The sequence below is a fragment of the Pelmatolapia mariae genome, linkage group LG3_W (assembly GCF_036321145.2).
Source record: "Pelmatolapia mariae isolate MD_Pm_ZW linkage group LG3_W, Pm_UMD_F_2, whole genome shotgun sequence".
Classification (NCBI taxonomy): Eukaryota; Metazoa; Chordata; class Actinopteri; order Cichliformes; family Cichlidae; genus Pelmatolapia; species Pelmatolapia mariae.
The window spans coordinates 21,685,318-21,829,496 of NC_086229.1; the positions used below are offsets into that span (position 1 = coordinate 21,685,318).

Genomic DNA, 144,179 nt, shown 5'->3' on the forward strand with positions numbered 1-144,179 from the left:
GTCCTGTTCGTGCTTCAAAGCTCCAGCAAACACAGTTTGTTCCTTCTCTTTTTCTTCTCCAGTCTTCTCTTCCAAAATTACTCCAAGCATGGCAAATATGACACTCAATGTCCAGTGCTCTTCCACAATTCTTTATCCCACTGTTCAACTGCCCAGCCTGTATTTTCACAGTACATGTTGCATTAGTCTTACATGCTGCTGCTGGTCGTCAGTCGTCATCAGTGTTACTGGATCAGTGGCACTGCCGTTTGCCTGCTGTATTCAAGTCCACGATGTTCTGTCGGTCTTCATCAGGAGATTGACTGTCCTTGACTGTCCTTTGAGTTTCTTCTCAGTTTCAGGGACAAAGTGACAGATGAAGCTGCACAATTTTGAGCCAAAGCCTGGCTTATTCTCCCAATTCTGTTAATCTATTGTTCTGGTGCTGCACTCAAGGTTCCAATTGTTGAGAGAAGTCCACCTGTGTGGGCACACTAAAGCATACAATTAGTATTATATTCATTTTTTATTCTTAAGACCTCCATTTTGCTTCATCTCCCTCGAATTTAACTCATCTGTCTCTCTGTGTTCTTTCTTTACACACTCAGTTCCTTTTATGGGCATGCAGAGTTCCTGTCCCAGACACACACATACTTCCTGTCGCACAGCCCCGGCACACAGAGCCAGATTTCCTGTTCTCTCCAGACTCTGTCTCCCTTTATATTTATAGTCTAAAAACCCTCTTTAATTCTACTAAATCTTGTTCTAAAAAACAATACACCTTCATTTCACTCACACACATTTAAACAGAGCTCTTTCACACATCCAAACAATTAACCAAGTGTATATACTTATGTGTTTTTGAACTGACCGAAAAGAAACTCAACCTCTCATACCATCACTCATGCATTTCTTGAATTAAAAGCACTTTCAAACTTTAAACATCCTATTTTACATCACAAAAGAAATATATTTCATACTCCTTTATTTCATACACACTTTTTAAACGTTCTAACCTCTTCCAGACACCATGAATCTCACACACACTGCCTTTTCTCTCAAACTTCTCCCTTTTTCACTCACTCAGACAAATCATGCAGAGTCACTCAAATCAAATACTGACAGCATTCACTCGGTTAAAATCACACAAAATACGCTTTCATACGAGTATTTTGGACATGCCTTCCACGATCAGAAAAAGCAAGTCAAAAGAAAAAAGAAAAAGAAAACTGAAACCTCTCATCGTCCTCACAGCTTCTCACCACCCACACTTAACTGAAAAATAAAACACACCAACATTTATGGCTCAAGATATATACATCTATCAAAATTCAGTCATTTACTATACATCCACACTAATATATTCAAACTGTATTTACACTCTCGTGATAAGCAAAACCAACCTCTTATATACAGGCATTTATCGAAATTGGCAAACAATAGTCATCAAGCTCAATACTCTCGAAACTGAAAGCACCCTCTCTGTGCATCACCGCTGCTCATTTGCATTTACACACACCATCAGTGCACATCCGGCTGTGCATTACTGACACAGAGACTGATCTTACTCATAGATCTCATATTTTATATTACAGACGTCTTTAATTACAACTGCACAGATTTTTTTTTAGGCCTTGTCGCTCCTACAAATTTCGAAAAATTTAACATAACCGACTCGAACGGGCAAACCTCAGGTTTTTTGCGATCAATTCACCAGACCAGACTCGAACTGCTCTGTCCAGATTTTCTAGCCCTAACTTAATTTACCGGTAGCCAAAAAAGCGCAAGAATAGGGGACTTGAACCCCTAGCAATTTTGGAGCTTCCCCAGTCCTCCCCGGTTTGTCGTACCGTACTATCCCATTAGTCGCCGCTAGGTCAAGGATAAACGTCTTTATCCAGGAGGGAGCGTTACCTCCGAGAAAATGCGCTTCTTAACAGACGCCGCTGTCGTCCTAGAAAAATTTATAATAATTTGAAACAACAATCTAAACCCAAAACAGGATTAAGATTAAGGACAACCCTCAACAGTTTTGGAGATTCCCAAGTCCTCCTCGAATGTTGCCCGAAACTATCCCTAGTCATCGCTAGGTGAAGGATAGATTTCTCTATCCAGCAGGGAGCGTCACCTCCGAGAAAGTTCTTAAGGGTTGCATAACCAATGGGACTTGAACCCACAGAAATGACCAATTTCCCTACTTTCTACGTGAGACTTGAACTCACTTTAACTCTTTTCCTTTTCTTTGGGACTTGAACCCAGTACTTTTACTTATCACTTATCCTTACTTCAACCAGCATGCTCATGAAATTCCCATCAAACTCAAAACAGACATTCACCAGTAATTACAGTGACCAGGCTTTTAATTTGACATGCCCAATGTGACACCTTTTGGAAATATATTTCAACAGGCAGTGTCTTACCTTTAAATGCCCCGGGGAATGCCTGCTCACTTTCACCACTGATTACCGTCTGCCCGTCCAATTACCACGGACCCCGGATCTCTCAAAGTTCCTCTATCTCTCATCCCGGACGAGGCCCCCAAATGTTAAGGTTCAATGTTGAGAGAAGAATCCATAAATAACCACAGATCCAGGCGTGTGCAATTTAGACGGCATTTTAATGAATACACATATGCGGAGCCAATACTGTTCAGATTCAGTATTGGACTACTACAATCGTCAGCACAAAAGACTTTTATAGGGTTGGCAGTCTTCCTGTTACCAGGCAGAGTTAAACAAAGCATACGTCACTCAAAACCACAATGACTCTTAACATAGTCTAAAACAGAACATCTTCTTCGGGTCCCGCCAGGTGCTTCCTGTCTCCATTCTCGCTGTTGCTTATCTCCTGGACATCAGGTGCACTTCCTGTACAAAATGTCACTCATACAGGCACAACTTTGCAGTTGCAAGCAAACATACTTCAACTCTCGCCTCTATCTGTGTCTATCTGTGTGTGTGTGCACGTGCGAGGGCGCGTGCATGCTGTGTACTGCGTACGTGTCATGACCTCTCACTACTTGTGTCTGTATGTATATGTCTCGCCCTTAAATGCTCTCACCTCTCGCCCGTTACACTTCTGACCTTTCACCAGAACAGAGGCTCACCCCTACATATAATAACCTAACTGGAACTATATATTTAATCTACTGAATAAACACCCTCCTCTTTGGCTTGCGCTCGCTCTGCTTTCGGTTTCACTTCTGCAAGAGCATGTAACTTCCTGTCGCTGCAGCTCCGTTTTCTCCCCCACTGAAGACTATGTGTACGAATATATTTGAACATCTGAATGCATCTAGGAAAGCAACATCACTATTAATACTGAAATGTTAATGATGATTATAAAAATAGCAGCAAATAATAGCAGGAAAATATTTCTCCCCTTCACAGCTGGTGTTCCTCAAGACAACCAAAAGCAACCAAAGATATCCCCTCAGGTGAACCTCACGGATGTTTTAAAGATAAATAATGAAAGTTAAAACATTTGTTATGTTAACTTTAGAATAATTGAATCTACTTGTGGTGGCTGCAGTTACAGCCACACAGTAGTAATGTCTAGCAAGCATCAGTGTTACAACAGAGGCTTAACCATAACACTACACTTACATTTTTCTTTCTTTAGCCTCCTAAGACCTGAACTCTTCCACGGCATGCATTTTTAATTTCTCTTTGATATTTGGTCACATTGGGGCCCGATGAATGTAAAAACAAAGAATTACCAGATTTTATTTTTTCCTTTTTTTGTTTTTAAGAGAAATAAGAGCCACATATGAGGATATTCGTTTAAAATTTTGATAGAACAATAGCAGTATAATCTCCTCGTAAGTGGATATCAGGCCCTTGTAGAGCAAAATTCAGTATTTTGGTCTAGGAGGTTACATATAGTATTTAATTTACAAGGTAATAAAGAATTGGTTTTGGTTTAGAATTAATTTACTCATACAATTACATAATACTGTATTCTAAAATAAGTGCACACAGTTTAGTTTACACTGTTATGTATGATTTAATCTTTCTTTGTTTTCTGAGTTACCTCAGTGGCAGCTGCTCCCAGCCCCTTGGTTGATGAGCTAAAAGGTGGAAAAGGGGCGGAGCAAGCCTTTGTGGAGACCTGCAAATTGGGTCATACCACAATTCTGGATCATGGGGGGGAAATGGAATTTGTTATGTTAGTTTTAGTTGGTTTTTGTGTGTTCTACGCCTTTCTGTGTTTTTGTTGGCTGATCAGCCACTGTTTAAGTTTCCCCTTTGTCTCGTTTAGGAAGGTCTGTTTGTTTGAGTTAGTCACATTGTTTGTTGCCAGCTTTTGAGAAGAGTCCTGTTACTTTGACCTTTTTTATGGTCCCAAGATTTTGAATTTCCTGTATAATTTAACCAAGTTTGTTTTAGGGTCAAATAAAAAAAACCTTATTTTGCACTTTAACCTGTGCCTGACATTCCTTCACTGCTTGGTCCATCACAATACTCAAAGGTTAGCAAGGATAACAATTCTCATTTTTCAATTTCATTAAAGTGAATGTAAATACATATAAGTTACAAAAAATATAAGCAAGTGTGATTGCACAGCTTGTGTACCTGGGACCAATCAAATTAAGTCGGTTACTTTGAAGTAATAGCAGGTTGCTTTCACCCAGTGTCACAGAGTAGCTAGCACTGCCTCCATCTGTGAAGAGCAGATTAGTATACTGAGCAGGGTCTGAGTGCAGCCAACATTCTCAGCACCGCCAGGTTAACCTTTTAACAACTTAGCCTTGTGTGTTGACCAAAAGGCTAAATACAAATGATATTTAGAAGGCATTAAATTAGTGTTTGTTTGTTTTTTACCTTGATTACATGTAAACTTTGGAGTGGCAGACCTTAAAGCTACAGAGGTCTCAGAGTAAGGATCGAAGATGGTGGCTAAATATTGGGTGGTGGCAGTATAAATACTCATGTATGTTGCTGTTGCCGTCACATTTTCATTAGTAGCAAGCCAGCTAAGTGCAAGGATGTGCGTGCCCTTTGCGCCATCTAGTGAACGAGGTAAAAAGGGGATCAAAGTATTCATGCAATCTATCTTTAAAAAATCTAAATGGAACAAATTATCATTTCCTTTTGTTTTTAAAATAAAAAGATGTTTTCAACATAGATGTCATTTAGGTTAAATTAAATAATTGAATTAAATTAAATCGTTTAGATGGACTGTGTTCCTTTTTCTTTTTTTTTACTTTTTTCCCACAAATGCAACACCCAATCTCATACTTTCTTTGTACTATATACACTGATCTCTAAATAGTTTATCAAACAGAGCAACCTCAGCCACACTTCAAATAACAACTTTAAAAGATGATATCAAGCATTTTTAAGTAGAAATAGCGTTCTTCATCACAAGCTAGCTGGTGTTATCTGTTAAAAGACATTTAATGAGTAGGTAAAGTTCTAGAATAAACCAATAAATTGCATTGTCAAAAATATGATTTTCAAATTGTTAGAACACTTTTTACTTACCATGTTTTATTTCATAGTAGAGGAGAAGTCCAGTGATATCTGATCAGGTCACAGTCTAGCTGAAAATGGCAGTTTGTGAAGAATGATGTCGCTTCTTCTGAGACTTATCTTCAACCCAAACAATTGGGTAAAATTTTGAACCAATATTTTATCAAAGCTGCCCAACCTATGAGCCAACAGAATTAGTCAAGCTGTGGAGTGGATTTAAGAACCTGGCACATTACCAACCCAACTCCTGAGTCATGACTTTTGAACCAATATTTGGTCACAATAACCCAACTTGCGAACCTACGACGTTTACCCAGCATTTTTAACAGTGTATAGTGCTACATTTTGACATTTTGGAGAGAACTTGAAAATTATATACTGTGCAAAGCAACATACAAAGTCAAAATTGAAGGGAAGGACATTATCACTTATTTTGAAACCAAAGAAAAAGAATTATGTGCCATTGTCCATTTTTATATCTTACTAGGGAAATTCCACATACATAAATGTAAATTTCAAAACTCAACCCCACTATTTAATTTATTTTTAATTGAAGTTCACTATTACTTAAACTCTCTTAAATTAGATCTGCTTGCCAGATCTAATTGGCTACCATACCAGTATAGTATTGCAACATGGCATTTGGGTCTTCTAACTAAAATAGGAACATATACAGTGCCATCATTGCCAGACCTGGCCCACATCTGGTTGACATACACCCTGCCATGACACCAGTCAGTCAAAAGTGCCAGCTTGATGCCGGATCTGAGCCAGACCTGTTTGCTATGAGTCTGGGCCACATAAACCAAACCGTGATCGGGCCAGATGTGGCATGCCATCACATAAACAGTGTCATCTACACCAGGCCTGGCCCATATCTGGATGACATACCACTTGCCATGCAAGAAGTCAGCCAGCAATGCCAGCTTGACACCAGATCCGGGCTAGACCTGTCTGTTATGTGGGTTAGCTTTTGAAAATTTTATGTTAGAATAGAATAGAATAGAATAGAATAGAATAGAATAGAATAGAATTCAACTTTATTGTCATTGCACATGTCACAGGTACAGGGCAACGAAATGCAGTTTGCATCCATCCAGAAGTGCTTTAGTGATATAGATATATTACAATATATATTAGCAATAATATAGATATGTAAGTATATTACAGAAATGGGTCTATTATGGTATGTTATAATGTACACGGTATGAAGTATGTTGTGAATATTCTATAACTATAAGTATGTACAGGCTGTAGTGAGTACAAGCTATGTACAGGATATGAACAGGATATAAATATGAAAAACTATACAGAATATGAAATAAATAACTTTACAGAAATCTGAGATATACAGCTATACAGAAATGGGAACTATGCAAGTTGTAAACAGTTGTAGGATTAAAAATTATTGTATGTACAGAATGATTATTTACACAGAACTATACAGTAGTGCAGTTAAGATAAGTGAGGGTGTGGATAATTTCTACAGAGGCTATATAAAGTGCTAGTGGTTGTGAGTGGTGGTTCAGTCCATGTTATTATTGTGTGTTTGAGGGTACGGTTGTCCATTGTGGGTGTGTGTATGTTCAGTCCATGTGTTAACGTGGGTCAGATGTCAGGAGGCAGAGTTCAGGAGTCTGACAGCTGTGGGGAAGAAGCTGTTCCGGTACCTGGTGGTCTTAGTCCGGAGGCTCCTGTAGCGCCTCCCAGAGGGCAGGAGGGTGAAGAGTCCATGTGATGGGTGACTGGGGTCTCTGATGATTTTCCCAGCCCTTTTCAGACACCGCTTCCTGTAGATGTCTTTTATGGCAGGAAGTGGTGCTCCGGCGATGCGCTGGGCAGTTTTCACGACCCTCTGCAACGCCTTCCGGTCCGAGGCAGAGCAGTTCCCGTACCAGACTGTTATACAGTTGGTCAGGATGCTCTCGATGATGCAACGATAGAAGTTCACCAGGATGTCTGAGGACAGGTGGTTCTTCCTCAGAGTCCTCAAGAAGAAGAGGCGCTGGTGAGCCTTCTTGACCAGCTTGGAGCAGTTGGTCGTCCAGATGAGATCCTCGGAGATGTGGACTCCCAGGAACTTGAAGCTGCTCACACGCTCCACAGCCGTCCCCTTAATGTGGATGGGTGGATGTGGGTCAGCATTCCTCCTGTAGTCCACGATGAGCTCCTTGGTCTTCTCGGTGTTAAGCAGCAAGTTGTTTGTGTCGCACCACTCAGCCAGACGATCCACCTCCTCCCTGTAGGCGGCCTCGTCGTTGTCACTGATGAGGCCAATCACCGTGGTGTCATCTGCAAACTTAATGATGGTGTTGGAACCATCAGCAGGTCTGCAGTCGTGGGTGAAGAGGGAGTAGAGGAAAGGGCTCATCACACAGCCTTGTGGTACACCGGTGTTCATTGTGATTGTTGATGAGCAGCGGTTATCCAGCCGGACATGTTGGGGGCGGTTGGTCAGGAAGTCCAGTAACCATTTGCAGATGAGGGAACTGATGCCCAGGTCTGTCAGTTTCGTGATGAGTTGTGAGGGGTGGATTGTGTTGAATGCTGAACTGAAGTCTATAAACAGCATTCTGGCGTAGGTGTTGTTGTTGTCCAGGTGTGAGAGGACAGAGTGCAGTGCGATGGAGACTGCATCCTCTGTGCTCCTGTTCTGGCGGTATGCGAATTGGTGGGGGTCCAGGGTGGGGGGGAGACAGGATTTGAAGTGTGCTAGGACCAGCTGCTCTAAGCACTTAGTGATGATGGGGGTGAGGGCTACTGGGCGGTAGTCATTGAGGCAAGATGGGTTGGAGTTTTTGGGTATCGGGACGATGGAGGTGGATTTGAAGCAGGCCGGTACCACAGCGTGGGCCAAGGACAGGTTGAATATGTCTGTCAGCACTCCTGCAAGCTCCCCAGAACACGCTCTGAGAACACGACCGGGGATGCCATCAGGACCTGCAGCCTTGTGGACATTGATCCTGCTCAGCACCGCTCCTACATCGGTGGGGGAGAGAGTCAGAGGTTGGTGGTCTGGCGTCACATCTGCTTTGGTTGTGGTTGTGGGGTTCCCTCGCTCAAAACGAGCATAATGTTGCAGCTATACTAGCTAGCTATGTGTTTTGTAAGCTGCTGTGCTCTTCACAAATACAGCTGGAAGCAGCTTAGACTATTAGAACCAGCACTAAGCCCTGTTACATTTATACAGTGTTAGAGCTTTAGAGCTGCAACCTACAGCCTTTAAACAAGCGATTAAAATGCTGACAGTAAACGGTAGGGCCCATATAATGTTAGCTGGCGGAGTTTTCATCATCATCACATGTTCTTTATCCGTCTCCACAGCAGCACTAACTAACAGTTTGTAGCCTCAGTATCTGAATGATTTCTCACATGTTATCTCACCATGTAAACCACAGCAGCCACTGGGGACATTTACACACTTCTTCTTACAACCAGCAGATTTTACAAACACAGTTTATTAGAAAACATGTTTTACCTTTGACTGGTACATAAATATGAACATTTCACAGGTTAATGTTGGGAAAACGAGACCGAACACCATCACAGACTTTTGATATAATATTAACAGAAACAGGCTCTTTGTAAAAAAGTTCATCTGGATTTGAACATAGTTTCATACGTCGGGAATATCAGGCTGAAGTTTTCTGTATTTAAGCGTTAACATGTATGAAACCAGTCTGATGATTTTTAAAGAAAGTGTCTCGTGTAGAGCTGCAACGATTCATCGAGTAATTCCAATAATTGGATTATAAAATTCTTTGCTTCCATGTTTCACAGACCTCCAATAGAAACGTGTTTATGAGCAGCGTGTGAATAAAAGTCTGAGCACATTAAGCCCACACAGCCTCCAGTGTTAAACACAAACACTGATAACAGCAGCAGTCATGATGATGTCACAGTTTAACGTGGAGGCGGAGTCTGTTTACACAGAGAGGCGGAGTCTGTTTACACACTAAAATAATGGATAGCTGCAGGCCTGGTCTCGTGTGTGAGAAGCTGTAAATCAAATATCTTCTACCTGCAAAATTCCTTCAGTTTTATTTCTACAGCAGCAAATGACAACAACAGTCACCTCCAGGAGTTTCTACTGTAAAGTAAAGACTCGACAATAACAGAGAGAAACTCCAACAATCAGACGACCCCCCTATGAGAGCGGTGACGGTTGGATCATCCTCATGTTCTTACAGCGTGGTTACAGCGTGGCTATGAAATCTCCACCATGTTAAAGAGTTTTTGGACCCTCGATGGGAAACTGCCCGCTCAGGCCCAGCAGTTTGCTTCAATGACCTGGAGAAGAACGCAGGAAATCCTCCAAGGTTTCAAACATGTTTCAGTCCTGGAAATGTGCAATACTACCTGCTGCATGATGAGCTTCAGTAATGAGCACAGCAGTGGACTCAGTGAGTGTTTCCATCACATCCAGGCCCAGAAGACTTGGAGGAAATGAAGATTTTGTTCTTCCACTTATTTCCTGTCATATTCTGCACTTCTTACTTCTTTCAGCTGCCCATGAAATAATGAAAGCTTTCTGCAAGAAAGACAATAAAGATCAGTTTGATTGTCAACATGAAGTTTGTTTTTATTTGACAGCATCAGCTGTTGCATCAAGTAAGGAGTCAAAGGCAGCAAGGAGCTGTTTGTGTTTTTGGAGTGGATCACTGCGGCTTTATTCACGTGTCCTCTCTACAGAAGTTTGTCTCCTTCAAACTAAAGTGTCTCAGACACGTGCAGCACGTGAGCACAAAGATGTTTTTGGTCACGTGGTGGGCACGAGGAGCTCTCAGTGAGTTTGGAGCTGAAACATCTTTGACTCCCAGAGTTCAACTGTGAAAGTGAAACAAGCAAACATGGATATTTAGGAGCCTCAGACGGTGTGATGATGATCATGAACCCAGGAAAGAAACAAAGAGAGAAAAGAACAGATTGGTGCTCGTCCTCACGGCTCCTGCATGCTTTTAAAAAAGTGTGTGTTCAGCTCTGATCTCCGATTCATTCATTCATATCTGCACTGTAATCTGAACTCTCTCTCCCTCTCTTTCTAATCTCATGTCTGAAGGTGAGAAGGACACCGTCTCCCTAACAGAAAAGCTTCTCCACCCACACAGCTGAAGAAGAAGAAGATATTTACAGTGTGTACAATGGCATCACTCTTCCACACACAGACAATCACTTGTTGATGCAGCGTGGTCCAGCTGGGAGTAAGGAGGTAGGAAAGCTGAGCCAGTGTTCCCGCTTTAAAGAAGGCACCTTCAGCCAATCACTGACTCCACCCACAACTCAGCATAGTGACAAATACTCAGTACAGGCTAAACAGCACCACCCTCAGGCCAACATGGAGAAAAACATTCCCACTGAAACAAGACAAATGATGATCTGGGCTCCAAACATTCATATCCAACACATGTAAAGCCTTCAAACGTCATCTGCTAATGTTTCTGTTTATTCTATGATTATTTTAAAATGAGCTCACAGCCACCTGTCGTCCTGCTGAGCTCCACCAAGGGGCCACTTTAAGGACCTGTCAGATAATCTTATTAGTCAATCATTATCTTATCATTTTACAATTCTCTTTAAACTTTCAGCAACAGCCGTTTAACTTCAGTGATCCTCAGAATGTCTTTGATATCCAGGAGTTTTACCCACGTCCAGTGAAAAATGACAATCTGGACAAATGAAAAAATCCACACTTTTCCTTCTTTGAGTCAGTTCCTGAAGAGGGTCTTATATCTGCCAGACTCCCAGAAACTCAGTGTGTTCAAGAGTGAGCTGACAGTCAGAGTTCCTTCAGTCTCAGCGTGATCCAACCATATTTGTGTGAACAGCATCACAGAGGATTCAGCTGCTTTAAATGGGACAGTGTGAGTAAATAACAGGGACTAGAAAGAGAGAGCAGAGTTCTCCTCAGTAACACCAGGATACCTGACCCCCTCTGAGTCTCGCTTCCCCGCCTCCATCATTTAGTGACGGCCTTCTCTACCATGTCTGTGCCGAGCGCTTTGGTCAGGGCCAAACCTTGTGTAACCATGGCAACTACAACATGACAGCATCCAGAGAGAAACTTGTGAGCCCACGACTACATTAGATGTTTGCTCTGCTGAATCCAGCAGCCCCTACCTGGCTTTAGTCATATGGGATAAAACGGTAGGGCCAGAGGTGGAAGTAACAAAGTACAAATACTCTGTTACTGTACTTAAGTAGGAATTACAGGTATCTGTACTTTCTACTCCTTACATGTTCAAACAGGCTGGTTACTTTAGGTTTGACACATTTGAGGGGAGTTATTATTTCATCACTGCGAGCCTTCAAACATCAAAGCGATTTGAGCCTAAACAGAAACACATGAAAGGAAATCCTGTTCATTTATTAATCACATAAAAAGAGACCAAAGAGTCAAACTGTGAGTCACAGTCAGGGCTTAAAGTGGGCCATGTTTTTATTTGATATGTTTTTGGGACAACACCTGAACGACTGCAGGTGTCTGTAAGTTGTGTTAGCGCTACTTTAGCATCTAGCTAGCCCTGCTGAAGAGGAGCGAGCATAAAGGGAGGAACGTTTTTGAAGTGTCAGCTAATTTCAAATGCAGCGTTTCTATCAGCTCAACAAACATCAGCAAACACACAAACTGTTTGTGTGCAGTTTGTCTCACAGTGAGTTGCAGCTAAAGGTCCAGCTGCTGTATTTCACAGGGAGAGAAAAGAAAGAAAAGAAAAGCTGCTGTAGGAGAGGAACCCAAGCTTTGGCATCGCTCTGAAAACTATCGCTGATCCTTTTACTCGCTGGCTTTCAAATAAAAGCTGAAATGAAATTTGTGGCGTTTGCAGGATCTAATCAATCACACAGGATCAGGGGATAAGACAGCAGAGCAGCTGATTTTACACCTGAAGATAAAACTGTAATATTAGAAACATATGAAGATATTACACACACAATACAGACTGCAGCTCAGACAGCTGCTGGAGACAGATGTGTGTGTGTGTGTGTGTGTGTGTGTGTGAGTACTTTAACTCCTTTCTTTCACACAGACAGCTTCAGCATTTGTTCTGCTTTCTCTGCTTTTATTTGAATGTAACAGAAAAACACGACTAGAATTTACACAAACGTGTTTACAGGCTGACTTTAATGTGTTTCTACACATGCTTGTCCTCTGGTCATGTGATCATGTGGTTTGTAGGAACGCTCCTCTTCCTCAGAGGATCCACCTGTGCTTCCTCTCCTCTCTCCTCCACCTGTTACAGTGAGGGAACGTCCTCCATGATGGAGGAGCTGCTGGAAAGTGCTGAGAGTTTCCTCCAGAGTGAGACCTCTGTCACAGTTCAGAGGATCTACGGCAGCAGAGACCTTCATGGACACTAAAAGTCTCAAACACACAACAACAACATCACACTGACTCCACTCTGACATCACTGATCAATAATCAAAGAACACACAGATCAAACTGATTGATCAGCCATCAGAGGAGTCGGATCAATGGAGCTGCTTCTGTTCCTGATGTCCCCTGTTTGATCCTGGACCTGAACTCTCCCTGCAGAGGAGACACAAGACAGTCAGAGACTGTGAGATTATTAAATTATCTTATGCCACATATACCCCTAATTAAAGATTGTGAAATCAATATGTAGTTTTAGTTTGCATTATTCTCCTGACTTAGAAGAAGGTGATAACTATTACATTTATTAAACTGACTACTGTGAATGAATTACATTGTTTTATGATTCATTATACTGCTGATTTATAAGAAATGCTGTTTTCAGAGAATCATGGCCTTATTTGTCTGATTAGAAAAGAACAGAACATACTGGACAGGAAGCCAAGGTCATAAGTTAGACTCACTGAGAGAGAAAGATTGTGGATGTTTAGGCTTTATGACTGTGGAAGGGGGGGGGGGGGCAAAGCTATAAGAATGTGAGCAACGGTCAGACACTTCGAGATCTGGCAGACACCCCCCTGTCCACATCTCCCGTCTAGATGTTTATGGTCAAAGTGTTTTATGGAATAAAGAGATTGTTGATTGAGCAGCTATACACCGAGTGTTGTTCTTCCTTCTGCCAAAGATCAAAGAACTGAGAATTTAACAACTTGGTGCCATGTGACCCGGATCTTTGGTGTGCTGAGGAAGGCAGATTTGGTCTGTGGTGAGATCGTGGGGCGAGGCGAACAGAGGACCGGTCCCAACAAAAGAAAAAGGTATGCACCAGCTGTTATGAATAATCGAAGTGTGCATATTGGAAATTCTAAATTAATCTGTTTGCTGAATTACACGTACTTTCACATTAAATTTTGTCAGTGTCTGGTAGGGATGGGTATCGAAACCCGCTTCTTGTTGAGAACCGGTTCCCACTGTTTCAATTCCTTGGAATCGTTTGCCATTTTTGCAAACGATTCCCCTATCAATTCCAGTCGCCTCAAATGACGTCACCACGTTGTGGAGCGTCATTTACCTGGCAGGAAACACGGCGCCTAAGCGGCTCAAACGCTCAAAAGTTTGGTTATACTTTACGAGAACGGATGACAACAGGGCAACTTGCAATACTTGCAAAGTAGATAATATTTCATTTAAAGGAGGAAACACTACGAATATGCAAAAGCATTTGCTCACAAAACACGCGATGAACTTAAATGAATGTCGTGTTTTTAATTCCGCTCCGGACTCATGAATCTCAACCCAGCAGCAGCGGTAACGTTTGCACGTCCTCTCCCGTTAATACGACAAGTAAATAATCAACTAACAGTGCATATTATGTTAGCGCGGTCTGCCTTATTACAAAGCCTGCCATTACTGTGCATTTAGGTGACCATGATGAGAGAGACAGAGTCTGGCTGGCAGTTGTCGCTGCAGTCTACCGTTAGCGTCTCCTTTCAGGCCAGGATAGATGAATGTCACCGAGCAGTGACTAAGTTTGTGGTCAAAGGCTTGCACCCATTTGCCACAGCAGATGCCCCCGAAAACAGAAAAGAAGATGGCGCCAGTGTGTACGGCAGGCTGTCCTCGTCTCTGTTGTCGATCTCTTTTTCTTGATATTTGTTTATTATTTGTTATCTTTCTGGCACTATGCCCCCCAGATGGTTATGCATTAATCACCTATGACCGGGATACTCTGTTAAATCTTCGTTTCCCCCCCTATGCTGGGTTGGATCAAGGCTGGAATTTGGGAGACGCTACCTTTCCACGTATCATCTCTTCCACTGGTTCATACGGTCCCCCTCTCTGCTCCCCGCCTAAGAAGCGCTATAGGAAGCGGGGCAAACGGAGTGGGTTTCGGGTTCGCTTAAAGGCTTACCTTAAAGCATCAGCTGCAGCTAATTCCCTCACCACCACGGGGATTATAGACTTCCATCCGCTCGGGATCCATCACCCTTCAGGCTGCTCAACCATCGCTGGATCTGTCCGGTCGGTAAACAAGCCTGTCCGGTTTCTCCGGTAGTCTCTCTGCCTGTTTGTGTTTGGATTGGGTCCCCCAGTGATGGTGTACGGCACAGGCATTTAAACCAGCTAAGACGTACTTCCAGCAGAGATAAGATGCCGATCTCTCGGATGGCTTTATTAAACGCAAGATCGCTGGTGAATAAAACCTTCATCTTAAATGACCTCTTCCTCACTTCTCGACTTGATGCTCTGTTATTGAGTGAAACTTGGATTCGTCCTGGTGAGTCCTCTTTCTTTTCAGAGCTACTACCTCCGGACTGTGTATTCTTCAGTTCACCGAGGCCCTCGGGAAGAGGTGGAGGCGTGGCCTCTGTTTTTAAAAACAAACTTAAAGTTCGGCAACTACCCTCTCCTACCTATTCTAGTTTTGAGGTTCAACTATTGGAGCTTGCCGGACCCCCAACGATTCTATGTGCTGTGATTTATCGACCACCTAAATATAATAGGTCTTTTATTTGTGAATTTGCTGACTTCTTAGGTTCATTTTTATTTAAGTTATGACAAAGCTCTTATCACTGGAGATTTTAACATATATATTTGTTGTGCTGATGACCCCCTAGCCAAGGATTTTCTTGCCCTAATTGACTCTTTTAACCTTACACAGTGGGTCAGGGAACCAACTCATCTTAAAGGCCATACTTTGGATTTGGTCCTCTCATATGCGTTGGATATCTCTACTATGGACATTGATAATGCTGGTATTTCTGACCATTTTTTGGTCATGTTTGATGTTGAGCTATGTGCAATTGATTTAAATTCTAAAGGCTGTCATCGCCCTGTACGTATCATTAATTCTGAGACTGTGGCTAACTTCATTACGACCTTTCTAAACTTTGCCTTTTTTGATCCAGACTTCACTGACATAATCTGTTACACACCTCCATTGGTTGATGATTTTGCCAACACTATGCTATCCACCTGTTGTTCCATCTTAGATACTGTGGCCCCTATAAAGATGAAACGTCCCAGAACTTCTCATCAACCATGGCTAAATGACACTATACGAACCTTACGTCGTGTCTGCCGTCAATCTGAAAGGAGGTGGAAAAAAGACAGGCTTCAAATATCCTATGACATTCTTTGTAGGAGCCGCTTTCTCTACCAGAACTCCGTAAAGGCAGCTAAAGCAGCTTTCCTATCAGACATTATTGAGACTAATAGCCACAACCCCCGAATGTTATTCAAAATTTTTAATTCAGTGATAAATCCCTGTCCGGACTCTTCGAGCTCGGCCTCTCAGGCTCTCTGTGAACAATTTCTTAATCATTTTAGTGGAAAAGTTTTATTACTGAAGGCTTCACACTCTCACTCTCTTGTGCTGAATCCTGTTCCGGTTTTAGGATGCATGTCCACCTTTTCTCACTTTGAGCTGTTATCACTCCCCACTCTTAAGGGAATAATTGAACAACTGAGAAACTCAAATTCTGTGCATAATATCCTTCCATCCCGAATTATCAAGGAAGGTTTTGAGGAAATTGGGCCTTGCATCTTATTCTTAATGAATTTATCATTGTTTGTGGGCTGTGTCCCGACTGCCTTTAAACATGCGGTAGTGCACCCCGTTCTTAAAAAAAGTAATTTCGATCAGAAAGACCCTGCCAATTATAGGCCAATCTCAAAGCTTCCGTTTTTATCAAAAATTTTAGAGAAAGCTGTCTTTCTCCAAATACAGGCTTACTTAGTTGCAAATAATATCACTGACAAATACCAGTCTGGCTTTAAGCCACACCATAGCACTGAAACGGCCCTGCTAAGAGTCTATAATGATCTTCTTGTATTTGCTGACTCTGGTCGCCCTGCCGTTTTAGTTTTATTGGATCTGTCTTCAGCCTTTGACATGGTTGATCATAATATACTCTTGAGGAGGCTAGAGCATGTTGTAGGCATCAAGGGTTCTGCCCTAAACTGGTTTAATTCTTACCTCACAGATAGATCCTACTCTGTTGTGATGGGAGGATACTCTTCCTCTGTTGCCCCTCTCTGTTGTGGTGTGCCCCAGGGGTCTGTATTGGGCCCCTTATTATTCTCTTTGTATATGCTACCCTTGGGCTCCATATTTGAAAAATACAATATTTCCTATCACTTTTACGCTGATGACATTCAAATTTATTGTCAACTGACTGATGATTTATCAGCATCACTGAACCCCCTGTACGATTGCCTGAGAGAGGTTAAAGATTAGCTGTCAGAAAATTCTCTCGTTTTAAATGAGAAAAAAACTGAAGTTATGGTGTTCGACAGCCATATTCCTCGAGACCAGCTTGTTGCCTTGCTGGGGCCCCTAGCTAACTCTCTCTCTGATTCTATGCGTAACCTGGGTGTTTATTTGGACAGCTCCTTTAAGCTCGATAAGCAAGTATCATCTGTAGTTAAATCTGTTTTTTTTTTCAACTGCGCCAGATTTCTAAAGCTAAGCATTATATACCACACAGGGACCTGGAAAAACTTATCCACGCTTTTGTGACCTCCAGGTTAGATTATTGTAATTCTCTCTACTGTGGTCTCCAAGCCTTCTCTCTTCAAAGGCTGCAACTCGTTCAGATTGCTGCGGCTCATCTTCTTACTGGAGCTAGAAAATTTGACCCTATTACTCCGGCTATTGTTGATCTACACTGGTTACCAATCAAATATCGTATTGAGTTTAAAATCTTGCTACTCACATTTAAAATCCTGAATAACATTGCACCCAGTTACCTCACTGACCTCCTCAATCTGTACACTCCTTGTCGTGCATTAAGATCATCAGGTCAATTACTACTGGCCCAACCTAAGTTTAGACTGAAGACCAGAGGCGATCGTGCCTTTGCTTCAACTGCACCCAACCTTTGGAACATCCTCCCTGCTTCTATTCGAGCCTTGGACTCTATCCAATCCTTTAAATCAAGATTAAAAGCATATCTATTTGACTTGGCTTTCCTGACCAGTTAATACCCTTTTAAATCTTTTAAATTTTAAACTTTTAAATCTTTTATTAGATTTTATTAAATTTATTATTTTTATTAATTTTACTGCTGTTTTTGTCTTAGCAGATTTTCTATTTATCTAACTCTCCTGGTCTGTTAGTGCCTCTATCCTGTCTGTGCTAGTGCCCGATTTGTACCCTGTTATTGACTTATGTTGACTCTCCATATTACTGTGAAGCACTTTGGTGTGCCTTCGGGTTTTTAAATGTGCTATATAAATAAAATTGTATTGTATTGTATTGTATTGTATTTTCGGTAAATGAATGTGTTTAATTGTAGGCAGGGACATTACTGGATATTCTTGTGTAATTACTACAGAATAATTTATGTTACACTTTGTTATTGCTACAGAAGAATATTTATTTTATTATTTTAAATTTACAATTTTTTTCCTGGGGACCCTGTGACACTCGAAGAGCCGTAGGCTGTGGATTTCTTAAGATCTCACTGTTGGGTTTGTAAGGCCATGTTACTCCTAAATTTCTATCTTGTTCAAAGAGAAGATATAAAACAAAGTTCTAAGCTAATCGACCTTAGTGTTCTCCTTTTTTAAAAATAAGAATCGATAAGAGAATCGATAAAGAATCGAATCGTTAACAGAATCGAAAATGGAATCGGAATCGTGAAAATCTTATCAATACCCATCCCTAGTGTCTGGTTTTCGGCGCGAGAAACATCACATCATAAGTTGAGGCTGAATTCCAGTTCCACATTAAACTCCACATTTAACTTTGTCTATGACTGGCTTTTGGGGCAAGAAACGGTGAAAAATGTTTAAGTTATGGCCAAAGTTCAGTATATGAAATAGAGATGAAATAGAGACTGGCTTTTGGTGCAGAAACACTTTAAATTATTTCCAAGTTGAGCTCAGAGGTTTCTGTGTGTGTTTCTGCATGTGAGACACGGTCTGTGTGTTTCAGTGTGTGAAATATGAACATGGTGACAGTGACGGTTAATGTGTGAGTTAGAGGGCACTAGTGCGAAGACACATTTTAAGATACTCAGGTTGACGTCTGGTGGGCCTTGTGGATTTTGTCCTGGGAGTGGTTCCCCCAACCGGTAGTTCGGACGTGGCCCGGATATAACTAGGGTAGCAACCTTGGGAGTAGGACCCCTAAAAAGCTTTTGTCCTGGGGTTGGCTCCCCCACCGTACTTTGGACATAAGGTATGGACCAGCGGCGTCTGGAAGTCTAGGGTTATAACCTGAGGACTCAGGGCTCTTAAATAATACAAGAATAACACTGAAACTGCTGTGTAATCACGGGTTTATATTTATTCTGGAGCAGAATAAGATACGTATTTAAAAATCATCGGTTGAGTTCTTTTCAGTGTGTGAATGTGTGTGTGAATGGCTGAAAAAAAGGGGCAGCACGGTGCAAGAAGGTCCTGAGTCCAATTCCACCATCAGGCCGGGGTCTTTCTGTGTAGAGTTTGCATGTTCTCCCCGTGTTTGCGTGGGTTCTCTCCGGGTACTCCGGCTTCCTCCCACCGTCCAAAAACATGCAGCTTGTGGGGATAGGTTAATTGGATAATCCAAATTGCCACTAGGTGTGAATGTGTGAGTGAATGTGAGTGCGAATGGTTGTCTGTCCCTGTGTCTTAGCCCTGCGACAGACTGGCGACCTGTCCAGGGTGTACCCCGCCTCTCGCCCTATGACAGCTGGGATAGGCTCCAGCACCCCCGCGACCCTGAAAAGGATAAGCGGAAGCGAATGGATGGATGGAGGTTGAGTTCTACAATAGGAAAAGGTTTAATCACTCGATTCAGCGGTTGAAATTGTTGTGTGCCTGTCCCCTGGCAAGTGTGTAAAAAAGAAAAAAGGAAAAGAAGAAGAGAGAGAAAAGAGGGTAATTCGGAGCCACATAGAGACAGACGGGCTTAATTGGGTGAAATTCTCTGTGGTGTAAAGAAAAAAAGAGGAATCAAAGCCGTAAGAGGTGAGCAGTGGTGCGAAATATGTTTGGTTTTAAATCTGATGTGGAGGAAGGAGAAATAGAGAGAGGAATGTGTTGTGAGACTGGCGTGCAGCTTGCGCTGTAAAGGTGGGTTTGTTGCCTGCTTGTCTATTTACCAGTGATGAAAATGATATTAAATAACTCTCTTAGTGTGTTAATACATGTGCTACGGACCTGGACCAACCATCCACCACGAGCACAGCGGCCGAAGCAAAATAATAGATTAACATAATGGGAACCACACCCAGCAAGAATCAGCAGCTGTGGAATGGACAGCAAGAAGGAGAGAATTAGAGGAGAAATGAAGGTTTTAAGAGCACATAAAATTGGGTTGAAATTTAGGGCCAATAGACTTGTGGAGGTTGAGAAAGTGTCCGGAGCATCGCAACAACAGGTGAAACAAAAACACACACACAGGCAGAGAATTGTGAGAGAAAGGCTCCTTTAAGGAAACACCTTCTTTGGAAAAAAAAAAAAAAAAAAAAGCTAAGGCAGAGAGACTTTGCTGGATCTGCAGCTTCTCTGAACACACATAAAATTAACCCGCCTGTGAACGCACACACGCAAGATTTTTCAGCAAGGTTAATGCAGGGAAATTTAACACACACCTGTTGTTAAATGCTAAGTTTATCCAATACTAACAAATAAAATCTACGGGTTGCAGCACAACAGCTTAACTTTAAAAAAAGAAAAGAAAGAGACTGGCATGACCAACCTGTGATGAAACAATAAATTTAGTGGTTAAGAGTCAAATTGTGAGATATTTTCTGCTGATTGAACAACATAAGTGACTTACTGAAGGAAGGAAATTCTCTTTTGTGAGTTTAAACATGATATTAAGAATTTGAACATGTCCTGAACATGAACATTTCCTGTTCGTCCATTCCGGTCTGTTTTTTGTTTTTGTTTTTTCTCTTTATGCTTGATTACAGGCTGCTTTGCCGGCCCTGGAAGCCGAGGGTGACCTGGAGTCCTGCTCTCCCCTCTACCATCTCTGACCCTGACCCTGACCAAACACTGCAGCAGCTGGACCCACAACAACAACAACCTGAAAATGTCAACAGTGCTGCAGGAAAAGGATCTCATGCAGCGGAGATGGAGAACGTTAAACCCAAGGCCCGTTTCACTACACGGGGGGAAATTCCCAGACAGCTTCTTCAGACAGAGCTGTGACGAGACGCCCATTAAGCTCGGATGAAAAGTGAGGCCAAGTAACATAATGCTGACCTTGATAACTCTGCATTAACACTGTGCAGGACAGTGATGGACCAACACGGATGATCAGGCAGCAGAGAAAAGGGTGTGACAGAGACAGAAGGAGCAACTGAGGTCAAAAGGCACCTCAGAATGGACAAAACACGGAAGAAGAAGCACGTTTCACCTGCAGCAAGCATGGACACTGGAGAAAGGACTGCCCCAATTGGGGCCAGAACCAGGACGGACTGAACTTTGAGCAGCAGCAGCAATGGTCACAAACAGACTGAAAAGGAGGAGGGCAGGACCCCAGGGCACGCTTCAGGCCGTGGTTTACCCAAAACACCAGAACAGGAAAGTGATGAACACACACACACACACACACACATCTGCACACACACTGACTCAGCATGAAGTGAAACATACACATGAACACATGTGCACTCGTTGATTAAGTGAGAAATGACACACACCTAAATACAAATGCTGATTCACTGAGAAGTGATCCACACACAAATACACATGCACATGCTCGTGCAATGAAGAGTGATGCACACACACATGCTGATGCAATGAAGAATGTTTTGCTAACAAATGCTTATAAAATGTGTTTTATGTCACCCAGAGGGCATTTATGTAGATTTAAGGAACAAGGTCTAAAATTCTCTGCTTATAAAAACAATGTCTGCGTGGTGTCTGTTTATGGCTCAAGGCCTCGACTGAATTGTTTACCGTGCTTCACACAGCCCTGATGAGGAGCAGTGGTACAGAGTGAAAATGATGAACTGTGTAAGGGTTATTTCGGAGCGCCACATTTTCCATGATTGAGATTTAATTCAGGAGGAACAAAAGGTGCTACGGTACCTGAGGGTCTCATTCCAACACAATATTGTCCCGGGAGGAAGCAAAAACTTTCCTATGAATTTCTGGTTGATTTTTGGGTTTTGCTTAGCAGTAGGTTGATTTTATCAGTGAGGTTTGGGTTGTTTTCTTTCTGTAAGAGAGAGAGAGACGGTTTTATGCTTGGACATGTCTGCAATGGGCCCTAGTATTTGTTATTTTATTGGTTACGGTTGTTTTTGCTTTTGTTACAGTGCACTGAGACGAGAAAATCTGAGAGGTGTGATCCACAAGTGGTGATACTTTGTGAGTTCATGATTTAACAATCAGCTCTCTTATACTCAGGCCTGCAAGAGTGAAATTTAAAGTGCTATGAAATATTCTTACTGGAACCAGTCACAAAGTGTGCTTCTCCATGATTATAATGGGCTCTGGAGAAATTCACTTATATGGGACACTGATCACATGAGATAGTCCTGAGTCTAAAAGGATTGCAGCGAGTCAATCCAGTCCAAAATAACAAGGAATTGTTTTCCTTTTGAAATGATGGAGTCATCTTGCTGGTGGAGACTGGAATAGGTCGCGCGTGAGACTCCATTGTCAGCAATATCTCGTATGAATGTGTGTGACTGGACTGTGATGGACTGACGATGTAGACTAAAAGTTTTGACTGACTTGATACTGAGACAAAGACTGCACCAACTTTAGGATTAGTAAATGTTGACAAAACAATTCACCCAGCCGATAAGAAAAGGGTGGATGCTCTGTTTTGTTTTTTGTAGGAGCAGGAGGATAAGAGAGACCAGAGGGGGAGACTGTAGCTTCACATGAGAGTGTGGAACAGCAGACTGAACCCTTTGGCTGCTAATTTTGAGTTACTGATGTTTGCATTAAGAAAATTGTGTTTTATTGGCTGTGTTTTGATTAAGGTATCACATTATATTGTTGGGAAAATGCCAAATGCTAAAGTGGAGAAAACTTTCAATATCACTCATGACTGGAATATGTTAACCATTAACCATAGCAGGCCACTGTAAAAAGTCAATTAAATTTTATAGAGGAAGATAGCCAAAACTTTACCAATATTTATGGATAAAATAGGGGAATGGTGGATTTGTCATGTTCAAAATAGTGTTATATAACAACAAACACTGGTCCATGTGACCGAGGTTTTTTCCCCTTAAAATAGTAAATTATTAAAAGTAGAATACAACCGACAGGGACATGTGATAGGATGTGGTACTGCAAGGAAGAAGAGCAAAGCAATGAAGGAAAAACCTATTGTGTTTAACTTTATTAAACTCAAATTAAAATGTACCATTACACTCTGAGGATCAATATGAAATCAAAATATATGCAAATTTTGTATGAAGCACGTGACTGATAACTACTCTGTCCTGAGCTTTTGTTTCCTATAGCACCCGCTTGACCACACCAACAGTTTTCACGCCAAAGGAGGGTAATTGTAAATGTTCGAGGGAGGAATATCACAACAGTGGGAAAGGTAAGCCCCGGTGGGGGTGATAACGGCATAAATTTCACTTATGATCAAATTCCTAAAATTTGACACCAACGATAAAATTCTCCAAAAATTTAGAGACAGAGTGGAGTTCTAGATAAACATAATGTAGCAAACCACGTAAGGATGGAGGTTTTGAATCTGTAATATTTTGAAATGACACCCAATATAATGTTGACCGTGTTGATTATGTTTATTCTAGTGTGCAGAGATTGTATGTAATAAACAGGAATGTCAGAACAGTCGGCGTTAAAGTCACCTTTGACAGTCCAGACTAGGATGGTGTTGGACATCCTCAGGGTGGAGAAAGGGTGGGTGTGACCAAGGTGCGGTTTGGCTTGTTGTATGTATATTTCAAAATGATACAGCTCTGGATGGACCAGTTAGCAGGGCATGGACGGATGACAGACTTTATGAAGTGAGGAGAAGGAATTTTCTGGGATTGAAGATCCTTTGGGTGAGTGGTTGACTGAAACATGCAGAAAATAGAACTATTATTTTATAATTGATTGGTAACTGATTGATAATTGGCCAGACTCACAGCTGTATTGACTTGTTGGGGACGCAGTCTACTTCATGTTTAAGGACTCTAACTAACAGATTGAAAACAGCGACATTAAGGGAAGAATATGCAGTGCCACACTATCAGATGCCAGTGGCGGTTGGGCTCAGTGAGGAATCAGGTGAGCTGGATTCATGGCTGAATCAAGACATAAATTCCCCTGCTGTGGTCAGTGAGGGAAGGACAGTGGGGAAAAACGGAGTTGCAAATGTGAAGTTCATATTAACACACAGGTTTTGTTTCTAGGTAGTTCTGAGGATGCAGGCTCTGGGCGGAGCCAGGAGTTTAACAGATCTAACATGATAATTAAACTGATTTCATCTCCTAACACAGGGTGGCAGAGCTGGAGCAACGATACTCGAGAGGAGAATTTCTGTTGTTTTCTGAGATATGATGTCACTAACCTTTTCTTTTAATTTACTAGTTCCGGTGAATTGACACATGGGAGTTTGTCAAAAAGGGGGAAGTCAAGTTTTAACATCAAACAATGGTTTTATGAACATTTTATGATTTTATTTGTGTGTTTAATAATTTAGGTGTGATAAAACTTCAGCTTAGAATGACCCAAAAGATCCCAGACTTTTTTAGAGAACCAGTGAGAAGTATATATCATTATTTTCATGTTTCATTTTAATGATTAAAATAAACTGAATAGCTTTTAGAAGATAAAATACCTGTGTTCATGAGAAGCTGAGTATCACACTGGAGAGGAAACCGTGGGACGGCACGCTGAATCAAACACATGCTTTTTGTGAAAAGGGGGACACGGCTGTGACCCCAGAATACACAGATCGTTGTTTGAAAATTGTTATACTGTTATACTGCTGGTTTATAAGAAATGCTGTTTTCAGAGAATCATGGCCTTATTTGTCTGATTAGAAAAGAACAGAACATACTGCACAGGAACAGAACTGCACAGGAAGCCAAGGTCATAACTTATGCTGGGCTTACACTGTGCGATTTTTGGCCCATTTTGAGCCGATTTTTGAGTCGTGCGACCGTTTTGGTGATCGGCCCGAGTTTGGCCTTCATCGTGCGTCGTGCATCGTGTCGTGTACATGGGGTAACGAGAAGCGATTAACACCTCACAACCAGCTCCCGATCATCGATCGCTTGGTTGTGAGGGTGTCACCGCAGCCGCTCACACTGCGCACGCACAAACACATAAACGTCGGTGAAAAAGACGGAGTAGCACGGCAGTGCAGCGTGTGATCTGGACACAAGCGATGGAGGCACTTGTAGAACTTTGGAAAGCTCATCCGAGCCTTTTCGATGTGGCCTCACAAAATTATCACAACCACAACAACCGTGAAAATAGTTGGATTTACACCACTGCTCAATCACAGCTGCCTGATCAATGTTTTTCATTAGCAATTTAGCAAAGTTGATGGTGGTGGTGTGCGTGTCTGTGTGAGTGAAAGACAGAGAGGGAGAGCGAGCAACAGATTTTCTGTAATAACCTTCATTTTATGGACGCACAGTGTGAGCACGCAGGTCGCATCAGAGCATCAGCAGTATAGTGTGAGACCCTGCATCGTGACCTATGAACTTCTAACCCCTGCGAGTCAATCGTGCAGTTTGAGCAGAAGCTGAATAACGCGACTGAAAAAATCGCACAGTGTGAGCCCAGCATTAGACTCACTGAGAGAGAAAGATTGTGGATGTTTAGGTTTTATGACTGTGGAAGGGGGGGGCCAAAGCTATGAGAATGTGAGCAACGGTCAGACACTTCGAGATCTGGCAGACACCCTCCTGTCCACATCTCCCGTCTAGATGTTTATGGTCAAAGTGTTGTATGGAATAAAGAGATTGTTGATTGAGCAGCTATACACCGAGTGTTGTTCTTCCTTCAGCCAAAGATCAAAGAACTGAGAATTTAACAACACACACACACACACACACACAAGCACACACACATATACAAACCTCTGACTTTGAGCTGCACTGTTTTGTATCTAATTAAGTCGTCGTCATCAATCAAGACTTCACACACATATCCTCCACTGTCTCTCTCTGTGGGGTGTTTCAGGGTCAGACTGAGGTCTCCAGTTCTCAGCAGGTCTTCATTCATCTTCGTTCGGTCTCTGTAAACCTGGTGCTGTTCTTCAGGCTGGTCAGAGCCGTTCTCATACACGTGGACCTTCCTGTCATCAGTGTGCCACCACACAACTTCAGCATCTCCAGGCAGGTTTTGTGTGGTTTTGAAGGGCAGCTGGACAGACTCCGCCCCCTCCTCCACCTCCACCTGACAGACTGAGAGGACAACAAACACAACATGAGCTGTACAAAGTGTGATTGGTGTTGACAGAGCAGCATCATGTGACTCTTTGTTCTGCACTAAATGAAGCGATGGAGTGGCGCCTCCTTCAGGCAGAGAAACAGCTCATGGAGAGAAATAATTATTAGAGCAAAAACAAGAGTGGAGCTGCAAATAAGGCCGAGAGGAACGCTGCAGAACACTGTTCATGTCTGAATTCTTAACTTCATAGATTTATTTGAGCACTAAAATCAGAGCTGCTTCTATTTCTAATATGACAGCTGTACATTAGAGCTGGAACACTTTAAATGTGAGCCATAAAAACATGATACTCTACAAGTGCATTCAGCTCTGACACTGTCACATCATGAAGGAGACGTGGAAATCACTTTGTTACACAAATCAAAGTCAAATCAATTCTATTGATGGAATATTGTGTGATCAATAGACTGATCAGTTTCTAATCTGTCATCTATCAGCTGGAAATCCAGCAGTGTCAAACAGACTTGGCAGCAGATTAGGACCAAACACAAACACATTGAGACTTTTTCTTCATCAGCAGTTGCAGGTAAATTGCAGCAACAATGCGACTCAGACAGTTTCTCTATAACTGCAGGGCTTCCTGCGCTGCTGTTAGTCAGATACGGATCAACAGGTTGTGGATAGAAAGCAGATTCCTTCAGCAGAGGATCCATATCACACTTGAAGCATGTCGTCGGGAAACAATCAGTGAAAATGGGACACTTTGAGCCAATTTGAGCCTCAAACTCTGAACATAACCTGCTGCAGACCAGCTGATGTGTTCAGCTACCATGGTGAGGAATTTCACAATAAAAGAGGATTGTTTGGATGCTCTTTGATAGCACATTGAAAATCCTCACAGTGACTTCTATTGCCACACTGACTGGACAAATACAAAGTTGAAGGCTTCATGTGTTTGGCACCAATAATACTTTGGTAGGTCTGAATTGTGTTTTGAACCATCTCTCAGGACCAAAGTCTTTTTGCTTCATTCACAAAGAGCTGAAGGCTTTTTACCTCACAGTTTGTCCTGTGATATTATTGGATGATGGACTATGGAAAACACAAATGTGCACTTCTTAATGGCTCATATGTGCTGTGAAAGAGCTCTTTGTCATCTTGAAGCCTTTTCAATAGTTTTTCTTTGGCTGTTTGTAAAGTTTTCTGTGTGAACTCTCAGGAATCTGGAGCAGTCTAATAGAAGTCTACTGGGGTATAGAGGGAGGAGCTTCTGTCAGACTCTTTCTGATGAGGAACTGAAGCCGCTCTCATGGTCTCATCAAATCCATCAGACTCTGCTGAGAAAAACAGTCATGTGACCTCTCAGAACAAACAGCCTGTTAGTTTCCTGCTGCCTCCATCACTCACTTTCAATCACTCTCAATCACATTAACATGTTAAAGCAGCGCTATAGCTCACCTGGCTGAGCAGGTGGACTGAAGGCGGGGCTTACTACAGGTGCCTGTGTGTCCCTCACTCTCTCCCCACTTTCCTGTCTACTCTCTGCACCTATATAATAAAGGCAAAAATGCCTCCAATAGAAATCTTTGCAAACACAAAGTCCCACAGCAGCCCCGTGTTCTCCGGCTAAAATGAGAGTTTTTGTCAGTGGAGTCTGGTGGCTTTAACCACACAAACATTACAGCTGCGCTCAAATATCACAAAGAGCTGTGACAGCAGAGAAACACATGAAAATCCTCCAAATATCATCTAGAAATAGAAATCTGTCCACTGTGGGACATGTGAGGCTGACATTAATATGTCTTAAAGTGGGAGATGAAGAAATGATTCCAGGGCCCAAATCATTGAGACAAACATCAATCCACACTTCACTTTGTTTCATGTCTCTAAAGTGGGAATATTTCAGTGTGATGAACAAACGGCCTCCAACAAATAAAGCTGATTTTCTTTTCCTGTCTTTTCTCCAGCGGCCTCAGCTTCTTCCTCTTTCCCCTGTCTTCTTCTGCAGACGCTCCTCTGTAGCTTCAAGCTGTTTCTCTTTACAAGGAGAGCTACAAACCTTTGCATCCAGCCACAAACACCCCATGGGCTCCTCTGGATCATCACACTCATCATTTTCACAATAAAAGCCTCATATTTATGGCTGCTCCACCCTGACATGTGACAACATCCAAATGACTGGATCAAAGTGTCTGAATGATCTCAGCAGCTTTAAAACTATTGATATTTATACATTTACATTGATTTGGACTAAACTAACAAAACTATTGATTTGATCCAAACTCAAATCATGCCAGAGGCTTTTATTTTGAAGTTAGGATCATTTTTAATGGTCTTCTTAGTCTATTCATTTAAACACACAGTTGCTCCGCCTGACATTTTTGGCTTTTAGATCAAAACATCAAAGAATTTATTTTGTTTGAATGAACTGAAAATAGATTCAAACTAAAAGCTTTTAGAGAATAAACTCCTACATGACCTCTGACCTTTGACCTGTATCTACAGCACTGACCTCTGACTTTCAGCTCCACCTTTCTCTTCAGCAGGATGTTTCCCTCCCTGCTGTAGACGGTGCAGGTGTGGGTCCAGTTGTCTCCATCTGTGGGGTATTTCAGGGTCAGACTGAGGTCTCCAGTTTTCAGCAGGTCTTCATTCATCTTCGTTCGGTCTCTGTAAAAATGATCCTGTTCTTCAGGCTGGTCAGAGCCGTTCTTATACACGTGGACTTTGCAGTTGTTATCCTTCCACTCCACTTTAACGTCTTCAGGCAGGTGAAGTGTGGTGTTGAAGGGCAGCTGGACAGACTCCACCCCTGAATCCACCTCCACCTGGGGGACTGAGAGGACAACAAAGCACAACATGAGCTTGGATGGAGGCATTTGTGTTGACTCTAACAGGCTGAATGCTGCTGCTTCACTGGGAGCTCACTGTTAGATAGAAAGTGGTCAGTGTGAAGAGGAGACGCAGCAGACAGATGAAGACTGACAGGAAGAAAGCAGTGAACAGACTGTTGGAGCTGCTGTTAGTGGGACAGGACTTTATTCAGTCTCTGAGGACCAGATTTGACTTGATGAAGCAGAGAAACACAGTCTGAGTGTTTCTGTCACACTCACTTCATCACACAGCTCAGTTTGACAACATTTGGAAGAATTTGATAGAAGCCTTCCTTTAGTAAAAGCACCAATAAAACACCATGAAAACACCTCACTACACACAAAACTGCAGTACTGGCAAATTGGACATAAAGTCTGAAAAGTCAAAGTACTTATTGTGCAGAAAAATGTTCCCATCAGTGTCTATGGATCAATATTACTGCTGCACATGTTTAAGGCTGAGCTCATTTCAAATCCTTTCTATTGTGTTGAATCTGCAGTAATGCATCATATTCTATAAAATCATATGTTTGTAGTGGCTGTCCTGTGAGGACCACGTATCTCTAAATAAACAGCTGTTAATGAGCTCACAAACACAGGCCTACAGCTGGATTTGAAAAAGTCCATTCAATAGAAAATCAACAATCACAGCTGGATTCAAAGGCTTGAGCTCTGTGTGACATGGTTACCTGTCAGTATCTACAGGGGGATTCAAATATGAAGGAAACATGAAGGTGGTGCATTAGAAAAACTGCTGCTTTCAAGTGCAGAGCAACAAACTATTTGAACTGATCCAACTTTATTAACACAGACAAAGATTTGTGGATCAGCTGCTGTTTGCTGCTATAGATATAATCCAGCTGATGTGGGAGAACTACATGTGACACTTTGATGCAGCCATGAATCTGACTGATTTCTTTCCATTTTCAAAGGTTGATGCATCAGTTAAAGTCCTTAAAAAGCTCAGAAATAAAGAGAAAGGTTGGTTAAAGCAAAGAGAGGCACTGGCAGCATTTAAGACACTAAACAAGAGAAACAGATCAGAGAACATCAGACTGAATAAGTGGAATAAAGTGAAACAGAGAACTAACGCTCCCTAAGAATGGAGCTGTCAGAGGAAGAGAGCAGCAAACTGAAAGTCTCTGTTAGCTGCAGAGCTCTGAAACTTCACACAGCTTTGGATGATAACATGGAGAAAGGATGTGGAGATTTTCACAGCTCTGCTAGAAATCATCTTCTAGTTATTGTGACTCAGATATGACTGATTATAGACGAGGACCAAAGAAGGTTTTTACTGAGATTTGAACTGACTTAGCTTAGCCTGTGTTTTAGCCACATGCTAAACAAACACATGTTCAGAAACTAGAAGATGTTACCTTTCAGATGAAGTCTCACACATGAACTTTGCTCCTACAGTTCATCTGCTGAAGCTTTTACATTTGGCTGGAAATCAAATAAAAACCAAAACAGCCACAAACATCAGACATGCTAACACTGTAACATTATTGGATGGAGCCCACTGAGACTGAACCACCATCATGAGTCTGACCTCTGACCTTTGACCTGTATCTACAGCACTGACCTCTGACAGTGAGCTCCACTTGTTTCTCCATCAGGATGTTTCCCTCCCTGCTGTAGGCGGTGCAGGTGTAGGTGGAGTTGTCTCCATCTGTGGGGTGTTTCAGGGTCAGACTGAGGTCTCCAGGTTCCAGTAAGTTTCTCTTCATCTTTGTTCGGTTCTTGTATTTATCGTCCTGTTCTTCAAGCTGGTCAGAGCCGTTCTCATACACGTGGACCTTCCTGTTGTTTTTGTCCTTCCACTCCACTTTAGCATCTTTAGGCAGACAAACTGTGGTTTTGCAGATCAGCTGGACAGACTCCACCCCTGAATCCACCCCCACCCAGGGGACTGAGAGGACAACAAAGCACAACATGAGCTGTAGTGAAGGTTACTAATGGTCTCCTCATGACCTGTTACAGTGGACTTATTTCTGTGCTTGTCCTGTTAGACCTCAGTGTAGACACAACATTTTACTGCAAACATTAAAACACACCAGAGTTATTAAAGGAAATTCACTGCAGTGGTTTTAATCATATCTGATAGTGTTAGAGTGAATTGTTAAATGTTTGTCATTTTTATTCTTATCATTTGTACTTTAACTGTGTGTTGAAAGGAATTCTTTTGTTCTCCCCTCCCCAGATTCTCGAGGTTCTGAGTGAGGGGCTGTAGTGTTTTATCACAGGCAACATCCTTGTGAAGGTCTGTTTGATGTGGTAAAACTTCCTGCCCTTTGTATGGCTTCACTGTGTTATCTAGGGTGAACCATAGATTGGGTGTGGGGAGGTTACCCTCTTTATGACCTAGGATGTTGTTCCTGCTTTATGACCCTTTTGGTCAGCAGCTTACACACACACACACACACACACACACACACACACACACACACACACACACACACACAGACACACACACACACACACTTACAAAACCACAGGCAGGGTATTCCTTGTTCACATGTATACCTATGTAAGCCGTTATATGTTAATGACCCTATGCATATTCAAGTAACCACAATAAAAGGAGTGCTATGGAGAACCTGGTTGAGAGTCTGACGGAGGTCAAGTAGGTGGAACGACACTTGGCTCCAGGCAGGCCTCCCTCATGCATGAGTAACACAAAGAACGTTGCCTACTTGTGTCTTGTTCTTGCTGTGTAGCAAATTGTCCTGAGCGTTCCAGCGAATAGGTTTACGCTACAAACCTATCAGATAGATTCCAGTTTGTGAGGAGTTTTCTTCACATAGAAAACTTAGGCATGGACTTCCACAGAAATGTCACCATTACTGCTGACATTAAACTTGGTTTTCTACAACGTAACGTAAAGTTATTATATATTATTCACGTTTCTGTTCAGTTGTATTGGTTGTTTTCATTGTAACTTTTGCTGCCCTCCACTGGTCTCTCTTGTAAAAGAGATTTTAATCCCAGTGAGACTTTTACGTGCATAAATAAAGTACACATGCAGCCTCTGTGTCAGATCAATGCAGTGAAGCACACACACTGTTTAGTAAAGTCATGTTGTGGAGCTGTTTCACTGATCAATGACTGAGTCTGAAGGAGGTTTTCTGACTGACAGGAACAAACCTGGAAGTTTCTCTTCAGCTCTCTGTATCAGCTGTTTGTAACTCTCAACTCTTTCAGCTTCTGGAACAAGTTTGTGTGAACCACAGTCAAGGAGCCACCAGAGGACACCTGCTAACCATCGGCATTATGGGAGTGTAGTAGGACGGACTCACCTGACATGAAATAGTGCCGGAAATTATATAGAAGACCTCCAGAAATCACAAGAAGAATCAGGAGAACCAGGAGAGCTGTGGCCCAGGATGGAAATGGTTCTGTGGAGAAACATAAAACAATATCAACATGACTGCTGAACATTGACCTCAATTTCCTCCACTAACACCTGGTGTTTTTCTACATCTCTGACCTTTGACCTGCAGCACTACTTTCTGTCTCAGGATGTCTTCGTCCCTGTAGATGGTGCAGATGTATCCTCCACTGTCTCTCTCTGTGGGGTATTTCAGGGTCAGACTGAGGTCTCCAGTTCTCAGCAGGTCTTCATTCATCTTTGTTCGGTCTCTGTAAAAACTGTCCTGGTTACTTTTGTTTGGATACACATGAACCACCATCAGTTCAGGGTCAGAGTGAGTCCACTCCACTCTGGTGTCCTGAGGCAGGTCAGCTGTAGTTTTGCAGGGCAGAATGACAGAATCTGAGCCTTCCTCCACCTCCACCTCCACCTGGTGGTCTGAGAGGACAATAAACCACAGTATCAGGTGTAGAAGCAGCAGCAGTCACACTGATGGTAACTGAAGCACAGCTGAGTATCTACACAGCAAATCTCTGGAGTTAAATATCCTGGAGTTAGGCATAAAAGTGCGCAAGAGTTACATTCCAGGAGTTTATTTTTCACCTTATACTACAGTCAGTGTTGGAGAGTACTCTAACGCGATGTAATATTTAGGTGTTCATTCACTGGGTGCTAAGGAGTCTAATTCAACACATTGCTGGTGTTGTTTGTCTGTCGACCGTTACCGCGCCTATCTGTGTTTCTTTCTTGGACTCCGACATGTAGGAGGTAAAAATACTTTATTTACTTTGGGAAATGTGAACTTGCATAGTTCACATTTCTGTATAACTGTATATCCCAGATTTCTGTATAGTTTTTATTTCATATTTATATCCTGTTCATAGCCTGTACATAGCTTGTACTCACTACAGCCTGTACATACTTATAGTTATAGAATATTCATAACATACTTCACACCGTGTACATTATAACATACCATAATAGACCCATTTCTGTAATATACTTACACATTTATATTATTGCTAATATATATTGTAATATATCTATATCGCGGCTAAAGCACTTCTGGATGGATGCAAACTGCATTTCGTTGCCCTGTACCTGTGACATGTGCAATGACAATAAAGTTGAATTCTATTCTATTCTATTCTATTTTCTGAGAGTGTAGTGATGTTATTTGTATATATTTGGTCTCATGTATGCATAAGTAAAATATAAAGTTGACTAACTAGCACTAATGGGTTTTCTGTATGTTATGCTGATTTGGAGATAGCAGCTAGGCTAACGCTAGTCAAAAGTTAGCTAACTAACTTATCTTACTGTATTTTAAGATATACAATTCACGTTGTCAGTGAAAACGTTTATCTCTATTTCTTATTTTTAACACTAACATTTAATTTAACGTTAGCTAACTACAGTAATATTCTGTTTAGACTCATGGTAATGGCCGTATTTAACCAAAGAGAGGTGCAGCCTGCACTGATGAGATGTCGAGGTACCATTAACATCAGTTAGTTAGTCCTGCTGCACACTGAGCTATGCACACAACCCTGTCTCCAGAACTGAAAAGACAAGGACACAGCAAACATGCGGTCACATTGTCTGCTAAACCTAGCCTAGCCTAGCTAAATAGATTTTAAGCAATATTTAGTGTGGACACGCTAACTCTATGTAAGAAAGTGTTTATTGATTAAGTTATACACAGTTCACATAAAGTTACCATAAACAACCTCTTCTTCTTGTGTTGTGTTTCATATTAGTAAAGGTATTTTTTTCCATAGGTTGCCAAGATGTTGATAAAAGTAAAACACAGAGAGACAAAGAAATATGTCAAATTGGAAGAAGTCAGCTTCACAGATTTTGTGAGAGCAGGTAAGTTATGGTTTGTACTAATGTTGTTATTAACTGAGTGATGATTTTACTTCAGTGCAGCAGAAGTTTCTCATACCAGAAAATGCCTCACTGAAAGTCACAGATGAGCAGGGTATAGAGGTGGATGAGGATGTCTTTCCTGAACTTGCAGTAGTCAAAGAGGTGTGTTTTGTCATCTGTACAGGTGAAGGTAAGTAAATATATGCTCTGATAGATTTTGAAGGATTTGATTTGTACAGTTACTCTTAAATAAACATTTTTAATTTGTCTAATATCCTGTGGTAACAATCAGAAAATGCTGCTTTCATGGCTCAACAGTGAGTTGGATTTATCACATGCATTTCAGACATTCTGGAAACAGAATCATCCAAGAAGCTGCGTGACTGCTCAGACCTAACACACCATGTGACACCTTGTGGTATGTAAATTGTATATTACCATAATAAAATACAAAATCTGTTCTCCTGGGAGAAAGTATAATTTAATCAAAGCGTGCAATTTACTGGCCCTGTGTGTGTAAATGGTATCTTTGTTGTGTTGTGTTTTTGATTGTATATACCTTATATTCTAATATTTTTATTTGTCACCCTCAGATTTGACTGTCCTGAAGCAACATGTGGAAGAGCCCTGCTCTCCAAGTCTAACAGATACATTGTCTGTCTCAACCACCAGCAGTCAGAGCAGAAGTGATGCCGGACTTCAAATGGTTCAGCCTCTATTGGACAACATACATGAAAGAAATGTAGATACAGTACTTAATTGACTTATACTCTTTACTTATCATTGAGCTATAGTCAACATCTCTACCGTTAGCCAAATTCATATTGTTTCTATCTATGGCCCTATAAGTGTAAAAACTATAATCTCTATCAAAAAAGGAAAGTTTGGAGTCTAACCCTAGAAATAGAGAGGGTGTCTGGGATCTTTTGCTTTTACTCTTGAATGGTTTCATAAAATAGTCAATGGATCTTTCTCTGGGACAGCCAGTCCACTGAAAAAGATGCTTTCTATTTTGTTTTTGTTTTTTTTACAAATGTCTCTCAAATGAGTCAATGCTTTGTTTGTGTATAATGAACTTACAGGAAAGTCTAGTCTATCGAAACTATTTCAAGTGTTTCCGTCAGGCAGCAGCTGTCTGAGATGATGGTTGATAAATGTAACAGATAAAAACTTAAGCAGAACAATATCAAAATATAAACATCAGTTCTACAGTTTTATGGCATTAACTCTGCAGTCCCCTCACTGTTACCTGAACCCCGCTATGATTTACACTACATATCCTAAAACAGCAGTTATTAACCTGAGAGTCTCAGTGACATCAGGACGGATGAAACATGATGAACCATCTCTGCTCTGTCTGCGTTTCATAGCAGCTCCTCCAGTCTGAGTCTGTACAACATCAGGACACTTCCTGCTGCTCTGTGAGCTGCAGTTAGAGAGCTCATGTTCTCCACCGTGTACAGTGTGTAAATGTTGTGAGTGTAAACCTCCACATGCAGTAAAGACTGCAGCTGTTGTAGCAGTGAGATCCTGTTTCCACTGAGGTTAGCTCTGAGCTACATGTTGCTGCTGGTTTCTTCAGGTTAGTCACAACAATTTACAAAACGTTCCCTTCAGTTTGACCTCTTACTCTGAGATGTCACATAGATAACAGGCTCCATGTGGAGTCTCTAACCCACCCAGAGTTCTGACTGACCTTTGACCTGCAGCTGTACATCTCTCAGTCTCAGTTCTTCTCTCCCATCGCTGATGGAGCAGGTGTAGTTGCCACTGTCAGTCTTTGTTGGTTTTCTCAGAGTGAGGCTGAAGTCTCCAGTGTCCAGAGCATCAGACCGCATCGATGTGCGCCCGCTGTAATGCTGGTTTTGTCCTCTAAGGTCATCTCCTCCTTCTCGTTGTTGGTGGACAGATTTGGGATCAAGATCAGAGCGAGTCCACATCACTGTGGGATCATCCTCAGGTATAAAATCTGAGTACTGACAGGGAAGCAGGACAGATCTTTCCCCCTCATTCACCACCGCCACCACAGCCAGGGCATGCTGGGAAACTGAGGACACATAAACACAAATTATGTGCATGCTACTGGTTTGTCTCAGAGTCCACATTTATCAGCAGGACACAGAGACCAGTTTTACAGTCAGACACTCAAATTGAATGTATTTATTTATTAAATCTGAACATTTAATCTGTGAACACCTGACAGATTAAACTGAGTGTGTCTGTGTTCATGAACCAGCCTCAGTTTGTTGCATTTTACTGAGTTTACAGAAAATGTTGGAAAATGTGACTCTTCCTGGTCTTTGCTTTATTTTCTAAGCACTTCCTTTAAATTCTGCTGTATCTTCATGTTTGTTAAATGTTTTGGAGGACCTGAAAGTTTTCTGCTCCCTCTGAAGAGTTCACTGTGACAGTCTGCCATCATGATGAACTGTACTGAACCATCATGTTCCCTTTGAACTGAATGTACTCTCATGTTCCTCTCTGAGACAGACCAAACTAAACCACCAACTGGCAGAATGAATCACATGAACACAGTCAACATGTTTTTCATCACAAATACAAAAAACTGCAGCTAACACAAACCATTTAAAAGAGAAAACACGGACTGGTGATAAATTAACTTAAAACTCAGAATGAAGCGTCTCAGTAAGGTGTTGGGATTCTGTGAGCATCCAGATCAGCTTCACTGCTGCTCAGCATTGTTTCTGTGAGGAGGGATGAGCACTGTTCTTCTGAAATATTCTCTTATTCAGAGACAGATTTGCTAAGAGGCGAAGGCTAAAAGGCTGCAACTGCAAAACTGGAGGAGCAGAAAGGTCTGTCACTTATTTTATTTTAGTGTTTTAATTCTGTTAATACTTCCCCAGTATGTACTGTTCCCTTTAAAGCAGAGTACTGTGTGTGCTGTCAGGTGTCCAGTCTGTTGGTGTGCTCCAAAAATTCTATTTTGCTCAGGATAATTCTTCACTGAGAGACGTGACTCGGTCATATCTGTATGGCAACCATAATTAAAGTGGTTCCAGTTCTCCAAATAAAAAGTGTCACGCCCATCTCATGTACCTGTGAGCGGGGCCTGGGTCTCTACAGTTTAGGTTACTTATGATATTACCTGCTCAGAACCCAAAATATGAACTATGTACATGAACCACAAGACAAGGATTTCATCTGAAATGCATCAGTTTGACTTTAGTTGGTGTATTTCAGGAAAAAATAAAGGAAATAAGTTAATTCAATTGGGTTTAGTGTTATTTTAATATGTACCACTGATGAAGTGATATTCATTACTGTTCATTCACTACAATTTCTAATACCAAATAAAACTAGATAATTAAACACTATGGTGGGCCCACACTCACTCTCACCCATGCACACCTGAAAATAAAACCCTGGTTGCCTGCTTGGATCATGACAGACACATGCGCTGTGGCCTAAAACCAAATGGCCACTTCATTTGTAAACACACAATAAAATAAAAGGCACATGCAAATATCAGTACTCACGGCTTAGGATTGTTCAGAGACAGGCGGGAGAAAAGGGATCAGAAATGCACATAAATACCCAGGATCCTGATCTCCAAAGATGGAAAACAGAGAAATTTAATTTTGAGCATATTTTGGTAAAACTATAGGTGGCAAAAGTACACACATTCTGTAGTTAAGTAGAAGTACAAATACTACTGTTAAAAAATACTGTATTTTTTGGATTATAAGGCGCACTGTCGATGAAGGGGTCTGTTTTCATACATAAGGCGGACTGGATTATAAGGTGCATTAAGCAAAACAAAACAGTCAGATAAGTCAAACTTTACTCAACTCATTCTTCTTGCTTCCTCCACTTCTGCACCATTACCTCTATTCCCGTGTTGTTGCAGTATATTAATGACTAACCTCGTATTGTGGATGGATTATCTCAGGTGTTCTCCTGACTGAAGTTTGGCCTGTTTACAGCATCCTGCCATGCGATTGCAGTTGTCTCTAACAATCAGGAATCCTTACGTTAACTTTTATCAAGTGGAAAGAAGTTAGCGTTCATCCTCCAGGTTTCCAGCTTCGTACCTTACCAAAGTCGTACTAAAACATTTTTTGACAGATTTTTCAGCGCCATGTGCCACATAAAATCGGTTTAGGTTAGTAAGCACAACCAGAATTCATACATAGGCACACCAGATTATAAGGCGCACTATCAATTTTTGAGAAAATTAAAGGATTTTAAATGCGTCTTGTAGTGTTGAAGTACTGATTCAACTTCTTTACTCAAGTAAAAGTAAAAAAGTACAACCTCAAAGTTTTCAAAGTAAGAAAGTAAAAGTAACTCTTTGGAGGACATTTCTATACTTATATTTATATAAGTGGATTCAGCAGGTGGAACACTAAAATTAGTTGTAATGTCTCAGTGTGGGGAAAAGAATCATAACTCACAATAATTTCTACTGAGAGCTTCAGTAGATTTTCTGAGTGTACAGGCTGTGATCAGCTGACCTGCTGCTCTTTATACACAACTGAATTCACCCAGATGTGAGCAGATGTTACATGAGTTGTCCTGGCTGATTTCCATCCTCTACACTGACAGTACACTGTTTGTGCTGTCTTTATACTAGATCTCGGCATCATCCGAGTGCATGAGTCACACAAACTGTTTTTTACTTTTAATCCATCACAGTAAAGCAAACTAACCTGTTTATCATGCCCTAGCCTGCAGAGGATATTCATGCAGTCTGCAATAACACATAGTTTGATTAGCAGCTGTCACGGTCCAGCAGATCTGCCTGAGAAATTCTGCTTTGTTTTCTCTTTTTCCTCTCTCTTCCTCTCTCTCCCTCTGTCGCCTGGGCGGAGGTCATTGTGGGCTCCCGCCTTTGGCCTACATACCTGGGAGATGATCAACACCTGCGTCTCATTAACTGGCCTCTACTAAAGGGAAGAAGCGAGGCTGCTCTTTGCTGGATCGTTGCTTGACCTTATTCAGTAAAATCCTGGCTAGGACACTGCAGTCTAGTTCCTGTGGTTTTGCTTCTTGTGTTAACGCATTGTTTCCCTGTGTACAGACTAGGGGTGGGTTTTGATTATCGATTTATAGATTAAAATCGATTCTAGCTTGGATAATGTGATATCGAGTCATTAAAATCCTGAATCGATTTTTTAATATAAATTTATTTTGCCCGAAATGCCAGAATCTCAGGTTAAACCTCACAAAATTTCAACAACCACCAAACAGCTACAACAGTAAATGAGAGCAGGTACACGGATTCTGCACAAAGATGTAAACACGGGTCCGCTTTAATCTCCTAGGACCTGGCGTCCACATATGTGGACATTGCATTTTGGGTTGTCTTGACCAAAATACTAAATTTTGCTCTACAAGGGCCTGGCATCCACTCACAAGGACATTATACTGCCACCGTTCTATCGAAATTTAAAATGAATGTCCTCATATGTGGATCTAATTTTTCTCAGAAACAAAAATCAGGTAAAAGAACAAAACAGGTAATTCTTCGTTTTTACATCCATCAGGTCCCAATCAGCCCAAATAGCAAAGAGAAATTAAAAATGCATGCCATGACAGAGTTTGGGTCTTAGGAGGTTAAAGCGCAGACCCGCCAACGGATCAGAATCAGTGAGATGTCGCCTTTCTCACCCGACGGCACGGACACGGTCGGGGCTGAAAGCCGACAGCTCACTGATTCTGATGTTTCGGTGGGTCTGCGCTTTGTGTTTACATCCTTTTTGCGCCGATTCTAAAGCTGTTAGTTTTATCTCTCTCCAAACAATATTGACTGAACCAGCAGCAAAAGAAGATCCAAACTAAGCTTCACATAAACATCGTCATGAATTCCCTCTTACCTTTGCTGTTTTGCTTCCACCACGATAAAATCACACTTCATGCACAGCTCTCTCTCTCTCTTTCTCAGTGTACTTCAAGAAAAGTTTCCTGTCTAAAAATCTGTTTTCTGCATTATTGGCTTGCTTATTAATCACAAGTCTACCGTTGTTTACAGCGCTGTCAGTCGCTGTTTTTTTCCTTTTACTTACTTGCAAAAATAAAATCTAATTTCTGCTGTTCAATACTGAACAAATGTAAACTTTTTAAAATTATGCAAAATTGTAAAAACGCTTAGTTGTGTCTCTAATAAAACCTCTGTAACTTTGCTCTGCTTCACTTCAGCAGCATCAGGTAATGTTCATATGTTGATTAATGGTTTTCTTTCGTTTTTGATCTACTGCAGAATATTTAAAAAAAATCCCAGGCCAGGAAAATCTCCTTCGTCTTTTTCTGTGTTTTATCCTCAGTTACTTTGACACAAAGGCATCTGCTGTGATGCTTACACCTTTGATAAAGTCTCGCAAGTGTCAGCTTTCTTTTTATAGATATAAAAATATGGAAATGTACTGATGCATGATCTGAATTATAATATTTCTGACTGTCTGAGGCAAAATTTCCCCGATTCAAATCGAATCAAATCGAATTGAATCGAATTGAATCGAATCGTGGATTGAATCGATTCGGGACCTTGTGAATTGGAATTGAATCAATTCTAGAAATCAGTGACGATACCCAGCCCTAGTACAGACAACCTGGACCTGCCCTTGTTCGCTATAGAGATTCTGGTGCAAGAGAGGAGTGAGAGACTGCTGAGACACCAAGAGAGACTGAAGAGGAGTGAAAGTGTTCCCCTGCTTTTCCCTGTGGATTCCCTGGAGCCCTGATCCCCGCACCCTTGTATATAGCACTTTGTCACTGTTGCACATTTCACCTGGTGTTTGTGAATAAACTCTCTGTTCTTCCTTTGAGCAAAGGAGTCCTGCGTTTGAGTCCCTCCAGTTACCGTAACAGAACAATCCAGCCAGTATGGACTCAGCGGACTCGGAATCTGTGCCACAGCCTGGTCAACCTGGCGTCTTACCTGTACGGCACGAGCAAATGTTGCTGCATATCAACCAACAGCTGGCAGCACTCACTCAAGCACTGGCTCAGCGCACACCGTTGGAAAGCACGCCCCCCCAATCTCCTCCTTCGCAACCCCAACCCCAGGCGTCCCCGCCACTGGAGCCTCACACCCTGCAATCACCTGCTCCGCCGGCACCTCCCGAACGACCTTTCCCAACCCCCGAGCGATTTTCTGGTGATTTAGAAAAGTGTGCAGGCTTTTTAACTCAACTCTCTCTGCAGTTTTGGAAGCAGCCAAGAGCTTTTGAGAGTGATGGGGCTAAAATTGTATATTTCGTCCAGCTGTTATAGGAACGGGCATTAAAATGGACTCAATCTGTTTTGGGAACTAATCCAAAGATCTCTTACCTTGACTTTCTCACTAAGTTCCATGGTGTGTTTGACAAAAGTTCTGGGGCCGCTGCTGCTGCCCACCGGTTACTGAACTTAAAACAGGGCAGACGGAGTATGATGGATTATTCTGTGGATTTCTGGATTTTGGCAGGGGAGACCAGGTGGGGGCAGGCTGCACCGATAAGTACACCGCTAAATAATATATGTCCGGAATTGCAAGGTGATATGAGAGAATTACCTGATTCATTGGATGAAGTTATGTCTTTATGTATTAAGCTTGACAATCACCTTCGGGCTAACTGCGGCACGCGGAACTACAGCTCCGCAGCAAAGTGCAATGGCAGCTGGAGGAGGAGCGTCTGGAAGCGGAGTCCATCGCAAATCGGAGGATTCGGGGAAAAGCGAGGAGCCCATGGAACAAGCGGCCTTTCTCAATATGCGTACTTGTGCGTACTTGGGTTCTCGTGTACTCGTGATACGTCATCAGTCGGAGACCAAGTACTGTTCCAATTCGAAGTACGCATCAAGCCAAGAACGCGAAAAAGTCCCAGATGTGTTCTCGCTCCGCCCGTTTTATCGAGCATGCATCGGTGGTGACTTGTGTGGACTTGGTACAGCTAAATATCCCAGAATGCATTTCGTCTGAAACGCGGCAATGGCGGACGAGCGGGGCTAAAAACTTTTAAATATTACTCTTTCTGGGTCACAAAATAAACTTTTAAGTTATTTTCAAGCGAGAATGTAGCTGTGTAAACTTCAAATATCTGCTCGATTTATCAAGATATCATATATTTCCAAACGCGTTTTCAACCCCCCCCCCCCGCGGTCTTTTCGCTACTCAGGTTAACAAACCCCATTGAGTGTATTGAGTGTCCACTAAAATAAAAATAAAAGCGTTCTAACATCTCACCTGCTTGTTTTTATTAAGGTATGTACACGTATGTACATGTACACTATTTTTATTAATAGAGGTTTCACTACTGAGGTTAAAAATGATATATAAGTCACTTAGATCACTTCCAGATGTTAATGTTAGGTTTATTTCAGTGTTTTATTTGTTCCTGAGTAAACCGGTTTGGCTGTGATTAAAGTTAAGCTTCATAACATGTTACTCACAGTTAAATTAAGAGGGGACGGCAGTAAAAACTCCGGACCTGTGACATCATCAAATACGCTGGTGTTCCAATTGTACAAATCGCAAGTCTGTGCTCGCGTTCTCAGTGAGTCCGTACTCCCGTGCGTTCTCGGCCAGTACGTATTCGCCGAGAACGTGAGTACGTACTCGCGTACTTGAGAATTGAGAAAGGGCCAAGGACGCTCAAAATTAACTCCAGAGGTGCGACACCACCGCCGGGAGGCTGGTGAGTGTGGTTATTGCGGCCGCAAATACCATATTGCTATGGACTCCATATCACTGAGCCTATTTCTTTAACTCTCTCCGGCAATCATTCTGAGACCTTACACTTGTTTGTGTTTAAAGCTCCGCTCACACCATTGGTATTAGGATTTCCCTGGTTGCAACAACATAATCCCACATTAGATTGGAAGACAGCTAAGGTTTTGGGGTGGGGGAAGGGGTATCACATGACCTGCTTAAATGCCACTACACCGCCTATCAGTTCTTCAGATCCAGGCTCCGTTCCTGATTCTTGTGATCTTTCCTCCATCCCTCCCATCTATGATGATCTCCGGGGGGTGTTTAGTAAAGACCGCATGTCATCGCTGTCCCCACACAGACCTTATGACTGTGGAACTAACCTCCTCCCCGGTGCTCCCCTTCCGATGAGCCGTTCATACAGTATTTCTCAACCTGAACGTGAGGCAATGGAAAAATACATCACCGAATCTCTCGCCGCTGGAATTATCCGGCCCTCTTCCTCACCTCTTGCTGCTGTGTTTTTCTTTGTAGAAAAGAAAGACGAGTTTAAGGCCTTGTATAGACTATCGGGATCTTAATAAGATCACTGTGAGAAATAAGTACCCGCTGCCTTTGCTAACATCTGCCTTTGAACTCTTTCAGGGGGTCACCCTTTTCACTAAGTTGGACCTGCACAACCGGTCGCAGCAGATGGCCGCCCCTCCCTGAGCCTGGTTCTGCCGGAGCTCATGGAGGCGCGGCCATCTGCTGCGACCGGTTGGGGTGAGAGAAGGAAAACAGGATAAAGACATGCTGTGGAAGAGAGACAGAGATTAATAACAGATATGATTCGATGCAGAGAGGTCTATTAACACATAGTGAGTGAGAAAGGTGACTGGAAAGGAAAAACTCAATGCATCATGGGAATCCCCGGCAGCCTACGTCTATTGCAGCATAACTAAGGGAGGATTCAGGGTCACCTGGTCCAGCCCTAACTATATGCTTTAGCAAAAAGGAAAGTTTTAAGCCTAATCTTGAAAGTAGAGATAGTGTCTGTCTCCCGAATCCAAACTGGAAGCTGGTTCCACAGAAGAGGGGCCTGAAAACTGAAGGCTCTGCCTCCCATTCTACTTTTAAATACTCTAGGAACAACAAGTAGGCCTGCAGAGCGAGAGCGAAGTGCTCTAATAGGGTGATATGGTACTACAAGGTCATTAAGATAAGATGGGGCGCGATTATTTAAGACCTTGTATGTGAGGAGCAGGATTTTGAATTCAATTCTGGATTTAACAGGAAGCCAATGAAGGGAAGCCAAAACAGGAGAAATCTGCTCTCTCTTTCTAGTCTCTGTTGTTGCAGCATGTTGCAGTGTGTGAATGTGTGTGTGAATGGGTGGATGTCTGGATATGTAAAGCGCTTTGGGGTCCTTAGGGACTAGTAAAGCGCTATATAAATACAGGCCTTTTTTTTTTTTTTACCATTTTGGATTAACTGAAGGCTTAAAGGGAGTTTTTAGGACATCCTGATAATAATGAATTACAGTAGTCCAGCCTGGAAGTAATAAATGCATGAACTAGTTTTTCAGCATCACTCTGAGACAGGATATTTTTTATTTTAGAGATGTTGCACAAATGGAAGAAAGCAGTCTTACATATTTGTTTAATATGTGCGTTGAAGGACATGTCCTGGTCAAAAATGACTCCAAGGTTTCTCACAGCATTACTGGAAGCCAAGGTAATGCCATCCAGAGTAAGAATCTGCTTAGATACCATATTTCTAAGATTTTCAGGGCCGAGTACAATAACCTCACTTTTATCTGAATTAAGAAGCAGAAAGTTAGCGGCCATCCAGGTCTTTATGTCTTTAAGACATTCCTGCAGTTTAACTAATTGGTGTGTGTTACCTGGCTTCATGGATAGATAGAGCTGGGTGTCATCTGCATAGCAGTGAAAATTTATGCTATGTTTATGTATGTCTATGTCAAATCAGAGTCTATTAGATACATATGATACAAACCACTGCAGCACAGTACCTGTAATACCTACAGCATATTCTCTTCGCTCTAATAGAATATTATGGTCGACAGTATCGAACGTTGCACTGAGGTTTATCAAATGTGAAGTGTAGTTTTGATCTTCATTTGCTGCTGGTTCAGTCAATTTTGGTTGGAGAGACACAAAACCTGCAGCATCAGAAACTAGTGCAAAAAAGACATAAACACAAAGCGCGGACGAGATGCATCAGAATCAGTGAGGTGTCAGCTTTCAGCCCCGATGGCGTGTCCTTGTACGTGCTGTCGGGTGAGAAAGCCGACATCTCACTGATTCTGATGCGTAGGGTCTGCACTCCGTGTTTACGTCTTTGTGTGGAATCTGTTTAGCTGCTCTCATTTAATGCTTTAGCTGTTTGGTGGTTGTTGAAATTGTTTTGTGAGGTTTAACCTGTGATTCTGGTATTTCTTGCAAAATACATTTATATTTAAAAATCAATTCAGGATTTTAATGAATCAATATCGCATTATTCAAGCTACTCACCTCTCTCGGTCCACCTGCACTGTCAAACAACAACAGGAATATTAAATTACGATCTGGGCTTTTAACGATCATTAAAAATGACTGAGCCGATTATTAGCACCTCCCTCGTGCTTTACTCTCGCGCTGCTCCGTGTGGCAAATCGAGCGCACCTCTCTGCGTTTCGAACACACGTCACAACAATTAAGAGGAGCTAACAGAGGGAAGCTCGGAAAGCTAAGCAGAAGTTATTTGGAGAGGAGAGGATAATGGCTGCTGAAGAAAGAATGCCGCTGGTTGAAAAGAGAGGTGAAACGACTTCAGTGGTGTGGAAACATTATGGGTTCGCGGAGTCAGACGTGGATCAAATAGACATAGTGTGTAAACTTCGCTACGGTGTCGTAGCTGCACCACAGAGCAACACTACAAATTTATTCAATCATTTATTTCAATCAAAAGTTACTACTTTCAGTGTTTCATTTTATTTTTGTTCAGGCAGCAACTTTAGTTGACATACCTCAATGTCAGTTTGATGCAATTGTGCATTGTGTGGCTACACAGCTTGCCTTGATGTTTGGTTATTTGTATGCATAAATATTGTGCAGTATTTTGAAGTTCACTAAACATAGATGTTTACATTTTTCATTTATTTTAAATATTCCAAACATTTGCACTGTTATCAGTATTTGCACACTATTTGATATTATTTTTTTTGACAATCTTTAAAGCCATTATTCAATACATTGTTATTGTTAAATAAATATGGTCAAATAATCGAGATCTCAATTTCAGTGAAAATAATTATGATTATCATTTTTGCCATAATCAAGCAGCCCTAATTACTCGTATTACTCTTTCTGGGTCACAAAAAACAAACAAACTTTTCACATATTTTAAGGCGAGAATGTAGCTGTGTAAACTTCAAAAATCTGCTCTGTTTATCGAGACATCACATATTTGCAAAAGTGCTCCGACGTTTTCGGAGACGTCTGTTACCCACCAGCTCAATAGCTAGCCGGGGTGAGAACAGCAAACTCCCGGCACATCATTTTCAAACCCCCGTGGTCTTTCGCTACTCAGGTTAAACATGATATACAAGTCACTTAGACAACTTAAAAATGTTATTGTTTGGCTTTTTTCAGTGTTTTATTTGTTTGTGAGTAAATTGGTTTGGCTGAGATTAAAGTTATAGTTTTCACACAGCTGAATAAATGTAAAACAGAAAACTGAATAAACAGAGATGATGGTCGAGAATTTACTCCAATGTCCTGTTATATTTTAGATAGCAAGGAACAGACGGCCGAGTTTATTAAACTCCACCGAGACAGCTTGTGACGCAAATCTGAAGGCTAGACGATCCTATTTCACAGCCACTCACTTCCAGCCTACCCGGCCTCCTGAGGACCCAGCCCAGGTAAACCGCAAAGGCCGGATCCTCCGAAGGATGCAGCCTATGAATTTGGACACCCCTAAAGTTTGTCTGTTGTTGACCAAACTGACACTTTCAGAATTGTAGAGAGTTTTTTTGTACTGAACAGCTGGTCGCCCCAGTGTGACCCAGGATTTTTTGAATCAGAATCAGAATCAGAATACTTTATTAATCCCGAAGGAAATTAGGGTTACAGCAGGCAGCACTCTAATGGCGCATGCGCACTTACAAAGGAACCTTCTGACCAAATTTTACACAAACATCACATTGGGAAGACATGTCAGAGAGGTAGGCTGATAGGAAAAAACAATGAAAATACGTAACATGAGGAGAGAGGAGGAGAAAAAAAACTCCACTCAGACTGAGCTCCTAGTGGGAGATCAGTTTGATAACAGAAAAAACACCTCAGCACAAAAAGCACATGACTATCAAGACACCATAGAAACACAAGACAAGCAACAGGGGCGGGTAAAGGGTAAGAGAGAGCCGGTGTAGACAGCGCATCCAGTCCTGCAGCATGTCTGCGCTGGTCCAGTCGACCGCCATCTTCCCCGGGAGGGGACAAGCATCGAAGGCGTTTGGAAAGGGAGGGGGGATCAGTGTGTGCATATCAGTGTATGTGTGTGTGTGTCCAGAGTTCAGCTTAGACAGTGTCCTTCGCCCTGCCAGGCTAAGTAAACAGTCTTCCATCCAACCCAGGTGGCCTTGCATGGAATGGGGGAACAGTCAAAACACAGTCTGTTATCAGGGAGTTTTTGTTCGGCTCCAGCCTTAAGCCCACAGCTGGCGCCGAAGGGGTAGCCGCATGAGTGAAGGTGTTTTTTTGTTTTGTTTTTTTTCTTTTATGCGAACAGCTCATGAGAATTTCAAAGCCGTTTAACACAATTGAGTAACACCATAGAGAAATTAGGTCCCATATGTGACCAAATTGCTTGTACTCTAGAGCCCTGGCAGGGCTAGCTAGATGCTAAAGTACCACAATCACAACTTATGGATATCTGCAGTCGTTCAGGTGTTGTTGCAACCCCCCCCCCCCAAAAAAAACAAACAAACAAAACAAAACAGGCCCACTTTTAACACCTGAATTTTGCACACGTCATCTCTCTAAGTTACATCCTCTGATTAATAAATGAACAGGGTTTCCTTTCATGTGTTTCTGTTTAGGCTCAAATCGGTTTGATGTTTGGAGGCTTGCAGTGACAAAATAATAACTCCCCTAAAAACCAAACGTAACAAGCCTGTTTTGAAAATGCAAGGAGTAGAAAAATGCAGATATTTGTTTAATAATGTAGAGAGTAAAAGTAAAAAGCAGTCAGAAAAAAAAACTACTCAAGTACACATACCTGAAAATTGTACTTAGGTACAGTAACAGAGTATTTGTACTTCGTTACTTCCTGCCTCTGGGTAAAACTATGTTAAACCTACTGTTAGATTTGTATTGTTGATTGTCATTTATGCTTAGAAATATCTACTCATATATGCTTAGAGTTTTATAATTAGTTGTAGATTATTAAGGATCAAACCTCTACCAGTCTGCAAAGGCATTGTGTGCATTCCAGAGTGTTCTGGCATTCACACCCACATTCTGGGAGCATGGGAGAGGTCGTACCTTCTCTTACTGATATATGGTATAGCAAACACACGTATATCTGTTTTAGTCTAAGTGCCTTTTGTTTAGATGAACTGGTGGACTTCCAGGCCAGCAGGTTTAGGGAAGTCGTTTATGGGGTCACACTCTGACCCCCCCCCCCCAACACACACACACACACACACACAGGCAAGGTACTCTTTGTGTGTATGTAGACGTCATATGTTAATGAGCCTATGTATATTCATGTAACCACAATAAAAGAGCAGTGTTACGGGGGAGCGGATGAGAGCAACTGGGGTCAAGCGAAGGAACGCCGCTTGTCCGGTTCTCTCCCGTGCACGAGAAACATAAAGAACTTTGCCTACTCGTGTCTTGCTTTTGCTGTGTAATTACATTGTCTTCAGTGTTCCAGCGAATAGGTTTAAACTATAAACCCTATCACCTATAGCATCTGTATATAGAAGAATTCTCTTATCTGAAGTGAACATCTTTCACACCTTGATCCAGCGCATTCTTTGGACATCGCAGATAAATTAATCACAGATGTGATTATTTAAAATTCCCTGCTCCACCAAAGGCTAAGCAAATCATATAAGGATAATTTATCCATGTGGAAGTAATTGCTGAGATTAAAGCTTAAAAACTCAAATGACTGCACATTCTGTGAAGCTGGGAATAAAACAGTAGAACTTTTTTTTCTTTTCTGCCAGGCTTTGCATTGATAAACCAGATCGTTGTACTCAGCTCGCTGAGTAGCTCCTTGAACTGATGGTTATTCAGCCCTCTGCTTGTGATGAAGTTTGTGGTAGACACAGCGGTTTTCATCAGTGTTAAGCTTCAGGGAATGTGCACACAGACTCTCTTGATGTATGAGTGGCATACAACTAAATCAATTGCATCCAGACTCAGACAGCTCATTTCTTTTTTGGCTAATGCAGACAATCCTTTCTGTGTGTGGTCTGCTGGGGTGGCAACAACTCAGCCGGAGACAGGAAGAGACTGAACAGGCTGATCTGCAGGGCCAGCTCTGTTCTAGGATGCCCTCTGGACCCAGTGGAGGTGGTGAGTGACAGGAGAATGGCGGCTAAGCTGTCATCACTGTTGGACAACATCTCCCACCCCATGCAGGAGACTCTAACAGCACTGAGCAGCTCCTTCAGTGGGAGACTGCGGCACCCACGGTGTGGGACGGAGAGATTTTGCAGGTCTTTCCTCCCCACTGCTGTCAGACTCCACAACAAAGACTCCAACTGATCAAACACACACATCCACACATGTGCAATAACACTAAGTGCAATACTCTTTCTGGCATCGTTATATTATACTCATATTGTATAAAGCATTTGTATTCTATTTTATTCGATTGTATATAGTATTTTATTTTATTCTATTCTATTGTGTACAGTATCTTATTAATATCTTATTCCAGTGTTTTTCTCTAATTTTTCTATGCAACTTTGCACTGTCCACTGCTGTAACAAATCAAATTTCCCACGCATGGGACTAATAAAGGTTATCTTATCATCTTATCTTATCTTATCTTATCTTATCTTATCTTATGCATAGTGTCTCCCTCTCAGTTACATATCTCTTTCACAGATCTTCTGCTATGGCAGTCTTAATTTGCCTTACTGTCGGTGTATCATCAACACTTTCTTGTGCACCTATCACAAGCTTGGCATGAAGAGGAGCAATGATGGACAGGGTTGGCATGCTCTCCTCTGACATCACCAGGGTGGCGTCCTTCATAGGCTTGAGTGCCCTGACAACTTCTTCTGCACATGTGATGTCAGACTCACTTAATGTGAAAATTTCTTTTTCACTCTTCCTGAATTCTGCAGAAAGCAGAGCTGCACAGATGACTGGTTGCTGTTCTAAAAATCATTCTATCATATCATAGGAGCTGTTCAATCTTGTAATTATGTCCATGATCAATCTGTGAGCTGGTAGCTGAAGGAGGCACTGTTTCTGCTTCAACTGACTGCTGGCAGTGGTGCTGTGCCTGAAAAAGGCTGTTACACGTCGGATCCTCCCGAGAAGTCGCACCACGGATTGTATTTTCAGTGCTTTCTGTGAGGCGAGATTCAGACTGTGTGCAAAACATTGTATGTGCGTCATGCCTGCAAGTCTAGCTGCGAGAGCCATGCTTGGTGCATTATCGGTAACAACAACAAGGTCCTTTGCGTTCAATCCCTATTCAATCACAGAGTCAGTTAGTAACGCTGCAATGTTTTCACCTGTGTTACTGTCATGCATGGCTCGCGTTTGTAGTACATGAGACTGAAGTTTCCACTGGTCCGTTATGTGACGTGCTGTAACAGTTACGTACGATTCAGTGGCTCTCAAAGTCTAAGCATCGCATGTCAATGCAACTGTCTCCGACGAGTTGAGAGAGTCCAGCACTGTCGCTTTGACTTCTTGGTACAACTTTGGCAGAGTGATGTCTGTGATGTGTTGTCGGGAAGGAACGGTGTAACGGGAATCCAACGTTTTAATCATATTATGAAATCCTTTATTCTCCGCAACACTCAGAGGGCACATGTCTTTGCAAATAAAAACAAGTACTGACTGCGTCATTTTTGTTGCATGAGATGAAGTTGCTGGTAGTTTCGAAAAGTTAACTTCTTCAATTGTCCGTTGAATGGGATCACCTTGTTTCATTTTAAGATTAGCATTTGACACTTCGTCGTTATGATGTCTAGACACGTGTGTTCGTAAATTTGTGGTGTTACCTGAATATTTGACTCTGGCGATGCAGATTTTACGGGCGTGTTGCTCTTGTCATACTCTTTACTGCCTTCTTTTGTCCTAAATCCAAAATAAGTCCACATATCAGCTTTGAAAGCTGCTGGGGCCGGCTGTATCCTCTCCTCTTCAGTCATCAGTTAGCTAGCACAACTGGCCACACATCCACTGTTCTACTTCGTTGGTTTTGGCAAACCAGATGCTTCTACAGTTATCGCGAGACCTTGTTTTTCCGTCAACGTAAAGGCGGTAAAAACTGCAAACAAGTGACCAGAGTTTGAATTGCAACATAAAAAAGAAATACACAGTAAATGCATGTAATTTTTCAATGAAAAAAAATCGATAACACTGATTTTGAATATGCATTCAGTATCATTACACGAAATATCACGATATTTCGATGTATCGATATTTTCTTACATCCCTACACGCTATAAGTGCGTATATAAACATAAATTTGCAGTCCGACTGAAATTGTCTCGTGGGCCGTATTCGGCCCGGGGGTCTGGACGTTCCCCACCCCTGGCGTAGACTCTCAAGCAACAGGCACTTTGCTCTACCTACGGTTTATTGAGGTTATAGTTAATCTCAGAAAGAGTCCTCCTGAACAACTCACTCTGCAGCCCCATACACTAACTCCACCCCCACCGACCACTCAACATTTTTCATGCAGTACAGCCAAAACATGTCTCTTAAAGAAACGGTACCAGTGCAACAGAAATGGTGAACGCATCACAACAGAATCTCCTTAAGGATCATTACACTGGCTCCCCAACAATAAGTTCCTCATCCTCAAGGGAACAACACAGTCTCAGAGGCGGGGAGGTAGTCTGCATCACCTCCTTGGTCTTCTGAGTCCATAGGGCAGGGGTGGGCAATTCCAGGCCCCGAGGGCCAGCGTCCTGCAGGTTTTAGATCTCACCTTGGGTCAACACACCTGAATCACATGATTGGTTCATTACCAGGCCTCTGGAGAACATCAGGACATGTTGAGGAGGTAATTTAGCCATTTAAATCAGCTGTGTTGGTTCAAGGACACATCTAAAACCTGCAGGGACACCGGCCCTCGGGGCCTGGAATTGCCCACCCCTGCCATAGGGGATAGAAAGAGCTATAGGGATTTCAAGGGAAGAACTTGAAGGAGGGGAAGACCATTCCTGCTGAGTTGATCTGTGGAGGGGTATGGGGGCTTCGCACACATCCCTCACGAAAGGAACAAGAGAATGTCCTCTATAAGGGGCCGTTCAGTCTCTGTGCAGGACAACTTCCTCCCACAAGGAGTCAACTGCACCCTGTAAACCACTTCCCCAACTTGTTCCAGGACACTGCAGGGCCCCACCCAACTGCTATCCAGTTTGGGACACTGTTCTCGGGGCTCTAAAGTGTGACCAATTTGGTCACACATGCGACCTAATTTCTCAATGGTGCGACTAAAAAAAAAATGTCTCTGCAACTCTGAAAGTCTCCATGTGGTCAACAACAGACACACATTATGCCCATATCGTGATCTAAACCAATCAGACATAGTTAGGGGCGGGACCTCTCTGATTGGCTGTGGTCCAGATATTCCTGTAGGCCTACAAGTGTGTACGTTTGAAAGTGTGGGTAGATAGAGAGAGGTGAGTAGCCTAGGCCCGATAGAAGTGGATGTAGCTTTGGGTAATGAGAAAATGTATACTTTACTAATCCCCATAGAGAAATTCCTCTCTGTGCTTGCCGCACAGGGAGGAGACGGGCGGGGCGGCGGATGATTCTCTGGCTGGCTGGAGCAGCATCTAATAACCAAATAAAAACAAACCAACAAACACAAAAGCACCAGACATCATGATTTAGACTTATAATTTGCACCGATGTTTTTTCTAAATTCTATCACGCACATATACACTAAAAGTGAGGTGCGAGGGCCCTCGGTGCACCTGCTAGAACAGGCACATCCAAAGTCCGGCCCGCAGGTCAAATGGGGCCCGTGTGCAAATTTCCACTGGCCCGCAGCCTCTGTCATAAAATCAATAATACGTGGCCCGTCAGCACCGTTGACCACAGTATAAAATACAGACTTACAATAACGCTATTTTATATTTCAGCTGAAGTTGGCAGTAGACTTATAGCCACACTATCTAGGCCTGAACCTTGTCCTTTTTAAGCCCATTTCTAAAATGGCAAGTGTAACTAAAAAAAGGAAAGCTGGCAGCGAGGGCTGTCACTTCCAGAATATGTGGAAGAATATCTGAAATACGAAACAACTGTGTCAGCCTAATCTGCCAAGAGACTGTGGCTGTTTTCAAGGAATTCAATATTATTCCCTATGCCCTTGCTACTAGGGCTGGGCGATATGGCCTAAAATCCATATCGCGATATAATTTGAAGCATGTGCGATAACGATATATATCACGATATATTCTTTTCTTCTGTAAAACGTATTTTCCAAACTATAAGGCACACTTGAAATCCTTTAATTTTTCTCAAAAATCGAGAGTGTGCCTTATGTATGAATTCTGGTTGTGCTTACTGACCTCGAACCAATTTTGGCATGCAGAAATCTGTTAAAAATGTTTTAGTACAACTTTGGTAAGCCGCACTGCTTGATGGATTGTCAGAGCATTACGGCTGCCGTAGTAAGGAGCTTCACGGAGTAATCTGGGTCCCAAACTCCGTCCACTTCAGGTCCCAAAGTCAAACGAACACTGAGAGTTAAAAACGGTCTAAATTCTTTCATCTTTAATAAAATCATCAGCGTTGCTGCTTTACCAGGTGTAACAATTAAGTTTAACATCCAGGCATCCATGAAAACAGGATTTATTAAATTTAACGGAATTACAAGTTAACAGGAAGTTAGCTCGCTCGTTTCCATCTAAACATGACATACCATGTTCTGACTGAGAGATTTTTGACACTAATTAAAACGTACAGCTCTGCTATCACTTCCAACATAAATGAAGACAGAAAACTAAACAGCAGTGGCGTTTGCAGGGTTACTGAGGTTGGACTACCTGGTATATAATGTTGTGCTACGTGATTGCTAGCGACACAGCTATGTTAGCATAACATTAGCACAGTGAAGCTGGAGGATGAACACCAACTTTTTTTCCACTCAATAAAAGTTAACGTGACGGATTCTGTATGGACAAATGCAATCGCATAGCAGGATGCTATACACGGGCCAAACTTCAGTCAGGAGAACAACTGAAATTATTCATCCACAATACAAGGTTAGTTATTAATATACTGCAACAACATGGGAATAGAACAGCTGCGACAGAATTCAACATTAATGAATCAATATTACGGAAGTGGAGGAAGCGCAGTTTTTGGCTTTCCCCATATTTCAAAAGTGCTTCATCTCTTTGCTATGACTGTCGCCCGGCATAATTTGCAGATGATAATGGTTGTAGCCGCTGCGATGCTTTCGACCAAAACAGGCGCAGCTTGATGACATCATCAACATGCGCTATCGCGATAGAGCGGTATAGTCAAAATCTCTTTCGTCGGCCAAATTTATATCGTTTCTATCGTATATCGTTTATATCGCCCACCTCTATTTGCTACTGTTTGTTCCGCCATAGATGACATGAAACTACCGTGGAATAAAGTTGCTGGTATTATTACGGATGGCACACCTGCCATGGCTGGGGAGAGAAATGGATTAACAACCCTAGTCTGTAACAAAGTCAGCAAAGGAGGTAAAGCTATAAAGCTCCACTGTATTATTCACCAACATGTACTCTGTGCTAAACATTTGAAATATGACCATGTAATGAAACTGGTGATAAAGGCTGTGCCACTGCCAGTTTAAGCAGTTTCTACTCAACATCCAGGCTGAATATGGAGATGTGTATCATAAAGATGTGAGATGGTTCAGTCGGGGGGTCTGAATTGCAGCGCTTCTACTCTCTTAGGGAGGAAATCGGACAATTCTTGGCAAAAAAGGGACAACCGATACCAGAACTATCCGATCATGTTTGGCTGGCTGATTTTGGATTTTTAGTGGACATAACACAACATCTGAACCCGCTGAACACAAGCATTCAGGGGCAAAATGCAGTGGTAGGCCAACTGTATTCACTCATCAAAGCCTGATTTCTGCCTTGTGACTTTTGTGTTTATCAGCCTAGTAGTTTGTAGGCTTTCTAACTGCTAAAGACTTCTGACAAGATGTTATTCCAATTTAAACTCAATTGAGCCTCTCTTTTTTTCAGTTTTTTGTCTTAGATGGCCTGACTCAGCAGGTCGCGGTAAATGCAGTTTCTGAGTTTGCCAGCCCCATCCTACAGTAAACTAAAAACAATGAACTGTAAATAATACATTTAACAAAAAATCTTTTTATAAAATAAGCTGTGTTCTTGATGCAAAGATGTCAATTCTCATTTTTAAAAAAAATTATATTATTATTTAAATTATCAGATAAAGCCTGATGCTCAATATAATAGTGTGATACTTTTGATATGTTACATTGTAACATACTGTTTAGATTTGTTTACCCCAGCTCCTACCTTTGCATGCACGCATCAATATTATCTTCACACAACAATGTAATTATTTTAATTAAAATTCCGCGTGGTATTGTGTCTCTCTGTTTCTATAAATAACGAGCCAACATTTTCCTCTCAACACCAGCGATTAGCTCCACAGACCCTCGGTTTACCTGCATACATCCTGTTAACCTGTCAGTTGTTTAACACCTGCTGATTCAGGAAACGCGCCTACTTTGCCAGGTGATAGCCACAGTTTAACATGGGCAGCTGCTACTCAATATAACGTAATGTCGTTATATGCAGTGTCTACAGCATCATGTAGTATACCACCACCACAACCACCTAAACCAACTTAGAGCTCTGTTAGACAGTTTTTGCAGAAATTGAATTGTAAATAGTTGTTTTATGTATTTTATAATTTATTTTTTATATTTTATGTAAAGTGAATAAATAAAAGCATATTTATATAACAAATATATATATAAAAAAATGTTTTTTTTACATTAGTAATTCATTTTATGCTTAATTTTATATTGTTGTTAATAATAAATTAATTAAAGCAACAAAACAACCTGTAGAGCTGCTTGGGAGCCGAAAGAGCCGGATCTCTAAAAAGAGCCAAAACTCCCATCACTACTGTGAAGATAATAACCTTCAGCTACACACTGCCCTCAGTTCACAATGAGATCCTCTGTTCTTATTTGTTATTAGAGCTGAACTGAAAACTTTTACATTAGTTTGTTGCTCCACTCTGTTATGGTCAGTGTAAAATTAAGCAGTAAAACAAGGACACATATAAAACCGTCTCTGTGGGCGATCTGAAGCCTGTCAGTGTTCAGGATACAGTCAGCTGTGGTTAATCTGGATGAACTGGTCCTTTAAACAGACCAGAGGCAGAGACAACAGCATGTATCTGACAGGAAGTTTAACCACACAGTAATTAATGGATATGATCGCTGTTACCATGGTTTCATAGTCATTAATGTTCAGAGAGGTCTCACTCTTTATGATAAACATCCATGGCGGAAATAATCAGTCTGTCAAGCTGAGTCTGTGACAGCTCAGGAGAGCCTGACCCCTCCTCTCTGTGCTCTAACTGATTTATACCTATAAATAATTAATAAAGTTTAATAAAGTGACTCTAATGAGATTTGTCCTCTCTCTTTATGTTACCTTTATCATATTTGTATCCCACTGATGAAACTAGCTGCCCATCTTAACTGATGTTTGGAGTTTATGTGAGGGTTTTAATTTGCTCTGTTTATCACTTGTAGATGTTAGTGTCAGTGGGATGCAAATTACATGCAAATGACATTCAAGACTCAGCAGAGAAGCCCCGCCTCTCAGCCCCTCCCACACACGGTAAAAGAAAACAGGATTTAAACTGAAAAGCAAAAAGTGAAAAAAGAAAACTGAGTAAACAAATCTGTTTGTTTAAGGCTATGATCTTTTTAATGCTTGTATTTTATCTTTCCCTTAGGTTAATTGCTGAATTCCAAATTGCCCTTAGGTTTGAGTGTGAACGGTTGTCTGTCTCTCTGTGTAAGCCCAGCGTCAGGCTGGGAACCTATAAAGGGTGTACCCTGCCTCTCTCCCTGTGGTAGCTGGGATAGGATAAGCAGTCAAAGACTCATTGTTTTTTGCAGCATATCCAGCTGTGAGTGGAGAAACACTGCAGCTGTAGAACATGATAGAACATGGACCAGAAGGTTCTCAGTGGAACACATTTCTGACTGAGGATGGATCTTAACAGAGTAACACAGAAACATCAGCTGTTACCATGTAGGTAAGAATTACGAGAAAAAAATGCCTAAGACCAGCTGGTCCTTCTAAACAGAACTTTGCTGTCAATCCATCCAGTTTCCATGCAGATCATGGACATAAAGCAGCTCCAGGATGAAGAGTGTGAAAGAACTTCTTCCACTACAGGATTCATTACAGCACTGTGGCACTCCACAAACCCTCACACTGTCTCAATCCCTGTTTCCAGTTTGACTGAGAGAAGGCCTGAAGCTCAGCCAATCACAGGACAGCAAGTGATCAGCTGACACAGTGATTTGAAGCTGTCAGGGTGAGGCTGCTTCATGCAGGTGTGAAACTATGAGGAAGCTGAACGCCTCCTCTTTCCTCAGAAGTGATCTGTGGCAGTCTGCCATCATGTTTGGCTGCACACACTAAATGTGACTCACTGAAAAGTCCAGGATAAGCAGGTTAGTTTGCTGTACTGTGATGGATTTAATGTAATGATGTGATCCACAGTGGCATCAAGTGTAGCAGAGATTCATATGAACTTTAGTTGATGATGCTGTGAGCTGTGAGGACGATGACGACTCATGAAACATCTGCTCACATCTGGTTGAATTCAGTTTTGTACATCCACAAAGAGCATCAGGTCAGCTGATACCAGCCTGTACACTAAGAAAATCTACTGGAGCTCTCAATAGAAATTATTGTAAGTTTGATTCTTTTCCCCATACTGAGACATTACAACCAGTTTTAAAGTTCCTCCACCTGATGAATCCACTTTAACCACTGACTGCACACATTTTACTGTTGTAAATGTAATGTAATGTTCAAGGCTTAATTTCCAAAACTTGCATATGATCTTCAATTTGTAGCAGATCCACTACCACATAGCAGCTGGAGGAGTCTCAAATGGAGGTCAGTCCACTGCTGCCACCTGTGGCCAAACACCATAGCCTACTACTAGATTAACTTGTGACACATCTGCACCTGCTGCTATGATCACATTGAGTAGAGGCTGAGTGGCTGCACTTACACCTGGTGCATCCAAATCTACCCACAAACATGTTGAAAGATGCAATCCCAGCAATGTGGATTGTCAACACTAAAAACAATCAGTAGGCAAAGACAACAGGGATCAATTTTTTCTGTTTATTTAGCACCCACAACATTTGTAGTCGCCTTCTGCACAGGGGAAGTCCACACACACTGTGTGGTACCACTTTCTGCAGAAGGTGCATTCAGTCTGCAAGATTGAATGAGATTGTCAGAGTCATTGTCTGACTGTTTATTACTAATCACCTGCTGTACATTCACAGTAACTGCCATCTCCTTACAAATGTTCATTAGATTAACCACACTTATACAGACTGTATATAACTACCAACTCTAAAATGTTCGTTCGCAGAGAAAAGACACAGGCAGACTACGCTAACAACATGTGATGTGACAACACTAGTGAAATATTAGTGTCATTTCATTCAGTTCAAAGGTTTATTTGCATGACGCACAAACAGACAGAATTGAAAGGTACAAATGTGTTGTGCATGAAACGAATTCAAACGTGGTGCAGATGTGTGTCACAAGTTGATCTGGCTGTAGGCTGTGGCACTTGGCCAGAGGTGGCGCTGGTTGACTCGAGTCCATGTTAGTGCACACAAAGTAAACTGCACGCTTTAGTTGTAAAGCAAAAACGCTGAAACCGGAGAAATAAAACGTACGAGGGGGACGATAACGACGACAAGAGTCTCCCGATCGTTTACTCTTGCTGTCCTGTGAACAGCATCGGCGTGGTGTTAATTGTTTGCTGTTTTCGCGATCGCGTCGCGCATGAGAATATCACCAGGTAAACTCGCAACATTTTTAAACATTTTGTTGTTCAATGGCATCAAGACTGACGGAGTGTGTTTGAGATAACCTCACAAGTGTCACAGATGACACATTTGGCGTTTTTTTGTTTTGCTGGTTTGTCGCAGCAGCTCCTGAAACGCAAGACTGCCACACATCTGTTCGACCAACGCCAGTTGATCTAAACGCCAGTAGATCTGGAACACCGCTCACAGAGGACTGTCTGCGGAGCTGCTGCAGGTTAAACAGAGACTTTCTTACCGTTCATGAGGAGCAGGAACACCACCAGCGTCTTCATCCTCCTTTAAAAACAACTCAAACCGACACAAAGTCCCGTTAAATCCTCTGCTGACCCAACCAACCCACAGCTGGACACACCTGCAGCTCCCAAACACGCCCACGCACAAAGTTTACTTTCTGTTTAACAGGAAGTCTCCGTGTGTGGCAGATATCAGATAATAAAATGTGTGTGAAGTAGATTTTAAATAAAACGCATAAATGTGGCACATGAACGCAAACAGCTGGATCATTGTGGTCTGACAGGCCTGTTAAAGAAAGTCTGAGGCTCAGTGATGTTTGTGGGAATAGTTCATGGAGCTGTGGATCACCTTCATGCAGGAAGTGAACTTTGTTATGGTGAAATTATAAAAGCGTTTACATTTAAAATATGTTTTATAAAAATAAAACATTATTATAATTATTATGTTATTATAATTTAAAGCTTCAGCCTTTATAGTGGTGAGAGAGTCAAACTGAACACATCCTGTTAAAATCTGATTCATGAGGCAGTAATAAGATCTGCAACAGATTAATTATAACTAAATATTTATTAATTAGATACATAAACATAATGAGAGTTATGGCATAGCTTTGACAAATTACAGTAATATCATAACCTGTCATTAACTTTCATTTAAGTCATAACCTTCATGAATCTGAGATCTGACATAACCTTGGAAGCTTGGAAATAAAGAAAAGTAACTGGACTTCTTGAAGTTGCTTGACTATTTCTTGAGTTCTGACACTGATGTGTGAAACAGTCCAAATAAGAAGCATTAAAGAGGGCAGCAGCAGCTCTAACCTGTGTGTCCGTGTCAAACATGGAGCTCCACAGCCCACAGTGGGGCTTGAAATTAAAGAAAAAGTTTGCTATCCTGTGATCTCATTCTGTGTTTACTTTTGAATCTTTATATCTGTTTGAAATCATGCTTCAGCTGCACATTGATGTGGCCTCACAACCATCTTCTAGCACTATAATTCTACACGATTCTTTCTCCATGAGGATTGTTGTGATTTCTGACCTGATCTTTGGCGTCACTGTAGATCATCCATGAGAGGACCTCCTGCTAAACTGCAGGAAGGAGAATGTTGTTCAGAAAAACTGCTGCTTTTCAGAGTTATAGAAAGTACGTTTTCCAAACATGGACATTCAGGTGCAGATTTGTCAGCACTCTGCTTATGATAAAGAACTTTTTTAAATGTAGAAGTTGAAGTTTTGTTTGATGTCTGAGTTTCCATTTTCAAACCCACAAAATACTTTTACTATATTTAAGCAGTAAAAGTCTCAGTGATATAAGCAAGCTAAGTAACAGAGGCCACATCTTTAAATACACATATTAATGAAACATTGATCATCTGTGATTTATTTTATTTTATTTAACGGTTTGCGCATATATTTAATTTTCGAAAAAACAAAAAGCTGTTTGACCAAACATGCTTATCTAATAGATGTGTGAGTGTGAGAGACTGTGAGTGTCTCTATGAATGTTTCTCATAAAACATACTTGAAAATGATGGTGAGAGACTGTAACAGACCAAGACTGAACCCCTCAGCACCCAGCAGAGCTCCCACCGTACACCAAAGCTCCCCCGGGCCTGTTAATAATCAGTTAACAACCAGTTAATAGAAAACACTCCTCAGCAGCTCACAACCAGCAGGTGATGGAGGATCTTCTGGTGTTCGTCCCTCCAGTTCAGAGATGCTGAAGAGCTCTGAAGCATTTCCAGAGCAGTGTGGAGGCCCAGCACTTTATGAAGACATGATCTCTTACTCTGATAACTCATTTCACATTAATCTGCAGATGTCACTGTTCACTCTGCCCCTGACTGTAATTATACAGGACGTGTCACTGTGTTTCAAAGGCAGTATACTCCTGCAGACACTAGAGGGCAGCGCTGCTCTGTAAATCCAAAAAACACAACGAGATTAAAGTCTCCAGTGTTTGACTCCTGCTTCACCTCCAGCACCTGTAGTCATATTACAGGTGTGCCGATAGGAGGTGAAGTTAAATCTCAGTTCACATCATTGTGGCTGGGGCGTGGTTTGCTGGCCTGCTGCAGAGAAGGGGTGACACAGTGAGCTCTCTGGGAGGCGGGGAGGCAACAGGTATACGGAACTGTGTTAATGAGGGAGATGTGTTTTTGTGTGGCCACAGTGAGATGGAGCAGAGGATGCTGGCAGAGAGACGGAGTGGCTGCGTCCGAGGCAGGTGCTAAAAAACCACAGCTGACCTCCTCCCTCTTAAATAGCAGCTGGTCTGATGAGGCCCAAGTGTTCCCAATCCAGGAAGGCGTGGGCCGAGGGCGTGAACCCACCATGAGTTCCACCCCGGTAAAACAGGAGAGAGAGAGAGAGAGAAAGGGAGCCAGGAGTGGGGATATGATGATCAGCGCCCTGCTGATACCGCAGGTCGTGACAGACACCTGTTTTTCACAGGTGAACATGTGGACTGTGGCTCCAGCGAGCTGTGAGGAAAGCTGTGACAGAATGTGCTGGAGCTTCTGTGCTGTGGAGCACTTTTATTCATTCACATGTTTGTGAATGAGTTCAGTCAGCAGGTTTCACTCCAGCCTCACAGCTCGTCTTCCTCTGAGTCCAGCAGCTGTTTGAAGGAGACTTTGTGTCTCTGAGCTGTGAGGACGACACTCTGAGCAGATCTCTCTGTTCTGTTTTTTTTAAGTTGTCTATTGACGACAGTACAAAGAGACTGAAAACACCCTTTTGGATCATCAGTCCATTCAATGGGTGTTATTAGCAGTAATCAGAGGCCTGCTATGCCTGCCATCTTTCACTGTAGAGGACAAAAGGTTTCAAATTCATCCTTAAGCCTCACGTGTGACATCAGATAAACTATATACAGTGTGTTTGAATGACAGAGATGCAGAAATGTGCGTATGTAGCACAGAGCCTGAATGTGCAGCTTAAAGCTATTTATGGTCTAAGGAGCTTGGAAAGAAAAGTGTCTGGACTTTCAGACGCTTTTCTTTCCAGTCTGTGCTCAGAATAAAGGTGTTAATCAGCCATCCTCTGGTCTCCTTCAGCCCCTGCCTACGCCTAGCCGCCCCTGGTCCCACATCGCTGTCGATTTCATCACGGGCTTGCCACTTTCGTCAGGTAACTCTGTCATTCTGACTATCATTGATCGTTTTTCTAAAGCAGCTCACTTTGTCGCCCTTTCCAAGCTTCCCACGGCCCTGGAAACCGCCCAGCTCCTGACGAACCACCTCTTCCGTCTCCATGGAATTCCGGCGGATATAGTCTCGGACAGGGGTCCGCAATTCACGTCTCGCGTATGGAAGGAGTTCTGTTCCTCCCTGGGAGCTCAGGTCAGTCCATCCTCTGGCTTTCACCCGCAGACAAACGGCCAAACGGAGCGAGCCAATCAGGAGCTTGAGGCGGCCCTCCGATGCGTGGCGTCCACCCATCAGACCACCTGGAGCGAGCAGCTCCCTTGGATTCAGTACGCCCACAATAGCCTCACCTCCTCGGCCACCGGAGTGTCCCCTTTTGAGGCGTCTCTGGGTTTCCAACCACCTCTGTTTCCGGCTGTAGAGGGTGAGCATTTCATACCTTCTGTCCAGCAGCACATCCGGAGGTGTCGGCGCGCTTGGAGGGCCACACGGGCTGCCCTTCTCCGCACGGCTGAGCGGAACAAGCACCTGGCGGATCGCCATAGGCACCTGTTTATGCGCCCAGACAAAAGGTTTGGCTGTCGACCCGATTCATTCCGCTTAGAGCAGAGTCTAAGAAACTGTCTCCTACCTTTATTGGTCCCTTTGTGATTGACTCTCTGGTGAACCCGGTGTCGGTCCGCCTTAAGCTGCCCCGGAACATGCGGATCCACAATGTCTTTCACGTCTCTCAGGTGAAGCCCTGTCTTTCCAGCCCCCTGGATTGTTGTGAGAATCGCATCAGTGAAAGTCGAGCGTCTCAGCAAGTGTTTTCCCATGCAGTGTGTGTTTGGAATCTAACAAGCGTTTTTTTGTGTGCAGACTCCCTGGACTGTTTCCCTGGTGTTCCCTGAGCGACGAGTGTGCGAGTAGATTCGTGTTTGGATTGTGTGGAGAGAGACGAGCGTGTTCCCCTGGATTTTCCCCGGAGCCCTGCCCCTCTCACCTTTTGTATATAGCACTGCCCCGTACCCTTGTAAATAGCACTGCCTGGCATCTTTTGTATATACACTCATTGGACATTGTTCTTTAATAAATTCTCTTGTGTGCATCATCCCCGGAGTCCAGCGCGTGAGTCCACCTTGTACACCGTGACAGGTTGCCACTGTGAGGCAGCACGGTGGTCTCATAGCAAGAAGGTCCTGAGTTCAATTCCACCATCAGGCCGTGGTCTTTCTTTGTGGAGTTGCATGTTCTCTCTGGGTACTCCGAATTCCTCCGACAAGAGACAAAGACATCCAGTTAGCGGTTATAACTTAATTGGAGTCTCTAAATTTTGTGAATGTGAGCGTGAAAAGTCATCCAAGTGCGAATGGTTGTCTGTGTCTGTGTATGTGTTAGCCCAGCGACAGACTGGGTGTACCCTTCCCCTCGCCCTGAGAGAACTGGGATAGGCTCCAGTCCTGTGTTGATGGAAACAAAAGAGACACAAAGATGTGAGCTGTGCAGGGAGGTAGGAAACACTAGGCATGCTGTGATCATCCTGTAACTGCTCATCTTTATTAAATCATGAATTAACTGTAATTAAACACATTCTTTAGAAAGCTGAGTTCAGTTTCACTAAACACAGCCCGGCCTGATTACTGACAGACCTGCTGAATCAACAAATCACTTAAACAGAAGCTGACTGACAAAGTGAAGCTGGCGAACTGATCTAAGAAAGCAACAAGTAATGACACCCGGTTACGCCAATCGGAGGTCACTAAAATCAATATTGAATCGGTGTGTAACTTTGCCAAAACAATGTGGGACTCTGTAGTTTTCTCTGGTCCCCTCCCCAATCAGACCAGGAGTGACATGTTTAGCCGCATGTTCTCCTTAAATTGCTGGCTGTCTGAGTGGTGTCCCAGAAACAATGTGGGCTTCATAGATAATTGGCAAACCTTCTGGAGGAAACCTGGTCTTGTTAGGAGAGACGGCATCCATCCCACTTTGGATGGAGCAGCTCTCATTTCTAGAAATATGGACCAATTTATTAAACCCCCCAAAATATGACTATCCAGAGTTGGGACCAGGAAGCAGAGTTGCAGTCTTTCACGCCTCTCTGCAGCTTCTCTCCTCCTGCTACCCCCCCAAAAACCCATTTCCATTGAGACTGTGTCAGCTCCCAAACAGACAAAAAACAAACTAAAAACCAGCAATAAACAACTTAAACATAAAAAATCACAAAGAAAGAACAATACAGTATCCACATCTGAACCAAAGAGTAAAACAGTGAAATGTGGATTATTAAATATTAGGTCTCTCTCCTCCAAGTCTCTGTTAGTACATGACTTAATAATTGATCAACAAATCGATTTACTCTGCCTTACAGAAACCTGGTTGCAGCAGGATGAGTATGTTAGTTTAAATGAATCAACACCCCCGAGTCATTCTAACTACCAGAAACCTCGAAGCACAGGCCGAGGGGGCGGTGTGGCAGCAATTTTTCACACCAGCCTATTAATTAACGAAAGACCAAGACAGACTTTTAATTCATTTGAAAGCCTGATGCTTAGCCTCGTCCACCCCAGCTGTAAAACTCAGAAACCAGTCTTACTTGTTATCATATATCGTCCACCTGGGCCTTACACAGAGTTTCTCTCTGATTTCTCAGACTTTTTATCTGATTTAGTGCTCAGCTCAGATAAAATAATTATTGTGGGTGATTTTAACATCCATGTAGATGCTAAAAATGACAGCCTCAACATTGCATTTAATCTGTTATTAGACTCAATTGGCTTCTCTCAAAATGTAAAAGAACCCACCCACCACTTTAATCACACTCTAGATCTAGTTTTAACATATGGCATAGAAACTGAACATTTAACAGTGTTTCCTGAAAACCCTCTGCTGTCTGATCATTTCCAGATAACATTTACATTTACAATAATTGATTACACAGCAGTGGAGAGTAGACTTTATCAAAGTAGATGTCTTTCTGAAAGCGCTGTAACTAAGTTTAAGAATATAATCCACCCACTGTTATCGTCTTCAATGCCCTGTACCAACATAGAGCAGAGCAGCTATCTGAACGCTACTCCAACAGAGGTCGATTATCTTGTTAATAATTTTACCTCCTCACTACGTACGACTCTGGATACTGTAGCTCCTGTGAAAACTAAGGTCTCGAATCCGAAGTCCCTGACTCCGTGGTATAATTCTCAAACACGTAGCCTAAAGCAGATAACTCGTAAGCTGGAGAGGAAATGGCGTGTCACAAATTTAGAGGATCATCATTTAGCCTGGAGAAATAGTTTGCTGCTTTATAAGAAAGCCCTCTGCAAAGCCAGAACATCTTACTATTCGTCACTGATTGAAGAAAATAAGAACAACCCCAGGTTTCTCTTCAGCACTGTAGCCAGGCTGACAAAAAGTCAGAGCTCTACTGAGCCAACAATCCCTTTAATGTTAACTAGTAATGACTTCATGAACTTCTTCACAAATAAAATTTTTATCATTAGAGAAAAAATTACCAATAATCATCCCACAGATGTAATATTATCTACAGCTACTTTTAGTACCATTGATGTTAAGTTAGACTCTTTTTCTCCAGTTGATCTTTCTGAGTTAACTTCAATAATTACTTCCTCCAAACCATCAACGTGTCTTTTAGACCCCATTCCTACAAAACTGCTCAAAGAAGTCCTGCCATTAATTAATTCTTCAATCTTAAATATGATCAACCTATCTCTAATAATCGGCTATGTACCACAGGCCTTCAAGCTGGCAGTAGTTAAACCTTTACTTAAAAAGCATCTCTAGACCCAGCTGTCTTAGCTAATTATAGGCCAATCTCCAACCTTCCTTTCATATCAAAAATCCTTGAAAGAGTAGTTGTCAAACAGCTAACAGATCATCTGCAGACGAATGGCTTATTTGAAGAGTTTCAGTCATGTTTCAGAGCTCATCACAGCACAGAAACAGCTTTAGTGAAGGTTACAAATGATCTTCTTATGGCCTCTGACAGTGGACTCATCTCTGTGCTTGTCCTGCTAGACCTCAGTGCTGCGTTTGATACTGTTGACCATAATATCCTATTAGAGCGATTAGAACATGCTGTAGGTATTACAGGTACTGCACTGCAGTGGTTTGTATCATATCTATCTAATAGACTCATATTTGTACATGTAAATGGAGAGTCCTCTTCACACACTAAGGTCAATTATGGAGTTCCACAGGGTTCAGTGCTAGGACCAATTCTATTTACATTATACATGCTTCCCTTAGGCAGCATCATTAGAAGACATAGCATAAATTTTCACTGCTATGCAGATGACACGCAGCTCTATCTATCCATGACACACAGTTCAGCACCGGGTTATTCTGTAAGGATACATCATCACACATGAATGACACATCCATAGAAGGAGAGAACCAGGGGCTGGTGACCAGAGGTGGCTACACAGCAAATAGTAGTATTGTTGAATTGATCGCACCAGTACATGCAGACCTGTTTTTTCAAGAAAAACTGTTACTTAATGGAATCGACCTGTTGCTGAAATTTGTGCGCTCTAAAGACGAATTTGCTCTCATGACAGCGGATGCCAATGCATACAGAGTTAAAATTGTCTCAGCCAGCCTCTTTGTCAAGAAAGTTAGTGTATCACCGAGCGTCAGACTTGCACACAGCAAGGCATTGCACCATGCAAACGCAAAATACACGGTAGACAGAGTGTCTTTAAAGACCTTCTCCATACCTGCAGGGGCTAGAATATCAACAAATGACAATTTATTTATGGGTAGGATACCTAAATTTGTCATCATTGCATTCATCGACAATGAAGCATACACTGGCTCCTACCAGCGTAATCCGTTTCATTTTGAAAACTGCGATATAGAATTTATGTCTTTATATGCTGATAGTCAGGCTTATCCTGCTAAACCATTCCAACCAAATTTCCAGAGAAAACACCATACCAGAGAATTTTACCAGCTGATACAAACCACAGGAAGACATTTAAAGGACAGACCCTTGGCCATAACACATGACGACTTTGGTAACGGCTACACTTTATTCTGTTTCAATCTGGAAGCTGACGAAGGACATTCAGGGAATGTGTCGTTAATTAAAACTGGGAACGTGAGATTGGAAACCCGTTTCAGGAATCCGCTACCCCGTACAGTGAACCTCTTGTGCTATTCTGTATTTGATTCAGTCATTGAAATATCTAACATGAGACAGGTGCTCTTGGACTACTATTGAGACAAAAACAGTCATGAACACTATAGAACTATCAGCAGTGATCGGCAGCATTATCAATAAAAGCACACATTTCCTAGGCGTGTTAGCCTATGATCAGCTAACCACTGGACGGCTTCAAAGACTCCCTGCTATGAGTATTGTAAACACCCACCCTTCTACGATGCCCGGGGAACATTGGCTTGCTGTTTATATATCGAGAGACAGACGCGGTTATTTTTTTGATCGTTTTGGACACTCGTTAGACAGTTTTCCCCCAGCGATAAAGATGTTTCTTCTAAAAAACTGTTCCACTATTTTATATTCAGGAAAACAAGTGCAGAACGACTTCTCCATCACATGCGGTCAACATTGTGTATTTTTTTTATTTCATATACAAAATGGTGTATCTTATGCCCGCCTGCTTAACATGTATGGGTCTGATTTGATTTGTAATGATGCTATGGTGTGTCGATTTGTCAACAACATACAGCCTGTTGCTGTATGCAGTGATTATGTGTGTGTGCAATGCGGATACTGACATGTGCTAATGAGAATAATAAAAACAATATGAGAGCATGATTTAATCAAGTCAATGGTATTTATTATCAAATCTCGGGTATATATAGATTCATAACATACTTTGTTTAAACAGTAATAAAAGAAATCAAAGATTAAACAGTGATAAAATATTTAACAGTAATAAAAAGAAAAAACATATTTAACAGTGATAAAGACATAATATATTTAACAGTAATAAAAGAAAAAACATATATCAACAGTAATAAAAGAAAATGAATCAAAACAAAACAAAACAATTTAGCAGCCATAAGTGAAAAAAAAAAAACATTACAGTAGAAAAACACCAAACAGCGAATATTTTTAACAGAAAAAACAATTTCAGGTGTGATAAGAAAAAGCCTGAATTCAAAAATCCAACCACTCTACTGGACCCCCCTTTAATTTATTTTTTTTATTCTTTATTTTTTTTAGTGTACTATGTCGCAGCGGTCCGCCTGGGGTGTTCCTTTTTGGTGTGTGTTTTAAAAAACCAGAGTCTTCAGCCAGTGTGTGATCGGTTTTATACATGGCTATGGTCTTACGTATGCCCGTGTTAGATATGGCTGATAACGGTACGTTTAAATCTGAGACAGCTTTTAAAAACTCTGTCCAGCCGATAGGTCTCAAACCATCAGAAGGTGTGTGGATGGTTGTGACGGCTTTAATTAGATCATAAATGTGTGAACCAGGGATGGTGTGCTTATCAACAACAATTTCGCCTTTGTCATTGTATGACATCAAGTCTGGCGAACGGCTCACCGCTGATAGAATAAGTTCTGCATTCCTCCTACTCCTTTTAGGTATGTGTGTTAAAACATTCTCCGCAACAAGATCCCTCACCCCTGTATCACCATGAACAGCCGATGTGTCCGCCGACTGGGGTTGCACATCCCTGTTAAATTGTTCCGGTAGTGATAAAGACAATACATTCTTTTCACGGGCACCTTGTCTCACCAGGGTAAGGTATCTTTGGAGAATATCGCCGTATTTTTTAGCCTTCTCATACACATCTATGTCAGAATCTTGTAACACTTGTAACATCTCCTTGTCCAACTCGTTCTGAGCCTGTTGTCTGATGCTGCCTGTGTGCTGTTGCTGCTGCTGCTGCTGCTGTTGCTTTATTAAGTCCAACTGGTGTTGGGGTACCAAAAACATCTTTTGCAAATGTTCCATTTTCACCTGTTTGCTATCAGACTGGTTATGAACGGGATTGCAGCCCCTAATAACGGCAGTAAAAACCCTCCAGATTGGTTGATTGTCTTTCTCTTTTTCAAAGTTTTGATCTTTTTGTTAGCAATCAGTCTGATTAGAGATTTTTTCTTTTTTAGCTGTTTGTACTGCTGATTGGTCAGTGGAATGTTACCATGCAATACGTTAAAGGCTATCTCACACAACGCATTGATGAAATCCATGTTTGAATTACTGATAATAACTCTGCGTAGAGTAGGGGGAGCCTTGTATATCAGCTCCAACAGAGACAGATTCCTCCGCATGCGTGATGACATCCTTTCACCTCTTTGCTGATTTTTGTTTTGGAATGTAAACAACCGGACGGTCTGATAGTAAATTTGTTCTGAGTCTTAACTGGTCCGGGGTCTTAGCTTTATAGTCTATTAAAAGATACCCGTATGTTGTGGATGTGGCATCATTAAACGCTTCTAAAAAATATTTAGTATTACCAGGAAACATTTGCCTACCTAAAAGCATAACCTGATATTTATCTCTCGGATTTTTAAACAATATTAGGTAGTTAGTGTTCAAGGAAATGGTTCTACTGGATTTTCCTTGAATAAACAAATTCTGAACCAGATATACACAACTCAAATTCCTATGATGCACATACTTTGTGAACACATTTTGTACTTCTAAATTGTTAGCGGCATCATTCATTACATCGTCTATAATTAACAAATTGTTCTTGTCTGTAGGCAGAAGGTTGTCATCAGCAAGAGATTCGGGTATACCGTTAACAAAGTTTATGTCTCTTATCTTAAGAAGCTGGTCATATAGTGGCTGCCAGCATGAGTATATATACACAATATTATCAATGCTGCATGATATAATCCTGTAAGAGTTTTCAACGACGCTTTTAACAAAAAAAGTCTTGCCACAGTTACTGGGTCCGCTGACCACCATGCTGAATGGGTGTTGCAACCAGGCGTCAAACCCCTGTTCTAATTTAAAATCCATAAGGTAGGGTTGTGAAGTCTGGGAGCACACGACGCTTATTGTAAACAACTTTAACTTTTTTCACAATGGTTTCGTTCTTCAAATGAAGCTTCTTTTTATCACGTCTGATGCTATCAGACACGGCAACTAAGTGTGCATCTGATGTCTGATTGGTCACAAACTTGCGGACTAAACCTTTCAAGGAGTCGTGGGTGACAACTTTCGAGTTTAATGCATTCAGTGTTATGCCTTTACATTTGACCTGGGTCTTGCCCAGCGATGTGTGATACGCGTAGCATTTAGGCCCACCGGAAACAAATTCTACTATGTGATCCTCCACACCTCCCTCTCCAGAATCTAATTCGCTGGTGAGATCCCCCAGAAAAGGGCCTAGAGGAGGCATCCAGTCGCCAGGGTGTGCCGTGAAAATGACACTGTCCGTGTCACAATACAGCACACGCTGCTGCAAGTTGTCTAGCAAATCATACAGCATGAGTCTGGCGTGTGCAGTGGTCATGGCCCCGACAAAGACATTAACGTCCTTTACACGGGATGCTCTACCATCAGCGTGGTGCCACTGCACCATTGCGACATCGTCAGAGATGAAACAAAACTGACGCACATCGTACTGGTCACTAAACATTAGCTGGCTAAATCTGGAAAGGTCTGTAATGAGCTCAGATGACGCCATGTTTGACCTCATGCTGAAACGACCCCATAACGAGTTTAGCAACAGCTTGTTACAGTTACAAACAGCTTTATTTACACAAATCTTGGATGGGTCTAGCATTATACCCTCCTTCTCATAATACTCGTCTATGTACTTCTGCTGTTCCTCATGTGTTTTCACATGTTCTGGATACCCAGAGGCCTCCTGTTTTAGTTTTAGAAAGGCTTTCACATAGTCTTTAAACAATGTGTCGGTCTTATTGGGGAAATGCCACACCTCATCAATAGAAAGAACCCTGTATCCCTTCTCAACAGCTATTTCAAGCTCAAATGAGACCCAAGTGCCTTTCAACACCCGTTCGCTGTCGCTGTGCCCGCATGCAGTGTGCTGGTTCTGGTCTTCAGCACACATGCTGCAGAGTGGAAACATCAGTTTGCCGTGGCACCTGTAGGGTAGGACGGGGTGAAAAAGACCCTTAGGTGGGAGCACTGTGCATTTAACAAAGCCGAAATAATTTTCTAGCCTGTCAAAGTTGGTGTAAATGACTTGAGGGTGTCCTACAGGATAGTCTTTTTTAGACTGCACTGTGGGATAGAGACTGGTGAAGTCGTAGTAAAATATTTTTTCATCACCTGCAGTCTTGTGGTACAGCTTTAGAGCATTTGTGCGACCGCCAAAAAGGGCGTCTCGGGGATTCAGGCGTTCTGGCCAAGGTTATTATCGTTAACGAAAACTAACGAAATAACGAATAAAAAACATTTTCGTTAACGGAAATAAAAATAAAAACGAGACTTTGCAATAAAAGGAAAACTAACTAAAACTGAAATGACCGTTCACAAAACTAACTAAAATTAACTGAATTTATAGAGAAAATGTGTTTAGTTTTCGTTGATGTGTATGTGTCATACGTTAGTCTAGGGTGAGAATGAAGTGTATTTTCCAGGTTATGTTCTTGCTGTGCCTTATTATGCCAGCAGGTGGTAAGTACCTCAGTCGGGTCGTCTGTGTTGCCGCTCCGTCCACGCGTAGCATCATGTCAACAAAAGTCGGGAGAAAGCGTCAGAGTCCAATTTGGGATTACTTTGAATATGACTGTGTTTTGGATAAAGCAAGTGTCTTGTAGTGGAACGAGACAAATTATGAGGGACATTTCTAAAGGGAAAGAAATCCCACAAACCTTAAAGTGCACTTGAAAAGCTCACACAAGAAGGCTAACCTAGCCTAGCTTACCTGGAGAAGGTAAGGGAGCACGCCCAACCCTCATCCCCAGAAACAGAAGCTAACACCAGGCAAGGCAGCGTGATGCATCCCGAGACAACAGGACTGGGATATCTACATAACTGTGTGAGTCAATTGCCTTAACACCCGGTGCTGCAAGAGTTAATAGTCTCATTGGGGCCAAGATATACATTTTATAGTTGCCTGGTATCAATGGTTGTTCATCTGCCTTTATTTATTTATTTAAAGAACCCATAGGTGGGAATGTGAGTTGTCTGTCTCTGCGTGTTAGCCCTGCGACAGACAGGTGACCTGTGCAGGGTGCAGGGTATGGTAGCTGGAATAGCAACATACCCAAGGATAAGCAGAAGAGAATGACTGATATGATGAAACTGGGATTTTGTTACACTTAATTATTGCAAACACAACTAAAACTATAACTGAAACTAATCAAAACTAAACTGAAACTAAGGATTTTCAAAAAAATAAAAACTAAACTAAACTAGCAAACAATTGGTAAAAACTAATTAAAACTAATATAAAATTGAAAATCTGAAGTCAAAACGAAATAAAAATAAAAACTAATGAAAATTGCAAAACTATTAAAACCCTGGTTCTGGCTTTCTGTATGTGTGCATGAAAGCCACAACTGCGGGGTCTGTCTGCTTCAAGGCAGCCCATTCACATTCCCACATCACTATTACGCTCAAACTGTGTAGTGATCTCAGTGCATCAACTTTGTCACAAAACATGCGATGCAGCAGTCCATAGGATGCTTTGCTAACAGGATTAACTTCACTCTCGGGGTAACATTTAACACAACCGTGGTGAAAACATCCTGCAAATTCATAAGCTGTATTACTTGTGGGGTCAAAACCGTCCACAAAATACGGCCCAACCCTCTGTTCGCCTCCTCTGAGAGCATGTTTTACCACTGTGTTGGTGGTGTGGGACACGTATTGAAGCCATTCGATAGAGACGTTAGAAAACGTCTTATTCTGCTCAACGTATGCCCCATCATACGTGAGAGCGAGCGTGTCTCTAGGCAGAAACAGCGTTTTATACACACCCATACTAAATGCAGCCAAGGTGGTATACGTGAATGGATCAACTTGTGTACAACCCAGTAGCGTGTCACGATATATGCTGCATGCTTTACGCAGGACATCAACATCGTTAACACAGTAACGCCTGAGCTCAGCCTGAAAATCAAAGGGATTCTGTGAGGCAACCTGGTACCATTCCATGAATCGCACCTTATCGTTTTCAGACATGTGCTCATAGCCGTAGAAGGAGGGGTCTGGGTACGGGCCCACATAATACTCATTATCCCTCGTATTAAACCTGTGTGGGAAATGGCCCTTCTGCAGGTCTTGAAAACCTAAAGCAGAGGGTATTTTGGCAAGGCCCATGGGCAAAAAGCTGAACGAATCAATCCACCGCTGGTCATAGTCCCGGTCATGCATCAAAATCACACGGCTGCCGTTCATTATGACACTAGGTGTTATGCTTTGTCTGACAAAGTACTCCAGGAGTATGTAATTATCAAACCCAGATGCATTGTGTGCTATGAAAGTGTACCCACGAAACCTTGGGCGTCTGTAATGCTGCACAAACGCCTCCACACACTTTAATGTATTAAATGTGAACTTATTGCCCTTCAGATCAGACGCACACACAAAGTTAGCCTCGTGTTTACCATTGTGGTACCTCGTCTCAAAATCATATAAAATGTATTTATTGCTAGGCTTCTGTTTTTCAACAGGCTGTATGAAACACTGATGGTCGGAGTCTCCGGCTAATTTAGGTTCGCGGCAGTGCTCACATCTAGGCTGGACACATCTGTGTGGCAATTTCTTGGATTCTCTATATGTGGTGCCGCAGTGCATGCAATGTTTCATATTATCACAGGGAATCATGTTGTGTTTTAATTCAGGTAATTTGTGTTGTAGGTAACAGTGTTGTGATTTGCAGATGCGGTTACAGTCACTGCATTTCACTGTGGGACCCCTGTGATGTTGACAGAGTGTGTAACATGTGTTACATCTATGTTTACAGCTGTGCTGTAATGGTGTATTATATGTACTGTAGCAGAAATTACACACATAGGACGCCCCCAAAAAAGCGGGCGGGTTTAAAATCAGGTGGTAATGTTGATTATGGAGATACATCATCAACGTGTTTGTGTTTGCCTCTTCATGTGTGAAAAAACATTCCAGGCGTTTACACCCTCCTGTGTGGTAATAGATTACAATCTTAATATTGAACTGCTTCTCAAATTTGCTGACATCAGAGAATGATACTTGCTGTGTGTCGCATAGACCTACTTCAGCATGCATCTGTTTAGCTGTAGCAAGTTTTTCAAGCTCAGAGGATGTTGAGTTTAATGAATGTGCTATGCAAAGGGAGAAGCACAAATTGTTGTGTGTGTTGTTTGGTGTGTATAAATGTTTACCTTTCTTTGAGAGAATCTCATCATAAGGTATGTGCGCCAGTCTTAAGCGAGCCCCACCACTACTGTTCTGAGCTACCGTGACAATAAACTCTAATTCATCATCACCGATAGATTCATCATTACTTTGCATAACTTGTGCAATTTGATCGAGAAACAGCTCCGGATCATACCGATCATCAGCGTTTAAAACAGCCTGAACATCTGAAGCCAGCGAGGGGCCACGCAGGACCACGTTTAGAACACTGCCCTGCTGAGATCCAGCCACAGCTCTGTCTATCACATTGCCTAAGCACTCGCGCACTCGCGCAGGCACTTGTTCTGGGTGATCGAGACTTATACCCCTAAAATCAATGCGCTCACGCAATTCGCGAGCATTAAAATTAGGTATCTCTCTAATGTCTGGCTGAGAGCGCCTGCCAGACCCTGACTGCACAACGGGCTCGATTACTGCAGTATCTGGTTGTGAGAAATTTGCAATGATTGAGGGGGTGTGTGGTGTTGCACCATCAGCGGCGGCGCCCGGACACGCATGTGTAACAGAAGTATTAGTAGATGTGGTAACAGTCTCAATAGCAACAGCAACAACAGCAACACGGTTAGCATCAGTAACAACAGCGGTCTGAGCAACAGCGGGTGTACAATCTGCATTGTTAACAACAATAGCCCCAGCAGCAATAGCAGGCGTAGGAACAGTCTGACAAGGATGTGTATCAGATGAGGCTGATGCAGGCACCCTATTAAGTCTAGCTATAATATCGTCTAATTTGTTATCTGTTTCTTCAGCCCACTGCATAAAAGTCTCTAAGTCAAAACATCTAACAGGAGTGGAGGTTCCGTTATTATGTTTAAATAATTTATTTGGAGGGTCCATGGTCTGGATTTTAAAAGTCAGGGACTTGAAATTTTGCTGCAGATGGTGTCTAATGTACTACACACTTTGTTTATGAATTTGGTAAACTGTTGCCTTTGTATCTGTGCCTCTTGGTGGTATTGTTTGAGGCTAGCTTCAATCAAACATAATTTATCAACTATTGAAGCTATATGACTCTGTTCAGCAGGCTGGGCGTCTGGAACCTTCATGTAAGCATCATACGCCGCTGATATTTGAGAGTCTGTTAAGCCGTCTTCTTCAAAATCTATGTGTGAATCAACGCTATTTCTGGCACATTCTGGGGTGGTGGGTATATGAACTAGATCGAAATCTGATATACTGTACTCAAAAACATCAGAGAAATCGCGAGGCAGCCACTCACTCGGTGTTGTTGCGGGGCCGCTGATGAAGATCGGTTCTGACTCTCCATTGTTGCACGAAGCTCCGGGTTTTTGTTGTTCTGGGAGGTCGATACTCCTTAAACATTCCAAAAACGTTTGGGATCGTACGGTGTCCTGGTCATTATGTGGAGGGGTACTGTTTTGCAGTCTGTGAAGATAGACATGTGTTAAAACATTTATACATGTACCCATTTCAAACAGAATAAGCGTGTCTCCCTCTCTATCTCTTTTTATCTCATTTATATATGCCTATGTTTACCTTGTAGTGTGCGTTATTCCGGACGGCCCTGGTTCTCCACACATACGGTTCTCTGGCGTGGCTCTGCATGTGTAAAACGGTCGGTTTTAGAACATTTGTAATTGTTTAAACCCCTTTAAAAAAAATATCCCGTTGTAAACACACCTGATGTAAGGTTGGGCTCTGTGGTCAGGGCGTCTGAATGTTTTCCTGCTCAATTTGTTAATCCTGGAACAAATCAAAGAAAAACGTTGTTATTACATAATTTAAAACAATCGCAACTTTAAAACATACATACATAGGTTTAAAAATCGCGTAATTCTGTACACACCTTGTGCCTGTTAGAGAACTAGTTCCAGCTGTAAAAGCGCCCGTTTCTAAAGAAAAGGGTCCTGGGCCGTTCTCCCGAACTCCTAAAAATTAAGCTTTTGTTTTAGGAAAAATAGTTTAAATATCCTATAATATGTTAACATAACACCTTTAAAAATACAATAATAGGTTTTGTTTTACTTACCGTTTACGATGTCCATGTTATGAAGAACGATGTTAGTTTTGATGATCTCAAAGAAAATGGTGTGCTCCGCAGCAATCTTGACGGGTAAATGGCTAAGGGTTTCGGACTCTGAACTCGTTTTATATAGGATGGGTGTTTCCAAAAAGAAAGGTATGTCTCCAATTAATTTAAATGAGACCCTTTAGGGCTTTTGTCTTCTCAAGGAATTACAAACGAGCCGATACTTCAGACAATGGGTGGGGTTCCCGCCCGACTGCTACACCTGCGGGGGTTTTACCTTTTCCTAAGGAATTACAAAAAGAGCTGATACCAGCCATTTTAAACAATAGGCGGGGTCCCGGCACGACTGGTACATCTGTCGGCTTTTACCTTTTCCTAAGGAATCACAACAATTAAATGATACCCTCAGTGGGCTTTTGCAATCCTGATGAAAATACAGAGCGGGTCTGTGCGACTGCTTTTAGAAGTATCACTGCAGCATTTATTTCTAAAGGGCTGAATGTTATTTGCAACCATCTGTTGTGTTAAAAACTACTCTGAAACCATGAAACCCCTTACGGAAGAAAATGATCCGTTTTTAAATAAATAAAAGGCATGCGACACTGCATGCTGTGACATCAGAATCACAAAATGAGTGTGATTAAAACAGGATTAGTTTGAAAAGAGCGATACTGGTTGTTTTGGGGGAAAAGGTGACATCATGTGCAACAAGTTTTAGAAGTAGGCCTATAGAGCATTTATTTTCTAAAGGGACTTTATGTTATTTGTGACCGTTTACTGTGTTAAAAACTAGCTGGCTCTGTCTCCCTCTTAGTTCAACATTCCGAAATCCCGATTTTTAAATAAAATGATCGCATCAACCCGTCAAAGAAACCCCAGTACATGCGTAAAACTAGTTAAATTAAAACTAGTGGTTTGATTAAATGAAACGCTTGTGAACAGGCTGAAATTGCCCGTACAGAAGAAATTCCCGTTTATACCGTTTTTAAAATAAAAGGCATGCATCACTGCATGAGGAGACATTATCAGAATCACAAAATGAGTGTGATTAAAACACAATTAGTTTGAAAGAGTGATACTGCCTACTTATAGCATTTATTTTCTAAAAGGGCTGTATGTTATTTGTGACCATTTACGGTGTTGAAAAAACTAGCGGGCTCCATCTCCCTCTTGGTTCAACATTCTGAAATCCCGATTTTTAAATAAAATGATCGCATCAACCTTTGAAAGAAACCCCAGTAGATGCGTAAAAACTAGTTAAATTAAAACTAGTGGTGTTATTTAATAAAACGCTTGTGAACAGCCTGACATTACCCATTCAGAAGAAATTCCCATTTGTGCCTTTTTTAAAATAAAATACTTGCATCACTGCCTGCTGAGACATTGTCAGAATCACAAAATTAGTGTGATTAAAACACTATTACCAACACTTTTGACTAGATGTAAATAAAAAGCATTCGGGCTTTGTTAATGCGCACTGTGAACAAAAACGGCTTCCACCCCTACATGCCAAAACAAAGAATTGCTCTTAAGGACACATATGTCTGCATAAATGAATGTTGAGACACGCCAAAGTGACAAAAAATAGTTTAATTAAAAACCCTATGGTTTGATTAAATTTAGTTAAAAACACATGAACTCATATGACCACACCGACGCCCTGTGTGTTTCCACACATGAACTCACATAACCCCAGGACCTGAACGCGCATGCGCACATGCACGAAACCGGTCAAACCGGTTGTCAAACCGTTTTGGTTGGCCGCCATTTTGAACTAGTGCCATCGTATTACTACTGTCCTGTCTTCCAAGGAGCTGTCTTCTTGTAGTCGTTTCCTAACCCTAACCCTTCCCAAAAACACAGTGTAACAGCATCACCAACTCATAACCTGTAAACACAGGTTTCTTCACACATAAACCCAGAAGTCCTGTAGTAGAAAACATCAACCAGCTGTCCTGGTATAAATCACATGATCAAATCACATGAAGAACTGTAATGCTGTAGAGAAGAAAATGCAAATGTTAGCGTTGCGCAGGTGTATACACACTTTCTCACAGTTACCTCTGTGAGCAACACAAGGTAGTGAATAACACCCCTGGTAGATGCACAGACACAGAAAGTGACATTTAAAAGGTTAAATCATCACGCAACCTCAAATGTTGCTGTCATCTTTCTGCTCCTGTAAAAAGAAACACATAGATTCATCTGCACCTTTGTCAGGTGGGGGTTAACTTCGCACAGTGATGTCAGTCAGTCTGTCAGCTTCTGTCCGCTTTTACCAGTCAGTCAGTTTTTTTTTCTTTCACTCATTCCTTCATGCATTCATTCATTCTTTCTTTGCTGACAGTGGAACCTATCGTCACATTTCGTTTCCACTCTCAGCAAAATGACGTCATTCAAAAAGAAAAAGAAGAACTTCAGATCGGATTACCTCGCTGAATCCTTTTTGACAGGAACTTACTTTCTAATTGTCCCAGATAAGTGACCTCCTCCTGAGCCCATTTTAATGTGGAGAAACTCACTTGTAACAATTTTCTCGACGACGTGTCCTATAGCGCTTCTGTTGTAATCGTGCAGATCTGCTCAAACAGAGATTATCAATAAAACTTTCAGTGCACTGTGAAAGTATCAAAATAAAAAGGCCTCGTTAAGTCATGACACATGCTCCTCATCTCAGGAGGGTAAATCATACCATTAGCATGATTTATCAAACCATCATACTAATTGGCAGGCTCAACTTCACAACAAAAGAAAAATCATCAGCTAGATTAATTCCAAACCATCCATCAGCCGCACAACACACAACATAACCCTGATATGTTATTAGCTATGAGTTTAATCCCCTGGTCTGTGTTTTTCACTCATTCAGGCCACAGATCCATTTTATCCAGTTCTTCTTTGCTGCTGTCTCTTTATCTGCCATGTTATTGCTCTTTGGAGCTGCATTCCTTGTCTTCAGGGAGGAGTGAGAGCTCGCTTGTGAGGATGAGGGACACATGGTGCTGTAAATAAGTTAGCCAGAAACTTGGCCTGAACATTTCCAATGACGTTAAACTATAACTTTATTCCGACTGCTGCATGTGGAAAATCGATTCAGGTCTGCTTTCATTATTATCATCACTGCTTAACCAACACACCTCTCTTTTTTTTTTGCAACTGGTAACCTGCAGAATCAGCGTTCTCACAATTGGAGGCAATTACTTTTACACAACGCACACACACACACTGTGACGTCAGGCACATTCACATTCACTTGTTTCATCTGCATAAATAAAACATATGGCTGATGATATGTGCCATGGTGATCCATAAGTATGATCACAAGTTTATTTAATTATTTTTCAACCCAACGAAACAAATAAACAAAAACATGATGCTGATGCTATGAACACTCTACACACATGAATCAAGATGCAGGAAAACTGCTCACGGAAACGCTACATACTCCAGTTATCATAGTTCTGTTTCTCTCTCTTTGATGAGTTCTCAGCCAGCTCCTGATCTGATAATGTGTAGCTTGCCCATCAGCTCAGAAGAGACTGCAACACAACCTCACACAGTGGTTGCGTGCTTTGCCCACAGTGGCAAAGACTTACACTTTCACAATCAGTTCTGCTTCTCAATCATGTAGTTTTCTGCTGCTTCATACAGGGTTCAGCATAGTAGTTGTTTTCATAGGTGTGCTCTATATCTCAACAATGGCTCGTAATAAGATGATAGTCTTTCAAACAGGTCAAGTGCCTCTATGCACGTCATTAGTTTAAATATTTACCTATTTTACTTCATCTCATATGTCATTGTACTGAATTTGAGCAACCCTAAGCCTAATGCAGATTACTGTTAACAACTGGTTAATGGTCTGGAGCACAGGCTGTTGTTGATCAGGGCAATCTAAAGAATCATCTAAACATTTTGTGTCAGCAAAGGGTGGGGGAAGCCATTCACCAGAGCATAGCTTAACTGCTGCTGATGTGGGCTGGGTTCTCCACACGCTCTTCAAGGCTGCTGTTTTCCTGAAAACTTCTAACATTTGAATGTAATTTCTTGTTTCAGGGCAGCTTTCAGCTGGGTAACAGCTGAGGGATTGCATTTCCCTTCCCAGCTGCGGTTTTTAGCTTTTCGTGGATTTCTTCCATCTATTTGCACTTATTTTACAACCTGCTCCGGTTTCTTGTTTTTCTAGCCATTCCTTAGAAGGTGTTAATTTTACTTGTTTATTCCCCATTTTCAAAGATTTTGCTGGGCCATCACTGGCACGCTTGACTTCAGAGTGGTTTACTGATATGACCTTCGACTTCACCCTAAAGGTGAAGCGATATCAGTTTTATGAGACGAAGCTCAACTGTTCTCCTTTGTCACCAGTATGTGAGCCTCAAGCAAAGAAAAAAAAAATGGAAGTAGTTCAGCAGCGTATTGTGCTGTAAAATCAACTTACTTCCAAACACATTTGTGCGCTAATTTGTCACGAAGTATTTTACGGCTACCTCTAAAACCAGTCTAAACACAGTTCCTTTTGGCGAACTTAAACCTATTTTAATTTCTTTGTCTCAACGTGTTTTAATTTGTCACAAAGTAATTTCGGCTACCTCTAAAACCAGTCTAAACTTAGTTCTTTTTGGCAAACTTAAACCTATTTTATCACGTTTCTTTAAACCTTTGCGGCCGTTTTATATATCAAAATAGTGTTTCTCACCCTCAGACGTCTCACTGGTGGTTTGGATCGTCAGACTGAATCCCACCGCCGTGGACCAGACTTTAAACACCGGTCCGGACCCGAATTCGTAAGAGGGCTGTGCACAGACTTCGGTGCTGGCTTCCTACGGCGTCAGGACTCAGACCGCCAGATCCTAGAGCAGAGTCACAGATGACAGTTCTGATGTTTCTGATCCGGCTACGAAGGACCAAAACAAATGTCAAGAGATTTATTCTAAATAACACTTCTTCAGCTGAGAGTCAGAGAGTGGAGACACACATTGCAGAATTCACTTGCAAGCAAGGGGAGCTCTCAGAGTGCTCGCACGGAAGCGAGGGCTCCAAGAGTCCGCTCTCCCATTGCCCTGGTCTTTATTATATACACCAGTGAGCGCGTTTGTTCATTACATTGGAATGTGAATGTGTATGTGTGTGTGTGTGTGTGTGTGTGTGTGTGTGCGTGGGGTCAGAGTGTGACCCCGTGAAGACTTCCCTAAACCTGCTGGTCTGGAAGTCCAGCAGTTCATCTAAACAAAAGGCACTTAGAGTAAAACAGACATAGATACGTTTATCCTGTCATAAAACAATAAAAGAAGGTATGCCCTTTCCCATGCTCGCAGGATGTGGGTTTGAATGCCAGAACACTCTGGAATGCACACAAAGCCTTTGCAGCCAACTAAAGATCACACATCCTATCACTACACAATCGATTATATACCTCTAAGCATATATGGAAACTTGTATCATTAAAAGATTATACTGACTACTAAGTACAATTTCCCATTGACAGTGTGTGTATGTCAGGGGCGATTCTAGGATTAGAGCTTTGGGGGTGCTGAGCACCCAGAGCTGCCCATCCAGGCAAAATAAACTTTACTCGTCACGATGAGACTTCTTCCCTATCTCTGTCAGTCCCTGTATCCTTAAATGCCTCCAGTTGTCCTGAGTCTCCTTGGTGCATTTAAACCCCTGTTCCTCCCTGTCCTCGTCATCTGTTGTCTTAATCTCCGTTATCAGTCATCTTAATTTTACCAACTCTGTGCAAGTCTGCAAATTTCTTTATTAAATCATAAGATTCTTAAATTCATGTACAAAACATGGCATCATGTTTTGAACATTTTAACACAATTTAATCCCCACGTTTGTGAAAGAAAAACAAAACAGTTTTTTGAAAAGTCTGTAACAAAACCATCAAATCTGATAAAGGTTATTTAAATGCTGCAAAAGTGGATTGGAATTTTTTTTTAAAAATTACATATCCTAACCTTAATTACTGGGGGAGAATAATGAATGATGCTCATAGCGAGTAAGAAGTACAAAAAATGTACAAAATATCTCTGTCCAAAAGAGTGCATTTTTTGTACAGAGATTCACTTTTAATGTTTATCCATCCACTTCCGCTTATCCTTTTCAGGGTCGCGGAGGGTGCTGGAGCCTATCCCAGCTGTCATAGGGCGAGAGGCGGGGTACACCCTGGACAGGTCGCCAGTCTGTCGCAGGGCCAACACACAGGGACAGACAACCATTCGCACTCACATTCACTCGCACATTCACACCTAGTGACAATTTAGATTAACCAATTAACCTATCCCCACAAACTGCATGTCTTTGGATGGTGGGAGGGAGCCGGAGTACCCAGAGAAAACCAAAGCAAACACGGGGAGAACATGCAAACTCCACACAGAAAGATCCCGGCCTGATGGTGGAATTGAACTCAGGACCTTCTTGCTGTGCGGCAACAGTGCTAACCACTGCCCCTTTTTTAATGTGTATGTATAATAAAATACAGATACATAAAAAACCACTCCCAAAACAGAATAAATTATTACAAAATACTAATGAAATACTAAAAAAATGGAGGAAACTTTTCCTGTGATAGAATATATACAATGTATGAAATTTTTTTTACTGCAGATACTAATTTTACTAATTTAATAATACTAATTTTGAGTTGTAAGACGTATGAGTTTCATGCTTTCATAGTGGTACTTAGGAGAGCTTAACATTTTCTCAGGTGGTACACACTGTAGAAAGTTTGAGAAACACTGATAAGGTAAGTCTGTTTTTGGAAAACATTTAAAGCTGCTGTACAGAATCTTTGAAACAAGCTTCAAACATTTTTAGAATATAAACAGAGCACTCTGCTTCTCTTTACAGCTCCTCACTCCACCAGGGCTCCTCACTCCTTTATTTCACACAGACAGCTTCAGCATTTGTTCTGCTTTCTCTGCTTTTATTTGAATGTAACAGAAAAACACGACTAGAATTTACACAAACGTGTTTACAGGCTGACTTTAATGTGTTTCTGCACATGCTTGTCCTCTGGTCATGTGATCATGTGGTTTGTAGGAACGCTCCTCTTCCTCAGAGGATCCACCTGTGCTTCCTCTCCTCTCTCCTCCACCTGTTACAGTGAGGGAACGTCCTCCATGATGGAGGAGCTGCTGGAAAGTGCTGAGAGTTTCCTCCAGAGTGAGACCTCTGTCACAGTTCAGAGGATCTACGGCAGCAGAGACCTTCATGGACACTAAAAGTCTCAAACACACAACAACAACATCACACTGACTCCACTCTGACATCACTGATCAATAATCAAAGAACACACAGATCAAACTGATTGATCAGCCATCAGAGGAGTCGGATCAATGGAGCTGCTTCTGTTCCTGATGTCCCCTGTTTGATCCTGGACCTGAACTCTCCCTGCAGAGGAGACACAAGACAGTCAGACACGCACACACACACACACACACACACACACACACACACACACACACACACACACACACACACACACACACAGAGAGAGAGAGAAACAAACCTTTGACTTTGAGCTGCACTGTTTTTCCTCTAAAGCTGATGTTCCTGTTGTACAATCCACACACATATCTCCCACTGTCTCTCTCTGTGGGGTATTTCAGGGTCAGTTCCAGTTTTCAGCAGGTCTTCATTCATCTTCGTTCGGTCTCTGTAAACCTGGTGCTGTCTCTGAGGCTGGTCAGAGCCGTTCTTATAAACGTGAACTATCGCGAATGGATCAGGTTCAATGCGTCCCCACTTCACTTCAGCATCTTCAGGCAGGTTTTGTGTGGTTTTGAAGGGCAGCTGGACAGACTCCGCCCCCTCCTCCACCTCCACCTGACAGTCTAAGAGGACAACAAACACAACATGAGCTGTACAAAGTGTGATTGGTGTTGACAGAGCAGCATCATGTGACTCTTGTTCTGCACTAAATGAAGCGATGGAGTGGCGCCTCCTTCAGGCACAGAAACAGCTCATGGAGAGAAATAATTATTAGAGCAAAAACAAGAGTGGAGCTGCAAATAAGGCCGAGAGGAACGCTGCAGAAAACTGTTCATGTGTGAATTCATCACTTCATAGATTTATTTGAGCAGTAAAATCAGAGCTGCTTCTATTTCTAATATGACAGCTGTACATTAGAGCTGGAACACTTTAAATGTGAGCCATAAAAACATGATACTCTATAAGTGCATTCAGCTCTGACACTGTCACATCATGAAGGAGACGTGGAAATCACTTTGTTACACAAATCAAAGTCAAATCAATTCTATTGATGGAATATTGTGTGATCAATAGACTGATCAGTTTCTAATCTGTCATCTATCAGCTGGAAATCCAGCAGTGTCAAACAGACTTGGCAGCAGATTAGGACCAAACACAAACACATTGAGACTTTTTCTTCATCAGCAGTTGCAGGTAAATTGCAGCAACAATGCGACTCAGACAGTTTCTCTATAACTGCAGGGCTTCCTGCGCTGCTGTTAGTCAGATACGGATCAACAGGTTGTGGATAGAAAGCAGATTCCTTCAGCAGAGGATCCATATCACACTTGAAGCATGTCGTCGGGAAACAATCAGTGAAAATGGGACACTTTGAGCCAATTTGAGCCTCAAACTCTGAACATAACCTGCTGCAGACCAGCTGATGTGTTCAGTTACCATAGTGAGGAATGTAACTTCCCTCCCTCCAAGACATCTACAGGAAGCGGTGCCTGAGGAAAGCGGGGAGGATCATCAAGGACTCCAGTCACCCCAGCCACAAACTGTTCAGACTACTTCCATCAGGAAGGAGGTTCTGCAGCATCCGGTCCCGTACCAGCAGACTGAGAGACAGCTTTTTCCACCAGGCCATCAGACTGCTGAACACGTCATAGACACCTCACCCTCACTACTGGAACTTCAACATTATGCACTCCATACTGTACATTAATGCCACTGTTTTGCACATACCAACCTCTGTATATTTTATATATCTTATTTTATTGTTTACTTTATTTCATTTGTAAAACATGTATATACACACTATATACACACTCACACACACACACACACATGTAGAAAAACATATTTAGTATACACATTCAGTAATGTATATACCTTTATATATTGTACATATATTTATTACTTTTTAGATTAGCCATTTTTATATTTTGCTTGTTTTACGTTATTGTATTTTTGCACAACTCTGTTGCTTGTGAAGCTCGCACACAAGAATTTCACTCACATGTACTGTACCAGTGTACCTGCACATGTGACGTGACAATAAAAGTGATTTGATTTGATTTGATTTGATTTTGATTTGATTTGAATTTCACAATAAAGGAGGCGTACGCTCTGTCTTTTCCTGGGACATTTTAGACAAGTTTCCTGGCAGAATACGATCCCGTCCGGAGGCCGACACCATCCTTATCCACATGGGCACAAACCGGATTCCAACCAGCGCTCCCACTTCCTCAAACTGGACTTTGTGTGTCTTTGTGAGGCTGTGAAACAAGCCCACTGTAGTGTTTGTATCTGCGGCCCCACTCCCACCTGTGGCCGTGGGGCATTTGGGCGGCTGCTCGGCCTCCACACCTGGCTCTCCTCTGTGTGTGACTCCCACAGCCTGGGCTTTAGAGACAACTTCAATGTTTTCTGGGACAGGAGGCATCTTTCTGCAGCAGATGGGCTCCACTTCAACCAATCAGGAGCCAGATCCTCTCTGCTAACATATCATATGGAGTCCAGCGTGCAGGAAACACTCCATCAAGTACCTGTCCACACCTGCCCACACCTGCTGACTGCTCCGTCACTGACTGACGTCCCCCAGGTCCTAGTCCCTATCATCTCAGTTGCACTCTAAACACTAATACATGTTCAGCTGGACTCGGAGCCTCTGGAGACATTTTGGATATTCCAGTCATAATAACTAACAGGACAGTTTGTGCAAGGTGGAGAAAATCTGCAGCATCATCCCATTGATGAAGCATTCAGCTCCACCCTACAGTTTCTCTGCTGCCTCCATCCACCTTGGTTCACTTTGCTCTTCTTAATGTTGGAGCTCTGAATAGTCAGACTTTTATTCTGAAGGATTTTACAACTTCCCCTCAGCTTGATTTGATGTTTTGAACAGAAACATGATGAAATCTGGAGAGGACTGTCTAGTCTGTGAACTCTGACCCCACATATGATTGTTTCAGTCAGCCCAGAGAAAGTGGCTGGGTGGGTGGAGCTTTGGCTTCAAATGCTCCCCTATTAAGGTGGATGAAGGGTGTAGTTTGGAGGTGCTGCTTGTTAAAGTGTGAAACAGCTCCTATCTGTGCAGGTATCTCCGCCCTCCTAAGACTCCATCAGAGTTGGAGCTCTCAGATGTTTCCTGCTCCATGGTTCTTATGTGTGATCACATGATCTGAGCTGCTGAGTTTAAGATCCATGTTGATGATCTTACTGACTCATTTGCCACAGAGTTCCTCAGTACAGTAAATTCATTGGTTTCAAACAGCGTGTTGTTGGCCTACATATAACTGTGGGCTTCAGTATGAACTCCAGGCTTTGAGCTGATGTGTTTCTATCTGATCATTGATGGATTCTGTTTGAGATCATTTTTCCAAGTGATCAGGCAAAAGAAGCTGTGTCAGTACGCTGACGCTCTTTTCATGAGGAAACAGGAGAAACATGTTCATCAGTGTTTCCTACCACCACTGGTATTCCTCCTCCCTCACACACACAAACACTCTGAATGATCTGAACCTCCTTTGTACATCCACTTTAGATTCAACTGCACCTTTTAAGATCAGGACTAAACGTGGTGCTCGCTCGCTGCCCTGGATTCACAAAGACATTCACAGTCTGAAAAGACAATGCCGGAGGGCAGAAAGGAGACGGAAGAAGGTGAATCTTCAGCTGCGTCATCAAGAAATGAAAGCATGAACGACTGCTTTCAATGAACAGGTGAACGAGGCGAGGGCCGGCTATTTCTCTCCTTTAATTCATTCTAATAAGCACAGCCCAGAGCTCTTTGGAGCTCAGTGGAGCGTCTTTGAAATCCTGCAAGTTTTCATCAGATTACGGCATCGAGTGAGGAACGTCTTCACTTTCTAAACTTTCTGCAGGATCAAATGAATGAGAGGAAATCCAAACCAGCAGCTCCTGATTCTTTTCTTGATGTCCCCGACCCCAGCCACAATATCTGATCTTCTTTTCTGCCAGTCTCTGTGGAGGAGCTTTGAAGGACTGTGGCACAACTGAAACGCTCATCAAGCTGTGTAGATATGATTCCTCCAAAGTTCCTGAGTGAAGTTTGGGATGTCCCTGCCCCTCGGCTGCTTCCAATAATGAACACTTGTCTGTCCTCTGGCTGTGTCCCAGAATACTTAAAGACAGCCTGTGTGCAAGCACTCATCAAAGATCCAGCCTCCATCCTTCTGACTACAACAATTACAGAGCCAGCTCAAAGTTTCCTTTTAGAGCAGAACTTTTGGAGAACACTGTCTGTCTGAAGCTTCTTGAAGCCTTACGTCCATGCTAGAACTCCACTTTGACTCTGACTGTGGATCCTGCTGAAGCTTCTCCAAATAGTGGAGAAATGAAGACCTCCACAAGATCAGCAGACCCAGCTCAACAATGTCTGCAGGTGCTAACAGGTCAATCTTTGAGACGCTGAATGTTCCCAGTTTCCTGCTGTGAAACTAGAAGTGATGACTATTATTGTAACAGCACTACAGCTGGAACTGCTGACAGGGCTGGAGATGAACTGGATTCTGATTTCAGTCACAGTTTTGGCTTTCAGTCGTCATCAAAACACTTTGTTTCATTCATGTTGCTCTGAAGCTTTCCTTTCTTCTCATTGACGTGTTATGAACCAATCACAGCCCTTTCCTTTACAGCGCTCTGCTTTCACCCCTCCCTAAAAGCCCAAATTCACTCTCAGTTGAGTTCAGCTGGAGCCAAGATGACACAGAGAGCCTTTGGTCCATGAGATCTATCTAGGAGACATCAGTAACATCAGGTTTGTGTGAGCCGTCCTGTAGAACGCTTACATACAGCTGCTTCTGTCTCTGATCTCTGAGTATCTCTCAGCTTCAGCTGGGACTCCACCCAGGTGTTGGTTGGTTGTTGGCACAGGTGTAGAGCTGCTGCAGTGACTCACAGCTGCTTTCATCCAGTTTAAATTCAATGGTGACTTTAAGCGTGTTTCATGTATGAAAGCCAATAAAGACAGAATGAGTGGTCAGAGGTGTCATAATGAGATTCATGGTCAGATTTACTAACAGTTCAAAAGCTGCTGTCTGAATTTACTAAAGAGCTGCAGGTCAGTCTGGGACTGAAACACGAGGAGCAAACTGGTGCCATGCTGCAGTCACAAACATGAGCTGATGGCTGATCTACCAGCAACGTGCTGCTTTCTATACAAACATGCAGCCAATCATGACTCTGTCAGAGCAGCCAATCAGAGGAAAGCAGCAGATGAGGGAGTGTGAGGCAGAGAGTGATGGAGCAACCAGAATAATCCACAGTAAGCTCAGGTTTCACTGATGAGTTTCTCTGTGGAAACAGTTCAGATCAATGAGAGGAGGCTGAAGGAGGATCAATATGTTTGTGATATCAGGGAGAACTCTGCTGATAGAAGCTGCTGGGACTGTGTGAGGTCCTGAGGACTGAGACTCAGGTGGAGCTCAGGATTGATCAGAGGAGAGCTGCATGATTACAAAGTGAACTGTGAGGATCAGCTGACTGTACATGAACATGATTTAGCATCAGATCTGATCAGTTACACACTCTGATAACATCTCCCCCTCTCTGTGCAAATACATGAACACTGCTAGAAGCAACAATCACAACCACATCAGGATCAATCACATTTTCATTGCTTTTTGTGTTACATTGAGAACAATCTGCAGTAAAGTGTGCGTCACAGATTTATTTCAACACTTTACTCCAAACTTTGAAAGTGAAACTCCTACAAACACATATGAAATAATCCAGCCACAGAAACTGTCCACAGCTTTCAGTCTCCACATTTACTGTGAAGCTCTGCAGGAAACCCTGACAGCAGCTTTTTAGCTCCAAAGCAGGTTTAGCTCTGGTGCAGAGTGTTAGTGACTCTGCCCGTGGACACAGTTATTTCTGCAGGTGACCTTGTTACAGGTGGATTTGGAGGAGATTCCCTTTCAGAGCACTCAAAGCTTTGTGGCAGGGAGTTTACTGCAGACTGCAGCATGTTTAATACCAAGCATGATGTGAGCCTGATGTGGCTGATAGCTGCTTCTAGCAGTCTTCATGTATGTGGAATGAGAGGGGAGATGTTATCAGGACCAGTTGCTGATGGGACGTCTCAAAGCTGTGAGCGCAGTGCTGAAACTTTGGCTCTGTCCTGTAGCTCTTCACTCAGTCCTCACCCTGAGTGTTTAGAGCCCAGCCCCACATATTCCTGCTCCTCAGGAATTCTGGGATTTGGAGGAAACACAGCTAAACTGACCTGAAGCTAAGACGGAGGTCAAGGGGGAGGAGCCACAATACAAGCTGCATCCAGCCAATGGGTGCACTTTTGAGCCTGAGCCCATGGATGAGCAGAGGGTCACATGTTTAGTCCCATTTGTAGAAATGTGTCCATAATGAAGACAAATGCAGTCACACAGCTCTGCAACAGCACAAATCACTTTGATGGAGTTTGTTTGTGCTGCTCTCAGATCTGTACAACACTGACATGTGTGTCAACATGCTGCAGACTCACAAAGATGTGCCGTGTTAGCTTCATGTGTCCATCTGACACTATATTAAAGTGACTTGAAGAAATCCCTGCAGCATCACATGCAGAACAAACAGAGGCCACGTGTGGCACAGTTCCTGTAACGGGATGAATCCGTGGATGTGTCGGGATCTGACGCTGAATCATGTTGCTGTTCTTTTCCACATGGTACAGGTCAGCTGTTCCACACAGATTTCAGCTTTCTAGAAGAGTTAGTCTGGAATAAAGCAGCTCTCCTCTGGACCAATCCTGCCTCCAGCTGAGCCGTCACACACACACATTCACACACAGTCCCAGCAGTTTGTAGCACAGCAGTGATCCTTCTATCAGAAACATGCTGCTTCTCCTTCATCCTCCTCTCATTGATCTGAATCAGCTGTTTTCACAGAGAAACGCTGCACAAATCCTTCACTCCACTATTTCTGTCAGCAGATGACTCGCTCTATCATGGCTGCTGCTCCTTTTTCACTCATTTGTGCTTTGAATCAAATCTGTTTCTCATCATCACCATGAACAGGCTGCTCATCAATCAGCACATTAGCTGTAGATCAGCTGCACACTGATGAAGATGCTCAGACAGACGGGCACACAGAGGACTTTATGATCTGTTCTTAAATTCAGTCCAACATGGATCATTTCAGAGTCCAATCATCTCTGGAAACTTGTGCTTACATGGCACACGGTGCGCTGGGCTCCTTCAACAAATAGCACTACACCTCTGGTTGTCAGCTTCATCTCTCCATCGCTCTCCCCGTGGCTACAGTACAAGTGAGCTGACACATCCATCAGTGGAGACTGTGGGCCAGTAAGGAGCAGCAGCTGCCTGCAACATGGGCTTTACATTGAAAACAGCCACAAGTCTGGGCCTAACCACGCCTTTGGACTTCTTCTTCATTTCCATGAGATTTACATTTCAGGGAGTTCCCCTGGAAAAAGAGCCATTTTGAAAGCTGTTTGCTGACTTCATCAATAATCTGCTTCAATCATCCAGATGAGAATCCTGAGAATGGAGCAGCCCTGATAGCAGCTCATAGGATCACAGTGTTTTTCATTCAGCTGATTGATTTCACAGGTTAGGAGGTGAACAATCTAACTGTGCTCCTCCTTCCACCTTTGGACCACTCATTTAGTGACAGCCAGGATTTGACAATCAGCTGTGACACAGGAAAACATGAGGTGGGAAACTCTGGAGAAGATTTGCTTTTCTCTACAGGGGAGGCTCGCACATCTAATCTGCTCACAATCACTCAACTCACTTCAACAACATGCTGACTCAGTCATTTCTGCACGTTTCCTCATGTTACAGCCCTGACTTCAGTTCAGCTGAGGAGGAGATGAGGGAGGAGAGAGCAGTGGTGGAGGAGGCAGATAAGGAACAAGAGGAGAAGATCCAAAGAGGAGGCAGGGGGAGAGGCTCAGGAACAGTTAGGATCAGAGACTTTGAGCCATCATGGACTCCCACTCCTTCCATCCAGCCCTGTGTGGATCAGCAGCTCCAAAATGTCTGCTCACTCATGTTCTTACTGTCTGTGCTCTTCTTTCATTTCACTCATTATATATGAACGGCTCCTAAATCACACTGGATATGGATTTTCTGTCCATCCACACTAATTCTCTTCATTCTCACCTGATTGTTTGGATGCTCTTTGATAGCACATTGAAAATCCTCACAGTGACTTCTATTGCCACACTGACTGGACAAATACAAAGTTGAAGGCTTCATGTGTTTGGCACCAATAATACTTTGGTAGGTCTGAATTGTGTTTTGAACCATCTCTCAGGACCAAAGTCTTTTTGCTTCATTCACAAAGAGCTGAAGGCTTTTTACCTCACAGTTTGTCCTGTGATATTATTGGATGATGGACTATGGAAAACACAAATGTGCACTTCTTAATGGCTCATATGTGCTGTGAAAGAGCTCTTTGTCATCTTGAAGCCTTTTCAATAGTTTTTCTTTGGCTGTTTGTAAAGTTTTCTGTGTGAACTCTCAGGAATCTGGAGCAGTCTAATAGAAGTCTACTGGGGTATAGAGGGAGGAGCTTCTGTCAGACTCTTTCTGATGAGGAACTGAAGCCGCTCTCATGGTCTCATCAAATCCATCAGACTCTGCTGAGAAAAACAGTCATGTGACCTCTCAGAACAAACAGCCTGTTAGTTTCCTGCTGCCTCCATCACTCACTTTCATTCACTCTACACTAACATGTTAAAGCAGCGCTATAGCTCACCTGGCTGAGCAGGTGGACTGAAGGCGGGGCTTACTACAGGTGCCTGTGTGTCCCTCACTCTCTCCCCACTTTCCTGTCTACTCTCTGCACCTATATAATAAAGGCAAAAATGCCTCCAATAGAAATCTTTGCAAACACAAAGTCCCACAGCAGCCCCGTGTTCTCCGGCTAAAATGAGAGTTTTTGTCAGTGGAGTCTGGTGGCTTTAACCACACAAACATTACAGCTGCGCTCAAATATCACAAAGAGCTGTGACAGCAGAGAAACACATGAAAATCCTCCAAATATCATCTAGAAATAGAAATCTGTCCACTGTGGGACATGTGAGGCTGACATTAATATGTCTTAAAGTGGGAGATGAAGAAATGATTCCAGGGCCCAAATCATGGAGACAAACATCAATCCACACTTCACTTTGTTTCATGTCTCTAAAGTGGGAATATTTCAGTGTGATGAACAAACGGCCTCCAACAAATAAAGCTGATTTTCTTTTCCTGTCTTTTCTCCAGCGGCCTCAGCTTCTTCCTCTTTCCCCTGTCTTCTTCTGCAGACGCTCCTCTGTAGCTTCAAGCTGTTTCTCTTTACAAGGAGAGCTACAAACCTTTGCATCCAGCCACAAACACCCCATGGGCTCCTCTGGATCATCACACTCAGCATTTTCACAATAAAAGCCTCATATTTATGGCTGCTCCACCCTGACATGTGACAACATCCAAATGACTGGATCAAAGTGTTTGAATGATCTCAGCAGCTTTAAAACTATTGATATTTATACATTTACATTGATTTGGACTAAACTAACAAAACTATTGATTTGATCTAAACTCAGATCATGCCAGAGGCTTTTATTTTGAAGTTAGGATCATTTTTAATGGTCTTCTTAGTCTGTTCATTTAAACACACAGTTGCTCCGCCTGACATTTTTGGCTTTTAGATCAAAACATCAAAGAATTTATTTTATTTGAATGAACTGAAAATAGATTCAAACTAAAAGCTTTTAGAGAATAAACTCCTACATGACCTCTGACCTTTGACCTGTATCTACAGCACTGACCTCTGACTTTCAGCTCCACCTTTCTCTTCAGCAGGATGTTTCCCTCCCTGCTGTAGACGGTGCAGGTGTAGGTGTAGTTGTCTCCATCTGTGGGGTGTTTCAGGGTCAGACTGAGGTCTCCAGTTTTCAGCAGGTCTTCATTCATCTTCGTTCGGTCTCTGTAAACCTGGTCCTGTTCTTCAGGCTGGTCAGAGCCGTTCTTATACACGTGGACCTTCCTGTAGTCCATCCACTCCACTTTAGCGTCTTCAGGCAGGTGAAGTGTGGTGTTGAAGGGCAGCTGGACAGACTCCACCCCTGAATCCACCTCCACCTGGGGGACTGAGAGGACAACAAAGCACAACATGAGCTTGGATGGAGACATTTGTGTTGACTCTAACAGGCTGAATGCTGCTGCTTCACTGGGAGCTCACTGTTAGATAGAAAGTGGTCAGTGTGAAGAGGAGACGCAGCAGAAAGATGAAGACTGACAGGAAGAAAGCAGTGAACAGACTGTTGGAGCTGCTGTTAGTGGGACAGGACTTTATTCAGTCTCTGAGGACCAGATTTGACTTGATGAAGCAGAGAAACACAGTCTGAGTGTTTCTGTCACACTCACTTCATCACACAGCTCAGTTTGACAACATTTGGAAGAATTTGATAGAAGCCTTCATTTAGTAAAAGCACCAATAAAACACCATGAAAACACCTCACTACACACAAAACTGCAGTACTGGCAAATTGGACATAAAGTCTGAAAAGTCAAAGTACTTATTGTGCAGAAAAATGTTCCCATCAGTGTCTATGGATCAATATTACTGCTGCACATGTTTAAGGCTGAGCTCATTTCAAATCCTTTCTATTGTGTTGAATCTGCAGTAATGCATCATATTCTATAAAATCATATGTTTGTAGTGGCTGTCCTGTGAGGACCACGTATCTCTAAATAAACAGCTGTTAATGAGCTCACAAACACAGGCCTACAGCTGGATTTGAAAAAGTCCATTCAATAGAAAATCAACAATCACAGCTGGATTCAAAGGCTTGAGCTCTGTGTGACATGGTTACCTGTCAGTATCTACAGGGGGATTCAAATATGAAGGAAACATGAAGGTGGTGCATTAGAAAAACTGCTGCTTTCAAGTGCAGAGCAACAAACTATTTGAACTGATCCAACTTTATTAACACAGACAAAGATTTGTGGCTCAGCTGCTGTAACATTTGTAATGAGCATTAATATTAATAAGTGTGAGTGAACAGAGCTGCTGAAACAGTGAAACTCTCACTGACTGATGTTACGTGAGGCCTTGTTGGCTCATTGTTAGTTCGCTGCACTGAAACAGGAAAATCCAGCTGTTAGTCATAATGTTTGGGTTTGTAAAGCACTTTATAACTGAGGACAGTGTGGAGGAGAGTCTGTGTGAGTCAGCTGCACCAGTGCTTCATGGTTTGGTGTTTTTAACATAAAGTCGTCCCTGTAGATGCTTTTAGTTTCAGTGTCCTTATTTTGCCCTCAGTTATTGGTTCTCACTGTCTCCAGATCAGGTTCAAACACAGAGGAGATCAGGGCTTTGCAGCTGCTCCTAAACTGTGGAACAAAACACAACATTAGAGACCTTCAACACCCTCCATCCTCTTCCTCGTCTCCTTATCCCAGCTAACACAGAGAGACACTCACAGCACACAGAGAGGAGTGTCGGGGGAAAGGCCCCACTCAGGTGGTGGAAATGACCTCAGGAACTTGTTGCTGTGAGGCAACAATGATCAGCACCACCATACTGTTTGTTTCACTCATGGTTTCTCATTTTATGTTTTGTTTTTAATCTGTTGAATTATTTCAGGACTTTGACTCATTTAAATGTGCATCACTTTGGTCAGCAGCTGTTTCAGTAACACTTTATAACACGACCTGCAAATAAGGCACAAGTAGCCTGTAGTTACCTGTAAGTTTGTGTAACAAGTAGGTTTGTACAGAAAGAATAAAATAATTAGACTGTAAGTACATTTAAGTACAGCGTCAGTCATTTTAAGTGCTGGGTTATTTCATGGGAAATTTCCAGAACAACAAACAATATTCCATCTTTGTACTTTCCGGGCCGTGGCTCATATTATGGAGCGACTCAGCCTCAGCCTAACATCCTGGTATTTTATAGCAAAGGACGCTAAGAAAGGAAATCCAGCCACACTGTAGCCGACTGTCTGCATTGTAATCAGGCTGCAATGTAGGGAAGTGTCTACAAAGAAGCTCCAGCTGAAAGGATTTACAGCAGGTTAGTGTGATGACAGATAGAGGTGTAAATGTACTGACATGTAAAGAGTGTGTTGAGAAGGTGGAAGAGTGACGTGTGAGCAGCAGGATGGCTTCATGACAAGAACAAGCACTTCAGATGTACAGAGAAGGTCAGGAGGAGCTGCACTGTTTCTGTGTGCATGCAAACAATGGTTGGTGCAGTACATGTATGAGGACAGAGAGACAGTGGGAAGGTTTGCAGTAGCAGGGAAAGATGGGAGTAGTAATATACCTGCACTTTTTTTGCCCCCACCACCCCCACCCTGCGCGTTCATGTGAGTGCATGTACACGTGCACCTGCTCTTATACCAGGTACTTTTGCTTGTTCACGTGAGTTCAGGGGTCATGTGAGTTCATAAGTGTTTAATTTGCGTTTAATTTAATGAAAGCATTATGTGTTTTAATTAAACTGTTTTTAAGGATCGCATAAGTCTCAGCGTTCTGTTATTTAGACATAGATAATTTAATTTAACTAGTTTAGGAGCATTTCACTTTCTTTTGTGCTCCGAAAGAGACAGAGCCTAGTAGTTTTTAAACAGAGTACCACAAATAACATTTATCCCTTTAGAAATAAACTTTTCTTGTGATACTTCTAAAAAACACATATTCTCACCTATCCACAATAGCCCTGTATCGACCCCCCAATGTTCCTTTAATGCAACTATCCCTATAGTTATCTACTAGTCACACAAACATACTGCAACAGTAAGACTCGATGATTAGACATAGGGGTTACAGGTGGGGCCCCAACAGTCAGCAAAACAAGTCATAAAAAACAATAAAGGTTGTTTCCTTAAGAAGAGCATCCGAGCACACACACCCTATGTTCACATAGAAAGGTGCACACCCCTAACTATACCTCTATAGTTTCCACCTTTTTCTTTACAACTATGTCAGAGGCCAACTGAAACCAAGTCCACCTATATAAAAACACCCCATCAGACACAGTATTTTCCTCGTCACTTCACAACTGCCGCAAGGTATATCGTTTTAACTTTTTTGGACCCCAGACACAGTGTGAGGTAGTTAGCACCGTCACTGTGCACATCCTTTAATGTGGCCATTGTTAGGGTTCAGAAATTGAAGGAGGAATCCAAAATAATGACCACTGATCCGGCCGGGTGCAATTAGACGAAGATTTAATGAATACACGCAGCGTGGAGCCAACACTGTGCAGATTCAGTATTGAACTGTCTTACAATAGTCAGAACAAAGACTTTATAGGGGTAAAATAGTACAGCCCCCTTCTGTTGCCAGGCAGACTCAAGATCTCCTACGTCAATCCAAAACCACAACTGTTCAGTTAACTTTTGACACAGTTTAAAAAGAACATTGTCTTCGCGTCGAAGCCAGGTGTCTTCCTGTTGTCCCCGGACGCTCGCTTATCTGTCTGGAACATCAGGCACACGTTCTGCACAAACTTTCACATAGGCAGGCACAACTTTGCAGTTGCAAGCAAAACATGATTTAAACTTTCACCTATATGGGTCTATCTAATATGTGGGTGTATGTGTGTCTCGTCCTTAAATGCTCTCTCATCTCACCCGTTGCACTTCTGACCTTTCACCAGAACAGAGGCTCATCCTTACATGTAATATCCTAATTGGAACTATATATGTAATATGTTGAGTAAATGTTTAAATCAAGAGCCTCTACTAAAGGCTTAATCCAAAGATATAGATACATAAAAGATACTAAAGATTCATAACCTACTCAAAATACTTGCACTCAGACTCTGCTTTCGGTTTCACTTCCTACCCTGCACACTCTGCAAACCTGCAGTTTCCTGTCAGCCTGCAACTCAGTCTCTCACCCACTGAAGTCTTCAGTGTAAAAATATAAAAACATTCAAAAGCCTTTAAAATTATAGATTCACCTCAACAGTTTAAAGTGGTTCTTGCTGGACCTGTAATAAAAGCTTAATTGGGTGCCAATATGTTTAAACATCTAAATGCAATATCAATATTAATCATTAATGGAATAGTAATAATGATCATAAAAATAGCCACAAAAATATCTTTCTCCTCCTGACACTCCCTCTCTTGACGTCTCTTTCAGAGACGTCACCACACCTTTTTCTTGTGTCACTCCCCGGCCCACTCTGCCACCTCTAGATCCATTAATGGCATCATGGGCACCGAAACCACCATTCCCAGGTCCACTGCCTTCGCTCTGACCCTCTCTAGGCGTCCTCTGACTTAGCGAATCAGACAACCTCAGGTCACCTAAGTGGTCCAGTAATTCAACACCAGCTCCCACTTGAGAACACTCATGCTTGAGGTTAATCACACCAAAGTATCAGTGAGCCTAAAGTTGGTCAAAGGCAGGAGAGAATAAGAGTGCGAGCAGAGCTCAATCAGCACTCCTCCCTCACCCCTGAACCCAATCATACCCGGTGAGAGACCCCTTACACTTGTGAATCTCTAGTGGTCTGTCCCTTTTCTGGGTCCCTCTCTTGTGGAAATCTACTCCTGTAAAGGATAGAAAACACTTTCTCCCTACTACGTCTTCCCTACCTTATGTCCATCAATTGTTCTCTTTATTCAAAACTGATTCAACCTAATATTCCTCAAAACATGAACCTCTATATATTATTCAACATTACTCATCATTTGTAAAACTCTTAAAGCGCTGCTTTCACATCTCTGCATATGTTTCCGGTTGCTCGCCTTATCTGATCATCAACATCCTGTGCACAAAACTGTCGCTGCTGCAAGTGCCTTAACTCTCATCTAAAGTCACCTATCACAAGAAAATTATCAAGAAAATCATTATAACTGCTTATTCTACTAAAGGATCAAAAAGAAAAAAACAACCATTTTAATTAACTAAATTCAAGCATACAATCAATTACTCCTGAATAAGATTCATCCTAGCTAAAAGCTCCCTAACAACAACTTCTATGTGTTAACACTAACTTCATTTTAAAACTTACATTCCCTGTGTTATTTCGGTTCTTGGTATAGCATTTTATTTCATTTTGCTGCTCTTAATGTAATGATACATTCTAATTTATACTTTATCAGACTTAACCAAAATATATAAGCTTTCTCCCTTTGCTTCTGTTTTAAACAAAAAACTTGGTCACTTCAACAAGCATTTGTTATTCTGTAACTGCATTTTATATAATAAGACTAATCTGGGGCTGCATGTGTTATCTCAATCTTTTACATGTCACACAGTTTAGTTACCAGCAAACTCCTATTCAGTTCCTCTTTTCTGTCACTTGTTATTGGGCCAACTCAAATTCAGATAAAAGCTAAAGGAATTTCAGGCCCTTGGCCTCAAATCAATACTGTCATGTGTGTTAAGAACTCCATATGTCTGTAAGCGTGTGCAATCCTTCAATAACTCAGGTCATTCTCACAGTAGATTGGCTAATCATAGCGCTAACCAAAGGCTCTTGACTCTCAAGAGACGACTTTTTGAGCCACAACTCCTTTAAAGGCACAGAATGCAATGTGTATGAAATCATTTCTATGTATGTAATCTTCAATGCTATTCCTTTGGGTCAGTGACACTTTTAACATCCTCATAAAAAGCTCTCCTCTACCCTAGAAATAAATCTATTTCGTATCTGTTTCTAAAGCCTACCTTATAACAACTTATTCTAAAAGTCAAAAGAAATCACACATTTTCTACTCATAAAATCTTCACTAATCTTCCCCATTATTATTATTCCCACAGTTTCCCTTTAAGTTTGGTGTACAACTTCTTATCAACACCAGCAATTTATCTTCTAAACCGAATTCAGTTCATTTTAATCCTTTCTTTAGAATTAACAATTTCTGCCTCAGTGCTACCATATCTAAATTATCAACAAACCCCAATAGTTATAAAATCATCCTAAAACCCATTTCAATCCCCCTTTTTTATTTGGACTTCACATGTGTGTCCAAATAAAACTCAAAATGCGTCACCCGGGCTTAACAAATTAAAAGAAAAAAGGTTAGTCATATCATTTCTCCAAACACTTCAGCCATCCTCCTCTCAGGTATTTCGCTCCGGCCCTAAAAACCTGTGTTTAAGGAATAAAATCAATTTAATCATCACGATTGGGTGCCAATATGTTTAAACATCTAAATGCAATATCAATATTAATCATTAATGGAATAGTAATAATGATCATAAAAATAGCCACAAAAATATCTTTCTCCTCCTGACACCATGTAGAAAGCATCGTTTGTTTGGAACACATCAGCAGAGAGGCAGAGAGGCATCGCTGTTCATAAGAGTTTAATTTAATCAAACCTCATTTTGCGGATCTACGTGCCTCCTCATCACTAGCCGATTCATCATTTTATTTAAATATCTGAATTTTCGGAATGGTGATCCAAGCGGGACACAGAGGCTGTGAGTTTTAACGCACCAGAATGCAAATATAAATAAAAGCCTGACTATCCCGAGAGCCTAGCTGCAGCGACACCTTTCTTTCAAACAGATACCTGCAGGTGCGTTGGAGCCGACTTTGCTACCCGCTGCCCGCACAGAGCGTTTCTGACAGTCGGGCGTTACTTATGCAAATAGAGAAAAACAACAATACAGCGTGTTTCTCTGCGCCAAGACATCCGCGGTCATTTCACACGGTAAGCATGTCTGTTATACCCAGCGCATAAATGTCTGTATGTCAGCACTGATTATTCAAACCCTGTTTAAAATGTGACACATTTGTTGTCCAAAAACATTTCCTCTAAATTTGCAAAGTTACTGATTTAAAAATATATATTTTCGAATTTTTAGTTGCATGTCAAACATATGATAGACTCTTGAGCATATTTATATAGCTAAATTCACAATGGTATAACCAATGCACTCTAATGCAAGCCTCTGAACTGTATGTTGATAAGTGCATGAAGTATACCTCAGCTTCTTTTTTTTTTTACTTACAAGAAATGAAATTCATACATTGGAATAAATGTATTCTTTTCAACACTTTAGAAATATGAAACTCTAAAGATTTTGAGTTCATGCACATTGTGAAATAAGAATATAAATCTTTGTGTCACAATGATTAAAAACATGTTGTTTATGGGGATAATGTGACAAATCTTTTGTGACCCTATTAATGATCTGTCACAGCCTTTTATGTTCCAAACACCAAAAAAGTCCAAGAAAAGGCCGTGGGTGGCAACGGGAGGCTTGTTTTAGAACGCACTTCTGACTTCATTGTTTAAAAATTATATGGCGTTTATTTCGTGGAAAACTATAAACAAAAATCAACCAAATAACTTCTTACAACTTAAAATTAAACGAAAGTTAACTTAATTTGTTTTCACAACTTTAAAAGTGGTCCAAAAAAATCATTTTTAAACCCTCCCGTCGTCCCATCTGACATTTGGCAAACAAAAAACATCTTTACCACACCCCTCTAGGGTGCTCTTAATCCCTTGAGTGATAGGAGGGTCCATAAGCTAATAAACCAATCACTTTCCAAAAACCAATCAATTTGCATAACAACACTAGGTCAGCATATTCTTCCAACTTTAAAGAAAAAACAAAAATTAATACAAATTGCGTTTTATAAACATTCAACAAAAATGGCCACAACATGATCAGTGGTAATTGAAGAAGAAGCTTGAACCCAGGCTCTGGACATTTTCATGACAAGTGACAGTGCAGACATCTGCTAATGAGAGAACATGTTTTATCATCATAAAGACTGTGACATGAAGCATTGTTAAAGTGTCACTTCAGTAATGTTGACTCATGTTTTTTAATGGATGACTTAAAACACCAAACTCTAATTTCAGTGGTTTATTTTAAGTTTACAGAATATAACATCTGGTAGACGATGAGTTTTACTTCTCACTGTCCGTGTTATGTGTATCTATTTATCATGTATGCTACTTTGCTCTGTAAACTGTAAGTTTCATTGTGTTCATAAAATAAACCAGACTTTCACCGTCTGCATCTTTTACTGTTTTTCTGCTTTTGTTCACTGCAAGTTTGACAAACCCACAGATATCCAGAGTTAACTCACTAACAATGTGGAGCAGTCTCAGTGTATTTAGCTGCTTTTTCCCTAAACACAACCAACTGAGAGAAACGCTTGTAGTCCTCACTTTGGTCATTTTGAATGTTGAAGGAGATTTGTTCCATAGACACCTTATACTAGTGTTTCCTGCACTTACATCAAACACTACTATGTTCTATTTAAATCCAGATTCCTTTTATAGTTTGCAGTGAAATTTGTTAAACCGTTGCTTAATGTGACAGAAGTACAAGTCACTCTTTTACTAACACATTGTAGATAAGTTTATTGCTGGACAACACAGCTAGCAGTCTCACACACTCTTTAGGTTTTTGAAGTTTTGTGTGTAATGGTTTAGTCTATCACACCTAACCCTTTTCTCCCAGTATCACAACAGTATGACTCCCAAAGTACGGCTCAGTAAACAAACAAGGACTCTGAAGTCAGAACAGAAAGATACAGTTGGAAGATGAATGATCATGTTTTTATGATGCATAGTAAAACTACCCCCTCTTCTTCTTCTCTGTTGTTGTTGTTCTTGTGTGTGTGTGTGTGTGTGTGTCTTAGAAGTCAAATAATACATTAGTCATACTTACAAAAAACATTTGAATTTCATTTAGAACTGAGATTCTAAGTTGTAAGCAGAAATCACACGAAGGGAAGCTGCTGCAGCTCTCTCTGGGCTGTACATGACCTCACCATGGTAGTACAACTCTGGTTGTGAGATGCAATTAAACTTTTGCAGCCCTATCCTGAGATCCCTCTGGAAAATTTGTATGTAAAGTCTGGTGTTTGTATTACCATGATAGTTTAATATGTTTACGTCACGGTACATTGTGGGTTAAATATTGCTAGGCGACTAGGAGTGTTGCATTCACAGTCTACACTATGCTGTAGGAATTTCAATTTTTTATTTTTTTAATTAATTAATTTATTTATTTTTTGCATTTTCTCTGCGTTTCTGCCAGGACCACAGGCAGGGCCACTCGCAGGTTGCTTCTGGGCCGCATGTGGCCCGCGAGCCGCTATTTGAATAGGCTTGATTTACACTCTGATATCTTTTATTTTCCATATAGTTTGTTAATCTGTCATTTATCATCGTCTCCATTATGTTACAGATGTTGGACGTTAAAGCCATCGATCTGTCATTTCCTGGTTTTCATGTTGGTAAAATCACTGCTTCCTTCCAGCTCTGTGGAAGTTTCCCACCCTCCCAAACTCTGTGATATGATTCTGATGATTTATCCTGATATAACAAACCTGATCTTTTCCTGGTGCTGATAGTTTGGATTTCCTGTGTGCCTGATTTCTTTCTGTCTTTGTGAACAGTATATTTCATAAATCATGTGAGTCTTCTACTCGCTGTAATAACTCCTGATTTTCTAGAACTGTGTTTTCTTCATTAATATTATCTGAACTATATCTGTCTTTCACTGCTGTGACTTCAGCAGCCTCCACTGTCACTGCTCCACCCTCCCCTACAGCCGTGCTACAGACCACCACAGATCTTTATCACTCTTTGTTTGTGACCTTCTCTCCTTTCTTCTTCATTGCCTGCGTTGCTGCTTCTAAAACAGCGTTACAAACAGAACAACTTCAATCATCAACACTCACATCAGTTTGTACATTTCCTGCTCACTAACAAATCTGAATGTCCTCCAGTGAGCAGCACTGAAACACCAGTTCATCACCCATAGCTGGACTGCCCATGCCCGGTATGCCCGATGGTGATTTTTCGTTTTTATGGGCCGATGATATATATATATATATATATATATATATATATATATATATATATATATATATATATTTTTTTTTTTTTTTAACGGTATAAACAATGAAAGGTCAGATGCTGGTCGATGTGTAAAAATAACTCAGTTGTTTTGTGGTGGCTATGGCGGAGCTTCTACAGATTCAGTAATATTAGCAAGTGGTGGAGGCCAGCAGGTGGATGAGGGAAGGGGAGGCAGGAGGAGGAGAGACCCGAGGCGGGGCCGGTCCAAGTGTCAGGTGAACTGAACTTCAGGTAAGAAGTTATGACCTGCAGTCTATCTGGGTCAGATATAAACCAAGTTTAGGTGGAGTTTATTTTCGTTGTGCTGACTTTTTACAGTCAGTTACAATAACTCCTACTGCGTGCTAGCTAGCATGACGGAGTTTCTATACAGCTGGGTGGGTGCTATGATGTTACTGATAGTGAACTTTATTTTATTCATAAGGTTAGTTAGTAGAGTTGCCAACCGTCCCCTAAAAAACGGAATCGTCCCGTGTTCAGAGAAAATATTACGGGTTTCGCATTCAAGGTTAAAAGGAACACAGTTTGTCCCGTACTTCAGCTAGAATGGAAAAAGACACAAAGCTGGAGTTATTCTGTCTTTGCTGCACAGCTGCCTCTTCTTCTCTCATTCTCTCCCCTCCCTCTCCTGTCTCTACTTCAATCATGAAAGTGATCAATGATCAGCTGATCGGCTTTTCTCTTGTTTGTTTATCGCCCACTTTGCGCCAGAAAGAGGAAAACAGCGGATGTTGTGCTAAACAACAGCAGCACGTTTAAGCTTGATCAGCTGTTGTTAGAATTTAGTTAATATTAATTTCTAGTATCAGCTGATGTTTGCTGGAGCCACAGCTGTAAAGCTGCTGGTCATGATGTCGGTTTGGATATGTGGTGAGAGGGAAACATGCAGATGAAACCAGGAGATGTCCTTACTGAATCATCAGAGCTGAACAGGTGATGGAGAAACAGGTTTACCTTTTAGGTGACATGAATGAGTTGAAGGGAAGTTATGAACTGTTTCTGAGAGACAAATAACACCAGGATCCTTTTTTATGTAGCTGACAGCTGGTAACTGTGCAGGGGCGGGTCTAGCAAAGTTTTGTCAGGGGGCCAGGTAGGGCATTAACAGAGAAAGGGGGGCACAAAGAAATACTTTCTTATTCTCATTTAAAAATGTTTTGCTTTTAATAAATAATTATCTGAATCTTACAACCAAAGATTTTATCTGATTTAAAATATATAGAAATCATAGATATACCAACAAGACAGTGTACATCACTGTCACAAAAATAGATTTTTCCTATAATACCTGGTGGTCTCTAGTCAAAATGCCCGGGCCGATTTTTTGTCCCAGTCCAGCCCTGTCATCACCCCCTGTATCACTCCTCCACACTCAGCTCTGTCTCATCATTACAGAAGTGAGGTCACTTCCTGCAGGAGTGTCTGTGACTTCCTGCCATCAACAATCGGTCTGAAAGCAGCCTGAGATCAGCTGCTGACTCTGTCCCTGCTCCAATATCTACTCCTGTACAGCTTCTTTAACTTCATTCATTCTTCACTGACTGCTCTGCTCGCTGTGACCATTAAAATCGCCATGTAACAGGGTCATAAATCACATGTTGATGTGATGTCTTAAAGTGGGAGATGAAGAAATGATTCCAGGGCCCAAATCATTGAGACAAACATCAATCCACACTTCACTTTGTTTCATGTCTCTAAAGTGGGAATATTTCAGTGTGATGAGCAAACGGCCTCCAACAAATAAAGCTGATTTTCTTTTCCTGTCTTTTCTCCAGCGGCCTCAGCTTCTTCCTCTTTCCCCTGTCTTCTTCTGCAGACGCTCCTCTGTAGCTTCAAGCTGTTTCTCTTTACAAGGAGAGCTACAAACCTTTGCATCCAGCCACAAACACCCCATGGGCTCCTCTGGATCATCACACTCATCATTTTCACAATAAAAGCCTCATATTTATGGCTGCTCCACCCTGACATGTGACAACATCCAAATGACTGGATCAAAGTGTTTGAATGATCTCAGCAGCTTTAAAACTATTGATATTTATACATTTACATTGATTTGGACTAAACTAACAAAACTATTGATTTGATCCAAACTCAAATCATGCCAGAGGCTTTTATTTTGAAGTTAGGATCATTTTTAACCTCCTAGGACCTGGCGTCCACATATGATATCTACTTACAAGGACATTATACTGCTACTGTTCTATCAAAATTTTAAACGAATATCCTCATATTTGGCTCTTATTTTTCTTAAAAACAAAAATAAGGTAAAAAAAAAAATCTGGTAATTCTTTGTTTTTATATTCATCGGGCCCCAATATGCCCAAATATCAAAGAGAAATTAAAAATGCATGCCGTGGAAGAGTTTGGGTCTTAGGAAGTTAATGGTCTTCTTAGTCTGTTCATTTAAACACACAGTTGCTCCGCCTGACATTTTTGGCTTTTAGATCAAAACATCAAAGAATTTAATTTATTTAAATGAACTGAAAATAGATTCAAACTAAAAAACTTTTAGACTTTTAGAGAATAAACTCTTACATGACCTCTGACCTTTGACCTGTATCTACAGCACTGACCTCTGACTTTCAGCTCCACTTGTTTCTTCAGCAGGATGTTTCCCTCCCTGCTGTAGACGGTGCAGGTGTAGGTCCAGTTGTCTCCATCTGTGGGGTATTTCAGGGTCAGACTGAGGTCTCCAGTTTTCAGCAGGTCTTCATTCATCTTCGTTCGGTCTCTGTAAACCTGGTGCTGTTCTTCAGGCTGGTCAGAGCCGTTCTTATACACGTGGACCTTCCTGTCCTTTTTGTCCATCCACTCCACTTTAGTGTCTTCAGGCAGGTGAAGTGTGGTGTTGAAGGGCAGCTGGACAGACTCCACCCCTGAATCCACCTCCACCTGGGGGACTGAGAGGACAACAAAGCACAACATGAGCTTGGATGGAGACATTTGTGTTGACTCTAACAGGCTGAATGCTGCTGCTTCACTGGGAGCTCACTGTGGTCAGTGTGAAGAGGAGACGCAGCAGAAAGATGAAGACTGACAGGAAGAAAGCAGTGAACAGACTGTTGGAGCTGCTGTTAGTGGGACAGGACTTTATTCAGTCTCTGAGGACCAGATTTGACTTGATGAAAAATGAAATAAATGGATGGAGCCGACATCACTTTGGTTAAAAGGTACTATGAATGAACTTCACTACTGATGGGCAGGAATATGTTGGGTGCGACTTTACAACTCACAGCTCTGAGAGGATTAAAGAGTCGTTCTGATAAAATCTCTCGTCTCTTTGCAAATACATGAACACTTCTAAAAGCAACCAGTTGGTGATTGGACGTCTCAAAGCTGTGAGCGCAGTGCTGAAACTTTGGCTCTGTCCTGTAGCTCTTCACTCAGTCCTCACCCTGAGTGTTTAGAGCCCAGCCCCACATATTCCTGCTCCTCAGGAATTCTGGGATTTGGAGGAAACACAGCTAAACTGACCTGAAGCTAACACGGAGGTCAAGGGGGAGGAGCCACAATACAAGCTGCATCCAGCCAATGGGTGCACTGTTGACCTTTGACCTGAATCTACAGCACTGACCTTTGACTTTCAGCACCACTTCCTTCTTGATCAGGATCTTCTTCCTGTTGTTGTAGGCGGTGCAGGTGTAGGTGTCTGTGTCCCAGTCTGTGGGGTATTTCAGGGTCAGACTGAGGTCTCCAGTTTTCAGCAGGTTTCTCCTCAGCTCTGTTCGGCCTCTGTAACTCTGGTCCTGGTCTTCAGACCAGTCTGAGCCGTTCTGATACACGTGGACCGTCTTGGAGCTTTTGACCCACTCCACCTCCGTGTCTCTGGGCAGGTGAATTATAGTTTTGCAGGGCAGCTGGACAGATTTCACCTCTGAATCCACCTCCACCTGGGGGACTGAGAGGCAGAGGAGGAGGAAGAGTTTGTATAAGAGGAGCAGGATGAGGACTGTGATAGAGTTTTTACTTATTCATGAAATCACAATCTTATAGAAAATAAATGGAAAAATAAAAAGCCTGGGCATCCATTTATGCACAGCTGTCTGAAGCTGCACCACAGCATTTCATCAGGCAGAGATGTGGACCGTTGAAACCAAGGGCGTAGATTTGGCATGGACGGAAGGGACATGTCCCCACCAATATCCAGCGATTATTGAATTGTCCCCACCAATAATTTGATCTCTTCGAGTGAAGAAAAACAAACCCGATAGAAAGAAAAAAAACGATCTGTCAACGTCTCATTCACCCAGCGGTGCAGAAAGAGTTAAATTACGTTCTCTACTGGAGTCCTACGTCATGTGACAAATATGGCCAATGTGATTGGCTGTGCCTTTCAGGGAGCTCTGTTTAGTTTTAGCAGCGGCAAGCCTGCGCTGCGAGGACCTGCAAGGGGGAGAGGAGGATGGCAGCAAAAAGGAAGAACCTGGATATAAGAAAGTATTTTTCAAAGAAACCTGTAAGTCACTTAAAGTCAAGTTAACTCATAAAATGTGTCCGTCATAATAACGTTACAGGCTATGCTAGCCTTTGGCCCACATCAGTCTAAAATTGTATGTAACCATGAATAACGTGTTTTGGAAACTAACTGCACAACAGGCAGCACTATTAGTTATCTCAGTCTCTAATTTCTAATTTTGATTGAAACTGTCAGAGAAAACGGCAGCCTCGAGCAAGCCAGGATATTAGTTTACAGAGGCTGTTAAAATTATATGTCTAATGTTAAAATGTTGGTGACACAATAATTTCATCCTAATGGTACTGACATATTCATAGGGTTTATATCATGAGGTAGTCATGATTTTGCAAATATTCCACCTTGTTGTGCAGTTTGCACAAATTGTTTTAAAAATGCACTCACCCTACAAACATTACTGATGAGTCAAGATCTGCACAAAGTGACAGAAACACTGAAGCAGCTACACATTTTATTCTTATTGTCATGTATGTGCTATTTGTCAGGTGACAGAAGAACCAACACAAAGCTCAGAGAGTAATGGTGACACAAGATCACAGGTGAAATTGGATGATGACTTGGTGGTTCATGACTGTATTTGAAGCACATGTGTGACTGCATGTATTTGGAATGTCTCACTGTTATTTATCAGGTGACAGAGGCAGCTCTGCCATGTTGTAGCTCAGAGGTGAAGAGGCGAGGTCACAGGTGACTGACTGATGATTTGGTGCTATAGATTAACTAGTATTTATTATCATCACAATTGTTAGGCTGCTGATATAAATTGATTCATTAGTGCAGAGGTCCCCAACCCCCGGGCCTCAGACCGGTACCGGTCCGTGAGTCGTTTGGTACCGGGCTGCGAGAGTTGAGGCTCAGGTGTGAAATGTGTGGTTTTCAGGGTTTTTATCGGTTTTCAGCGTTATTTTGTTATCGTTTTTATCGTCAACTCGGTTTTCCTGGGTCTTTTCACGTGTGTTATGAATAAATCTTCTTTTTTTCGGTACCGGTACTAGTTTTATTTTGTTGTATTTATCCGCGACACCTTAAAGGCCGGTCCGTGAAAATATTGTCGGGCATAAACCGGTCCGTGGCGCAAAAAAGGTTGGGGACCACTGCATTAGTGTATATTTGACAAAGAATCTGAATTGACATGTCTCACTTTCTATATGGCACGAATCAATGTGTTATTTTATCAGGTAGCAATATGTCCTAGTGCAGTCAGAGGGGAAGAGCCAGGGCCAAAGGTGAGGCACATCAAGCACATAATAATAATTTTGTGGTAATCTTAGATGAGTAGTTTTATGGACAAAAAACCACCAGGTCATTCAGTGTTCACTTAGTGCTAATGTATAAGAGATGTTGGTGTACTATAACTGAAGTAATGTTGACCTTAAAGTCCTTAAAGTCATATTCTTTTATTGTCATGACTGTATTTGAAGCTATTTTTATTTTTGTATGATGCCTGATTTATATGAAATATGGCTGAAGTAAACTAAAGTCTAAAATTCTTAGTCATTTGTTTAATAGTAATTTAACATTATATAATTCACATATAAAACTATGAATTGTAATTTTAAATGGTTTAAAAGCATGTAGAATAGCATATGTAGGCAAGTATATTGACTTCAGTGGTTGAATCATCTGTCCCCACCAATGCCAAAACCAAATCTACGCCCTTGGTTAACCTTCATTGTTTTGGTTTTTAACCAGTCTGTTGGACAGAATGGTTAAAATTATAATTGTGAGATACAGCCACTGAAAAATCCACTTTAAGCCAAAGGACAGAGATCAGAGATGATGCTTTCTTTAAAAAAAAAACTTAAATAGCTAGCTAGACGATTTTCTCAGTATTATTTTAGGTCCGTTTAAAAATAAAATAAAAAATAATAAAAACAGGCCACTGTTTTTATTTGTTGCCATATAAATAAAACTGAATAGTTTTATATTCTTTTCATAGCTTTAATTGTGAAACCCTTCAGCCATTAAAATATAAAAAATTAAAGTCAAGATTTGAAAATGTAAAATAAATGGATACAACTTTGCAGTCAGTTTGACCTTCCGAACATTTCATTATCAATATGATTTATCCTTTTAATTCCTTATCGATTCTCATTGACTCCACTTTGAGAGTCACCACCATCTCCAAGCAGCTTATCAGAGACATTACATTCATGCAAATTAATTACATGCTGATTGGTCAAATGTTTGTTTTACAGCCCCACACACCAAAACACATCCCCCTCCTAATGAGGACACACATATGTTTCTCTTAGTATTAGGTATGCACACAAATCAGAGATGGAAACCAGCACAAGGAGACTTTAAAGCGGTTGTCATGGTGATTCTACTGTAGATACATGAGCAGGTAGAAACAGAGGCAGCAGCCTGACTGCTCATCAGTTTGTTACCTACTAAAGTTCAGCAGCGGCTCATTTTATCACGGTGCTGGTCTGGGGTCAGCGTTTACTCAGCTTCAACTCTGGGTTCTTGGCTAGCTTAGTGTTAGCATGCTGTCTGTCTGTGTTAACAGTGTGATGCAGTTGTTTCTGTCCTGTAGTCGCCTCCACTTTAACATCGCGCTCTCGTCCTTTTGTGATATAAAAATAAAAGTAAAGTCAGCATCCACGCTGGAGACTGTGCCACTATTTTCCTAGTTCTGGTTCTTTTAGCTGTTTTTCCGCTTGTGTTATATTGTAGTTTCTGGTCTTTAGGTTCTGTTCCCATGCCTCCCCTGTGTTCCACGTTTGTCACTCCTGTCTCCATGTTCCTTTTCGGTCTCCTCTGTCTGTCTTGTTTCCATGTCTGTTTCTCCCTTGGCCCCAGTGTCAAGCCTGTGTGTTTTAGTCTGTGTCTCAGTGTGTTTCCTGTTTTCTCTCATCCTGGGTTCAGTGTGTTTAGTTTTCCTTCCCCTGCCTCGTTATGTTAAGCTCAATTCCACTGCTGTGAGTAAAGAGACCTTTCTAACTGTCATTCGTGGCCCTGCGTCGGTAGATAAAATGCCTGAGTGTTCTGAGGTTTCTACTCACAACTCTGAGTGTGTTTTTCCAATCTGTAAACCTGAGTCAACTAGCCACCGGCCTATGTCCTCTGTCTGTGCATTCACCCAAGAGCGGAAATGCTTTGATTTCTGTTTTTGAGCCTGGGAATAGGGGCAAATGCTTAGCTGGGAATAGTTAAAAAGTGTGTTTAGTTCCTGAGTTAGCAAGGACTGAAACTGTGTTTACTGCTCCAAAGTTTAACCGGAGTAATGAGTGGGTTTCTGTGCAGCTAAGCAATGATGTGGTGTCTTTTATGGCTGATGTTTTCAAGTCTGAGTGTGTTGTTGCATTTATCTGCTCCTGAGCTGGCCAATCCTGAGCCCACTCTTTGTGTTAATGACACCACCCATCTCAAGACTATTAGGTTTGCTGGTCAAAGAGACTCAGAGAGACTTCAGAGACTGTAAATTTTCCACATCAACCTGCAGGATTGTTTTGCTCCCCAGCCTGTGACACCTAAGACAGATACTCCATTTGGGGCTCAATTAAAGGCCCAGCTTCTCCCTTCACCTGAACCAGTTCCTCGAGGGGAGGGGGGGTCCCAAGGTGAGGGCAGCCAAGGCATCTCCGGCTACCTACCAAGCCACACCAAAGTTGGCTACCTCCCGGGCATGCAGATGCTGGTCACCTACCAAGCTACACCAACACCTGTCGCCTTACAAGCTACCTGAGAGTTGCCAACTCAGTCTTGTCAGTCATCGGCTCCCGAAGTGTCCCGCCTGCACCATTTTTGTCGCCGGCCTTCTGGTCGGCCTCCAGATCTGCTTCTTCTTCATCGCCGCCCTCCTGATCGACGCCCTAAACCGTTTCATCTCCACCACTGGCCACATTGTTGGCCTCCTAAACTGATAGTTCCTTGTTTTGGGCTCTTGAGAGTCCTCCTTACAGGCCCACTTCCACTTGCTCGGGTCAGGTTTAACTGTGTTTTTATTTTTGTTTTAAGTTGTTTTTTTGTGTGGAGGGGTGGTGGTTTCATGGTCCAACCTCTGCCTGCCAGAGGTGTTTGCTGTGGGAAATGACCACTACTTTGGAATGGTCACAGCTGCTGTGAGCGAGTGGCTGTGATTGGACTGGGATACTTGAAGGCAGGCGTATTTGATTTCACTCATACTGTGGTTCACTTACAGCCCGCACTGCAAACACTGCTGTGATTTTGTCACTCTGTGCAGGTATGTCATATGGTCAGACTGTAAAAGATGACTTAGTCGTGATTGTTGGGGTTTTCTGCTGTCTGTATTATTGTAGGGTCTTTGCATCACAATATGAAGCGACAACTATTGTTGTGATTTGGCGCCATACAAATAAAATTGAATTGTTTCCACTGACCTCTGAACTGGAGCTCCACCTGTTTCTTCAGCAGGATTTTTCTCTCCTTGTTGTAGACGGTGCAGGTGTATTTGCCTGCTTCTCCATCTGTGGGTCTCTCCAGGGTCAGACTGAGGTCTCCAGTTTTCAGCAGATCTTCATTCATCTTTGTTCGGTCTCTGTAAACCTGGTGCTGTTCTTCAGGCCGATAAGAGCCATTCTTATACACGTGGACCTTTTCAAAATTACTGTCCATCCACTCCACTTTAGCGTCTTCAGGGAGGAGACGTGTGGTTTTGCAGGCCAGCTGAACAGACTCCACCCCTGAATCCACCTCCACCTGGGGGACTGAGAGGACAACAAAGGACAACATGAGTTGTACAGACAGAAGCAGCAGCACTAAGAATATTTTCTTTGACTGAAATATTGAACAGAATTAACATTTCAACAAAAAGAGGAAGTAAAATAAAAATGTCAGACTGATACTGATGAATTAAAACTTTGATGTAATGGAAATGGTAAATGTAAAAGCCTGTGTATTATTTCACTGTTTCACTTGTTGTTGTGATAGATTTTATTTATCAGGTACAAACCACTCCTGTAGCTGTCACATTGAAATGTAATTATTATGTGATTGCAATGTTCAAAATTGGTTGTTTAATCTGGTTTCATGTGTGTTATTTCCACCTACTGGTGGACTTGAGAGTTGTGCTTATGGTGCGCATTCTTTTGGCGGATGTTCAATTCAGTGCATATCCTGCCAGAGACTCAAGCCAGAAAGAGCAGGCTGGCCATGTATAAGACGAAAATATGGACACTGTGGACTGAAAGTCCTCGTGGATGTTTGGCAGAAAGGCGCACACGGTATGTTTGTGTATTTTACTTTGTGTACGTTTTATTTGTATTGTAATTTTATTTTGCTGATATAATATCTGTCTTCATTTCTTATTTTACTTTTCCTCTGGAAAAGGTGAAAAATTTTGCTTCATCCAATAAAGCCAAAAATCTGTGTTCTGTTAATTCATGGGAACCTTTTCTTTATGCTTTTATCAGTTAAAGTTTTGAATTGTTGCGCCTGGCAGAGGCCCCGGTCCATGAAATACATCCGGCATTCCAAGAGAGACTGGGGATATTGAGTCTGGGGCCGCGGGGGATGACTTGTCTATCACTAGGGATAAGGGCACTGAGGCAGTTAAACAACTTCTTGGTCATCAGGTGGCGGCCTCGAGCTCGCATTGGAGCATTTCCAAACCGAGTGTGAAGCAGCAGGAATCAGAATCAGCACCTCCAAATATGAGCCCAGGGTCCTCAGCTCGAAAAAGGTGGAGTGCTCACTCCGGGACAATTACTTCGTAGTGAGGAATTTAGTCATCCATGGGGGCTCGGAGTAGGAACGCTGCTCCTTCACATCAAAAGGAGCCAGTTGAGGTGGTTCTGGAATGTGACAAGTATGCCCCCTGGGTGCCTCCTGAGTGAGATGTTCTGGGCATGTGCCACTGGGAGGAGGTCCCGAGGTAGACCCAGGATTACTTCTCATTACATTACTTCTCAGTGTCACTTAAGACAGTCTGTTGCTCCTTCAAGGAATGCACCTTCAAACTGTTTTGCGCTGTAAGGAAGCCATACATTGACTCAACTCAGATGGACTGCAGGACTGTGGAACTGTGTGCTGTGATCAGATGAGTCCATATTTCAGCTTGTTTTTTGGGGAAAAAAACAGCTCTCTGTACCAAAGATGAAAAGCTTCCAGTCTGTTATCTGTGAAAAGTGCAAAACCTGTTATGGTCTGGGGATGCATCAGTGTCCATGACATGGCTAAGATGCATTCATATGAAAGAACCGCTGACTCTGACCCTGAGGATTGTAGATAGACACGAAATTCTTCCCTGGACAGATTATTACTCAATAGGATAATGAAAGATCCCGTTCCGCATGGGCTACAACATTATGACTCCACAGACATCCTGCTGTCAGTCCAGATCCATCTCCTATTGAAAATGTATGGCTCATAATGAAGAGGAGTTTTATATCAGTCTGTGGAGATTCTCAGTCATCCAGGTCGTAGTAATCAAAGGAGCTTGGAAAGAAAGCAACCGGACTTCTTTCACCTCTCATCTAAGAAGCTTCTTCAGTTCTACGAAGGTGGAGAGACCCAGATATTTAAACCCAAGTGGGAGTTGTTCCTTAAGAGGGTGACCCACTATTGATCATGTGACTCATCACATGAGCCTAGGTATGAAAAAGGGTGGGGGTCATTATCAGCATAGGTATTGGGTCAAACCATTGTGAGACCTTGGCTCACCCTATCACAGGGGTGGGCAATTCCAGGCCCCGAGGGCCGGTGTCCCTGCAGGTTTTAGATGTGTCCTTGAACCAACACAGCTGATTTAAATGGCTAAATTAGCTCCTCAACATGTCCTGATGTTCTCCAGAGGCCTGGTAACGAACTAATCATGTGATTCAGGTGTGTTGACCCAAGGTGAGATCTACAACCTGCAGGGACACCGGCCCTCGGGGCCTGGAATTGCCCACCCCTGCCCTATCATGTGACCTACTGAGGTCAATAACTCACACGACAGGGTGAGGCAAGATCTCATAATGATTTCTCACAATGACCAATAGTGGCTCAATGACACTGATAAGGTATACTCCGACTAGGGCTTCAAATCCAGGACTGCACCATTTGGTCTCAGAACTGAAGAAGCTTCTCAGATGAGAGGTGAAAGAAGTCCAGCCCCTTTTCTTTACAAGCTCCTTGGATTTATATCAGCAAATAGTGGAGAGCATTTCCAACTGGAAAGACTACAACATCCTCAGATCAGAATGAGACAGGAGTGAGGAGAAATAAGGATGAGCCGATCGTCAATCGTTTTTACAAGGGTGATTTATCTATTTATTTGCCCATGAGTAAAGTTTGCTAATAATGTTGGTTGAAGCTAACAGAAGCAGTCAACAGAAAAATAATAACACTGTTTTAACTTCACCCTCTTCCAGCTACGAGCAAATGCAGCCTCCACAGAGTTCGCCCAAATATAGCAGCAATTCATTTACTCAAACTCATAACAGAAAGAAAGAAAAGCAGTAGCCCATGTTCAGAAAAAACAAAAACATTATATTTAAATAAAAAAAACCCACAATGCTGGGAAACAAAGAGAAACTGGCTTATTTTTTCACTATAACCGTGTTTACAGGCTGTTCAGTGTTTATGTCTTACACACTCGACCAAACAACAAAGTTAAAAGTTGTTTGGTCCAGTTAAAAACCAAAATGTCTTTTCCAGCGACCATAAAAAAAAAATCTCTGACGTTAAGTTGAATGTTTTGTGCGATTTGGCACATTTCAAATAAATAAATATATAAATGAATAATCCAAAAAGTAGCTATATTAGTGTGCACTCGCGGAGCAGATACTGCACATGGAGCGGACATTCCCGTACTCCCTCATTATTGCTCTTGGGGACTTTAACAAAGCCAATCTGAGCCAAGAGCTTCCCAAATACAAGCAGTATATTAAATGCCCGACCAGAGAGGAGAGGACATTGGACCATTGTTACAGCACGTTCAGTGGGGCCTGCCGTGCGGTGCCCCGCGCTTCACTCTGACTTTCTGACCACGTCATGGTCCACCTGATCCCCGCGTACAGACAGAGGCTGAAGCTCTCCAAACCTGTCGTGAGGACTAAAAAACTGTGGAGCAACGAGGCTGTGGAGGAGCTTCGCACGTGTTTGGAGTCTACAGACTGGGACACAATGAAGGCTGCTTCTAACAGCTTGGATGAGTTTACGGACACTGTCACCTCCTATATTCACTTCTGTGAGGACAGCATTGTGCCATCACGCACCAGGGTGAGTTATAACAATGACAAACCCTGGTTTACTCCTAAACTCAAAAAGCTGTGGCTGGAAAAGAGAAAGGCGTTCAGAAGCGGAGACAGGGACTGCTACAGAGAGGCCAAGTACACGTTCACTAAAGAAGTGGACATTGCTAAACATCAGCACTCTGAGAAGATGCAGCAGCAGATCTCAGAGAATGACTCGGCCTCTGTGTGGAAAAGTTTTAGGAATATCACCAACTACAAGCCTAAAACCCCCCACTCCACTGATGACTTGCTCTTGGCCAACACCCTTAACGACTTTTACTGCCGTTTTTACGAGCCATCAAACAGCCCTCACACCTCCAACGGCCCCAACAATAGAAACACTTTGGACACTCATTCCCCCACCTCTCCTCCCTCCATAGAGCCATCACCACCATCAAACACTTCACCTACAACACCTCCCTCCACACCCCACACCAAGGAGGATTTCACACCACCTTCTCCCACCACAACTCTTCATATTCATTAAGCAGATGTGAGGAAGCAGTTTAAGAGTCTGAATGCTCGAAAAGCTCCTGGCCCAGACGGTGTGTCTCCTGCCACCCTCAGACACTGTGCAAACGAGCTGGCCCCAGTGTTTTCTGGCATTTTCAACTCCTCACTGCAGGCATGTCATGTGCCTGCCTGCTTCAAGTCCTCTACCATAATCCCTGTCCCCAAGAAACCTAGGATCACTGGACTAAATGACTACAGACCTGTGGCTCTGACATCTGTGGTCATGAAGTCATTTGAGCGCCTGGTTCTCTCCTACCTCAAGACCCTCACAGCCCCCCTCCTGGACCCCCTGCAGTTTGCATACAGAGCCAACAGGTCTGTAGACGATGCTATCAACATGGCTCTACACTTCATCCTGCAGCATCTGGACTCCCCAGGAACCTACACCAGGATCCTGTTTGTGGACTTCAGCTCTGCCTTTAACACCATCCTTCCAGACCATCTCCAAGGCAAGCTTTCCCAGATGAATGTGCCTGATCCCATCTGCCGGTGGATCACTGACTTCCTGACGGACAGGAAGCAGCATGTGAGGCTGGGAAAGAATGTCTCGGACTCCCGGACCATCAGCACCGGCTCCCCTCAGGGCTGTGTTCTTTCTCCTCTGCTCTTCTCCCTGTACACCAACTGTGCACCTCCACCCACCAGTCTGTCAAGCTAATCAAGTTTGCAGATGACACCACCATTATTGGACTCATCTCGGATGGGGATGAGTCTGCCTACAGGAGGGAGGTTGAACGTCTGGTGTCCTGGTGCAGCCACAACAACCTGGTGCTGAATGCCCAGAAGACAGTGGAGATTATTGTGGACTTCAGGAAGCACACAGCCCCACTCCCCCCCATCATCCTGACTGACACCCTCATCACCTCTGTGGACTCATTCCGCTTCCTGGGTACCACCATCACCCAGGACCTGAAGTGGGAGCCCACCATCACCTCCGTCATAAAGAAAGCCCAGCAGAGGATGTACTTCCTGAGGCAGCTGAAGAAATTCAACCTGCCAGCACGGACGATGATGCAATTCTACACTGCAATCATCGAGTCCATCCTCACCTCCTCCATCACCGTGTGGTACGCTGGAGCCACTATCAAGGACAAGCAGAGACTGCAGCGTGTTGTGCGCTCTGCTGAGAAGGTGATTGGCTGCAGACTCCCATCTCTGCAGGACCTGTACACCTCAAGGACACTGGGGCGTGCAGCTCGGATCACAGCTGACCCTTGGGCGATCATGGCTCAAGAGTTGGGAGTTCGCCTTGTAATCCGAAGGTTGCCGGTTCGAGCCCCGGCTTGGACAGTCTCGGTCATTGTGTCCTTGGGCAAGACACTTCACCCGTTGCCTACTGGTGGTGGTCAGAGGGCCCGGTGGCGCCAGTGTTCGGCAGCCTCGCCTCTGTCAGTGCTCCCCAGGGTGGCTGTGGCTACAATGTAGCTTACCATCACCAGTGTGTGAATGTGTGTGTGAATGGGTGGATGACTGGATATGTAAAGCACTTTGGGGTCCTTAGGGACCAGTAAGGCGCTATATAAATACAGGTCACTTACCATTTACCATTTCTCACCCTGGACACAGTCTGTTTGACCTGCTCCCCTCAGGCAGGAGGCTCCGGTCCATTCGCACCAGAACCTCTCGCCACAAGATCAGCTTCTTCCCCTCTGCTGTTGGACTCAAGAACTGTTCCCACCACTAACACATGACCCTACACTGTGTTCACTGCATCATTCCATGTTTGGCACTGATCACCACCTGCACCCATGTATATATCTATCTACTTAGCACTTTTAATTCTTTAATTCTTATTTTTACGTCTATTTAAGCGTTATATGACAGTATGTTTGCACTAAGTACCGTAGCAATTTCCTAATGTTGTAAACCTGCTCAACATTTGGCAATAAAACCCCTTCTGATTCTGATTCTGATATTAATACTGAAACACAAGAAAAGAAAGTAAAATATTCCCTCCAAAACTTATACATTCTCTGACAGGAGAATTTATAAACATGTTTACTTTATCAGGTTTTAGCAGTGTGCACAGGTGGTTAACAATATTACCAGCTGTGCTTGTGGCTGGTATACACAGATATTTCCGTGCCGTGTGTGACATCAATGGGAAACGTTTTTTATGCATTTTCCACCAAGCCATTGGATCTTCTTCTCCGTCTACGACCTCCTCGCTGAGGTAACAGTCCATTTCTATTTGTGCCTTCTCCTCCAGTGTGCAATTTGGCAATTCGTCAATGTTTGGACTTCTGTGTTTTAAATGCGCAAATCAGTCCGTGCATGATTACACTGCTCCACCCATCAAAAACTCTACGCATGTGCAAATATATCGCCTGTCGTCGGTTATTGGACTGATGATTGTGGGTTGGAAAAGTTTTTTATTTCGCCCAAACTTATGTTGCAGCCATCGAATCCTAAATGTAAAAATATTTACCAGTGTGGAGCATTATGTTTATCTGCTTAACTAAAGATTAGGTTAGATTATTGGGTTGTCATGTATTTAATATATATTGCCGATTATATATTGCTGATTATATTTGCTGATTATATTGCTTTATGTTTAGGCCTTTATTAACCAGAAGAACTAGGTCAAAGGGTGGTAGGTTGCCCTGGCAACAGACCTCAGAAAGGGGAAGTTATTGCAAGCTGCACAGGAAGTTTTAGTGCACAGGCATATTAATAAATCAGACACAGAAAAGAGGAACTGACTAGAAGGAGTTTGTTTGTAATGAAACTGTGTGTGACGTGTGTGACGTCTGAAGTACAAAAATAACACTATGAGACACATGTTGAGCTTGTAGAGTAGAGTTTCTGCAACTGGCTTTTGGGGCTGTGCAGGACTCTCTCTTCCGGAAGATGATTGAAATAAAAGAAATATAAAATGTTTTGACCACTATGAGTCGGGTTTTCTCTATTCTATCATGGGGATCAAAGAATCGGGTTTTAATATTTGGTGTTTCCGCCCGGTTCTCCTTGCAACAGAGAGAACAAATGTGGCCGAAGGTTGGATCTGATATGATGCGAACAGGAGACCGGTCTAAAAAGATTTAAAGGTAGACACAAACCTGTTCAGAGAAAAAGCAAATTTGTGCATATTGGATGAATTCTAAATTATCTGTTCGCTGAGTTGATGATCTTAACTATTAAATTGGCTCAGTAGTGGTAAAACTGAAGTCTTGAGAATAAAGTAAAGCTTTGAAGTAAGGATAATGAAACTTTGAAAACAACAGTACTGATTTAAAAGGTTACATGGTATTTCATGGTAAAAGAGAAAAGAGACCAATGTGTGTTTAGGATAACACAGGATCATAGGTTATTGGTCATTTTATGGTTTAATAAGTGTCATTTTCAAGTCCAGCGGTGGAAACGGCCCCCCTATTGGAGATGTCCAATAGGAGCTCCGACGTGAGAATATTCCTGGTTAAGCTACCAGCCAAGACTTGGGACCTAGCTAATTATCAGAGGATCATTTTGTGGGACACTTATTTTGTCAGTAGAAAGAGTAATTTCGGACGTGGAAGTCCGACAAAAGGACGCCTTGAGTTGGGCACTCAGGATTTCAGAGAATCGAGTCAGTTGTGATCTTGAGTTTCAATGGTAAATTGATTTTGAAGGAAAATCAATTTTCACTGTGTTGAAGTAATTCTGATGATATTACTGGATGCACTGTGATACAAGTGAAGAATCAGTTGTGTATGTGTGGATATACAATTGTGTTGATATTGATGGATCCGTTGCGGTCCATGTGAAGAAACAAGACTGGGTCTGTTGATATATTTTTCATGAATGTTACTGGATCCGCGGAGGTCCATTTGATGAAGTTCTTGGGCAGATAAATGACAGAAACAGTTTTTGGATTTTGTGGAGAATTTTGAAGCACTGAGGTTGAATTTTCTCTGTGCTTGGTGCGCTGTGAGGACTTATATCACAGTTATAAGTCCAAGGTTTTTTGCCCTGGAGGCCAAGAGTTGTGTGTAGAGAAGAGCATGACTTAGAAAAGGGCATTTATGGTCATATTTTGTCTAATTTGGGGAGAATTGTCCCCTGTGTGTTTATTTCTCTTCTCTTTTAAGAGGACATACACAGTTACTGGGTGCGGTCTACTTCCCCTTTCTGATTCTAAACAGCATGTTTGATGAAAATAGTCTATCACAAGCATGTTTTGGGTGATTCTTAGTGTGAATGTTGTGAGTACTGGATTTGAGTGATTCTGTGTGATTGTAGCAAAATAATAAATAAGTAATAATAACATTATGTCAAGCAGGAAGTGAACCAGCAAGTCTGAATATAGCTTGTGAGCTTGTGAGAGACGTTGCAACATGAAAACAGAGGAATTAGAGACTGAATGTTACAAATAGAAAAGAGGTCATGAAGATTAAACAGCATCTTGAGCATGTGAGTCTGATTATCATCTTGTCCAAGTTGCTTAGTGTGTAGTAGTTTTTAGAATAGTGAATTAGAAGTGCTCTTGTACAGATTGATCAAAAGAAGTGATTACTGTAGAAAGAAATAAAATAATTCAATAAGGTGGTAATGTTTAAACATGCATTTCTCTTGTCACGGCAACTTCTTGAGAGATGACTCAGTATGCAAATTAGTTGAATGACTGGGGACAGGAAAAGAAAAAAGAGGAACTTAGGTTTCCTGTTTAACTGTATGCGTGAAGCTTGCACTGTAAGAGACACTGTGACTGTGTGGCTTTTAACAAGATTTTCTGTGTACTGAGCAGGTGAAATTATTGTCAGGACCCTGAAGAACTTGTGGCAAAACTTTTCTGTGTTTAAGATTTTTGGGGTTGTTGTTGTAGTGATGGGTTGATTGTGTCGGTTAGGTTTGGGTTATCTTCTTATTTTAATAGAGGGAGTTTTATTAAACATGGACATGTATTAGAGGGGCCTATTATTTTTGTAATAGTGCACTTAGAGAAAACCTGTCAGGTGATTTTGTTTTGTGCTTTGATGAGCTAATAAACCGCTCTCTTTTTCTGTCACGGCTGGGGCAGCAGTCGTGTTGAGTAATGAAAGGAGGACCCAAAATGCAGGCAGCCGACTGATGATACTAGTGATGTTTATTTACAGAAGTGGAGCGACGGAACAAGCAATGAGGAATGACTGACAAAACCTAGACTGGGAAAACTAAATGACAAACCTAAGCATGAGACGGAGAGCGGAGAATGCAGAGAGACGTTACACCGAGAAACACAGACAAACGCAGATGAGCCGACAAAGTGGTGGGAGTTTCTGAAGTTGACAGAGTCTCCATTAATCCCATGCAAACGTACACCTATCTGGAACAACCCTGACATATTACAAAACAATAATATGATAAACTTTTCAGATTGGAGTAGTAAAGGAATCAAATATTTAGAACATATACTAGAAGGAACAGAATTTATTTCATTTGACAGACTAGTTACACAATATGGGATCAACAAGAAAAGATTTTTAGAATATCAACAAATTAAATCCATAGTAAAAAAGAGATTTAAACCGGGTCAAGTTGAACTACAAACACCACCAAGTGTGGTTCAATTTCTTACTCTTAAAACCCCCAAATTACTATCCAAAATATACAGAATGCTTTCTAAAACAGATGAATCAATATCACTTCCTATTGCAAAATGGGAAGCGGATTTATCAGTTAACTTAGACCAAAACTTCTGGTCTCAGATTTGCTTAAAAACCTTTCATTTAATTAGAAATCCCAGTCTTCAATTAATTCAATACAAAATACTACATAGAGTGCACTATACAGGTCATCGGATGTTCAAGATGGGCTTTACGTCTACCAACAACTGCTCACACTGCCAAACCAATTCACCGGACAATTATATCCACGCCCTTTGGCTCTGTCCACCAGTTCAGAAGTTTTGGCGTGAGATATGTGAAGACTTATCAAAGTGTCTGAAATGTAACATTCCAACTTCTCCTTTAGTATGTTTGTTGGGCAGCTTAGATAATGTCACTACGGAAAAGAATATAGCCCATATGGTTTTCACTGCCCTATGCATAGCCAAGAAAACAGTCCTCATGAACTGGAAAAATAAAAATAATCTTAATTCTAACCAATATAGAAATTATCTATTAGATTACATTAGTCTTGATACAGCCTCTGCCACCACATCAGATCAATTGCTCTGGGCTCCTTTGATCAGCTCCATCACCTAGTGGGGGTGGGGGGCCATAGTTTGGTCCCACCTTCACTGTTGTGATTGGTGTGGGGGTAGGGACAGGCTTAGGGCGTCGGGGGGTTCCCCAGGAGCATCTTCCTTGGGGGGCTCAACCCGGGGTAGCGGTCATGGCCAATTAGGGGCTCTGTTGGCTCTTAGGTGACGGTTTCCTCGTGGCTGCGTGCAGCGGGGCTAGGGGAGGGTCTGTGCTGACGGACGTGGGTTACTGACCTGGTAGCCTGGCTGCCCCTGGGTGGGTCCGGGATGGGCGTGAGGTTCTGGGGGCGCTCCGTCTCTGGGCTGGGGCCCTGGCCGGGCCTCAGGGGCTTGGGTCCTGGTTGGTGTGTTGCCGAGGTTGTGGGCGGGTGGGTGTATGGGGGCCCGGCCCTGGCGCGGGGTGCCGCCGGTGCATCGAGCCACCTGGGGGGCTCTTCAACTGGTGGGGGAGGTTGTCACATCTTGCAGGAGCTTTCCTCTCTTCAGGAACTCTCTCTGCAGGAGGGGGAGATACAGGAGTGGTGGAGGAAGATCTCAGCCTGGGCGTCTATTGTCTTGTGTAGTCTGGAAGATGAGTGGATGATGGGGTGGGTGCAGTTTTCTCTGTGGTGGGGTCAGGTGAATTGTCCCGGGCTCTGTGGGGCCGGGGGGCGCTGCTGCACTGGGCCCCGGTCCGGATGGGCCTGGGCCCCCTTTCCCTGGCGGGTTGCACAGCATGGGGGTGCCTACTGGGGTCAGCGGGGGAGCTGGCCCCAGGGAGGGGTCACTTGCCCCTCCCTTCCTCCCCTCCCCATCTCCAGCGGCCTCCCTCTTCCCGCTCCGCCACAATCACCCACACATGCAGGGCCTTGGGGTAGGGGTGTGTCACCAGGGTGCAGAGGAGACATCCCCCCCCTCTGTCCCCTTCTGGCTGCCTCTGCCTCAATTTTATCCCACAACTTAGACATTCACATTACTCACACTCTCATTACACATACATATAGGATCTTGGAGGTGGGCACGCTACACGGATTCCAAACTACCATCAGGGTGTACACCTCACCCCTGGCGTCGTTGCCCACCTCTCAATTTTAAATACATGTAGACACTGAGGGCTAGCAGGAGGGGCTATATGCTTACCTGCTGCTCTGGCAGGTGGCTCCATGCCCTCCTGGGTTTTAAATGCACCTTAGAACACACATACATCAACAGTACATATGAGCGGGTGGAGGGAGGTTTGGAGTCTTCCTACACCCCCGTTCTCTGCGGCCTGCTGGAGCAGGGGGGCTAGGAGGAGGAGTTGGCCGTCCGACTGGGGTCTGGTGTATGGGGCCTCCCTGCTGCTGCGGAGTCGGGGCGGTCTGCTTCTCCCCACCGCAGGGAAAAGGGTTACACCACCTGAGTCTGGGTGCAGTTTCCCCCTCCAGGGGCAAGGGCACCTAGACTCGGGGCTTAGAGTACGCTTGGGGAGTGTGATTGTGTGTACAGCGTCTCTCTATGTCTGTCTCCACGTTGGGTGAGTGTTGAGCAATTGTATATGAGAGCATGAGGGTGGGAATAGATGTTTGTATCTGTGTGTGCCTGTTTGTCTGTGTCTATATGTCAGGTTGGGTATCAGACGCCACCTCTCTGGGGACATCTCAGGCCCTCCAAGGTTTGGAGGCCCATCTCCCCCCACCACTTCCCCTGCCGGTGGCGGACGCCCTCAGACATCGGTGCGTTGGTGGTTCTCTGTCTCCGGGGGTGGGCGCCCAGGTACCCACCGGCTCACTCCTTGGCGGCTGCTTGTAGGGGCCTGGAGCCTAGGGCTCGCTCGGGCCACTTTGGGGATGGGGTGCCCTCGGCCTCACGGCCCGGGGCTCGGCCACTCAGGCACAGCTGGCTGCCGGCGGAGCTCACGGGCACGTCACTGCAACCCCCCCTGGCTTCTGCTCCGCGGCTGCTGAGTGACCCCTCATCTGGGACTCTCCTCAGCTCTTTCTGGGATAGTGGCGCGGCTGCCCCTCTGTTGGTCTTCCTTGGTCTCTTGTGTTCTGGGGGCCTCTGGATGTCTGGAGTCTTGATCTCCTCCATACCTGCTTCATGCCCTGGAGGTCGGGGCAGTGGCCCCCCACACCCTCTAGCAGACCATTACATGAAGGAACCTTTTAAAAACAAGCGCGTTCATGCTCACAGGTGTACACACGGGTGATCACACACACAAATTACACCCTTTTTGGCTCCTACCTCAAAGCACACTGTGCGCTGTCGATCTCACGTGCTGCACAATAATGTTTAATATTTAGTATTTACTGTCATATTCCCATATATCATTGTGATCTTGTTTATTACTCTCGTTTTCTTCTGCTTGCTTTCTTTTTTCTTTCTCAACAGGTGATCCAGGTGATCGATATATGTATTTTTTGTCTGCTTATTCTGTTGGTTTTTGTTTTTTGCCCTTTTTCCCCGTCCCTCTTCTCAGGTTTTTTTCTTTCCCTCTTTCTTTCTCCACATTCTCTCCTCCAGTCAAGTCTGTCCCGTATTCAGCAAGTGAAAATAAAATAAACAATAAAAAGTTGAATCAAATGGACCATTACGGCAAGGCTGGGATGGTCCATTTGGTAAAGTAAATCCGTTGGGCATCTTTCTTCGCCTTTAGACAATAATTCTGATGGCAAAAGAACCAAACGGGACAGGTAAAAAAAAAAAAAGACAAAGACAAAGAGCAGACCGACACCCACTAAATATACACACACAAGGTAATCTGGTGATCACACACAGGAGGGAAGAACAGCTGATCCTAATACACATGATGACTGGAGGACACAAGCTGAACACAATGACACAGACCTTCAGAATAGAACAGGAAATCCAGAACACGAGCCTTCAAAGTAAAACAGGAAACACACAGACTGATTTACAACACAACACGGGGACATGAACAGAGCACCGAGGACAGACACAGGTAGGGCTGATAAAACACTAAACTTCAGGTTCAACCCTAAACTAATACAAAAGCAGAATAAACACAAGGCACAAAATGAACTTCAAGGAAGCACAAAACGCTGGGTCAAAATGACCCAGGATTATGACATTTTCTCATTTTTGTTCTAAGCAGGCCTGCATGATTGAATTAACAGCGCTGTAAAATTTCCGGGAGAACAAATATAAGGTGAGCTTTTCCAGATTACAACTGGCTGAGGAGAAGGCTACCTGTGGGGACCTGATCAGGTTGTAAGTCCTTGTCTAAAAGGATTGCAGTCAATCCAGTCCAAGAGCATAAAGAACTCTTTTCCTAAAAAACAAAAAAACAAAACAAAATAAAACAAATGAATGAGCTCATGTTGCTGACGGTGGAGAATCTGATTATTTGCGCGGGAGTCTCCACTATCTGCAATATCTGTTGTGAATGCGTGTGAGTGAATGTGTGTGAATGGACTGTGACTGGACGGACGATGTGGACTAAAGGTTGGACCGACTGGACACTGAGATAAAGACTGGACTAAGGATAGAATGAATAAATGTGGACAAACAATTTACCATGCCGGTAAGAGAAAGGGGATGCTTTGCTTTGCTTTGTTTTGCTTTTGGCCGGAGCAGGAGGAGGAGAGAGAACGGAGGGGAGACTGAAGGTTCACATAAGAGTGTGGAGCTGAAGACTTAATCTTTTGGCTGCTAATTTTGGGTCGCTGATGTTTGCTTTAAAAAAGAAAAATGTCTGTTTTATTGACTGGGGTTAGATTATGGTATTACATTATATTGTTGGGAAAATGCCAAATGCTAAAGGGGAGAAAATTTTTGATATAATTCATGTTACCATTAACTGAAGAAACACAGGACTGATAACTGTTCTGTTTTAAGTTTTCTTTCTTATAACACAGATTGGATAATAAGTGGGGAAAACTGAGTATGAAATGTGAACCACAGGTTAACACACGGGTTTTGTTTCTAGGAAGTTCCAAGGATGCAGGCTCTGGATGGAGCCAGGAGTTCGAAAAGATTTGACATGATGATTAAATTGATTTTATCCCTTAAACACAGGTTTGCAGGCCCGGAGCAAATATACCCGAGAGGAGGATCGCTGAGATGTTTGGAGAAATAATATGACTAACCTTTTTTCTTTTGATTTCCTAAGCTCTGGTGAAGCATTTTCAGTTTGTGACACACAAGAGGCGTCAAAAGGGGGAATTTCAGGTTTAGTTTGAGATAAGGGGTTTTAGGATGATTTTATGACTGGTTGGGTGATTGATAATTTAGGTATAGTAAAACTTATGCATAAGTGATTGCTTATATGCTTAAGCTTAACTGATTGAAAATCTCTGACTTGGGTTGGATGTATTTTAGTAGAATAAGCGTTTATAATCATTTTTCATACACACATTGCAATTGTGCTCATAAAGAGTTGTTAAGCACTCACCCTTAAGAAGGTCATAAGCTTCGTTCAGTCGCTGATGTTTGCTAAATGTAAAAATATTTACCAGTGTGGAGCATGATGTTTATCTGCTTAACTAAAGATTAGGTTAGATTATTGGGTCTTTAGCTAAGAATATAAAGTGTCATGAGGTAACTGTTGTTGTGATTTGGCGTCATATAAACAAAACTGTATTGAATGCTTGAGGAAAAGTTGCTGTGAGCATACAGTGGTTTTTTTTTTTTATAGCACACCAGCTAGAAAGTCCCTTTGTATAGGTGAACTCTAGTATAGTCTTAATCATTTTCAGTTATTTTTTTTAATAATAAATTTTTTTTGTTTGTTTTTTTTACCTCTGTAGAGAAGTTTCCATGAACATACTCCAAGACCCACAATGGCAGCGACGGCCAGGAAAGCCGGGATCACCCAGGCCCCAGCTGGGAAAGTGTACGGCTCTGTGAGAGACCAAGAACAAAACGAGGTTTACATAAACACAATTATTCTGATCCAAAAAGAGACTGTCTCTTTTTTTCTCTCAGGTTAAAGAATGAAGTCAGCAGTATGGATTTCTTCAGTCAGTCAGAAAACACCTCCACCCAAACTGAAAGAGCAGTGAAGACACCATCAGTCTGACTAACTCATGTAACAGGAAACTATCAAAGTCACCTCAAGACTAATAGATAATAGCAAAAAGCAGTCAAATCCTTATTAGTCACACTATAACATGTGTTATGTGTATGTACAATACATCTTAATTTGAGATCCTCCCGTATTCTCTGAAATGCTGCAAACATAAAACTACAGACTGATGAAATGTAAAAAAAAAAACCCAACAAAAAACAATTGTGTTTTAATAAAGTTTCAACTCTACTTTCACTTTTATGAAATGTCATCCTGTTTTAACAAACAGTTCCATCTTTTCAGCTGCTCCAATGACTGACTGACACTCTGAATGAGTCTGACCTTCAAATCATCCCAATCAGGCAGTTTCTGAGGATCATGTTCAGACAACCTGACCTTTGACCTGCAGCTGAACATCTGTCAGTCTGGGTTCTTCTCCCGTCACCTTGATGTTGCAGGTGTAGTTGCCGTTGTCAAAGGTGTGGGGTTTCCTCAGAGTGAGGCTGAAGTCTCCAGTCTGCAGAGTCTTCATGGATGTTCGGTCTCTGTAACACTGGTTTTGACCTGTCAGATTGTCCTTTTTCTGCTGACGCTGGTGGATGGTTGGAGGATTGAGGTCGTAGCGGCTCCACACCACGGTGGTGTTTTCAGATGTACCATTAAATGGACAGGGCAGCAGGACTGACTCCGCCCCTTCGTACACCTCCACGATGAGAGCTTGTCGTGACACTGTGAGGACACAGAGACACAAACATGAATCAGATGTTTGTGTGACCTGTTGGTCACATGACCGCCTGAGATAACCTGCTGAAAAATATTTGATCAGTAAGAGAACCGTGAGGGAAAATGTGGAGAACTGAGAGAACTCTGGAACCTGCAGATACCCCGACACGACGCTCCGTCATGTGGAGGAGTTAACAGTCTTCTCTGCTCTTCTCAGAGTTCTTGTTTTTAATGTTTATCCACTGACCTGTATGTGCAGTGGGTTTTAGGGTGTGTTGCTGACCTTTGACCTGCAGATGTATTTCTCTGAGTATCCACACGCAGGACTCCGGAGTTGCGTTTTAACAGAGACGGTTTTATTTACAAGTTCTTCACCAAGTGTATTTACAGGCAGTGCGAGGATCGTGCTATTTACAAGACGTGAGAGGCAGGGTTCCAGGTCTCCAGGGAAAACAGGGGAATAACACATGCATTCACTCCCACCTCCAGCCAGCCACTCCTTCCACACTCCACACGGGGAAACACGGGGACGGGTCATGGGAATCTAGGAACACAGAAACACACGTTAACTTCTGAAATGGCAGCACGGGAAACTTCGGCTTGACGTGTACTGACTAGAGTCTTCACAACAATCTAGCGTCAAACAGCTGACCTCCTCCCTCTTAAATATCAGCTGGTCTGATGTGGCCCAGGTGTTCCCAATCAAGGAAGGCGTGGACCGAGGGCGTGAACCAATCATGAGTTCCGCGCGGGCAAAACAGGAGAGAGAGGGAGAGAGATAGAAAAAGAGAGCCAGGAGCGGGGATCTTATGATCAGTGCCTTGCTGATCCCGCAGGTCGTGACACTGAGTGTCCTTTCATTTCCAAATGCAGTGATGGTGCAGGTGTAGGTGCCGCTGTCAGATAGGCGAGGATTCCTCAGAGTGAAGCTGAAGTCTCCGGTCCTCAGAGAGTCCATCTTCATGGATGTTCTTCTCTGTAACGCTGGTTTTGGTCTCTCAGTTCATCTCCTGCCAGGTTACGCTGGTGGACGATTGGAGGACTGAGGTCGTGGCGGCTCCACACCCAGTGTTGGGAAGGTTACTTTTAAAATGTATTCCACTACAGATTACAGAATACATGCCTCAAAATGTATTTTGTAACGTATTCCGTTACGTTACTCAATGAGAGTAATTCTGAATACTTTGGATTACCTATTATATTATCAAGCTTTTTACAACTACGTGAATGTACTATTGCTGTGTGATTTATTAACAGCGATACAAGACTTTAGAAATGTTCATCTTTAAATGTGGATGTTGTTAAATGTTTAATTTGTTATTATTTGTTAATATGGAGTAAATGTGTTAGTATTGGAACCACATTCACTGGCTTTTATTTTGAAGTCTGCTCTGTCAGATGACGTGATCATCATGGTGTGTTGTCCATGTTTAACTGGGCCTGAACAGTGCGCTGCCTGGGATGATCTGATATCCTCGTGTCGGTGTTGTTCCCACATCATCATAATAAATGTTGTTCCAGGTTCAACATGGCAAGTCACCAATCACATTGTTGTGACGTCATACTTTTGCAAGCCAAGCCATTCATTCATTTATGAAATTCCAATGTTGCAAGGACAATATGTATAATACTTACTGTTTATTAAAGAACAGTATCCTGAAATGCAAAGAATTCAAATTGCTGGATCGGCGGACAGCAGCGGTTTCTCGCAAGTTAAGTAGTTTTTTTAAGGCGTTTTTTTCCAAAGGCAAAAGTATGATGTCACAACAATGTGATTGGTCCCTTGCAATGTTGAACCTGGAACAACATTTATTATGATGATGTGGGATCAACACCAACATAAGTGTTACTCCCCTCGAGTCTTAATAAAGCTCAACTTGTTCTTTGCATTTTAACTGACATTTATTTCGGACAGGAGGATTCTTCGACATGTCTTAACTAGAGATGGACCGATCCGATATTACGTATCGGTATCGGTCCGATACTGACGTAAATTACTGGATCGGATATCGGAGAGAAATAAAAAATGTAATCGATCCATTAAATATCAAAAAAGCACCTCACAAAACTTGTGACACGGCGTAACTTGCCTCATAACCGTAGCACGTCGGAGCAGTATGCGTCACCTGATAGAGCGGCTGTGTGTATTTGTAGCCTTGCTAGCAATCCAGCATTTCATCTCCGAGGAAGTTATCCCAGAGAGAAGTAAAGCAAGTTCATCTCTGAATGTTTGTAAAGCGTACCTACGTTAAGCTTAACAACCGATATATGGAGCGACTGCCTCTTCTCTCTCTCTCCCTCTCCTGCTGCTACTTCAATCGTGAAACTTATTAATGATCAGCTGATCGGCTTTTCTGTCGCGAGTCCGTCTCTCTTCTTTGTTTTTGGCCCACTTTGCACCAGAAAGAGGAAACCAGTGGTTGAACAACAGCAGCACGTTTAAGCTTGCTAAGCTGTCGTTAGAATTTATTTAGTATTACTTTCTAGACCAGGATCCTTTTCTATGTAGCTGACGGCTGGTAACTGTGCAGGGGCGGATCTAGCAAAGTTTAGCCAGGGGGGCCGATAGGGCATTAACAGAGAAAAGGGGGCACAAAGACATACTTTTCTTTCTTATTCTCATTTAAAATGTCTAGCTTTTAATAAATAATTATCTGAATCTTACACCCAAAGTTTTAATCTGATGTAAAATGTATAGAAGTCATTACTGTATATAGTAACTGTTAAGTCTATATACCCTAGTAAGCTATAGTACTTTTTCCTTTGGGAAAGTACCATCTGTGAATTCTGCAATTCTGTTGAAGAAAGATGTTGAATCTATTTAATTATTCTTGAAAAATAATTTATTTCTGTGCATTTTTTTTCACACTGCATCAAATTAAAGTTGATTACGTCGATTAAGCATCATGAGGTGGAGGGTGGGGGGTTGTTCCCTTTTTTTTTGCTGGGAGTTTGCAACTCTATTAGTTAGGTTGCTTAATATTTCTGCTAAGTACTCTTTAAAATACCAGAATAGGAAGGATGGAGTAGGTTTAAGTTTATTAGATTGATCAGTGTTGCTGAACTATGAAATATTTTGGATGCAGTGTATTTTTTACATACAGGTATAACAGAATAGCTTTAGTGTTGTTGTTTATTTAAACTTGAGTATGAACTTATACACAATGCAGCAAGAAATTAAAAAAACAGTTTTATTGATTAAAAAACACACTATATCGGATTCATATCGGTATCGGCAGATATCCAAATTTATGATATCGGTATCGGACATAAAAAAGTGGTATCGTGCCATCTCTAGTCTTAACATGTAATGATGTCCAACCACAGCCGATACAATCCCGTCAGAACTAAAAGGAAATACAAACTTAAATGAATATTCTTTATAAAACCCTTAAGCATTATATATGATGAAACATTCCAACAAAATGATCAATAAAGTACACATTACACTTCACACTGCGGTAATTGCACTTGAATATCACGCAACACTCGCATATTTACATACAATGATAATAAACAAAGTAGAACATATACCTCATTGGCCTCACTCAAAGGGAATAAAACTTTCATCTTTACATCGTGGGGAGGTCCAAAAAAGGCACTCTTTTATTTATCTTTCTGTAGACCTGCAAACCTCGCGGCTTGTCTCTTAATTAGCTTCCTGAGTGCTACAGCCAAAAAAAAATGCCCTCCTAGCAACAACAGATGGAACTTTAGAAAAGGTTCCTATCTAATTGCACAATTAGCACAAATAACATATTTAAACATATAAATCTAATCAACGAAACATGAATTACTATTTATTTGTTATTTATAATTTCTTAATATTTCAACTTATTGTTTCAACCTTAACTATCTAATAAAATGAACTTGAATGCGAGAGTTGCCTATGACGGCAGCTACAACAAGGATATCAGACCGTGCCAGGCGCAAGCCTCCTGAGTCTCTGTGAGAAAATGCAGTGGTGTTCCTGTGTGCTGGGCTCAGAGCTGCTGCATCAGCAGCATTCTCCTCACTCTGCGGCAAGCAGCAGGCACACCTCACAAACGAAGGGCACAATTACTGCACGCAAACGGGCAACAGAAACACGATCGGTCCCCAAAATGTGCTGGTATGATGTAATTGATAAAATAATTAATTAGAAAAAAGTGTGTATCCGTGTGATGAGGCTCAAACTGCGGGTTAAACAGAGAGGTTCTTACCGCTGATTAGGAGCAGAAGCAGCAGCATCTTCACTCTCCTTTAAAGTCCCGTGAAACTCCTGCTCCTCCTCCAGCTGTGACTCTGACAGCAGGTTATAGTGTCGGTGTGAGTCAGACGCTCAGTGATGCTGATGGTCTGTGTCAGCTGTTAACGTTTGTGGAGCTCACAGAAACATGAAGCTTCAGCTGCTCTGGCCTCCTCTCTGCTTCTGTTATCTACGCTCACCTGCCACTTTATTAGGTACATCTGCTCAGCCTGTTGGTGCTGTGTCAGCGTTACTGATGGGGCTGTTTGTCACTGGGTCACATGGTCACTGAATCTGGCACCACACAATAATATATTCTAAATACATTTACATTAGGATTGAACCACGTGACCTGCCTCACATCTCCACTGAGTCTCCTGATATTATTGATCTAATTATCAGTAATTAGGCTGGCACTGTACCTCATCTGAAGACAAATTAAAAGTTATCTACAAACTTAATAATAAATCTAAGAGATGCAGTTTTCAGTTCTTCAGTGCTGTTTTATTTCATGTTCATTATTGTTCTCATACACATGAACCACAGTAATAACACTCACAGCAGTGACTGAAGAACATCCAGATTCTGCTGCATCTGTGGGAGCCTGCAGAGATCTCACACCGTGAGTGAGGACATCCAGCCAGCATGGAGCTCATTTCAGAGAAGATACTTGTTAACACAAGTTGTAAAGTTTGTGTGCGGTCTTCTGACTGTTTGTTTGTAATTGTTCTCTACCACAACATCCTGTTTACTAAATGCTTCAGGATAAATCTGAATTCATCATCATCATCACACAGTTTAGATAAAGCAGAAAGTAGTTTGAGTCCATCTGATCTCGGACAATATTAGAAATTAAAACATAAATAAACAGATCAAAAAAGAACAATAATGTGATTTAATTGTTTTGGTTCTTTGTGACTTTACTGTCAGCACAAACTCAGTTTTCCTTCTTCATGAACTCTCCACTGCAGCAGGTTTCTTCCTGTAGTCTCACAAACAGACAGCAGGGTGGAGGTGATGTGAGGGTGGAGGCGTGCTGCTGAGTCCAGCTGCTCATAGATCAGCTCTGTGGAAAGACTTCTACACCCGAGTGCTTCTATCTGAGCCCTCTGCTCAGCCTGATGAAGATCCTTCTCATTGTGGAGATCTCTGACACCAGAGAACAAAAACTATCAAAGTAAAACAGAAAAAACTAATGACACCGCCTGACAGATGAGTCTGTGTTTGAATCCTGTGACAACAAGCTTAACGAGTTTAATTACAAGACAAAGTTCACAAAGCAAAGGTTTCCAGTCGGTGGTAGGAGGTAGTAGGAGGTGGAGTTGTTGGTGGAGGTACTGCTTTCAGTTCTACATGGTTAAAGTCTCCAGCCACAGTCACAACTCCCTCTGCTTTGACATTCAGCTGTTCATCATGCAGTACAGCTAACTTAGCTTTAGCCTGTGTGCTATACAAACAGCTTTGACCAGACAGGCAGAAAACCCTGTGGTATGTTGACCGCTCTGCATTTTACTGACAGATACTCCAAACCTGTGAGCAGTGTGTTCACATCAGCAGCTGTTCTGTATGTAGACACACAAACCTGCAGCTTTACAGGACGCACACCTGTCCACTCGAACACTGGAGCACCTCTGACTCCACAGCTGTGTGGGGAGTATTGTGATCCAGCCAGCTCTCTGTGATTATTGTTAGACACCTGTCTGTCCTGGTGACATGATTGTCAGCTGCATCATGTCCATTATGTTGATGAGTGACTTGATGAGTTTGTGAGACTCGGTTTGTGGTTTGTGTTTGCATGTAGCTTCACACCACTGCTAGTGGTATAAAGTTTGTGCTGTTTCCTGATATCCACACATGAATCCTTTCTGCACTGAATTAAGCTTTAAGTAACTGAACTCACCAAATACACACAAAGCTGAGGACACACACCACCATCTGTTTTGATTGGCCTCACCTGGTTCTTACATATCATGAAGCATACTCAGCACACTCTTCATGTTTTATTCAGACTGGCTCCCTCTTGGATTTGGAGTGCTCTGTTACTTTGTGTTTGCACAGTTCTGCATACTGTCAGTCAGCTGTGACAGCAAGGAAACAAACAGCAGGCTGAAAGAAGCAGAATGACCCTTTAACAAATGCTAGGATGATGTGGTGTTCTGGACTCAGTGGATACTGAGAGTGGACTGTGGAGTCCTTGAAGGTCCTGGAGACCAAACTGAACCCTGAATTCAACCTAAAATTAACCTCTATGCCCACGATGGAGTAAGACGAGCAGGGGGAGGTACCAGCTGGACTGTTTCCCCCACAGGTGGATTCACAGGTGAGACACCTGCAGCTTTACTGACACCCAGTGGACACAGCAGGAAACTGCAGCAGCTCAGACAGTAATTCAAGTGTTTATTCAGGGCTGCTGTGGCTCATTAAAAACTCTGAAACTCAAATAAATGAAGGTCTTCAAATGTCTCATATTATTATTATGAGATTATTATCTTATTATTATTATTATTATTATTATTATTATTATTATTATTATTATCAATACTGTAAAACAAAAAGAAGTTTTTTCATTTTAAATTTATTGGTGAACACTTGAATGAATTTTATTAAACAATGAAATAGTGACATGTTCTACATCCACATCAATCACAATCATAGAAACTCACATATCAAATAAATGTGCTTGTGTTGTGTCCATGATGATGTTAACAAACAAACTGTGACAGAGCCTCAGACGTGATGAAGAAGCTGAATCAGCAGAAAGAGCAGAGCAGGAAGCAGCATCATCCACACAGGTGTGTCTCAGGTGAGTCCTGCTCCCACACTAAACACATCCACATCATATTAGCATGTGCTAACATGTGCTTCTGCTTTATTTCAGTCTGATATGTTTCCAGTCAATATGTCTGCTGTGTGTCTCTCAGCACTTGCACTAAATCTTGCCGTGTGTCTGTGATACTGCGTGATGCTAACAGACTGTAACGTCAGTGAGTCTGTGAGTATCTCTGTCACCTACAGCTTCCCCTGTGGAGCTCATTTCAAATGCTCAGGTGTACACTCAGGAACAGGAAATGCTGCGTCTGCAGTTTGTCTCCTTCAAACTAAAGTGTCTCAGACACGTGCAGCACGTGAGCACAAAGATGTTTTTGGTCACGTGGTGGGCACGAGGAGCTCTCAGTGAGTTTGGAGCTGAAACATCTTTGACTCCCAGAGTTCAACTGTGAAAGTGAAACAAGCAAACATGGATATTTAGGCGCCTCAGACGGTGTGATGATGATCATGAACCCAGGAAAGAAACAAAGAGAGAAAAGAACAGATTGGAGATCAGAGCTGAACACACACTTTTTTAAAAGCATGCAGGAGCCGTGAGGACGAGCACGGATTCATTCATTCATATCTGCACTGTAATCTGAACTCTCTCTGTGAACGACACCACTCTGTTTTTGAAAAATGAAGATTTAATCAACAGTTTCTCCAAAGCCTCCGGACTTTAGCTGAATATTAATAAATGTGAACTCTGAACTCAAAGATCCAAATGTGACTGTTGTAATATCTCGATAACAAAAGAGGTTCCATATTTAGTTATGAATCACTCACGATCAAAAAAAGGATGACTCTAAATTTGATCCCTATTTTAGAGAGAATTACAAACAAATTCAACCAGTGGCCGTTAAGACATCTTTCATTGAGAGGAAAAGTTTTGATGACTAAAGCAGAAGGAATTTCTCGTCATGCTGACACAACATTGGCTCTACGCCTGATAAACTCTTAAAGACATTGACAGATTGCTCTTCAACTTCATTGGAGAAACAGTTCTTATGAATCCGTCTAAAAATGATGGGCTTAATGTTTTAGATTTCTACACTTTAAACAGCACGTTTAAGACAAAGTGGCTAAAACAGCTGACCAGAAACTCTACCTCCATTTGGACTCTATACCTGTTCATATTCTAAGTTGTTTTGATTGTTTGTAATTTTGATAAAATCCCCATTAAAATGTCTTCATTTCACCAACAGGCGTTCTCATCATGAACTCTCATCTACGAACACAATTTTGTCCTCATAAGTTATTTAATGATTTATTTTATTAGTTATTTATTTTACCCGGCAACTCCCTAATATGTATCTCGTATGCAGTGTTGGGTAAGTTACTTTAAATTAGTAACTTCGTTACATTACTAGTTACTTCTCTAAAAAAGTAACTCAGTTACTTCAAGTTACTCATTACTTTCAAAGTAACTAGTTACTAGGGAAAGTAACTTTGGTTTTACTCGGAATTCTCTTGTTAATGTGTTGCTTCCGTAACTGGATACCCAGCCACACTGCCGCGTTAGTCCCAACACTGGTTGGGACTAACGCGTTATTAAGTAACGCGTTACAGTAACTACGTTATTATTGTGGTAACGAGCACGGTAACTAGTTATTATGCCAAAACCAGGAACGCGTTACTCGTTACTGGGATTTAGATAGGCTCGTTACTCGTTACTTCGTGTGGTGGATATCGCGGAGCTTCCACAGATTCAATAACATTAGCAAGTGGTGGAAGCCAGCAGGTGGATGAAGGAAAAGGGAGGCAAGAGGAGAGACCCGAAGCGGCCGCCGGTCCGCGTGTCAGGTGAACTGAACTTCAGGTAAGAAGTTATGACCTGCAGTCTATCTGAGTCAGATATAAACCAAGTTTAGGTGGAGTTTATTTTCGGTATGCTGACATTTTCGTACTGCGTGCTAGCTAGCATGACGGAGTTTCTATACAGCTGGGTGGGTGCTATGTTACTGATGTTGAACTTTATTTTGTTCATAGGTTAATTATTAGAGTTGCCAACCGTCCCCTAAAAAACAGAATCGTCTCGTTTTCAGAGAAAATATTACGCGTTTCGTACTGAGGTGAAAAGGAACACAGTTTGTCCCGGACTTCAGCTACACTGTAAAAAAAAATTGTTGCGACAACCCAAAAACTCAAGGCAACCGACTGCATTTACGTTTTTAGGTTCTGATGGATAACTTATAATTTCAAGTTTAGGAGAAAAGTTGCTTCAATTAATGTTTTTGTGTTTACAAGACTAATAACTGTGCTTTTTCTTAACTCGTATTTTATTGTTTTACCAATGTAATTCCTAAAGTTTACACAACATATATTTTTTGTGTTTAGGAAATTGATTGGCAAATCAAAATGTCTCGCTTTTAAAGAAATAATTATCTGAGTCTTACAACAAACAATTGATAGATTGATACATATATACCATCAGAACAGTGTACATCACTGTCACAACAGTGTTTATTTTCATTCAAAGGCTTTATGATTTTTCCTATAATGGCGGGCCGGTCTCTAGTCAAAATGCCCGGGACGATTTTTTTTGTCCCAGTCCAGCTCTGTATGCAGCTCATCTGCAGTCTGGTGTTACCTACATCTTCCTATTCAGAAGGCAGAATTTCCAAGTTCTGAGTACAATCAAAAGCACCACGACTGCAGTTTTTGTGTTGGATGTAAAAAGCAGGCTAGAATCATGGCGGCGGTCAACGACGGTCCAGGCGTGGGATTTCTCTCGTGGAAATGTGCACATTATTTTTTCCTTTCTGTTGGTAGGTGGCACAGTGCACTTGTGGCAAGTAAGCAAGCTAGAAGACTGGCACTCTTGCTGGGTATCCAGTTACGGAAGCAACACATTAACAAGAGAATTCTGAGTAAAACCAAAGTTACTTTCCCTAGTAACTAGTTACTTTGAAAGTAACGAGTAACTTGAAGTAACTGAGTTACTTTTTTAGAGAAGTAACTAGTAATGTAACTAAGTTACTAATTTAAAGTAACTTACCCAACACTGGTCCAAACACTGCTCGTATGTAATTATGAACAAAGTTGAAGAAATTTCTCTCAAACTCAGAATTTAAGACACTTGCAGCTTTACTGCCACCCAGTGGACACAGCAAGAAACTGCAGCAGCTCAGACAGTAATTCAAGTGTTTATTCAGAGCTGCTGTGGCTCATTAAAAACTCTGAAGATCTTCAAACGTCTCATTTTAACCCAAAAATTATGAAACGGAAGTTTTTTCAGACTGGAAGGGAAAATTAAGCAAAGAAGATTTTTTTCAATCAGCTTTAAAGTTTCACTCGCTCCTCTTATCACCGCTGATCAAACACATTTATTTATTTGAAGATGCAGTTAGCGGCTGACACGCTGATGATGCTCAGTAGATCTGATCTTTGTATCTGGATTTATTTGACAGGGACAGTGTTCATGTTCATGGACATCAGGATAAAAACAGAAGATGGAAACCTGCCAGATTTGAGTCAAAGGAGCTTGCAAAGAAAAGCGTCTGGACTTCTTTAAGTTGCTTGAAGACGTTTCACCTCTCATCCGAGAAGCTTCTTCAGTTCTAAGGGTCAAATGGCCGAGAGTCCCAGATTTAAACCCAGTGGGAGTTTCCCCCCCAAAGAGGGACAAAAGGACCCCCTGGTGATCCTCTAATCACATGAGCCAAGGTGTGAAAGTGGGTGTGGGTCACAATCAGCCAGGGTTTCAGGTGAGCTCATTGTGAAACCTGGCCCCACTCTATCATGCGAATTCCTGAGGTCAGATGGCCCAGGATGTGAGTGGGCGTTAAGGCGTCTGGGAAGGATCTCAAAACTGGATTATAGATGGCAGACAGTTGGTGTCGTAAACCACCGCCTCTGTTCAAAGATGGTCACTCACAGTGGACATAGATGGCCTCTTTCACTCCTCTTTCAAACCATCTGTCCTCTCTGTCCAAAATGTGAACATTGGCATCCTCAAAAGAGTGACCTTTGACCTTTAGATGCAGATGGACCGCCGAGTCTTGCCGAGTTTGTGTTTAGGAGTTTTGTCTTTCGGGTGAACCAGTTTTTGTCTGAGTGTGTTGCTGGGTCTGAAGTACACTGGGATGTCGTGCTTGGAGAAGACTCTCCTGAGTTTTTCTGTTTAAATCTGGGACTCTCCACCATTTGACCTTAGAACTGAAGAAGCTTCTCGGATGAGAGGTGAAATGTCTTCAAGCAACTTAAAGAAGTCCAGACGCCCCTCTGGTCATGTGATCATGTGGTTTGTAGGAACGCTCCTCTTCCTCAGAGGATCCACCTGTGCTTCCTCTCCTCTCTCCTCCACCTGTTAGGGAACGTCCTCCATGATGGAGGAGCTGCTGGAAAGTGCTGAGAGTTTCCTCCAGAGTGAGACCTCTGTCACAGTTCAGAGGATCTACGGCAGCAGAGACCTTCATGGACACTAAAAGTCTCAAACACACAACAACAACATCACACTGACTCCACTCTGACATCACTGATCAATAATCAAAGAACACACAGATCAAACTGATTGATCAGCCATCAGAGGAGTCGGATCAATGGAGCTGCTTCTGTTCCTGATGTCCCCTGTTTGATCCTGGACCTGAACTCTCCCTGCAGAGGAGACACAAGACAGTCAGACACACACATACACACACACACACACACACACACACACACACACACACACACAAAAGCACAAACCTTTAACTTTGAACTGCACTGTTTTGAATCTTATCCAGATGTTCTTGCTCTGAACTCCACAAATGTATTTCCCACTGTCTCTCTCTGTGGGGTGTTTCAGGGTCAGACTGAGGTCTCCAGTTTTCAGCGGGTCTTCATTCATCTTCGTTCGGTCTTTGTAAACCTGGTGCTGTTCTTCAGGGTGGTCAGAGCCGTTCTTATACACATGGACATCTATCACTGGTTCAGGGTCATAGCGTACCCACTCTACTGCAGCATCTTCAGGCAGGTTTTGTGTGGTTCTGAAGGGCAGCTGGACAGACTCCGCCCCCTCCTCCACCTCCACCTGACAGACTGAGAGGACAACAAACACAACATGAGCTGTACAAAGTGTGATTGGTGTTGACAGAGCAGCATCATGTGACTCTTGTTCTGCACTAAATGAAGCGATGGAGCGGTGCCTCCTTCAGGCAGAGAAACAGCTCATGGAGAGAAATAATTATTAGAGCAAAAACAAGAGTGGAGCTGCAAATAGTGCTGGTCAGATTTTGTGAACATCCCATAGCTGTGAGTTGTGATATTAAGGGGATGTTTCATCAAATGGTAAATGGCCTGTATTTGTATAGCGCTTTACTAGTCCCTAAGGACCCCAAAGCGCTTTACACATCCAGTCATCCACACATTCACACACTGGTGATGGGAAGCTACACTGTAGCCACAGCTGCCCTGGTGCGCACTGACAGAGGCGAGGCTGCCGGACACTGGCGCCACCGGGTCTCTGATCACCATCAGTAGGCAACGGGTAAAGTGTCTTGCCCAAGGACACAATGACCGAGACTGTCCAAGCCGGGGCTCAAACCGGCAACCTTCTGATTACAAGGCAAACTCCCCTTCAAGTACTTCTTAACCCCTGAAGACCGGCTATAAATGGATCACTGCGAAGATGCAGAGTTCCTATTGGATACTGTGTAGAAGAGTGGCAATTCGCAAGCACCAGCGAACCTGTCCTGAGCGCCAGGGTTTCAGGACTCAACCCTCAATTCCCAAGATGTTTGACCTTCCTGCTGTTAGGCTTCGGCTATATAAGCCAGCCTTACTCAACTGGTATTGACTGTTTTGGGGACATATTTGGGAAGACAGGAAGACAGCACGAGAAATGCTGGGGATCATTTTCAAGTGTTTGACAATGTACACCTAGAAATCCTAAGTAGCCTAGATGTAGATGTGTTCGCTATGGTCCTGAGGTTAGGGTTAGGGGTCACGGAGTACTTCTTACAGTTCTGGTGGAGGTGGACTCAACACTTAACTCAGACCTCTACATTTCAACTGATGTAGCTGATGTGTACCCTGTAACTCCTAATATTGTCCTTTGGGGAGGCCCAATGGATCACCACCCCAGGTGGTCTACCTAGAGATAGAGATACAGTCGAAAATGTTGGAGACACTAACAGAGTGTTGCTGATCTGTTGCTGCTGTTCTGGGACAGATTCATCAGATAATACCTTCCTGGATTAAGGGCATGGCAGAAATGTCACTCAATTCCTAAACGTCCAGGAAAGGGCTGTTATCATTGCAGATCCACAGCTGACCCAAGCCTTATAGCCGATAGGCCATGTGATCAAGATTGATTGTAGTGATGACGGATTGGTCAGATCTGCTGATGTAAATGTTACTGGCCATGTTTACACCAGACCAGTTGCTTCAGTTGGTGGTTTTACCAGCTGTGCTTTCTGAAGAAGAGCATACAGAGAAGAACTGCAGGTCGACCCCTGAAGCTGATTAGGAAACGTTGTCTGTGGAGCAAATGTGACATTATATTTGGGGGCAGCTGTTTAAAAAGCTCTGAAATCATCAGTTTTCCTGTAATGTTGTTTTAATTGAGATTATGGGAAATAACACAGATATAAATTTGATGTGTTACGCTGTTTCGGAAAGTACATCCGATACAGTTTGTTATCACCTTGACATGTAAGCTATGTTCTAGTTTGCAATCCTTAATGGTGATGCTCCGAGTATTTGAGTTAATGGCTGACAATAAGTTACAGTGTTCGGTGCTCAGTTTATTTATTATCGTTAGGTCTTGTATGTGTGAAATCTAATAAGAGTTAAACATTCAACATTTATATGGTTTTGTCAGCTCATTTGTGATCTGGATTTTTGCTGCCTCTTTAATTACTTTTCGTTGTATTGGCACATTTTGTGATAAAAGGAAAGTGCCACCGCCCCCTCCCATAGTGTAGTAATTTCATTTGGCCACACGAAGTCCTTTTAATGATAGTTTGAGCCAGAAAAATGTCTCTTATAGTATGACACTACCAGTGTGTTTGAGTTCTCTCTGTGTTAGAACCAATTAATGTTATATTTACATAATTTGAGTTATTGTACATTATGTTGTGGATATGTTTAAATCTACCTTATATCTAGCTTATATCTTATATCTTTGAGTTTATGTTAGCTTAATCACTGTTGCTGTAATATAGTTGCCCTAATGGCAGCTTATTTGTTATATCAGACTGCAGGCAAAACTGAGCATTAAGGTGACAATGAACCAGCTGACTTCAACAGTTTAGCAAAGCGGAAGCGGAACCCTCCTGTCCTCTTTCCTGTATTCTGACCAATACACCATCTTGCTGGCTTCTAAAAGAACTAGTCATAACACTACTATTACAGAACACATGTGCTCTATCTTTGCCCATACTCTGCAACATTTTAGAAAGGTTCTTGGCAGAATACGATCCTGTACAGAGGCCGACACCATCCTTATCCACATGGTCACAAACTATATTCCAAAAAGTCTAAGGAACTTGGAAAGAAAAGCTTCTAGACTTCTTTAAGTTTCTTGAAGACATTTCACTTCTCATCCGAGAAGCTTGGATGATATTGGATGGATGGATAAATGGTGGACAGTCCCAGACTTGCTGTGAGCATTTGTGCTAACAGCCAGAAATGTTCAGATTCATTTTGCTCCAAAGCTTTCCTTTCTTCTCATTGACGTGTTATGAACCAATCACAGCCCTTTCCTTTACAGCGCTCTGCTTTCACCCCTCCCTAAAAGCCCAAATTCACTCTCAGTTTAGTTCAGCTGGAGCCAAGATGACACAGAGAGCCTTTGGTCCATGAGATCTATCTAGGAGACATCAGTAATATCAGGTCTGTGTAAGCCGTCCTGTAGAACGCTTACATACAGCTGCTTCTGTCTCTGATCTCTGAGTATCTCTCAGCTTCAGCTGGGACTCCACCCAGGTGTTGGTTGGTTGTTGGCACAGGTGTAGAGCTGCTGCAGTGACTCACAGCTGCTTTCATCCAATTTAAATAAACACATGAAAATCCACCAAATATCAAAATAGATGCAGAAAAAACCTCAATCCACATTTTGACCTGTATCTACAGCACTGACCTCGGACTTTCAGCTCCACCTTTCTCTTCAGTGGGATATTTCCCTCTCTGTTGTAG

The 144,179-nt window shown here is 42.3% G+C and overlaps 1 protein-coding gene across 1 annotated transcript; it reads right to left on the bottom strand.

Moving 5' to 3' along the window:
• Positions 1-25,043: 25,043 nt before the first annotated feature.
• Positions 25,044-113,506, bottom strand: LOC134621224 (uncharacterized). The gene is made up of 6 exons (XM_065469972.1): positions 113,473-113,506; positions 112,803-113,129; positions 107,557-107,880; positions 106,556-106,882; positions 26,008-26,168; positions 25,044-25,061 (listed from the first exon to the last, which is right to left on the bottom strand). The coding sequence occupies exons 1-6, from the start codon at positions 113,504-113,506 to the stop codon at positions 25,044-25,046; spliced, it is 1,191 nt and encodes a 396-aa protein (XP_065326044.1).
• Positions 113,507-144,179: the final 30,673 nt, after the last annotated feature.

What these genes read in the sequence shown, in the direction of transcription:
- LOC134621224 (XM_065469972.1), bottom strand. Translation starts at nt 113,506, where the DNA reads ATGCGCACCATAAGCACAACTCTCAAGTCCACCA. An exon ending in CACAACTCTCAAGTCCACCA is followed by an intron (nt 113,130 to 113,472) that starts GTAGGTGGAAAT and finishes TTGTCCTCTCAG; the next exon opens with TCCCCCAGGTGGAGGTGGAT. An exon ending in GGTGGAGCTCCAGTTCAGAG is followed by an intron (nt 107,881 to 112,802) that starts GTCAGTGGAAAC and finishes TCTGCCTCTCAG; the next exon opens with TCCCCCAGGTGGAGGTGGAT.